Source organism: Apostichopus japonicus, chromosome 5, assembly GCF_037975245.1.
Source record: "Apostichopus japonicus isolate 1M-3 chromosome 5, ASM3797524v1, whole genome shotgun sequence".
NCBI lineage: Eukaryota > Metazoa > Echinodermata > Holothuroidea > Aspidochirotida > Stichopodidae > Apostichopus > Apostichopus japonicus.
Genome location: NC_092565.1, coordinates 16,080,445 through 16,205,762, shown reverse-complemented (window position 1 = coordinate 16,205,762; position 125,318 = coordinate 16,080,445). Strand labels below are relative to the sequence as shown.

The 125,318-nt window shown below is 37.6% G+C and overlaps 4 protein-coding genes across 6 annotated transcripts; 1 reads left to right on the top strand and 3 right to left on the bottom strand.

Moving 5' to 3' along the window:
- Positions 1–8,183: 8,183 nt before the first annotated feature.
- Positions 8,184–15,354, bottom strand: LOC139967840 (uncharacterized). The gene is made up of 2 exons (XM_071971968.1): positions 14,998–15,354; positions 8,184–10,916 (listed from the first exon to the last, which is right to left on the bottom strand). Exons 1-2 carry the CDS (start codon positions 15,022–15,024, stop codon positions 9,426–9,428), a joined length of 1,518 nt encoding a protein of 505 aa, XP_071828069.1. The 5' UTR covers positions 15,025–15,354; the 3' UTR covers positions 8,184–9,425.
- Positions 15,355–38,004: 22,650 nt separating this feature from the next.
- LOC139967857 (ADP-ribosylhydrolase ARH1-like) lies at positions 38,005–40,182 on the bottom strand. The gene is made up of 2 exons (XM_071972006.1): positions 39,244–40,182; positions 38,005–38,523 (listed from the first exon to the last, which is right to left on the bottom strand). The coding sequence occupies exons 1-2, from the start codon at positions 40,038–40,040 to the stop codon at positions 38,307–38,309; spliced, it is 1,014 nt and encodes a 337-aa protein (XP_071828107.1). The 5' UTR covers positions 40,041–40,182; the 3' UTR covers positions 38,005–38,306.
- A 22-nt stretch (positions 40,183–40,204) lies between these two features.
- Positions 40,205–101,013, top strand: LOC139967850 (WD repeat-containing protein 11-like). Of its 3 annotated transcripts, none has more exons than XR_011793163.1 (25): positions 40,205–40,417; positions 41,231–41,300; positions 46,899–47,094; positions 47,639–47,812; positions 48,452–48,653; positions 49,414–49,614; positions 50,238–50,317; positions 50,943–51,482; positions 52,623–52,707; positions 53,788–53,967; positions 54,543–54,651; positions 54,875–54,977; positions 55,428–55,671; positions 56,418–56,532; positions 57,014–57,185; positions 59,600–59,711; positions 60,527–60,728; positions 61,859–61,981; positions 62,404–62,499; positions 66,353–66,518; positions 67,532–67,629; positions 79,635–79,780; positions 86,127–86,207; positions 88,985–89,391; positions 89,504–101,013. XR_011793163.1 is itself a non-coding variant. In XM_071971988.1 (24 exons), the coding sequence occupies exons 1-24, from the start codon at positions 40,353–40,355 to the stop codon at positions 89,121–89,123; spliced, it is 3,699 nt and encodes a 1,232-aa protein (XP_071828089.1). In that variant the 5' UTR covers positions 40,205–40,352; the 3' UTR covers positions 89,124–101,013. The 3 variants fall into 3 exon arrangements, 1 of the variants encoding a protein (XP_071828089.1); XR_011793162.1 differs by having other exon boundaries at positions 88,985–100,567; positions 100,603–101,013; XM_071971988.1 differs by having other exon boundaries at positions 88,985–101,013.
- On the bottom strand, positions 100,791–122,556 carry LOC139967858 (max dimerization protein 1-like). Its single transcript, XM_071972007.1, has 6 exons — positions 122,357–122,556; positions 122,045–122,123; positions 120,895–120,927; positions 109,370–109,484; positions 106,040–106,205; positions 100,791–104,822 (listed from the first exon to the last, which is right to left on the bottom strand). The coding sequence occupies exons 1-6, from the start codon at positions 122,424–122,426 to the stop codon at positions 104,701–104,703; spliced, it is 585 nt and encodes a 194-aa protein (XP_071828108.1). The 5' UTR covers positions 122,427–122,556; the 3' UTR covers positions 100,791–104,700.
- Between the last annotated feature and the right edge of the window lie 2,762 nt (positions 122,557–125,318).

The window sequence follows — 125,318 nt, the reverse complement described above, 5'->3', positions numbered from 1 at the left end:
GGGGCAGTAAAATGGCAAGTGGCTAAGCATCGCCTAATAGGTTACAGAAATAGTATCGTTTCGAACCAGAAGAAATTCATACAGACGAAAGTAGCCGGCCGCGAACGAAACGAAATCCGTTACCAGTTCAAAAAATAATTATATATTTCTTGGTAAAGTGAATAGGCCTATGCACGCTATACCTAACTTCAACTTTCACTGGAAGATAAGGGACGCATATAGAATTGAAGGGAAACACTGGAAATATTTGAGGTGAAAAACATAGAGGTGAAAACATTGATTTATAAATTATAGTAATGGTAACGTAGTATACCGACTACGGTTACTGCATATATTTATATATATGTATATATATATATATATATATATATATATATATATATATATATACATATATCAATTGTATGTCACCACACCAACACACACGCAGAAAGGGACTGAGAATATTGGTATTTTGATTGTGCAAACGCTAGTCATTTACTCTTCAAAATGTATATTTATTGTTTACGATGATGAAATCAAGCTTGCGGTGTACCTTCACAAATGGATGATCCGGTTTGTTAATAGCGCCAACAGTTTTTGTCAATCAAATTCTTAGCCCTCGACACCAGTTTTTATGAGACATTTTTAAAGCAGCACTTTGCGTTTGGTCGCCGTTTTCTACTTTTTTGACATGTCCATCAAGTTTTTTACATATATCAATCACAAAACAGCAAACTAAGTTATTAGCCAAGTTTTTCCCTGCCAACATCGTTAATTGGCGAGTAATTAAGGATATTTGCAGATAATGAGAAAAGTGTCCACGACAAATTCCACATTTAAAATTAATCGCATACAGCTCCCCCAAACCCACTAGTTTGAATTCATCCAATCAGAGATGCAGGTTTAGTTATTAGCCATTGCTAAAAAATAGATTCAAGACTTTGCGTTGGTACAACCAGGGAGTTGTTATGGAACTCCCTGGTACAACTGCCATATAGACTGTACACAAATCAAGCATGGTGTTGTATTACGAATTGGTCAATGACGTTCGTAGTGTTAAAATATTTATATTATGGGCGAGGTTTATTGGGATCCCAACGGAAAATATCTTGGAGAAAAACAAAGTTGAAAGTTGCAAATTTTTCGACTTTTATGCCACCATTTGAAGTAAGATTTAAATATATATAAGCTAGTTGTGTATGTCGTTATGGCACAGTGGAGTCAGTGAGGTTGAGAAAAATCATAGAAAAGGACGCAAAATACTGCTTTAAGGTAGTGATCCAAGTGCAGGGGTAGATTGATATATACAGGTAAGTAACGTATAAGACCTAGTTAAGAAATTATTTTACCAATATGTGCAATGGCTTACTTCCTCCTATGAGTATAGGACTATTGCCCTACTTTGAAATGTGTTTACCGCATTGTTCTATTATTGGCCCTCCGATTAGTTTTAATGACTGACATCATTTTTTATCAATTATACATTCTACTTATGCTGACAGCACAAACATTTCTTTCCTCAAACAAAGTTTGTACATAGTGAAGTTTTGCATAAACATTCGAATTGATTTACCACTAAGGATTTCACAACATGCCGCCGTAATAATCATGTTTTTTTTTTTTTTTTTTACAAATTGAGTCCATTATTCGTATATTGGTTGCTAACGCCTGTAGGGTGTTAACAATATCACATTTCTTGGGATATAACGATGCAAATTACATCCCTTGCACCCACGCCTATTGACCTTGCAGATCCGTGACCTCTTTGGCCCTATAGGCCTACATAGGCAGTTGTCTCATATGACTTTTGGATAATCTATACAGACATATTGTACGACGTAGTCTGAAGCTCAGGTTGAAGTCGAAGAGAAATAACTTGTAACTTTAAAAGTCTCTTCACCATCTTACCGTAAAGTATCCACATGAAATTATCCATTTTTTGATTCCGTTTGTCGCCCTTGACAAATCAACTGAACATATGGTATCTATATCCGTGTATAAAGCCATTCTTTAACCTTCTGTTTTGTTATTACATGAGCTCATAGATGGTAAAGCAAAACACATGCCCTTCCACAACTGACATCAGTGTACTTTGAATCACGCATGAATACAAATAGGTACTTCCTAGTGTGGGATACTAGGCATGTAATTTTTATTTGGAGAAGATAGGCTATAGCAACATAACCGTGTTGACTAGTGGCCTTGACCAATCCCATACGCCATAGTACCAATTAGCATGCTTGGATATTCAACGTGTGAAACCTGAATGCGTTAATCATTTATTCTCAACTATATCAACATATGAATCATATACGTGCCACATCACACCTAGCACTGTTACCAGGCAACCAACAGGAAAAAAAAGTCTTTTGAATCCACAGTAGCTAGTGGATGTATTAACACATATTGATAACGGTAATATCAAAGAAAGAGTCGATTCTACTATTGGCAAACCTATAATGAAAGGATTGCTTGTATTTCCGTGAGAAGTGTTTGATTCAGACTGTACAGTATGATTTCCTGCTCTCAGTTCGGCACTATCCAAATATCAAATGATGATCAACCTATGCTGACAAAGCATATCGTTCCCTGGTCTCTTTGTATGCTAGCACGCCATAAAAATATAGGAACAGATATAGCCACCACAGCTTTCTACTTCCCAACCTACCCGGTCTCTCCTTCTCTCCTCCCCCCCCCCCCCGTCCTCTCCCTCCCATCTCGTCTTTTCTCTTCCTTCTCTCCCTCCCTCCCTTCCACCCCTCTCCTCCCTTTCCGCTTTTCTTTTGACTTCTCTGCCTCCCCACCTCCATTAGCTTCTTCCCCATTCTTCATCGAATATCTTGTGTATGCTAAGACATTTGAAAAGGAAGGAACACACTTTCTGGCCTCTAGCACATATCTAAAAGAACTAGGAATATCCAGGGTCCATCAAGTTCTTGATTCCTTCGTCTCTAGCTCGTCCCTCGCCACCTTTTGCCCTTTCTGGTTTGTTTCGGAGAATTATCAAGTAAATCGATGTTGTAACATAAGCTTGTCAGACAAATAAAGAAACTACCAGTCTAGTGTAAGATACAGTCGGCAAAGTTATTTCTACCTCGATCCATGACAAGATTCTATTAGCATAGGAGCTGGTTCAAGAGCTTGATTACACTTAATATTCATCCGCGACAGAAAAAAATACATGGGAGCATTATTTCAAGACATACTGCGAAGGAAGAGTATGGCTTTGCTATGATTTTTACTAGATTATGATGAGAGAGCCTATTTATATATTATCTGAAGTAGAGTATTGAAAACAATTGTCTGACGCCATTCTGAATGCTTCATAGTTTAAATCCAAATATTGACGGTGCCAGGTGGGCGGTACACTTCACACGTTACTGTCTTTATAGTAAGTTGCCTATAGCAACACAAATTTACGCATAATGATATATACCAGGCACTCTGAAGCCAAGCATGTATTACGACACAATAGTCACATGCAATATACAATTAGTATTAGTATCAAAATCATGGCCATGGTTTCTATGAGTTGCGTTATCATGTCATTTGGAAGCTCAATATTTCTGCACGAATATATACAGTCTTCCATTGTCCACATCAGTTGTACATGATGTAACTTTATAAATCACAATGCAAAATGATAAAACACAACCGTGAGCATGGGCGGGATTGCGGGGGGGCAAGAGGGGGCATTTGCCCCCCCCCCCACTTTTTCCCAGACCTTAGTTCACTTTTTTGTCGTCTTTGCAGACAAATGTGCACAACCCTAATCGTAATTATTCCCCCACAACAGCTCTATCATATAGGCCTGTTTGTTTCGAATCCAAGTAGAATTTGTGTTTAAAATCGTAACATGTAGCATGCAGAATAACTGGAGCTGGAGCTAGCACATGGTTCGCAGCACAGGTTACGAATCCTGGAGCTAACACACTATAGTGATTCAATTCTGCATGTGATGAATCCACGGCATGTGCTACAGTGCTAGCTTCAGGAATTGATTTTCAAGTGCTGCTCTACTGAATGCGTTGAATAACTAAATCCAGAGAAACGATTTACGAAAGCCAGATTTGCATATTGGGTATATCAATAATTAAATTCAATACACTGACACATGACCCCCCCCCCCCCCGTGTCATTCAACAATATGCAATGGCAATGCCGATGTAATTTTTTACTGCTCGAAATCCTGGAATGATGCATGCAAATCGAATAATGTAAATAACAAATTGGCACTAACACAGTAACAAATTAAATCCATTGTTACAGTATACAGCACTCGGCAGTTTCGTTGCAGTGGCGGAGCGTCCATACAGTCAGGGGGGCGGATGCCCCCCCCCCCCCTGACGGACTTAAATGGACTGCTGGCGCCCTTTTCAGCTTTTTACCACTTTTTACTTATTCGCGATTATTGACATTTTTACTGCACTCTCATCTACCTATTGACATTTGTCACATATTTTTTGGTGTAATTTTCTGACAAAATGCTCTAACGGCTATTTATTCTTCGTTTATCTGCAAATTAGCAAGGCCCAGAAAGGGTCATTTCCGGCGATCTAGGGAGTATCTTTACTCAAAAAATGTCTCTACGCTCCGCGCCAACCTGTGGTGGCGCTCCGCTTAGATAGTGTCGAAAGCGCCCCTACAGACCATTCTCACCCCCTCTGACCAACACCCGTGGCTACACCACCGTTTCGGTGGGGGGGGGGGGGTAAAGGTATGTTCAGTCCCCAATATTTGCCAAGTGCTCCAAGAAGTGGGGACCGCGGGGAGAATTTCGAGTTGGGTGCTGAACATATTCTTGATCGGTCCAATGCACAATATACTAATAATTTTAGGGGAAAGAACTGTCTAGATGCGATTTATTGTTACCAGAGGTGTCATTTTTGCTGATCTAGGATTTCCTTTTTGCTTAAATTTCGACGCGCAGTGCCAACTGATGGTGGTACACCGCCTAAATAGTGACGTATAAGCTTCAGTTGTACTTCACCATATAAGTTCTTCTATCCGTCCTCCCTAAATTTACACACGTTCATTAATTGTTTAGATGCAATTTAAAGCCTATATGGGTGTTAATTTTACCGATCTAAGGGTACCTTTCATCGAATATTTCGACGCTCCTTGCCAACCGATGATGGTGCTCTGCTTAGATAGTGACGTATAACAAAAGTTGTACATCAACATCTGACCATATGTTCTACTATCAATCCTCTTCAAATTTTTAAACGATAATTATCTATCTAGATACAATTGCAGACATGAGATCCATATTTCAAGGATGGGTACATGCAGCTTAGAGCACTCGGGAAGTGCCGTTTCCGGCCATCTGGAGGGTTTGTAAAGCCAAAAAATTTCTTGTACGCTACGCGCCAACCGATGGTGGCGCTCCGCTTAGATAGTCTTGCTGGCAGGTTTGCCCCCCCCCCCCCACTTTCATAACTCAAATCCCGCCCCTGACCGTGAGTTATGGATGATACCATTGAGTTTCACGGGGATGAATTTGTTTTCTACATAGTGACGTAACCGACAGGTTGGGAATAGCCAGCCTAAGTATTCATTAAGGTATGCTGGTCTCTGGATCTGTTGTTAGATTTGCTCTTTCATAACGATATTCGTCACACTCAATGGACATTAAATTAAAGGCATATTCGATGGAAAATGCATTTCCATGAACAAACTAACGCATTTTCTTAGCACATTATTCTTCAAAGAAAACAAGAACATTTCCTGTGAATATTTGCGAGCGATTATACAGATAAATAGCTGTAAGAATGGGGAACAAATCTTAACAATTCATGATAAGATGACTTAAGTCAGAACTGGAGTGCTAGTGATTCTTCTTTGTAGATATTCTGGATTTCATGATATTCCTCAAAGAATGCTCCTTAAATGCTCAACTGAGGACAATGTTTAAATTCAACTTGAAAATATCAAGAAAAGATAAACAAATAAATGAAACGTTTTACTTCGCCTGGTAATGGCAATATGACATCACACATTGACAAAAATTGCTTCCTCGTCGGAAACTTCTAAACTATAATATCTCTCAAACGAAACACAACCCCCCCCCCCCCCCTCCACTCTTTATAGCTCTCTGTGGGTGTTCGTTGTGACGAAGATTGTTCTATGCGGTTGGTTGGAGTTCACTTTTCTTTTTTTAGGCTGAAGCTTATCCTGAATATTCCTTAACGTTTGCGATCTGTTAAACTATTAGATGATTTCTCATGAGTATACATGAACTGAATATGCATGTATAGTAAAACTGAACTGAATTTGTTTATTATTTTGTGTGACTGAATACTTGCCTGTGTCGCTTTTGTATGACGGGTTTGTATAACCATATCCTACCCCCCCCCCCTTCCCTTTTTTCTGCTGCTGTTGGATGGTTGCGATTAAGCACAAAGCATTTGTTCAATTATTTTAATATCGAAAAAGAAGATACTTTCTAAGAAAAGTCACCCAAGATAAAATATGGGCACGATAACCAAAACGACTGATCCACTCTCTGTCCCAGCCCGGTTCCATCCAAAAGGATACTTTCTTAAGAAAAGTCACACATGAAACGGAGAACCTGGGCACGAAAAACCAAACAACCGAACGACTGATCTGCTCTCAAACCCAGTCCCCTTGCATCGAGACTGTGATTGTGTGATCATCGTCAGGTGTGTATCACGATTCCTCTCGAAAGGGAACATATACTACACATGATCTTAGCCAAAAGGCCGAGAAGAGAAAAGGAAGATACAATAATTTGAAGTTTTTCCGAAAACGTTTTATTTGAAAGCATATTTCAATATTTGCAACACTAACAAAACCGCAATGAATTTTTCTAATACCAGCATTGTTAATTTATACCTTGTTGCATCAACGTACTTAAAAAGAATCTGAGAAAAAGAGATAAGTTAATTAATTAGCAATAAATTAACGTATAAATTAGTATAAGATGTGAAAGATAAAACAAAAATGCAATTTAACAAAATGTAGAATAAAAAGCAGACTAATTGCTTTCAAACTTCTGATTTGTACTTTTCGACATATCTTCTATATACATAATGCACTCGGTGCTGTAGCTGCCATGGTAAAATTTCACACTTTCGGTCTCCATTGCCGCAAACGTATAAAGTTGTTCTATATGTCACTTCAAGACCCTATAGAGTTGAGTGATTAGTTGAGTTTGTATAGACGCTTGCATATAGGCCTATAAATACCATAATCGTTTACGATGCAATGCGCATACCAGGTGTCCAACCACCAATTTTGTTATGGGACGGGGGGGGGGGGGCGATAGTATGTTATGTCGCCAATGGTAGGGGTGGGTGTAAGGGGACGGGTCTCCCCTCCACTTTGAGAAATTTGGTAACATGGCTGGTCCTAAGGCTAAACACAAGATGGTGAAAATTTGAAGAAAAAAAATGAAGAATAATTTCGAATGTTTAGTTTGTACCGCACATGCATATGTGTACTGTATGCCTACACTGTTTTTTTTATTTGGACACTTTGTCTGCCTGTGAGGGAGGGGGCTTATCTCCCTAATATTATTCAGGGATAGCCGACTATTACTGGTATATATGTAAAATACGTGGCTGATGACAGGAAAGATGTATCAGGGTGGAATTAAAATCATTAAGTACTTGTAAATTAATGAAAATTGAATAAAGAAAGTATAATGGGTGTCTTAAGTAAGCTTATCAAATAGTTATCATCTTTACTTAATACATAGTATTTGCTTATTAAAGTTGCTGCAATTATTAAAGCCAGTGACTAAGACGAAAATATTGCTTTGAGGAAAGTAAATAGTATAGTACTGCAAAACATACCTAGATCACTTACTTCTGGTAAATTAAAAGTTGATTTTATTTTTTGTAACGTCGTGTCTTTAGTTTCAAATATTGGATGGAGGGGAGGCATGCATGAGAAGGTGAGAAATGAAGGAAGGAGATATGTGGAAGGTACTAACTCGTTGAGTGGTTACAATTAGACATGTACCCGGTGTACACGGATCTTCCAATTACAAATGCACGGTATAGCCTTGCAACAGTCGGCTGATATAGAGGTATATATATATATATATATCAGAAGTCTGATATATATATATATATATATATATATATATATATATATATATATATATATATATATATATATATATATATATATATATATATATATATATATATATATATATATATATATATATATATATATATATATATATATATATATATATATATATATATATATATCAGAAGTCTATATGTCAGTTGCCGTTCAGGCATAAGCATGAAGTTACTGAAGTTGAGAAGAGCCACAATGAGTGAGTGTGTTAAAGTAAAACTAAACATAAATGAGTGTTTGACCCCGTTTTACTCTTCCTCAAGGTAAGTATAACTTAAAAGGGAAATTACGTGAATAAGTACATTAGTGGAGATCTTTACAATCTAGACCAACGTTTGCATAGGTCCGGATACGCTATAATGCAAATCAGATACCATTCACAATCCTTATGACCTATATAGCAACATGTGATGATATAGGCCTTTATATTCAGGATGATAGTTAAAGTTCCTGTTGTTTATGGAATATGAAATTTAGTCCTAGTTATATCCGTTTCAAGGAAAGTCACCGGAGGAGGTAACAGTGGTAACTTAGAGTGCTAGATTGTTGCTAAAAGTGGTGCAAAAACAAGTATCGATTTGATGGTACACCAAGATGTATTGACAGAGTGTCTATGATAACCTGCGTCAAAATGACGTACATTCTCTCAAAGTTATAAATATGCTAGAATAAACACAAATTCTTTCAATACCTTTGGAAAAATCTGACCATTTTAGCGAACCCAGCAATTTTCGGGCTATTTGCTTTAAGCGGTATGTTTGTTAAACCTGTCCTGGAGTCAGAATTCTTTTCCTTCCTTTTTCTTCATGAAAAATTGTCGATAATCAGTATTTGCATTTTTTACTCGAAAAATTTAATGTAAAAAAAAGGTGTGCCTGCGACAAATTTATCAGAATCGAATGAATATGTTTACATCTTGAATGAATAAAGAGCTACACGTGGTGCTGACTTAACCTTCTCAACTACCTTCAATAAAATACTGTCAGGGGTGAGTCCAAGATTTATAAATAAAGGGTTGTCGCCCTGGGTTTCGCTGTGGCCCTGGGCCAACTCTCATGTATGGGGTTATGGTGGTTCCCCCCCCCCCCACCCGCCCCAGAAAAAAAATTAAATTAAAAACAGAGGGTTCATTCTAAGGCATATTTGGTCCATAAAGTAGGACCTATAATTAAGGCAAGGTTGTGCTACCAACTATATGGTTCTTTTGTATTTTTGTGTGACGTTCAAGGGGGGGGGGGGGACGGGTTGTACATCCAACCGTTAGCTTTGTTTTCTCTATGCGTTAGATATGTTGCTGTTACCAGGTTTATATTGCTCTTAATTACAAGTTAAACAATCTCAGCGCTTACAGAGGCTTCAATCGATCGGTATGAGGTAGTGGACATCCTTCCGCTATCTAAGAGCCAATCCGACTTGCCAGATTTTCGAAAACTACTTGCAAAATACTCTTTGATAGTTTTTTGACAAAGGTATTGTCCTAGAAAGAATCCAATCAGTTTACCTGGGAGAGTCAGCAGTAGTGCAAGACCGATGTCCCCAAACAAACTGACGTGCGAATGGACACTATAAACAATAATCATGTGAACATAGAAGAAAATCAGTGTAGACACCATTTCCAAAAAGGCCTCACCACATCGGCGGGTAAAATCTACGCCATCGATCCCATTGCACTTATAAGCTTTGTAATGGCGCCAAATCACAAAAACAAACATGAAAAATTCGAAGCATGTGATTGAGAGACCCTCTACCAGTTCCGATTTATCGCCTCTGCTAGGGTGACCTGCTGGAGTGGTTACCATTCCTGCAGTGTGTGATGTCATTGTTGAGCTAGCGGCAGATGGACTTGGTGACGAAATGTAGGGTATTTGCATTAAGTTGATAACCCGCTGTGGTTCTGTGATGGTTTCGTTCGAAGTCATTTGATCGTCTGCAAAGCTCGCACCACATATGACGACAATGATGATTACTGCCCTCATCACAAAGAAAGCGATCTCCTTTTTCAGCCATCCTACTTGATAACTCACCAGTCGACCCGTTTTACAAAAAGAGATCACGTGTTCACAGTTGTGTGTGAACAGTCTGTAGCCCCTCTCGTGGAGTTTGGCGTTGGCCCTGTCAAATGTGAGTCGTTCGGGGTTTTCCCTTTGGATGGTACGACTATAATTAATTTTATATAGCGTCCCATGTTCTTCAGCGAAATTGCAATCTTTCTTTTCTAATATTTCCACCTCGAATCCAAACGTGTTCATTTCTTCATCATCTCTTGTGTAAAAATGAATGATATCGTAAGTCAGATGTCCCGTTCTTCTCCTTATTAACTGATGGTGCCAAACTGCCCAGGGCCGATGCCACATGACATGGTCGCCAGGTTTGAGTGTGTCCATATCCGAGTGACGAGCAATGATTGTCCTTTGAGGGATTGACATCATCAGGAAGCGAAAGAAATCAGAAATCCTTTCCACGGTTGGAACCCGTCTGGTCAGTATAATCGGTTCTTCTGTGCTGATGTTGAAGGCCGCGCTGTTGCACGGGTCAAAGGTCGATTCTCTCCCCTTAGCAACGGTCACAGTTATCTGGTCATCGCTGTTAAAGTTTGAGAGACGATATGCTGTTCTGTCTAGCCATTCTGTGTGACAGTTTTTGCAGTACATCCCAGTGATTCTCGGCCCAGACTTTTCGTCCCTACAGTATGGTCTACATTCTCCCGGTTCCACACAACATGACGGAAGATGTGACCCAGGGTCATGTGTAAGTTGCCCGGACGAATAGATAAATATCGGTCGCTCTTCATTGTTGTTAAGTCGGCCCGTTTTACAAATCTGAAAATAAAGAGGTTAAAAGTCTGTATCGATTCTTTAGCAGCCTCACGATAAGTAGACGAAGAAAAAACTAAAGGATGACTTTAAAGGCAGACAATATATTCCGATATGTTGCATAGACCATTAACAACAATACTTCTTATCTGTTCAGGTTGTATTTACATAGCACTTTTACATGCAGCTTAGGTTAATCAGTTAAAGTGGCTGGACTAGGAGTCTAATACACAGCCCATTGGGTCAGTTCCTCATATGCAACACAAAACTCAATGGGAAAACAAAACTTAAATGGCTTCAAATACCATGTTTACAATGTATTACAAATTTGTCAAGAACAAATGTTGTTGAATGATATCAAAATAAGTGGGCTCTTTTGTTTATGTGAATTTTAAAGAACATGTTTTGGTTGAGTTATTACAATTTAAAAAGCAATCGATTAACATTAATTGTAGGCTTGCACTGAGGAGCCGACGTCATCATCAATTTAGCCTTAAAGGAGCATTCCAGATATTAATCAAAACTTTTAAAGGTGTCTATCTCGAAACCGGAAGAGCTATAGAAAAATTACCGGCACTCAAATGATTATTTACTTTTTATACTATAAAATATCTAGACTACAATTTTCCTTAAGGTCGAACTGTAAATTAAAACACAAAACTCCTTTTGAATGATGTTCATGTGTGTCTCCTATTGGAGAGTGACTTGATTGATATTCATATATAAGAAAGGTAGCAATTTGAAAAACTTTCATAAGGATTCGCTAAACTGGTATGTTGTTGTCTTCAATACAGCCCCACCAGACAGAATATCAATTTCAAAATTCAACCAATAAATAAATATATATATATATATATATATATATATATATATATATATATATATATATATATATATATATATATATATATATATATATATACATATATTTATATATTTATATATATATATATATATATATATATATATTAATCCATCAATGCAACTGGCGTCATTGTGTTACATTTTGTAATTTTCATTCGACTGCCAAGTATTGCTGACGAAGGTCCCAAGGGGACCGAAAATTCCAATATATATTCTAAAACTTACCTCTTTATTTGTCAATTATAAGTCATATGTAAAGATCTATAGATATATAGATATCTCTGTATGTGGCCAGTATTACGTGGTCGCACATTGAAAGTGGCAGACCCTTTTAACTCATAAGAATATTAGCCGCAATTATATTCAAGCTAGAAAGTGAAATTTTACTGCCACGCTCCACGTACTTCCTCTCACTGAAGCAAGTTAACAATGTGTGATAGTGATGCTTCCTCAATGTTAGCAATAATTGGATTCAAAACCCCCAGATATAAAAGCCTACAAATTAACCATATTATCACTTTAGCATGACATAATTGTAGGTCGAATTGGCTTGTTAAATTACAGGTTTGCAAAACAGAAAACAACTCAACACTTCACGGTTACAAGTAGCCTATTGCACTCAGCCCCCCCCCCCCCCTCTCCTTTTTTTAAAGCCTGCTGAAAGTGTCTGAACTATACTCCACTGGATGGTTTGACTATATCTGGGTTGTCCAACCTACGGCCCGCGGGCCACAGTCCGGCCCGCCGCAGGGTTGCGTCCGGCCCGCCAGAGATGCTCTACGGTTCGAAATTTTAGTGAGCAGATTTATTGATAACAATTTGAAGCTAAATAATCAATCATTCGAACCTTCTGGGTCCAAAAAAAAACTACATACAGGTCAGTTTGTGTGACACTCTGTCAGCGGAGGGGGGGGGGGGCGGCTGAACTTATTCATCTGTTTATCAGGAAGGAAAATAAATCAGTGCGCTCCGCGCGCAGTGCTCACATTTTGTTGCCTTGGCTTCGGGCAAAAACTCGAGCGTAGGGTTCATGCGGCCCCCTCCTTCATCGTAATCATTCCATGTGGCCCTCCTCTGCAAAAGGTTGGACAACCCTGGACTATATCCAACTAATTTATAGACAGGTATTGAGAATGAAATTAGACAATTACAAAATCCCACTCAAACAGGCTCTGACAGTTTCAGCTATAATCATGAAGAAGTGACCATCATCTAGCATATTCACAGTTTATGTCACTTGATTGAACGATGGTCACTGATCAAGAGCTTTCGTGAAAACCGTATAGGAAAGTCCAGAGGGAAAAGATATATTCGACGAATGAAAGAGGAACACCAGTCTAAGCATCCTGATGAATTTTGCAAGCATTTCCTACATTGTATATTTGAGATATCATGATAATTGGAAGTGTCACAGATTGTACCATAAGTGAACTTGAAGCAAACAGTTGTTTGTCTCAAGACGTTTTGCATTCCCTTTAGTTGTTTTTGTTTGTCTTTATTTTTCACGTTATTGTTTTGACCCTTGCACTCACTGGGTAGGGTTCCAATGTTTCCCTCAGGGAAGTAAAGTTATCTTTATAGCACTGGATATATACAATGTGTACATGTTACAGATGTAATCCCAATTTTGAATCAAGAAATTGGATAAAAACTTTAGGGAAAAACATGAAAGAAAGTTATCAGTTTCCCTATTTTGCCTGTTACTTATAATTTTGCTTCAAGTTCACTTTGGGTACAAAACATGTGCAGATGAAGGTGATTGGTTGGGTTATCATGTCCAGATTAAGTCGAGAGGTTGGGTTATCATTTTCCATTTTGCCGGTATAGGATTTGACATTTTAATCTAAATAGGTAGTCAAGTTACATGAAGTTTTGCGTACCCCTTCCCTCTACCCCTTAGTGACGTGCTCGGAAAAGGGAGAAGGAGCCGTCCCCACCTCCACATCGTCAGTAGCGGGAGAAATGCTTCAGTCGGGTGAGTTTTACATTCGGCCGGGAACGAATTAGACCATTTGTTTGGATGTGCACCCTCCTTTTCAACCGCACAAAAATCAAAAGTATTTCGGCTAGTATTCCACAACCTTTCGTCGCTACTTATCAGGCCGAAGGTAAAGTCTAAATATGCCACAGGATACACTATTTGACGTCTTCACTTTATATTCTATTTTTCTGCGGGGCCAACCCCAACGACCCCAGGGCCGCACACCCTTCTTTATAAAATCCTTGATTCGCCTTTGACCCTTCCATCATGGTTCACTCCCTACATATATATTAGATCAGGCGGTGGTGGAATTTGGCCCCACCTTTGAAATTATGTATGCGCCACTGCTCCCCTAAAACACTATATACTCAGCATGATACCCCTCTGAATGAGGGAATTATTTATCCGTGATTGGTCACGAGAGGGATAACGGGAGAGGGGAAGGAGGGGGGTGAATGTTTCGATTCTTATTTTCTGGATTAGTCGATACCTGTATATGCGATAAACCTTGTAATCAGTAAATGCAGCAAGTGAAATTTAATAGATTGTTTAAGCAGATAAAACTGAATAAGCCAAGAACACTACATCAAAAGTGTCAACTCATTATATAAAAAAGGTTTCATTTTCTTTTGCTATATGCCTATCAGAGTATAACTCGGCACGTACACTCTTTCCCATATGTTATCTTGTATATAACAGCTTGCTTTTGGCCTATTCTAGTGTTATGAACTGGGTTCTTACTTGTGTGCTAATTTATCCCCGTTCGACTTCATCAAAGAATATTTGCTCATATACATTCGAAAAGAATGAACGATGTCCAAGCACGAGTGTAAACAAAATAATAATAAGGAAAGAGCACCTAAATCAGTTCACGTGGAAATGTTTCTAGTCAACCTATCACTCACCCTTCGAGATTCCATTACCCTCCTCTCCGCCCCCCCCCCCCCCCATCTCCCCCCCCCCCCAATCCGGTTATGTTTCTCTTTCTTCGACTCTCTCCATTTATCAACACTCGAAGTATTCAAAATTGCACACTATCTTACTATACAAGCAATGTATAGTAACGTGAACACATAAACAAAGAACTTGTTGCACGACAAAGGACGAAATATTTCCGAAAAGATTATATATCTAGATTTTTTTCAAAATACTATCCTTTGAAATGTCTTCTAGTGGATATGACCATAATTATCAGAAATAAAGTAATAAAAACCGTAATGGAATAACACAGAAATTACTGACCTTTTTGAAGCACCACGAACTTCCCATTATCTGTCAAATATTGCGTGTGATGCAAAATCACCAGCAGAACTCATAACAAACACCGATCTCACATCAGTGCTGCCGCGTGTATGTTTCCCCTGCACTATATGTACTGATACATAAACCAGTGCAAATATACTTTCACCATAACAAGTCTATATTTCGATTGATTTAGCGTCGCATATATTGATCTAACTATGGGAATGTTTCCGTTTCGTATTTCCGTTACTCCTTCGAGCTGCTGGGAGTGATATGATGCAGACGTAGGCCTATAGATAAGACTACTCACGTCATATGATTCATTACAGCTAATTTATTTGCGTATTATGATAACCGACTTGGTCAAGTCTACTTGACACCGGGTCACAGAAAGTACCGTCTGTCGGTTGCATATTCGTATATATATATACTACGGTAATGATATCCACCATAACGTTACTATAGTAATCAAATATAATTCGTCATGAAGAAAACAAATTACACGCACTCAGTTCCATTGTGTCATGATACTTCACTGAGCTGAGTCATAACAATTTAGTTATTCACGAAGGCAATATGGCGGGCAAGGAAAGATAATTGTCAATATTTCCCCCTCTGTCCTAAAAGGTCATCAGTACTTGCCAGGAAAATGTTTTATTACAATTTGAACATGGGTGACATGTTAAGCTTGAACCTATATTGTGAACAAACAGGATATTAGCGTAGATAACTGTTCACTAACATAAAGGTTATATAGTTATAGCAGGTACCTGCATGGTAAAACAGTAAGAAATATGAGCATATAGCTGATATTCGATCCAAGGTCTTACCATTCATCCCAAGCACGAATCTGCTATAATTTCTCATAAAATGTTTCCTCAGCCCGCCCCCCCCCCTCCCCTTCACCGAAAGTAGTTAATATTACAGTGGGTCTGTGTAGTTTACATACGGTTATATGGTTTTGCTCATATATAATTTCCTTGATATGCAATATCGTGTATAGGTTATTGCTGCAACAACACTCAAACTCATATTGTTTGTATTGGAACTCTATCAAAAGGTCTGTGTTTACGCAAAGCCAGCTGAGGTCATCACTTGAAGATGCCATAATGTGTGGATAAACCAGGAAGCCAACAGGCCTTGCCATGCTTTATATGAGAACATTTAATGTAAACCTTCAAGTTTACACAACTTGAAAGTGACCCTTGACCTCCAAAGCAAGCAATAGCATTTAGGTACGAAGGTGAATCTATGCACTGTGATATTCATTTCAGTTATACTTTTGGAGTACAAAGTTTTCAGACTTTGATCTCTTGTGCCCTCCAAGTGACCTTTCACCGCCACGAAAAATTGGCCCTATGTGTATGCATGTGTAAAATCTACAAGGTGTGAAGTTCATCTTAGCCCTTTTCTTTTGGAGTTTTCACCAAGCCGAAACTGTAAACATATTACGAAGTTAATCAGAAGTTACCTTATATAGGAAGTTATCGTGCAAACAATGTTTTCAGATTTTGACCTCTTGTGACCGCAAATAACCTGACATCCTTGAAAACAATATGTCTCTTACAAAGTAATTTTATATATTTTGGGGTGGGTCGGGAACTTCGATAATTTTATGATACAAAAAGAGCTCACCCAGTTTTCTAATATTGCACATCCAAATGGCCAATTCCTGTCTCAGTCCCTGTGTGGGTGGAATGTGATGGGAGGGCATGTTGCCGGGTGGGAAAAGATCGATATTATAATGACCTATAGACATACATGAATATGTTCATTTGCGGTGAGAAAAAAAGGGGGTGTCATAAATGTGTACCCGTTTACTCGTTGCCCCATCATTCTAACACAAAATCAATATTGCAGATTAAAACCAAGGATTTCAAATTACACGTTAATAAAAAAAAAATTGAATACAAACGGATGGGTTACCATTTCGGTGCCATTTATCTCATTAAGTTACACAAACAATGTAAAACACCAACATCAACAACACCAAAATAGGCAAAATTTGAGAACTTAATAATTATTTTAGCCTATAGTCCTGCATATGGTCAACCGGTAATGTAACCCTAACGGCATGTTCACTCAAATGCTGGGAGATTTAATTATGTTGCTTGTTATATGGACCCTCACACTGGTCTGAGAATTGGGGGGGGGGCAGGGGTGGACTCAATGTTCAAGTGGTTTTGAAACTACCACCTATGGTGAACCCACGCCCGCGTTAAAAATCATTGATTTAAAAATTGTTTGTCATGGGGCAGCCACCCTCCCCCTCCCCCCCCCCCCCCCGATTGACGTCGGGTACCATGTGTGTTTGATTACCCTTGTTATATAGCATATAGTAATCTCACATCGAAATTTTACTCTGTAACGTCCATGGTTAAAGTATAAATACTGAGCGAAGAAAAAACAAGTTTGACTTCCTTCTGTATACTCTCTTCTTTCACTATCATATATCGGAAATAACAGGAAAGTAACTGTAGTACGATAGGCATATAATTACATACAAACATGTTTACCTAAAGGAGGTACTAGTTGATTGCGCGTAATGAAAACGTTCAGTTACTTATAACAGGGAGTTATATACCGTAAGACTACTTGATCGTATGAATTCGTATCACGAGGAACTATAAAATCATAACACCTTTCATGTCACATGCTACGATGAACACAAAAGAGTTGCTCCCAAAACGCAGACGCTCTTTGTGTAGTGATATAAATAGCATATGTCGTCATCATCATATTTTTATTTGATTATGATCACATATAAGGTTTTATTTCATACGGAAGCGAGTTGCTGCCAAAAACACACTCACACACAACACCAAAATCGAAATTGTGGCGGCAATGCGCTTCAGTATTATAGCATCGTGAAAAGAAAAATATATACATACAGCGGGAAAATACAGAGAAGAATGATTTTGTTCAAAGCCTTATCAAGTAAACACGCAGGCGTCCGGTCAAATTCTCGAGTGTAATAGCTTAGTGAAAGCACGCCCTCGTCTTCAAGTTGCTTTATTTACCGTAAGCAGGTTAGGGCCAGTAGTGTAAATCGAGCAGTAGGTGGGGCCTAAGTCTTGGCCAAAACTATAATAGAAAATAACATGCGAAGATGATGTAATATTCAACTGGCATCCTGCCAGAACGATCAATAAGTTAATGTGATGATATAGCTATTACCTTGAAACTTTTTCCAACAGCGTTAAAAATCTCTCATTCGTTCATTTTCAGCATGCATGACATGAACGAAATTCGGTGAAAGTTACATGATGGAGTTTTTGATGAAACAAATCCATGGTTTCTTTTAGAAACGGTCGTTCGAAAATATTTTTTTTTCGGACTCACCAAACATCGAGTAAGCAATCCAAGAAGTAGCTATCGAACAAATTATTAGGATTCTATAAGATTCCGTGGCTTGAAAATTCACCATACTATTGTGTAGAACTATAGAAGGGTTTATAAGGGGGGTTTGGGGTGGTTAGAGTCAACCCCAATTATCAGTGGCGTAGGAAGGTACTTTTGAGTGGGGGCTGAAGACTGATGGCCGGACTGGGGGAGGGGTCTGAGGGGAGGGGGTGTCCCCCTGGATTTTTTTTTTTGCATTTCCAGGTGGCCTCAAATGCAATTTGGTGCAATATAGCACACTTCAACACCCACTCCATTTTGTAAATAATTTTGCATTTTCACCTGGCCTTAGATGCAATTTGGTGCTCCAAATGAGATTTTTTTTCTCATTTGGAAATGAAAAAGGGGTTTTATGACTTGCGAAGCGGGGGGGGGGGGGGGCGGAATGATACTTCCGCCCCCATATTTTTCACTGGGGGGCTGGCGCCCAGCCAGTTTGCTCAGTTAAAGCAACTGACATTTAAAGCAACCGACAGTTAAAGTAACTGACAGCAATCCAACATTTTCCTGATTTTGGATAAGATATTATCATGTTATCTAAACAATTTCCTGAAAATGTTGACTTATTGGGCAAAGTGTTTCTTATGTTGATGGCAATTTTAAGCTTCCGTAGACATGTGATTTAGTGGTATGAAAGTGGTTGCTATGGATAAATGAATGGTCTCACAATATTTCACCGCCCACCATCGCCAAAAAAAAAACCCCCAAGGGCAGTTATCGAATAGTATTGTGAAAGATGTTTACTTCATGCATTCAACCATTTCAGTCACAGGGGTACGAGAAAGTCAAAACTACAGTATGAAACGGTACTTTTTGTTAAGAAAAGTCACCCAGGAAAGAACCTGGGCACGAAAAACCAAAGTACAAAACGACTGATCCGTTCTCAACCCCAGTCCCCTTGCATCGAGACTGTGACTGTGTGATCATTGTCAGGTGTGTTTCACGATTCCCCTATAGAAGGAGAACATAATGCTATACACATGATCTTATAGCCAAAAGACCCTATAGTATGTACAGCCTAGTCTACCTTATTTTTTACACAAAGCTAGTTACCCGTATCTATTTGCTGTACTGTACAGAGAACGCCCGCGGCACCGCTTTTGGTTGTTACTAGGTTTGTATCGGACAGATTCTCGGGCATGTCAAATCTGTTTTACCTCCATGTTTTACCTCCATGGTCAAATACAGTGGGTATAAGCAGTGAGGTAAATCTGTTTCTACCTCCATGTTAAAAGCACATTCTTGTAGGCAAAAAGGGACTCTGAGGCATATACAGTTTGCACGCGACAAATGAGTATTATACAAACGACTTGGCCAGTACTAGAACTTAGTATGCATGAGACTCCGTATATGTGACTTAGAATACAACGAACGCTTTTGTATGCTGCCGTGTTGAACAAATCTAACCGTAACAGTTACTAGAACTGTATTTGCCTACAAATACAATACGCAGTGTACAATACGCAGTATGCAAATACAAATACAATACGCAGTAATGTAGTGCGCGTGGTTTGTAGTATTATAGGAAAGAACTTGTGGTTGTCAATTAAACATTTTGCAGATAATTGTTCAATTGCTCAGTTGGAATGAAATGAACAATTGCACATTTTGCAGAAAAATGTTGAATTTACGAGATATGATAAGTTGTCAATTAAACATTTTTTTCAGGAAATTGTTCAATTGCTCGGTTAAAGCAACTGAGCAAATATATTATCTTGTTATCTAAACAATTTACTGAAAATTGGCAACTTATGGGCAAAGTTTTTCTTATGCTGATAGCATTTTTAAGCTTCCGTACATACCAAACCATCACGTGAGTAAATATTTTGATCGCTGCCATTCGAAAGAAGCATGTTTCATTGTATACAAACGAGGGTCAAATTTAAGGTCATGCTTCATATATTGCAACATCGTTCAACAGCTGGTCCACCTAGTAAACAACAATGCATAGGCGCTAGCTCGCTATACGACATTATCACTTACGTTGCATTGGGATGTCGTAGACGGACTTTGGTCTAAATTCAGCAGTTCCTGTTCGTATGTCGGTTGCATACAGACGCTCTGATTAATTATACCTTGTTTTTAATTCAGTCCGCAAGAAAGTTCAACAATTTTCATATTAAATTCAAATCCTAGTATTGAAGTTTTTTCACTACAAGCTGATAGTTCCGTACTATTATTGTCTACACGTACTTTGGCTGTTTCGGACTGCATCAAAATGCATACCACAACACCAGTAGAATATGAATTTACGGACGACCGTAAGAGGTGAGTACATTTGGTTCATTGTTATAGATTCGTGTACACTTTATTCTTAGCATTATTGAACATTTACTGTTCCATTAAATGTCGATTATTACACGATATTGATCGGTCTTTACATTGTATCTGCACAGGGCGGTTGATTCAATAGTGTAATCTGTGAATCACCTCTAAGTAACAGTACTAATATTGTTTCCAGCAAACTGTAGTTAAGCATATATCAATCCTTTTAAGAGCGACACCAGTAACAAACAGAAAGTCACATCCATTGGTGCCAGACACTTCCCTAAATTGACATTGAAGAGAACTGTTTGTTAGTTTACACTCAAAAGGGGAAAGGCTTATTTCTCCACCACTCTCATGCACCACAATACTACTATTGCTGTCAGAGAAGCAATATAAGACAGATCTACATTTTTCTTTGAATGACAATTCCCTATTTTTGCAGATTAACTATGACATTAACCTTATCTCCAGACACTACGACACTGTTCAATATAAATCACTAATCAAAAATACAACATAAAAATTGTGAACTGTTCTTTTTTTTCTGGGAGGGCGGTTTCCCCCACATAGTAAATAACAATCACAGTATAGAAAACATGTAAAAGTGGAAGGAAGTGAACCAAAAAACCCTTGTGGGCTTGACAAGTAGATCAAGAAAAAGAAGGTCAAAATAAGTATGACATTAAAGAGTAAAATATCCAACCCTTTCCCATTCCATCCTACTCCCCCCACCCCCCTCAAAAATAGGGGAAGAGTTAGTTAGTTCAAGTTGATAGAAACTTCTGAAGTACATTTTAAGTTGATGAAGAAATATCAGAAACCATCCAAAAATGATAATATTTGTGACAAAGGAATGCAGAATATCCTGTCTTTGAGGGTGTAGAGTGTGTAATGACAGAGTACGGTATTTGCTCAAAGAATAAGTCATACTTTTTGTTCTTTGTGGATTCATATTTACCCCTGTACAATGTTCTTCTAAGAATATTTTATCCTTTTACAGGAGGTTTTGAGGAAAACCCTATAAGTTAATAAATAGTACCCCTCTTTTCCCATCCACCACTGCAAGCAAATTAAGTAACATAGATCTGTCCAGGTACTCTCACCAGGGAGTTGTTCCATACCAACTTCCTGCTCTCACCAACCAGGAAGCTGCTACCCTGTTAGAGTAGCAGCTCCCTGCACCAACCCACAACACAAAGGTTCTATCATTACTGCATGTGTTTTACCACAAGGGAATATGTTTACTTGAGGGAAACACACTGACCATCTCCCTCTTGTCATTGGTGTTTAAGATGGCACCACTGCATTTTGATTGGTTGCTTATGGAGATCATAAATAAGGAGACCAAAGGTCACTATTAAAATATCTACTCATGTGAATGACTGCAGTTTGAAAAGCAGCAGCTGGGCTGAGTACAAATTATATATATATACCCAGTGTATGAACATGTATGGTTATATCAGCCTATCAGGGAGTTGTTATGGAACTCCCTTGTTATATCATATATGGATATGGATGGTTCCATTTCTATTCACAGCAGATCAGAAGTAGTTCATTGTCCAGGTTGGCCTTTTTGAACAGCTTTCACTAACCTATGCATAATTGTACAGGGTCTAAATGGATTACCTGAGCCATTATCCCTAGCACTAAACAATGAAATATAGCCATCAGGGTTTTACAGTGGTGATAGCAACCTACTGAACAGTTCAATTGTTTCCATCATAAACAGGCCAAGTAAGTACTGTATATGTGGTAGTTACAAATGTGATACTTAACTGGGTTTTCAATTTGGTTCTTTAAAAATGTGAAGTTTTACAGCCTGAAAGTAGATACTTACACAACAGATTTGTGAACTAAATATTTGCAAATATGGCTTCCCTTAAGGTCATCAATTCTGCCTCCAAATTTTGACATGCAAAAATTTTTCAAAGTTTTGAAATACTAATCTTTTTCCAGGAGGTTCTTACTCTATATAACTTGCACTAGTACCCCTTCCCCTCTCCCACCCATCCCCTTAGAAATGAGGAGGGGAAAATTAGGCCATAAAAGATTCAAAATGTTCATAAAGGGAAATTTTCAAAAAATGAGTAAGTGACATTGAAAACCCTAACCCTTGGTATTTGTGAACATTGTGTAAGCCAATTATATGTGGTGCAATATTTTTGAGAGTCTGTAGCGTCTAGTCTTTTTGACATTTTTGAAAGGCTTTGATTTACACAATGATGGTGCAATAGCATAGTATTTTGCAATCTGAAATTTCCCCTTATCAACAATGTCGGTTTTGTGATGCAATCAGTTACGTAGCAAAAAATGTTTACTAGTAAAATGCAACCATGGAGGTGCCCTATAGTATATATTCCAGCTGTATTGTAAGTACAATGTTGGTGCAATATAGCACAAAATTTTGCAATCTGAAATTTCCCCTTATCTACAATGATGGTGCAAATAGCATAGTATTTTGCAATCTGAAATTTCCCCTTATCAACAATGTCGGTTTTGTGATGCAATCAGTTACGTAGCAAAAAATGTTTACTAGTACAATGCCCCATGGAGGTACCCTATAGTATTCCAGCTGTATTGTAAGTACAATATTTTTGAGAGTCTGTAGCGTCTAGTCTTTTTGACATTTTTGAAAGGCTTTGATTTACACAATGATGGTGCAATATAGCACAGAATTTTGCAATCTGAAATTTCCCCTTATCAACAATGTCGGTCTTGTGATGCAACAGTTACATAGCTAACAATGTTTACTAATACGATGCAACCATATGGAGGTACCCTGATGGGGAAGTACTTGCATGGTGCAACAATAACCTTGCAGATTATGCTACCTAGATATAATAACAAATGCTGGTGATGTGTGTGTGTATGTGGTGGGTTGTAAGCATGATAATTGAAGTACGATCAAGTCTCAATGTGTGCTTGTTGATGAATTTTGCAAAACAATCTTCTGGAGCAGATTCAGTATTTCTTATTCTAACTGCACTCTGACCAGAAGGGTTTACAGGTAATGGAGAAAAGCTGTCGCAATCGAAAAAAAGAAAAAAAATTTGTTGCCCTTCTGGTGCGAACGATTTACCGTTTGTGCTCATAACTTCTCTTGATTTCTTTTTCATGTGGGGTTGATAAAGGTTGCACACCCATAGCAGTGGTCTTACTGTCTAATTCTTCCCTGGCTATTTCAAAAAGATCCCCAGACTGAATCGTTTTGCCCCAAGTGACAATATGGGACTATGGGAGGTGGTGGAGCAGGAGCCATGACCCCCTGCCAAAATCCCCCCCCCCCTTTGTGTACACTACAACTGGACTAGAATAGAAAATCATTTATGGTTAAATTACTATGATGCTCAATATCTTCTCATTGTCTTTAGGAAACTGGAACCCCCCAGTGTCAAGACAGCTCCACCAGTCAAACTAGCTCATGGTCCTGAGGGCCGAAGAAACACAGAGGAAGCTACATGTACAAATCAGATGGACAACACCCAGAAGAATGCATGGGGACCGATCTTTCAGAACAGAGAACATTTTGTAGATCTTCATGTCTGTTGAAAGGTGGAAGTGTTCAAACTATTGTGTATATTGTACATTTACGTAAAGAGTAAAGAGATTATCTACATGAACTATGGATGACAAGTACAGACCTGCCAGCCCCTTAGAGATGTAAAAGGCATAAAGCAGCAGATTTTCGAAGGAAACCAGTAGATTGGAGCCTGAAACCTGTAGATGTTACAAAACAAAACAGACAAAAGCATCCTCAAACATTTCTGGAATTTCGACACTGCTTTTATGGTATTGAATATGGCTGCTGTTTCTTTAGTTGATCAACTCTCGCCACCAGAATTTGAGTACGGGTATAACAGGATGAGTACAATTATGTAAAAGCGGACTTCTCCTTGGTATGAGTCCTAGTATGAGTACAATACTCTAAGTACTTACTAATTCTTGCAGTTAGCATCTATACCAGATTCCAGAATATCCCAAACATGACTACAATGAGTACAAATCTATGAGAGTGAGTACAAGTACCGGTAACTATGCTAGAATACAATCACCAGTTTGGTCTTGCTAGAAGTCTGCCTCCCTCTCTCCTGCCTGTGCGACTACATGCATCTATGCTAGAATACGACACCAGTTTGGTCTTGCTAGAAATCTGCCTCCCTCTCTCCTGCCTGTGCGACTACATGCATCTGTGCTAGAATACAATCACCAGTTTGGTCTTGCTAGAAGTCTGCCTCCCTCTCTCCTGCCTGTGCGACTACATGCATCTATGCTAGAATACTATCACCAGTTTGGTCTTGCTAGAAGTCTGCCTCCCTCTCTCCTGCCTGTGCGACTACATGCATCTATGCTAGAATACTATCACCAGTTTGGTCTTGCTAGAAGTCTGCCTCCCTCTCTCCTGCCTGTGCGACTACATGCATCTATGCTAGAATACTATCACCAGTTTGGTCTTGCTAGAAGTCTGCCTCCCACTCTCCTGCCTGTGCGACTACATGCATCTATGCTAGAATACTATCACCAGTTTGGTCTTGCTAGAAGTCTGCCTCCCTCTCTCCTGCCTGTGCGACTACATGCATCTATGCTAGAATACTATCACCAGTTTGGTCTTGCTAGAAGTCTGCCTCCCACTCTCCTGCCTGTGCGACTACATGCATCTATGCTAGAATACTATCACCAGTTTGGTCTTGCTAGAAGTCTGCCTCCCACTCTCCTGCCTGTGCGACTACATGCATCTATGCTAGAATACTATCACCAGTTTGGTCTTGCTAGAAGTCTGCCTCCCACTCTCCTGCGGCTGTGTATGTGTGACTGTGATGAACCACCAGTCCTGTTGCCATGTCAATCTTGGTGCAGGTCAGGTTGAAACATTTCAATGCTAGGTATATTAATAGGCAACTTGTAAGTAACAACTTGTAAGTAACCAAATTCTGTATTTGACTCAAGACATTTATGCATTGACTTGAAAGTATTAGTAATGTGGTCTATATGCTTCAAAAGTGGCTTCACAAATGCTAAGTAGAATAACTGTTATCTGACATGAAATTTGATATATTCTGTGATAACAAAGTTCAAAGATTTCAAACTAACAATGTATAATGTGAACATGAAATTACCTTCAAGACATCATTAAGCAACTGGTTTGAACACTGGAGTTTAATTGTGTACTCTTTAAGTGGGTTGTAAGGACTTCATTCATTGGTGAAAGGGCTTAACATTTTGTCTTGACATTGTACCATTAGCTTATTTCAATATCTTGTTTCTAACCCAACTTTAAGAGCAGTTGTTTGAAGTTAAGTTTTACAGTTAAATCTTGGCCAGGCGATGCATTTTGGGTGTGGTTTCACTTAGTGGTCTAGAATATTCGCAGCAACTTTTTGAGTCATCAGTCATATTCTGCCTAAAAATGACGATAAGATTATATTTCAAAGTTGCTGCTGTGTTCTGCCATTTAATAGGATTAAGTTTGTATTATTTGTAAACATCAAGGTGGTGCCGTTTTAAGATGCTGGAATTTTAATTATAGAAATTTGAAGTACTATACAGTGGCTAAGGGTTAGGGTTTTGATGTCAAAAGCAATTTTAGACATCTATGCCATGGTTATTGCGTGTGACCCCTTGGCTTGTCAATTGAAACTCATCAAGCATAGCTTCGCTAAGTTGAAACTTAGTATGTAATTCCCCTTTGACACTTCCTGGATGTTTTTGTCCTTGAGGGAAGTGAAAGGTCATTTGAGGTCACCAGTGGCCAAAATATCAAAACTTTGTAAACAAGCATATTGCACATCTGTAGCAATGGTTAATGGCATTGTTGGGTGGCAGGTGCCCCTAACTGAGTAAATATGTGTCTATAATTCACATAGGAAGACTGTTCTTTCTGAATATTGAAACAATTTGGCATCAAATTTGTATATTTTACAATTTTTACTAGGCAATGAATTGGTAGATGCCCACAAGTGTGTGCTTACAAATGAGAGCTGGAATTCTCTGATCTTCTGGTTCTCACTTCATTCTTAGACAAATTTAACTCACTTGCTTCACTAACTCATTTCAATTAAACAGTTACATCATTGAGCAAATTATATAGCAAGGAATCACACAAATTTATTCTCTTAGTTTGTTTGGCTCAATTGGAACAGCCAGTGAAACTTATGCAAATAGCAATGTACATCTACCTATGTGTATGTCAACATCAGTCCAGATGCTGTTCCTCACGTACCATTTGCTCGATCCTAACAAATTTAATTGTTCCAGTAGTTACCACTGACTACACAAAAAATAGGTCAAGGGTCATTCAGCCTCCATTAGAGCATCTGAACAGGACTTTTTTGGAAATTCAGTCAACTTAAAAGATGGCCAACAATGCTGATAATGTTTAACAGTACAAATCATTAAAGCAACTATGATGAAACCAAAATGACAGTCTTAAAAATATTACTATTGGAAAGAAGAGTGCCACTAGGTGAAGAATTTTAATAGAGTATCTTTATGTATTTTTTTGTACAAATTTTATGATAAGTTAATACATTTTGGTATAATTTTACTGTTTTGTCTTTGATGTTTCTTCTTTTGATCAATATATTTTATATTGTATGTCTGAAGATTATAATTTCTGTTGATATAACAATATTTTAATTTATTCTGCTCAAGCTTTCTTGATCAGTTAACAGATCATCTTTCCTTCGTCCTCTCTTTCCTCTCCTCTCCCTCATCACAAATAAAGTGGAATACCTATTATAATACAATCTATTGTTGATTTAAAAGTATTCCTTCAGAACAGTCATTTTTACCACCTCTTGAGGTTATCTACACTTATTAGGGTCCAACTATGTATATTGGGTAGTCTTATACTTTCCTTTTCTTTTACTGCAACTTGCCAACATACAAATGAATCAACTGTCACTAGAGTAATTTTTACAATTCAATATTATTATGACTTGTTATTATTAACTTGAGCATCCTTCTAGACATCCATCCCTCGATGTAACTGTGTGTCTCCAACAAGGGTATCTTCGATCCAATATCTTTGAAATCTGATGATTTGAGTCAAAGATATAATTTCTAGTTAAATTTAAATACTGTTAGCTATGAAAGAGATCAGACAGTCAGTCATTCGGTAAGAGATGATATATTGCATAATGGTTACAGTAGCTGGCTGAATAATATGTTGCATTGGAGAAACTTTTGGATACCATCAAGCCATTGTTTATTGAGTACTAACCCCCCCCCCCTCCCCCAGTACTTATCCCACCTCCACTGCCACAACTGGAACACCGACTGGATGTAATTCTCTTTTAACATTAGACATAAGAGAGATTCTGGCAATTATTTTGTTCTGCAAGATTTTGAGAAAAAGTTTTGTCAGTAACATTAACTTGAACATACTCTTTAAATTTACTTGGTCCAGAAAAACTACTTCTTCTGCTCATGAAAAGCTTTTCTTACATTTGAGACGTTTACTTATCCATTCCAGCTGTAACAACTGAAATTTCTATTCATCAGAATTGCTACAAATTGCTATAAACAGTTCTTAAATAGAACAGAATTCCGGATGGTTCTGACCTTCCAATTCATTGCGAGATCATTAAGAGTACATTAATGTGGATAACTTGATGCCTCATTGAGGAAAAAGATATATTTTTAACCCCATCTTTTACCCTAATTTGACTGTCTAGCATATTTGAGGGAAGTACTGATGGGACAAACAAGGGGCAAACTTGCATATTATCAATTGTTGGTAGAGAAACTCCTATTGTACTGACACCAAACTGGTTTTCTCTTTCACATGAGGAACTTTTGGGGCCGGGGGGGGGGGGCGGGAATGGGATCTTGTTAGCAAAGCATTAGAGAGTGTTTCAGTATTGTAACTTGTAAACCCACATTTTAGCACATTGCTATTTTTGACAAGAACTTCCTGAATTTGTTGAAACTTTTGAGGTTATAATCCCCGATTATGGAGGATGATGAAGACAGACAGATGATGAAATGAGAAGCTGATGTGATACACATTTCTGAGATAGAAAAATAGATGAGTAACAACGATTAAATCCTTCGGTATCTTAATAAGACATCAAACAAATAAGTTTGATGATTGTCTTTGAAGTCACAGGAGATGAATAACACAAATAGAAAGTACTATTGAGTGTTGTAAACTTGTTTCACATTTGGTATATTCTTGATAGCCATCTGGAGAATCACACACAAGTTTTGCTAACACATGTGTTTAGTACTGTACAAAAATAAGTTTTGAAAAATATATTGATAAATATAATATTAGCACACTTTAATACACACGGTAGTAAGAAACTGTAATATTGTGACGAGCCCGCTTCCTCCGATAGTAAAACTATATCGGGACTCGCGATAGAAAGGTACTGGGATATCTTGATGCCGTATTTACGCTTCTTCAGGAGATGTCTCGAACGGAAGAAAACAATGACTTCACACAAAAAACAATTTGACGAGATAGGATTTGATTTGATGATTCGGTATAATTTCTTCTCTGTCGATTCTCTTTACAAATAAAACTAAATTACAATGATTTGACTTGACTTGACTTGACTCCGTCAATTAAACAATTAAAAGGAGTGATGAACTTTCGGCGGAGTGATAAATTTGCTGACCAAGTGATAAATTTGCTGACGGAGTGATAAATTTTCTGATCAAGTGATAAAACTTTCGGCCTCCTTTTCCTTTTAAACCGTACTTCCATAAAATCTCACTGCGCATAATCAGTAGGCAGCCAATAACCTGACCATCCTGTATTAACCTAACGATATAAAAATAATTGTGCTGGCACTGATCTGCCCTGATTGGTTGGGAGTTTGGAAGTCCATCCCCTTTCTATGGAAACTTCCATACCACGTGAGAGAACCTTCTCGAATGTTCCACAGACATAATGGAATCTATTTTGGGAAAAAGGCCCTGTACCAAGATTCAATAAGATAGTTAAAAACTTCTCGTGGGAAAACTGAATCCATGACCTAGATAAATACATAAGAGGCCCGTAAGGTGTCTCGATGGAGTTTTTCGGTAACATCAAAGAGATGGTATCACTATTTCATAACATCCCCCTCAATCTTTTAAAATTTTTGGATACTCCAAAATTTTAACATCATACTGCTTTAACTTATCATTACCTCAAGAAGGTAGAGTACTGTAAGCACATTCACTAATATTCATTGACTTCAATAAATGGTCTTCATATATCTCAAAGGTTAACATCTTGGTTACGAATATTAAAATGATCATATGGTATATACATTGACACTATCTCCATGAATTTTGTGTGTACCTCTTCAATATTGATGACATCATATAATGTAATCTAAAAAAAAATATCATTAAGGTATCTTAAAGTTACATGACACAGCAAAATATGCAGTATCTCTTACAAAATACATTTATGCATTTCATACATCAATAATACATTTATATCAAAAGTGAAATCATGCCGTGAATTGGGGAGAGATCAGAGAATACTAGACTTAGTTATCTTTTAACTGAACTGAACACCTCGGCGTTCCATAAAAAAATTCGTACACTAGAAAAAGAACCTTAAAATATTACAAACTCATTTACAAAAGCTCCTCTTTAATGAAGGCATACAGTAGTTTCAAAACTGTTTTGAAACCTTGTGAATCATATACATCCACTTCAAGAAAATCAAGAAAATGTGACTCGATAGCATGGTGACCCTAGGTATGCACTCCGAAATGATCTAGTAAAGTACCAAAGTACTAGATATTCGATACCATAAAAGAGACCCCATAGACTATGACATCAACAAATCTTTCTTCAAATTTACATAATACTTAACATCTTGTCTTTTCAACTTCTTGATGAAATTTACTTTTGCATGAATATTTGAGGAAAAGAAAATATATACATAATTTCCTCAAATTATCTATACTTTCATTTGCTTCGATAACTGTTGCTGCAAGCAAAAGTTACACATCACCAATGCTGTCTCTAAATAGCCTTCAATATAACATAAATAATGCAATGTAAATATCCCTAAAATATTTCTCAATATATGAAAACCCATGTTGCTAATATTCCGGATATGTTCTAATTGCCGGGTAAACGTTTGAACGAATTCATAAGGAGAAAATAAGGTATACTCATTATACATTTGTTATAAAAGATGAAACTAGGTCACTTGGTGGCGTTTTTAAACAATAAAGCTTATATTGTTACACCATACAGTACAATGACTTCCACTTAATAGGTATGCAGGTAAATGCCATGACGCATTCCATTCATACAATCGTGGGTAAAACACCTGTTCATCTGAACTTAAAGCAATATGCAGTTATACATATTAACCATATAATGTTTGCAACATCCTGCCTGGACTGCCTGTAATGTTCAATCCCTTTTCATGGAGAAAATTCATTATTTCCTCTGTGTTGGAATATTTCCCTACATTCCACCAAAAATCATGACTCTTAAAGCCTGTTGGAAAACATGGTGTCTGATAGGTGACCAGAACCTGTAATTCACCCAATTTGTATCGAGCACGTTGGACTTCCATGTCTCCTTGTGGAGCATTTGCAAAAACTTTCTTTTGCCTTAATATGCTATCTTTAACGGAAGGATATGGAATTGCTAATCCTTCATTATGTGCTCTATTCTCTAGAAAGGATGCAACATTCATTGGCTTAGTGGTCATAAGACACATGATGTGATCTGAAGTTACCCCTGGCAAAATGTTACCAAACTCATCATGAAACTCAATATGTGCATCTTGCATGACATTAACATTTTCTGCATTAGAAGTGTTACTACTCAAAACATTTCTCATTCGAGCAACCTTTTCACTTGATGAACCCTTTGTTTTCAAGACATTTCGCAATTTCTGAATGTTGGTGATATTCTTAGTTTCAGAGGATGCTCTTACAAAACATGGTTTAAGCCTGTTATAATTGAATACATCACTAAGAATTTCTCCTTTGAGAGTGGCCAACAAATAATGAGTCCTATCTAAAACTTGATGGATCACTAATGGTCCACACCATTCTGCAGCAATTTTGCGAGAGTTCGCAGTCAAGGAAGAAGACGTTGGCTTATATAGATACACCAATTGACCCGTTGAATAAATTGCACCTTTGTCCAGTTTTGCACCTATCTTAACATTTTGAGCATCTTGTTGCTTCTTTTGTAAGACCAACATTACCCTAGACAAATGATCAAATCGTTTCTTTAACAATGCAGCATATTCTCCATGAGATTGTGATAATCCTGCCATTGGATTGAACGATAAATTTGTAAGATTTGGTGGCTTACGTCCAAATGCAAGTTCAAATGGGCTATAGCTACCCAACTGAGGAGAGGAAAATGTGTTATATGCATATGCTGATGTTGGGACAAATCGTACCCAATCCGTACCAAACTGATTTAAGTTCACTTTGAGGAAATTTGAAAGAGTCTGAATGTGTCTTTCAACCTGTAAGCTTCCATGATTGTTTACACTGATGAACTTTTGTTCAATGCCTAAAGCTTTACTTAAGAGCTCCACTAATTTTCCTGTAAGAGAAGCTGCCGCATCACTTATGATACAAGACGGTGGACCAAAGGTTGTGACTACCCTCTGCAATAATGCTTCACATATTGTTTCAGCATCAAGAGTCTTAAGAGAAACACATACAACAAATCTAGTGATCTCATCACAAACAACCATCAAATGTTTAAATCCTGTAGCCGTTGTGGGCATAGTCTTGAAATCCAGACTAAGTCTGTCAAAAGGACGATAAGAATCAGGAATGCGAGCATGATATTGTCTCAATTTATCCGGTTTCTTACGGAATTCTTGACAACGGAGACATGCCTGAATATAATTACTGATGCGTTGAAACATATTGCGCAGATAGAAATGCTGTCTAATGGTCAAATATGTACGCATTACACCCTGATGATTACTTAACAAATCATCGTGATATCGAGATATTATTTGTTCTACCATAGTCTCAGGTACGACTAACTGAAGAGTCATCTTAGCATCATTAGTCTCATGCAAAAATATCCTGAATAACAAACTATTACATAACAAATAATCCTCTGCTTGAGAACGAACAGTTCTAGCATGCTTAACATTACTTGGAATAATGTCATGTGCAAGAAAATCATAAATTGGTTTGTAGTAAGGACAAGTTTGTTGTTGAATTTGCAACTCTTTTACATCAAATGGCAGATCATAGTTTTTGATCAGCTTTCCTTGAATTGCCTTCATGACTTTATTCAATTCCTTTTGTTTTGGAATGTGCCCTGTAACCAAATGATCAATGTTTGTTATGACTGGCTTTGGCTGAACAAATAATTCTGGTGGTGGTTCTCTGACTACCTCTTGCACTCTATGTCTATTCTGATCCACTAATCTTGGCTCTGAAGGTTGAGAAACACTTGTAAAATTTGGCACAACTAATATGTCAGGACTACATGTATGTCTATTTTCACTCGGCATAGAAATAGGCCTTTGAATATATGTTTCTCTCTTATCAGTAGAAATTACTGGTGTAGTCGTCTTTTGTGACTCAGGTTGTGGTCTCTGTGTAACATGCTCATTAGAATGTGTTGCCTTAGGAACGGATGTCCTATTTACTCTATTTGTTGATTCTTTGGCTGGGGAATCCTGCTTAGACTCCTTGGTGACTTTATTCGGAAATAAATCTGGAACTTTGACTCCCATTGACCTTGCCTTTGACCTTGTCATGATTGGATTAAATGTCTCCTTAGGTGGAGTTGAAAAATCCTCATAAGAACTGACCTCGTGAGCAACCTGATCTATTTCAGAGTGGAATTCCTGTGGTGCTCTTGACAAATAATCTGCCAAAACCAATTCTGAGCCTTTCTTATAACCAACCTGAAATGTATATTCTGACAATTTGAACAGAAGCTTACGTAAGCGTGAAGTTGCTGGTTCTTGTTTTGATTTAAACAATTCAACAATGGCTGAGTGATCAACATATGCCTCAAATTCTACATTTTGCAATAAATGTTTGAATGCTGTCACATTAATAAATAGACCCATCATTTCTAATTCAGTTACACTATACCTCTGACATGCTGGTGGTAATATCTTAGAGTAATATGCAATAATATTCTCTTTGCCATTAACTCTTTGTGTCAGGTACGATCCTGTTGCTACTCGTGATGTGTCGCTATATAATACAAAACGACCATATTTCTGTGGCATATGCAATATAGGTGGATTACACAACAACTCTTTAATACTTAGAAATGCACACTGATGTTCCTCTGTCCATTTAAATACCTTTCTCTTACGACTCAAATGATGTAATGGTCTCAATAGTGCTTGAATATTTGGAAAAAATGAAGCCACATAATTAACTGCACCTACAAATCGTCTTACTGACTTAACATTGTGTGGTTTCGGTGTGTTCCTAATTGCTGCACATCTGTCATGCAAAGGTTGGATACAAGCCTCACCTTCTGGGGTTATTGAGAGCAAATGTCCCATATATCGGACTGAATTTTGAAAAATGCTACACTTTTTCGGAGAGATTTTCAATCCGTTGTCCATTAAAACCTTAAAAATTGCCTGTAGGTGTTGTTTGTGAGATCGTTTGTCTGCACTGTACACAATAATATCGTCATGATGAGCAATACAGAACTTATTTGAATTTGGGATCGTTGCCAAAATATCATTAATTTGCGACTGAAAGATCGCTGGAGATAAATTCAATCCCTGTGGTAAGCGTTTATAATAATAATGCTTTCCTCCATGAAATGAAGCAATACCTGTATATTGTTGTGCATGAACACTAAGTGGCAGACAGAAGAATGCAGACTTTAAATCAAGAACACCCAAAATTTTGGCTCCAGAGTACCCTATGGTACGGATAGTCTCATTCAGTAATGGAAATGGGTGATTGAGACGTTTTATCCTACTGTTCAAGTAGCGAAAATCTGTGACAACCCTTTTGTCTTTTGTTCCCTTCTTTGGAATGAGGAAAACCGGTGAGGTATAAGACTGATGTCCTACTGCTAAGATGCCTAATCGCACTAATTTGTCAAGCTCACTGGCGACAATGACTTTGTCCTCATCTGAAAGTCTATAGGGACGTATGTAAAATGGCTCATCATTAGTAAGCGTAATATCAGCCTCATAAATTGGACAGTGAGATAATTCACCATAAAGAGAAAATGCATCTCTATGTGAGTCTAGAAATTCATAAATGCTTTCTGTTTCTGAAGCATTTAGAATACTTTGTTCCAAATTAATGTTATCTCTCATGATTTCCTGTTCGGATTTGGAAACCAGGGGATCATCGTCTGTCAAATGTGGATAACGATGTAAATTATATCGTGTAATTTCATCACGATTCTCTTTAGAGTTTGAATTGGTTCGAAAAAGAGACGGTTTTTCGATGTCTCTCATGACATTTAGAAAATCTAGAGAATCAGTAGGTATGTCTTCTGTGACCGTAATGATATCTGCTAAATCTAAATGAGCCACTGTGCGAGAAGGATGCAGACAAAATTTCTGATTACCCATGTTCCTTAGTAGAATCTTTGTTCTACCTTTATGCATTTTCACTAACATTCGTGAAGGACACATACGAGATATCAGAGGAAACGGTTTAATAACCACATCTGCATTTCGTGCATATAATGGAAGACGTCCCTGTACAGTAATGTATCTTTGCTGACCTGGGTAAATAACAAATCTCTGCACTGGCCTAAGGAAGACTTTGGCTTGTTTAATTCTAAAACAGTTTGTGGTAAAGTCCAAAGATCCATTCAAATCCTTCAGAGTTTGACTACCTAATATTAAGTCAATACCTGTCAGGTTTGCAGCAATTAAAGCAGAAAGCTGAAATTCATGACCTTGAATTTTGACCTGAAATGTTATCGTGCTATACGCATGAATAAACTGACCATTACCCAACTTTAGGTTTACTACATCAACTGGGACTGGTTGTATAGAGGATAAATACTTTGAATTTTGCACTGTAGAAGAAGAAATGATAGAGCGTGTCGCTCCACTATCAAACAACAATGAAATTCCTTTACCATCATGTAAAGTACCTCTTACAAAATTACGTGTGTCCAGTTGAATATCCACATTACGGTCGTTCCCTGTATATCTAGAACTAGGAATATTACTATTCTTCCAAATATTATTTGCTTTACGTTTCGATCTTCCCTTACTTGGTACTTTGTCTGGAGTCACTGTATGATGAGTGCTATCATAAGTGCTCCCTAATGAAAATTCTGTGTTGGTACTCTGTTTACCTTAGCCTCCATTTGATGGCTTAGGCGAATTTGACAATATCGTGCAAAATGACCTCGATTTTGACAGTAGTAACATGTAATTGAAGGATTAAAATATGGTAACCTTCTCCTGTTATTATTCTGACCTGTCCTAGGACCACGAGAATCACGAGAACTATATCTTTGCCTCATATCTTTAGGATTGTCTTGTGATTCTGACCTACGTGACTGATCAAACTTGGTCTCTAATTCCTGTTCACTGACGGACATTATGCCGCATACAATTAGGCTAGTTACGAGTATACAACATGAGCCTTTACTTAATTGAACACACTATCGACCGCAATTAAATACAAATAACAAACATGCAATACATGGACACGATTTAAAATAACTTATCGGTACACTCTGATCTCAAATCGGGGTTGGGATACAAATTGGCATGATTTCACTCACCCTTAAGTTTAACTAAGAACTGGTAGTGGAACTGCAAACGATGATTGAAGTCCCTCGGTTAGCAGTAGTAGTAGCGGCAGGTAGTAGCAGGTAGGCCTACATCTCGTAGTAACTGCAGATTCGTTCGCCGTTAACATCGGGTCGAGTCTAGGCTTAGATCGCGAAAATGTTCAGTTCTGATGTTTAGAGCTGTAGTATTCTACGTACTAGTTGCGCGAATGTTCAAACGCGAACTGCATGCTGGGTTGATTAACGTTAGTGTACAGATCAGTGGTTCCGGCATCCGGTGTACAGGCTTAGGCTAGTATAGGCCGTCTTCCCTCGTAGAGTGTTTCCGTTAGGCTAGGTCGTGAACATACGTTGTGTTCCTCGTTAGGTCTTCGGGCCAAAAAAAAATCACCTGTTCGTTATTGAACGTAACGAACGAAATTTGTGAAACGTTCCGTTACCGTTTTGTTCCTGAAGAAAATGACCGATCTCCACCATGTAATATTGTGACGAGCCCGCTTCCTCCGATAGTAAAACTATATCGGGACTCGCGATAGAAAGGTACTGGGATATCTTGATGCCGTATTTACGCTTCTTCAGGAGATGTCTCGAACGGAAGAAAACAATGACTTCACACAAAAAACAATTTGACGAGATAGGATTTGATTTGATGATTCGGTATAATTTCTTCTCTGTCGATTCTCTTTACAAATAAAACTAAATTACAATGATTTGACTTGACTTGACTTGACTCCGTCAATTAAACAATTAAAAGGAGTGATGAACTTTCGGCGGAGTGATAAATTTGCTGACCAAGTGATAAATTTGCTGACGGAGTGATAAATTTTCTGATCAAGTGATAAAACTTTCGGCCTCCTTTTCCTTTTAAACCGTACTTCCATAAAATCTCACTGCGCATAATCAGTAGGCAGCCAATAACCTGACCATCCTGTATTAACCTAACGATATAAAAATAATTGTGCTGGCACTGATCTGCCCTGATTGGTTGGGAGTTTGGAAGTCCATCCCCTTTCTATGGAAACTTCCATACCACGTGAGAGAACCTTCTCGAATGTTCCACAGACATAATGGAATCTATTTTGGGAAAAAGGCCCTGTACCAAGATTCAATAAGATAGTTAAAAACTTCTCGTGGGAAAACTGAATCCATGACCTAGATAAATACATAAGAGGCCCGTAAGGTGTCTCGATGGAGTTTTTCGGTAACATCAAAGAGATGGTATCACTATTTCATAACAAAACAGCACTCTGAATTAGTCATTAAATTATTGCATACTGATATGTCGCTACAGCCATTCATAAATACAATTTGTAATATTATTATAATGCACTCAGGCCTTGAAATTTGAGCTATTTACTGGCCAAATACCAGTTAATTTTGCAATTTGGCAGGAGGAAAAAAAAAACTGGCATATTTCTGTCGGTAGACCTTCATAACATATAAACACATAATGAATCAGTTAATAATTGTCAGTAAGAGAATTCCTCATGATATCCATACCTATTATACTGTGAGCTCTGTATTACTGCTTACTACCAGCAAATATGTTTGGACTGCTTTCTGAAGCCTGTGCAATAACTAACATCTTTAGTAATTCAAGAAAATACCAGGAAAAAATGAGAACTTGATTTCAGCCAGTAGATCATTCAAGCATATTAAGCAATTTGTAGAGAGAGGCTAAAATTGATAAATGCTAGGCCCGGGTGGTCATTTTACATTGATTGTGCCTGTGCAAATCTACATTGATCTTTTCCTTGAAAGGCACTGTCCATCACTAGTCCTGTATTCAATTTCCATTAAACCCATGTAAGTGGGTATATAAAGGTTTTTCTGAGAAACTTCTGACATATCACAATAGAAAACTTCTCTAAAATCATATTGTCTTTTGTTTGTTTTCTTGTTCTTATGCCAATTGTCCACCTGATTTCACTGAAATCATTTCACATCCAGCTGATGCTATAAATAGAAGTTGCTGCTGTTAGGAGTCTGTCTTTGAATTCGACTTGATCGTAGTGGTTTATAGGAACACCATCAAATCCATGGAGAATTCCCCACCATCCTCCGGCAATAGATGCGCTAGCTCTGCAATCTCCTCCATGCTGCATGGCATAGGTACAAAGATCTTTCCATGAGGAACTATAGAGCAACGCATCATATCTGTGGGAAAATAAAACACATCTACATAATTTACAACATGTTTTGTTTACAGAACTTTCTAATTTCAAGGTTACAAAGCAAACTAATTATTATAATCCTGTGTCTTGTGCTTAGTAGGATTTCTTGGTTTAAGACATAAAACTATTCTTTAAAATGGATCATATCTCTACATGATTTCCATGGTATTTCTGTTACTTTCTAAAAAGCCACTTACTAGACTCACATGAAATGTTGTTTCAATAAGTGATGTAGAGAATAAAAAGCCCAGTGGCGGAGCGTCCATACAGTCAGGGGGGGCGGATGCCCCCCTGACGGACTCAAATGGACTGCTGGCGCCCTTTTCAGCTTTTTACCACTTTTTACTTATTCGGATTATTGACATTTTTACTGTGCTCTCATCTACCTATTGACATTTGTCACATTTTTTTGGTGTAATTTTCTGACAAAATGCTCTAAGGGCTATTTATTCTTTGTTTATCTGCAAATTAGCAAGGCCCGGAAAGAGTCATTTCCGGGGATCTAGTGAGTATCTTTACTCAAAAAAAAATCTGTACGCTCCGCGCCAACCTGTGGTGGCGCTCTGTTTGATAGGTTTGAAAGCGCCCTTACAGTACAGACCATTCTTGCCCCCTCTCACCATGCAATACCCCTAGCTCCGCCACTGAAAAAGCCTACAGTACTCTGTTCAACTTCAGGTGAATATATATGTTAAACACTTACGCAATGAGAGGTGCATCGTGACTGCAACTTCCATGTACTGTACGGGGTAATGCAAATCGTCTATAAAATCGTTCTCTCTCTTCTCTGAACTTAAATTTCTTGGGAAACTTTGGTCGATTCTCTCCATTTATAATACCTCTCAGGCTAAGATACTCCTTCCACCTGTCTTCAAAGTGCTGCCATTCTTGACCATTTTCAGATGTATTTCTTCCATCATTTATAATGTGCTGAAAAGCTAAACGCAAGGCTGCTAGAAGACCTGCTCCCCACTCACGAGGCTCTCGACCCTGGATTGCAAATGATGCAAATAATGCAGTAGTAAGGGCACCGAGATAAGACACAGGTTGGTGATGAAACATACGAGTACTCTCAATGACAGTAGCAATTAATTCATCGACATGGTTTGGCTTGTGAAACCTCAGCCCTATCACCAATGCTCTGACCGCTGAACAGCTATCAGTTGCACGTTCGTTAAATGGTGCAAATAATGTCATGTGATTAGATGGTTGTAGTTGAGAAATTCTTTGTAAAACAATATTGCTTATATCACGGCCTTTCATGTCACTTGCCATGCATTCCGAGCAGTTCATTGCAAACTCATGTAAATAGTTGTGGCCACATTTTCCTTTTGCCAATGCTTCAGCGCTGGCTAAATGAAGAACTATGTTTTCTTCAACTGGTGATGACAAACCAACATGTTGCTCCTGTATGTCAATACTCATCTTCCAAAAATACTTCCCAAGGCAATTTCCAGCGGCACTTAACACCATGGATGCTTGGAAGGACTCTAGTGACATTTCTTTCGACTTTTCTTATGCTGGTTGAAAATACAAGACCTGCTGGTTCAACCAGGAAGTTACCCTACACGAAAATAATGTTCGGGTACTACGTCGCAGCATTCTCGTTGCTGAGATACTCTGCAGACGACCTTTGACTTTAACTCGGACACGTTTACCTTTCATGTTCAGCCGTTCTGACTATTTCCGGTGAAAGCATAGCAATACTGTGAGATACGCGAGCACTTGTGATATCAAATACTTATCTTCCCATAATTCTGAGTTCTTATGTTTTACCACAGGATGGACTGAACACGTAAACGAGTGCAGAAAATGAATATTTCTCCTAGGACTTTTACCGGTCCGCTGCATTCTCAAAACAAAGGAGCGTGTGACTGGTAAAAAATTCTTTTTCAATTAACATTAGGCGTAAGTTTTTACGTTAGGCAAAGTTAGGATACGCGTGCCTAATACTAGAAATAGTACCTAGCTTATAATGTTATATGTCTATTGCATAGGTCTCCGCTAGGAGGTTCGACAACTTCGCTATCACCCTAAGCATTAATCTGTTGACTATAATATTTTTTCTGACCTGGCTGGTTACAATTATAGAAAAGCACGGCATTCAATAGGTCTCCTTATTACATGGAGTTGCAGTCAAGTTGTTTGACTTCTCCACTATGGCACAAGTAAGACAGCTAGTTTGGGCTTCTATTTATTAGGTTAATGACTCATTGACGAGTCGGACTTCATTGAAAAAAGCCTTTCTCAAAAATGAAAATTTCCCCACGGAACTCCAACCCCATGAAAATAAAAGCCAGTTAGGAAGATGTGTCATCCTGTAAAGCTTTCTGAAGTAATAAATGCCTTAAATCTAATAATTTTTGCCCCTGCCATCGATTCCAACTCCAGCAAAAAACCTGTTAGTTACTTGTTAGTGTTACTGCCGAGGAAGATGTGTTGTTCTTAGAAGCATTTATGAAGACTTGAAGTTATTTATCTAATAATAATTTTCACACCGCTTCTCCAGCACCACCCAAAAAATATAATAATAATGATTTCCTCAAAGCAGACTACTCAGTTTTTTTTCTCAAATTTGGCTTCCAGTCCCATATAGCCAAACCAGAGCTGTTATTTTAATAGAGGACATGTGCTGAGCTCTCACCGAAATTAAACTTTTCTTGATTATTGTGTTTCTCATCATATTCCAGGGGCTGTCAGTCACTCTTTGCATATGGATGTCACACAGCTGTGGTAGTCGTTGATACCAAAACAATCCAGGTAATCCTCACAGGTGACATTTCACCAGTGGTACAAAAACAAAAAAAGTCTGAAAACATTGTATGCATAACGACTCTAAAATTGAAGCTTGTTTGAACCTCATACATTTTTTTTAAATGTAGATTCCACATTGTAAGTATCAGAAAAGTATATGCCTGGTACATTTCTAAACTCAAATTCTATCATTGGTTCTGTGTGACAATCATGTTTGTCAGCTGATCCACTCATTGCAACAAATTTAGATACTTGCTAAGAAGTATAAGTGCCTGAAATATCTGTTAGCTTCAAGTTAGTCAATTGTTATGTTTTTGATCAAAGGAAAATTTGAATGCAGGAAAGAAAGCCTTCAGATGAAATTACAAGATTTGTATAAAATTTATATATAACAGATTTGTAAGAAGATCCAACAAGTGTACAAACTACCAATTTAAAGGGTTTCTTGTCATTTAGGGCACAATATATTTTTGCATATTGTAGGATTATACCTTACACATAAGAAATGTAAAAAGAACTTTTGCTTAAAAGTGGTATTGTATTAAAGTTTTGAATACAAGTGTAAGGCTTATTTTTGGGTAGTTCGGGAACGGTAAACCCGGCCTTACACTGATACCGTAGATCCGAGCGTGAAACGTGAAATAATCAGGAAAAGCGGGTACTGGATAATATATGTCTTCTTTTATTGATTCAGGATAAAACTATAACTTTGGAACTTGAGATAATTAAAATGTAAAGAGCCCGAAGTCTACAGACGTAAATATAAATTACGGAGCCTACTGTTCTACGTCTGTAGACTTCGGGAGATAAACTTCAACTCCTCGATAAATCTTTAAGAAACCCTTAAACCCCTGATTCCAAAATAACAAATTAAGACGCGTTGCACAGGGCACACGCTCTGCCCTTGAACCCGATTGGTGTAAACTTTTAACTCACCCCTTACCAAACTCTTGATTGGTTGAGTGCCAACCTGATATGCAGATGAGCATATGCAAATGGGCACTCAACCAATTTGAACCAGTTTGGCTGTCTTCCAACCCCGAATCATTTAAAACAAAAGATACGCTTCTAATAGTGCGTGATTTATATCCCGCCACACCACAGCGCAAACCACCAATGCGCGAGCCATGGGTGACGTCATAATGACAATAACTAGAATACGCTTCACAATGACAATAACTAGAATACGCTTCACACAGGATTTACCCATAATAGGAAATGTCCTCATTTCCAAATTAAAACTCAAACAAGTAAGCAATATGTTAACACCAACTAGAATTCAAAACAAATATATTTAATAAGAAATAGAAAAACCAACACCTAGGTCTTTTCTTTTGAAATTAAAAGAGTGAAAAAAAAATATATATAAATATACGAAGACCAATATTTGGGTCCTTCCTTTAGAAGTTCTAAGAGTATAAGGGGGATATTCTATAACCCACAACCACACAGCTAACAAACATTACATATATATAAATATACAATGCTTAAAATGCAATAATAACGTGCACTTCTGTTTATGTTTAAAATATTGGTAAGTAAATAGAACACCGACATAAAACCATATCCCAATTCTTCCACCACCATGCTCAACCAACACAGATGAACCTGATGTCACCAGACAACTCTACCACAACTATTATGAAGTAAGTATACCACACTTCAGATCAACTGTCAAATAAGATAAGATATAAACAAAAAAATAATATGATGCGCCGGTTCAATGGCGACCCAATAAACATGTAAAACCACAAACAAAATCCAATGACTGGGGACAAGGCGCGTTCTAGCCTCCCTTAAACATCAAAGGACTGAGAAGAGAACAAAAGTCTAAACTAATTGCTGATGGGTGATCAAGCCATGTACAATATCTTCGTTTCTGCCGGAAATAACCATCATGCTCCTTAATCGAGGTTCATGGCTAATCGCGGTCAACAAATGTTACATCTACCTCATACATAAATTTAAAAAAATAATATCAATTTGTGGAACAACCCTAATTACTCTCCTGTCGTCGTTTTGAGATGCGACAATTGGCAGGAGCATAGTAATCCCAACTTAAAATGAATTATGAACAAAATACAATTTACAAACATGCATGCAATTTATAAGACAGCTTCTCAAAAACAAGATACACATTAATTCATAATGAACCAGGGCAAAACTAACTGTCACACCAGATACTATCTAAACATTCCAATACAAGGGATGGAAGAATGGAGAAAGGTAATACTCAATGACTTATTATCTTAAATTCAAATTCATAACTTTAAATTCAAAAGTTACCTCATAAATTCCTGTCAGAGAAAAGACAATTACCCTTTCTAATATAAAAGGCGTAAGTCTTAAAAAGAAGGAAAGACAAAAAAAAAAATTCATAACTACTTATCCTTATGAAAAGAATGATAATAATTATGGCTTAAACCATCTCATCAGACCTAACGATCCAACTCATAATCACTAAGATAGTTAGGCAGCTTTACCTCCCTACCTAAACGTGTAAGTCTTTTATTATCTAAACGTTTTCCACCTTGCAACTCAGGAGAAATTCCAGACGTATCTAGATTACTCTCAAAGTGAAATGGTAAATTTCTATAAAATTCATCCAAGGACAAATTTGGCAAATAATTCCCTTGAACCACACTAGGCGGATTTGGCTGAATAAGCTTTTCATTTACATCCTCTAAACTATAGGGAGAAACATAAGGCTTAAGTCGGTTATAATGTATGACTTTAGATGGAATGGAAGATTTACTCAAATCTTGTAATTGATAAGTTACACCATTGTTCATAACTCTAATTACTCTATGAGGACCTTTCCATCGAGCGGCTAACTTATCACGTTGCTTAGCTGGATCGTTTACCCACACTAAATCTCCAACAACATAAGGTAGAAATCGAGTCTTCAACTCTACATAATCAGCCTGTTTTTCTTGAGCTTTCACCAATTCTTGGCCAACAATCTTACTAGCTTCTTTCATACGTTTAGTGATGTCATCAACAAAATCACCATAGCTACTATGACAACTGTAACCAACTGGAGTGTCACCAAACATAACCTCGAGGGGCATACGAGCTTCTCTGCCATTCACCAGAAAGAATGGTGAGTAACCAATGCTAGAATGGACACTAGTATTATAGGAAAAAGCGATATGATTGAGCATCTTATCCCATTGGTTACCAGTTGAGAATAATCTCTTACTCAATTCACTCTTAAGTGTTCGATTGAATCTTTCTACCTGACCATCTGATTGTGGGTGATAAGGACTAGTACGAGTTTTCACTATTCCCATTAGTTTACACAATCTATGCACCAACTTGGATTCAAATTGTTTACCTTGGTCAGTGTGTAATACTTCTGATATCCCATGTTCGCAGAAATACTTATCAAATAAACACTGTGCAACAGTCTCTGCTGTTTGATCTGGCAAGGCATACATATTAATGTATTTAGTGAAGTAATCAGTTACAACCAACACATATCTATTGCCATTCGTAGTTAGGGGTAACTCAGTTATATCAGCAGCAACTCTCTCAAATGGTTTGTTGACTATCATTGGCTCTAAAGGAGCACGAAAAGGTGAAAATCTTCACGGCCTGTACCCAGAAAAGGTGGGGGAAGTTCAACCCTAATGTTATCATAATGGGGTGGTGCCATCATTTCGGTAGTATCACCCAACAGTGGGGACCTTATAGTGTTACGAGAACTGGAGCCTCTACGTCTAGGCATAAAGTTTTTGGCGAAGAACAATGAAATTCAGTTTCACCAGTTTAAAATAAATACAATATCCTAAAAATATATATACCAGTTGGGGGTGCCTGTAAACAGTCTATACTCAACATATGTGTACCAGAATGGATAATCTGTGACCACACTAGGCTATTTGGCCTTTTAAAGAAAATTGTTTCTAACAATTCAAAATTTCAGGTAGATAACCAAACATAGGGGAGTGAAAACGAAGTGGGAACGAGGGTTAAAAATATTACGAATATTATTTAACATCTAAATAATTCAACTTACTCCAGTAATATATCGTATAATACAGTAGTTTGTAAAAAAACTGGTACTGGTTCTGGTACTGGTAGTAGTGGTACTGGTTATGGTTAGGACAGGCGCCGTTGTGTTGGGCTCGTTGGTTAGGCTTCGTTAACGTCGGGCCTACACCTAAATTTGTCGCTAACTCCCAAATCTGGTTTCAATCCTAATTTAATTTTCTAATACACTTTTATGGGTTGATCTTCGTTCCTAAGCACATAAAAAAAATTCTAAAGTATAATCTAAACTACAAACAAAAACTTGGTAGAAGTACTGCACTCCGACATCAACGTCTACGGACCTGGATAGGCATCGGCGGAAAGGTGACCAGACATCCGATAGACAATCTGCCGTTGGAGCAACCGTTGATTTTCCTAATTCCCTCCGTATGCGTAGCAGTGACGATATACATGGGTGGTGGTATACAAAAAGTTCCTTAATACTAGTAGGGCTATAAAAGTTAAAAGTTTTACCATAGAATAGGCGAATTATAAGTAAAACGTCTTCGTTTACTGTCTGCCTGCGATGATCTTTCTCCCGCTGCAAAAATGTTCCATAATTTTTCGATGGTGTGTTCCAGTTCTTAAACCGCTGCCACCAAATATGTAAGGCTTATTTTTGGGTAGTTCGGGAACGGTAAACCCGGCCTTACACTGATACCGTAGATCCGAGCGTGAAACGTGAAATAATCAGGAAAAGCGGGTACTGGATAATATATGTCTTCTTTTATTGATTCAGGATAAAACTATAACTTTGGAACTTGAGATAATTAAAATGTAAAGAGCCCGAAGTCTACAGACGTAAATATAAATTACGGAGCCTACTGTTCTACGTCTGTAGACTTCGGGAGATAAACTTCAACTCCTCGATAAATCTTTAAGAAACCCTTAAACCCCTGATTCCAAAATAACAAATTAAGACGCGTTGCACAGGGCACACGCTCTGCCCTTGAACCCGATTGGTGTAAACTTTTAACTCACCCCTTACCAAACTCTTGATTGGTTGAGTGCCAACCTGATATGCAGATGAGCATATGCAAATGGGCACTCAACCAATTTGAACCAGTTTGGCTGTCTTCCAACCCCGAATCATTTAAAACAAAAGATACGCTTCTAATAGTGCGTGATTTATATCCCGCCACACCACAGCGCAAACCACCAATGCGCGAGCCATGGGTGACGTCATAATGACAATAACTAGAATACGCTTCACAATGACCTGATATGCAGATGAGCATATGCAAATGGGCACTCAACCAATTTGAACCAGTTTGGCTGTCTTCCAACCCCGAATCATTTAAAACAAAAGATACGCTTCTAATAGTGCGTGATTTATATCCCGCCACACCACAGCGCAAACCACCAATGCGCGAGCCATGGGTGACGTCATAATGACAATAACTAGAATACGCTTCACAATGACAATAACTAGAATACGCTTCACACAAGCAGGCAGAAAAAAAGATGCATGTATTATATTCTTTGCAGTCCTTGAAATGTAATTGTGCATTTGGCAAGTATACTGACTGATTTCAAACTCTGACATCTGTGTATTAATAATCTCTTCAGGTACTTCAAACATTAGACAACCACAGGACCAATGTAGTTAAAGTTAAATGGGCCAAGGAACACTACCACCATACCATTCAGTCTCCTTATACGTTAAGACTAGCTAGTGCTGAAAGCAATGGTCTTATTATCATATGGGACGTGGCCAACGGATGTCCCAGAACCTCGTTCTCTGAAGGGACTAAAGGAGTTGGAGGTTTGTATGTCACTTTACATTTCATTGATACATTGCTAGAGTTCTAAACTGGAATAAACAGTATCAATTTTAAATATATCCATTTAGTGCTTGTCTTGACAAATGACAACATCCAGAAACAAGCACTCTTCCCTTCTGCCTGCATATTGACAGAAATTACAGAGAGAACAGTTCCTATATGTACAATTCCACTAAGCAAATTTCAAAAGCAGTGGCCAGCCAAAAGTTGTGGAGCATTGCCATAGATGGATGCCCTTTGTGGCATTAAGTCAACTTTGCTGCTGTTCATAAATTTTCATTTCAAACCACATAATTGGTATACAGTAACATTCACTAGATTTTTTTCATGCTTGGTAATTTGCATCAATCTTGTGTGAACATTTCATCGTATCCACGTAGACACAGCCCTTCCTTAGTACTCATCCACTGAAATCAAACTTGGTGCGGAATGGCGAATCTGTTCGGTATACAAAGTCAAAAAGACTTTAATAAAAATAATGACCTATTTTTTTCTGCTTTCCTATCATCTTCCCATCTTTCTTAGATTTGGAATGGCTATCAACACAAGATGCATCTCACGATCTCCTCCTGGCACTCCATCCTCCTTACTCGGTGGTCCTATGGAATGCGGACACAGGCACAAAACTCTGGAAGAAATCATTCACAGACTCTCTACAAGCGCTTGCTTTCGATCCATTCGAGCCTTCCAACTTGACATGTAAGTCTTTCGAGGTAGAGACGTCGAAAGGAACTCTCGGCTCCGAGACGATGTAAACGGTAGATTTAGGAGATAGTTCATTCCTGAATGGCTGCGAAGAATTGAGTGTTTGATTTTGGTGAAGTAATAGTTGCTTTAAAGGCTTTGTAAGTTGTCTCTTATCAGGCACTACGATTTCTATGTGCTATACACATCTTTGCACTTGTATAGTAACAGATCCATTTGACCATCGTGCATTGTATGTTCGTTGCTTTAGGATACTGGATTAAATCCCTGAAGAAATTCAAATTCTTAAAGATCAAGTAAAAACATTTGGTGGCATACACATCTGTAGCTTTTAGATACAGAGAATAAAGATATCATTCTCCATTTACAGGACTGAAAAGCCTTCTGCACATTTTGTGATGAGTTTAAAAAAAAAGAATAGATAGATAGATTTCAAAGTTTAGGTCCTGTGTGATGGTTGGCTGGTTAAACCCTCTGTATTGTGATGGAAAGTAAATACCAAAACCTTCAACCAATTGGAAAGGTTACATGCATTTATGATAACTCAGACAACTGATCAAAGCAAATATTGATTATGGAATGTTTATGCGGTAAGAATAATGTGAAATGCAATTTATACACTTCCTTTAACAGTGCTCGGCCAAGACTCCCTCATTTTCATCAGCGATTTCAGCCTGTCAAAGCCGCCATCCAGTAATGGCAGGAAATTCTACATTACAACGTCAACTCCACAGGGGACAGCTTCTACAACTACTGCTGAAAAGAAACAGAACATCGGGGGTGCAAGGACAGCCTTTAAGAGAGTCAGAATGATCGTGGGAGACAGCAAACCAGGGTTTGTTTGATCTCTTGCCCTTTTCAACTTACCATCTTTCATAAATAAGGGATGGTATTGTTTTAACGTTTAAACATGAGTACACCATAGCAGCAGCGTTAAATGTGATACTGGAACCAACCACTGCAGCTGAACCATGAACAGTGCAGGTTTTGTACATGAAAGTTGATAAAAGGCTGGATATTTTATGGGGTATGTATTAGACGGAGCTCATTTTACTGCCATAAAACACTACAGTTTTGACAACTTGATCATAATGTTTGAATACTACATCCTTATTTAACAAACATTTCAGTGGTTTGAAATTAAATGTGGCCTATAAATATAGACGCCTTCTTGCACTTTCATGGAGGTGGAGGGGGGAAAAAGAAAATCTGATTTTGCTAAACCAAATTCCTCTCTCATCTAATGTTGCAGAAACCCTACATGTGATGTGGTTGTAGTACTTTTGCAAGTATCAGGCTTTTTCCATGAAAACCCTTTGGACTTGTCAAAATTCTTTGCTGCACTGTTTAGAAATTTTCGACAATGCAAAAAGAAACCATTCTCGCGAAATATTCCAGCCTAGGCAGAATCTACGACCTAACTCTACGATCATTTTCTGTCGAAAGACAATTTGGAGGGAAATTGTTCTCACCATTCTGGTTTTCTCTTACAATAATATCACAATTGTCTTTCTCTTGTGACATTCCTCTAACTCGCATAAATCTATATTAACAACAACATATCATAACTGTTTCTCTTGACACTGTTATTTCAGTAATTCCAATAGCCAAACAGAAGAACAAGACACAAGCCTGCAAGAATGTATTCAGTTCTGTTACTTGAAAGCACAGCGACATCACTTGGTTCTCGTCTACGCTCGGGAAATTCTCGTTCTGGATCTGGAGATCCGGCAGACGGTGACGACCATTCCGATGGATAGAAGCGGCAGTCCCTTCATCAATATTCATCCACTAAGGTAGTCCCTCCGTCTCTTTTGAGTTTCGTCCTATTATCTACCTCTGTATTTGCAATGTGATTTGTTATACAGAAGGGGACATATATATATATATATATATATATATATATATATATATATATATATATATATATATATATATATATATATTTCTTGGGGGGGTGTGGGGGGATCTATCTGGTGGAGGTACAATTATGATCGTAGAAGTAAGATGCTTTACTTATACACTTTTTCTTGGCTGCTCATAATGTAAAAAGATTTCCAAGTTGTGAAATTTTAGTTCCTTTTGTGTGAAATTTTACAGAAATTGATGATGCACATTGACAATCATGATCATTTGTGAATGATTTGTTATTTCGTTAAAATTTTACAGTTGTCTAAGATGTGTTAATGTATTATGATTTTGGATTCCATTTTGTGTAGTTTATCATTTTCATTGGAGACCAATGGACATCCTAGGACTGAGACACTGTAAACTGATGTTTCCTTCCTTGTCATATTGTATATATAGAAAGATTAAGTATGGATACCCTGTTAATTTTCACGTGAAATAAGATGTTTGATTTGAATAATTAATGTTCACACTAAATGTATTTTTACTTTGGTCTTTTGACCTTTGTCAGACATAGGGACATGCTGATGTGCTTGCATGAAAATGGAACAATCAGTGTCAGAATGTACAAGAAAACCGGGACAATTCAAGGTTAGAATATGGACTCTTGACAGGTCACATACTTTATCCATTTATTAAAGGAAAGATTACAGACCTGATAAGGCACAGTGTTTAGATGGTATCAAATTGCTCTAGGAGTAAATGACATTAGGCAGAGTTTGCACATGACACTATGAAATAAATATTTTCAACTAATGGGTCAAAATGTGATCTGCGTCAAATGAAACAGTTGACGACTTCAAAACTAGAAGTAGTCAAGTCGTTGTAACAAGAGATGTCACAGATCCTTAATCTCCACTGTGAGTAGCAAAACGTTCTGTCTTGAATCAAATGGCTGATGACTGGAAAATGAGTAGTCAAGTCATTGTTACAATGGATATCATAATTCCTTTTAAGTTTTACGGAGGTTTCGTCCAGTTATCAGAGATCTTACTTTGGAATCTTAACTGATGAGGACTTGCCACTTGACCCTCAAGTGAACTCTTTCTATATCAGTGTAGAAGTTTTCTGTTACCGTGATTTACAATTGGTCCATGTTGACTCGCGTTATATTACAAGATGTTCAATAATTAAAGAGACACAATGCTTAACAGGATTTTGAAAGTTATTATTAACAACCTATTTCCTTTATTTCATTTTTGTAATTAATCCACAGCTGGCGATGCAATCCCCTCAGATATGGAAATTTCTTACGACCTCAAATGTCAATCGGACCCACTACGAGTCACGAAACACATGAAGACGTTTGGATTCTCGGTTTCGCCGGTCACCGAGTCGGAGGCAGCCCTTCTGATGAGCGACGGTAGGATCCTGTGTTGGTCTCTGATCACGGTGGAACATGCTCAGAGACCTGGCTCATCCAAATCTTTATCTCAACTATCCTCTTCCCCTCTCTATTCACCTCCCGGAGGAAGTCTCCCGTCAAACGGTGACTTTGAATTCTTGCCACCTCTAGGGGCCAATTTGGACCAAAATTTGAAGAACTTGCCAACTCCTAAAATGTCGATATGCGATCTCATACAGTCTTCCGATCGATCAGGGACTCCGAATCAAACAGTATCTGGAAGAAGCGTCTCTCTAAAGTTTGTTCTCACAGGGTTTGTCAGCGGGGTTTCGTTGATGCCGACCGTGGTGAAGATGTGTCCACCATTGACTACCAAGAACTTTCATATTTACAAGCCACTGCTTGCAGTTGGTGAGTTTTATTGGCCATATTCCTTCTGGTTACCTTTCTCTTTGTTAAGAATGAGTAATTCCTTGATATTTTTAGTAAAAGGGATAATTCTAGTGGCTGAAGTTGATTGCTTAACAAAATTGCAATAACGAACGCATCATTGGCCGTGAGCATGCAAAAATATGTCATTGTATAGTACAGTGAATGGACTTTTTTTTTCTTTTCGCTGTACAAAAACTGGTTTCAGCTCACTCTCGGGCAGTGGAGATAACGTACAAATAGAAAAAAGATTATCTGTTGTGACAAAATGCCATAAAGTGACTTTCCATATATTAGAACATCTGTTGAAGACTTAGATCATGGTTTATGTTTCTTGGCCTTAATGGGCCTTAAGTACGTGTGTAATTAAAGGCATTGAAGACTTGCCCCAAACCGTGTGCCGCGCTCTGAAAAAGTTAACTTTCCGTTGCTTGCAAGTGAAATTTTCTTCTTCTTGCTACAAAATGCAGACCTTGTTATCTTTTATCTAGACCTGAGATGTCCATAGCTGCTATGTACACTGTGTTGTGAGTATTGACCGTAGCTGTATGTACTGACTGTACACTAGCGTTTAATTACCGATGGTAGCAATCTGTGTGTGTATTTTCTGGGATCGATGGTGGTGTTTAACACTTCTGTTACACATCATTCGAAACTAGGTCAGATAACCGGCATGAGACTTTTCTTTGTGCGCGAGTCTTCACTCCCTTTAAATCATCCGGACCGCTGGGAGATCTACAGCATTGTCCCTGCTTAGACGCTTCTCATCAGGAATAGTTTCATGTACATTTTTTTTATATTTATGTCAGTATTATTCTTATATTTATGTCAGTATTATTCACTGCTGCCAGATAGAACAGTGAAACCAAGGCATCACTTGCAAAAAGTATAGCGATTTTGCAGCAAATGCTGCTTATGTAATCTCTTGCGCCATTCACTGTTACTTCAATACAGTACCTTTATACTGCTGATGTCCTAATGTCGTTATTTAGTTAGACAGTACTAGGAAGTGTTTGTGACTACATCATTGCTACACTAATTCAGACTGATACATTGCATGTTGTTGTATTGCTGTACAACTTTGTTTCTGTCTATTTATCGTTGTTTTGTTTTATTCCGCAGGGACTACCTCTGGTATGGTGCAGGTTTTTACTCTGCTGTCTGGCACCCCTTACAGAGAGTACAATATCCATACTTCGTGTGTAAGGTAATACAATAGCAGTAAATAGTACAAGAATGAAGATGTTATTCTGCAATGTCATTAACCACAGTTAACGTCAAATGTAGAGAAGACATCATCAAGCTCACCTATGGAATCAATTCTAATAACAAATTGCACATAATCGAGCTCACACATGGAATCAATTCTAATAACAAATTGCACATAGAGTTACAGAGATGAACGATCATGCTGACTTGAAGACTTCATTTTCAACTTCTTCATCGATGATTAACTATGGTTTGATCTTTCTTAGAGCTTTGTTAAAAAAAGCAGCCAGAAAGAATGGAGCCAGATCCTATATTCCCTCCCTCCCTCTTCCCCTTCCCCCTCTACCAAGGAGGACAAATTTGCATCAGCAAGAATTTGCAAACTGAGCACACGACACAGCCTAAGTCAAATAATTATTTGGCATTTGAGCTTTAATCAGAATTCTTTTTGGTGTTGACTGATTTTATCATTGAGCTTGATATATATATAGCAAGCCATGAGTAGTTGATCTTGCCAGTGGGACTGAGTGTAACTGATTTTTTCATAGCAAAACAATCTTGAAATCTACAGTAGCAAACAATTCCATTAATGAAAAGGTTTTACAGGTGACACATTTGCCACTGTGGAAGACATAATGACCACTCGGCACTCTATACATAAAGCTTACCCATCTTTTCACTTGTTCTTTTGTAAATTAATCTGCTTTCTTTGTAAAGAGCCTTGAGTAGTGACTTTTGTCTTCTGATTTGGCCCTATATAAGTCTCATTTATTATGATTATTATTAATATTAAGGAATTTTTAGCTTTCGTTTACTTGCTTCAAGTATCCAGCATGACTTGATTAATTCATTAAATCAGTGGGAGTGAGTATATCTGGTGGATTTCCCTTCTCTTTTTTTCCTTCATGAACCTTAGATATTGCAGAAGGACACATTACCTGATGCAAGTCTTTAGGGAGGATACTCCCATTACATACTGATGTTAAGTGAGACTGTGATACTGTTTAATTTAAGACTTAGTCCTTTTTTCTACTCGTTTCTCTCATTTGGTCTTGTTTTTTTTCTTTCTTCCATCTAGAGGTATAGAGTGGTTGAGCTTAAGTTGCTTTCTGTCATTCAGCCATCCCAATCCTGGTTCCTCAGGTTTAGTTCGAAATGAAGTCTTGGTATTGGACTTACAGACGGGCCAGGCCACTCACCTGAGAGAAAACAAAGGAGAAGAACCCCCAATAGAAGCAGCTAAAGTGTCACATCTCAAGTAAGTCTACTAACGACAAGAAAACAAAGAGAGGCATTGAGAATCTCATTGTCTTACTAATAGCAGAAAAATAATGTCCCTAAAATGTACAAAAAGTAAAAAAAAAGCAAATTATGGCTAAAATTTTCAAAAAGTTGTATATTTTTTCATTCTGAGAGCCAATTTTTGCTCACAAAGATAACAGAGCATGATATTTTTCTCTGTGTGATCCTGTATTACTGTGATCTCTTTGTATTTGTACTTAAACATGTGTGATCTTAAAGTTGTGTCTTTATGTCGACATCATTTGGGCAAATTAATTACTTGTGTAATATTATTAATAAATAGCAAGTATGATGATCTACTCATTTATTGTTTGTCCTCTTCACATATAAACATTTACGATCACTCAGGGAAATAAAAGCAACTCTCATTTGTTCTTCTGAATGGTAATAAAATTCCAATATCTACTTACTTTGCTTTCCACAAAGCAGCACAAATTTGTTAATATTCAAGGAACCCACATCAAATCAATAGCTAGGAAGTATCAATATGTCATAGTAACCATTATCTTATGTTCTTGTTCTCATTAACAGACAGTACATAATCATTACATTTAAGGAAAAACCATTTGAAATTTGGGACCTTAGGACTTATACCCTGCTGAGAGAAATGAAGAAAAGTTTTCCTCCAATTTCGGCTTTGGTGAGTTCCTCCCATTTAAATATATATCGGGCTTTATATTTAAAATGTTACTATCGAAAAAAATGAGCGAGACAATTAGCAGCAAAATGGAATTTCTGTGACGAACCATATTATTACAAACCTGGTGTTTGACAGGCAACAATAAAGAAGTACCTATTAAAGTTGGAACAAAACTGAAGGAGTTGAGCAGTTCTGATCATTAAGCTGTTCTTTTGTTTGATAGGAATGGTCTCCGACGGTGAAGAAGAAATCTATCAACACTGACCTCTTTGGTAGCACCCCTCATCTGGAGACAGCTGGATTACAGAGTATGCTACCAGCTTCAGGTACTTAGACAGGATATCTTAATAAATAAATTCCAAGTTTCTTACATATTGCATGATTGATGGTTTGTGTTCCATGCTGATGAAAAGTACAACCCCATTTTTACTGGTTTTGGAATACTGGACAAGAATACATTGCAGTCCAAATACCCGTCGCTTTGTACTTTCGTTTTGAAGCAAGAGGCCTTAGGTCTGAATCCCAAATCAGGACTCCAACCATTTTCACTGGTCTAGCTAGATTCTACAACTTGTTACCTCTTAGGAGTTTGATAAAGAATCCTTCCTCTCCCTTTTAATTCTTTTGTACAAAACAAAGAACAGTGAATTAAATGTTTGCTTTAGTTTCATCATCAAAGGACAGTAAAAACTGATTAGGTCGGTATCAGGGAGCACTACAGATTCATAGTATTTCCGATTCTTCGAAATAATAATCACAAACATTTCAACCCCCAGAGAGCAATAGCGACACCCGCATCGGTTTGCCTGTACTGACCAAAGAGCATTTTGTGTTTGCTGAAGCTAGTGGTCCGTTGCACCATTTTGTTATCGAGAACACCACCATCAAGGAAGGGTCTCGTCTACCGGCCAATAATGGCCTGAACTACATCGCCTGTATGGCATGGAAGGGAGAGATGATCGTGATGGCCGATCCCGATGGTGTGATTGGTGTTTGGGACTTGAAGAATAAAATGTCCAGGTGAGGTTTACGTAATTGTCTTACTTTGGGGACTAAAGATTATGATGTTCTTTTGAGATTGAAGGTGAACTTGTTGTTGTTGTGGTTTGGGACTTGAACAATCATTAAAAATGCCCTGGTTAATCTAGTAAGTTTGGGGGGGGAGGGGACTAACCCTAAAATATCCAGGTGAGTGTAACCATGCAGTTGTTTCTGCTCTTTGGTATGTGAAGATGAAATGAGATGAAATGTCTAGACGTATCTGATCCTGACGGCAATCTTGTCTTAAAGAACATGAGAAAATATATACTATTCGGGTGAGTTCATCCGATTGTGTTTCTGGTGTTTTGGGAATTTTATTAAATGTTCTAGTGAGTGTAATGTAATTCTAACCCTAGCTACCCATCAGCTTATATCAGTGCTTCAAGTGTAATGTTATTCTGCAACAAGCACTCAGAAGGCAGTGCTTATAAATGAATCTGTAAGTTTGTTTCTTTGACACCAATGTTTATTGATGGTGCTATTAGTCTGATAACTGACATACGTTCACTTTCATATTTCTATATCATATTGCATTTATGTGTTTTTGTTGCCACGACTATTCCCTTGCTTTCTCCTTGTTAATGATTTTTATAACACCTCCCTCCCCCCTGCCTATTTGTAGCAATACCTGCCAATGTTTTCTGTAGGTGTGATTCTTCAGAATATTTTCATGGCTTCATTACTGTCTATTGCTGGAGTCTTATCTTGAGTCTTTATTCCTCCAGAAATTACCCGACAGGGAGGTCTGGGATCAAGAAGGTCCGTTTTGCACCCGGTAAGGGTAACCTGAAGATGCTACTATTATGTGCTGACAGTCTGGACATCTGGGATCTACAAGAGGTATGCTTTCATCCGTTGTTTTGTTGAGTCTGAGAAACATTGTCACCGTGTATGCAGTCACATTACCATTACTATATCATATTCTAGAAATTCCTGTGTTTTTTAATGTCAACTATTGTATGTTTGTGATCTGCAAGATGTAAGGGTTGGTACACAGATTGCTGGTGGGGAAAGCATTGCCACCAATATAGCAAATAATCCTGATGCATGCAGTAAGTTATTACGTTAAACCAGATATTCAAATCTCTGTGTCATTAAATTACACCATTTAATGACCTATATTTCAGGAGTTGTAGGTCCCCATCTGATTAAAGGCAGCGCCTTGTTGTACAGTGCCCTTGCACAGAACTTAAGTGACCAGAAGGCAGAGGATTTATGAGGCTTTTGCTCTAATATAACTCACTGTTTGTATGCAACAGATGAAAAATATATGAGAGCAATCATTCCAGCCTTGAGGTTTTTGTTTTGTTGACATTTGCAGAAAGAGATGATTTCATCTTTGAAAAACCCCAAAGATGATGAGAAGAGAATTGTTGATGTTGACTGGGGTTCATCCAACACCCCTCTGGTCCTGACAGCCGATGGTTGCCTCCGTCTCTTTGATCTCTCCCTCAAGACGTGCACCTCACCCTTTGAGAGCCTGGAGAGTCAAGGTAGTCATATACATAACCAGGTTCAAAATGCTTTTAAAGACTCACCTTTTCTCACTTTTGCAGTTTTCTGGCCTTTAGGCGCAAAGAGACTTTAGTGTATATTTGCGCTTTATAAGAACTGTGTATTATTATAATACAGGGTACAAAAAATACTGGGTAGATCTGTCCTATTGAATAGTTTGTGAATACAATGCACTCACATATGTGGTTTCTGTTTAGTCTGAATCAAACTCGTGCAAATGTAAAGGTAGGGTGGTGTCATAACTTTGAGAGTTTCGGAAATAGTCTTGAAAGTGTCACAGGATGTGGAGTCTCGTGGAGAAAAAGGTAAAGGATCTAGTTTATTAAATTGATACAGTGTTATGTTGTAGTCCCTCAACATCGGGATTGTAAACACGATTCCAATAGTGCATTATCACGGTTCTGTTCTTAAAGAACAGGTACATCACATGACCTTGATACCAGAAAGGAGGAGAAATGTTTATGAATGGTTTGTGCTCTCTTCCAATAATGTAAATAAATTAAGTTGGTGACTGCCCAATGATGACAACAAGATGCCTTATTCTGAGGTTGCACCTCAGGGACATTCTCCAACCTCCTTCATCATCTTCATCTTTTCGTCCTCTGTGTCTCATCCGCCGTCGTAAAATTGTCTCTCCGTTTGACTGTGTCATTCATGTCATCCATTTCATGGAGGTGGGAGTCTGTCTTTGAGGATGGTTTGTAGCTTGAGACTGAAACCAAATGTCTGAGGGTATTACTTATGGTCTATCTATTAATACCATAGTCTGAAACCTTAGTCTGATACTTGAGTCTGATACCATAGTCTGATACTTTAGTCTCATACCTTAGTCTCATACCTTGGTCTCATACCTTAGTATCATACCATAGTCTGATACCATATGCTGAAACCTTAGTCTCATACCTTGGTCTCAGACCTTAATTCATACTTTAGTCTCATACCATAGTCTGATACGTTTGTCTGATACCATAGTCTGATACCATTTTCTCATACCTTGGTCTCATACCTTTGTCTGATACTTAAGTCTCATACCATAGTCTGATACCTTAGTCTAATACCTTAGTCTGATAACCTGGTCTCAGACCTTAGTCTCATGCCATAGTATCATACCTTAGTCTCATACCTTAGTCTGATACCTTAGTCTCATACCTTGGTCTCAGACTTTAATTCATACTTTAGTCTGATCCCATAGTCTGATACCATAGTCTGATAACTTGGTCTCATACCTTAGTCTCATACTTTAGTCTCATACCATAGTCTGACACGTTTGTCTGATTCCATAGTCTCATACCATAGTCTCATACCTGCATACCTTAGTCTCATACTTTGGTCTCAGACCTTGGTCTCAGACCTTAGTCTCAGTCTTTAGTCTCATAGCTTAGTCTCATAGCATAGTCTGATACCTTAGTCTGATAACTTGGTCTCATACCTTAGTCTCATACTTTAGTCTCATACCATAGTCTGATATATTTGTCTGATACCATAGTCTCATACCTTAGTCTCATACCTTAGTCTCATAGAAGTTAATTGTATCACTTGACCAGGTTTGGTGATCTTTTAGGTGAAGTTGGGGATTTATATCAAGTCTAGATAGTTAGATTTGTTTCAGTGTCTGTTAAAATGAAGTGCCTATTTGTTTTCTTTCAAACAAGAAGAGTAGATTTTCAAGTCAAAACAAACCTATTTCACACATGTATGGTGTAATACGGTAGACATATAAACCTTTATTATATATTAATAGAGTCTATAGTTCAAATGATGCAATAAAGTGCATTATCATTTCTTTTTTGGTTTATGCATGCTTCCATCCATTAAGTTCTCTATCCTCTCCTGTCATGGTCTAGGTATGCTGGGAGCAGTAATATTGTTTTTTTTTGAGGGGTTTACATAGTGTGTGTAAATGTTACATTGCTTGCATACAGTGACACTTACTTCTATCCTAAACATCTCTCAAAACTACTTTTGATTTATAATAATAATAAATGCAAATTTATATAGCGCCAATATCCAGAGGAAAACCAATGCTCAGTTGCGCTAGTGCTCAGGGAAGGCAGTCAAAAATAGATAAGTTTTGAGTCTGTTTTTGAAAATGTTAACGTTGGGTGCCGACTTGATGTGCAGTGGAAGTGAGTCCCAAAGAGTAGGAGCTGCATTAGGAAACGATCGTTGACCAAGTGACTTGAGCTTCCACTTAGGTACATGGAGCAGTAGCTGATCTGAGGATCGGAGAGAGTGGGTGGTGGTCTTCTGACTGATCATGCTACTCATGTATTCTGGTGCTAATCCATGCAGGGCTTTATATGTGAGCAGGATGATCTTGAAGTTTTAAGTACCATACGATGTGTACAGTTGCCTCTCTCAAGATCACAATAAATCTGTTGTCTGTTTCTAGAGCCATTCTTCTGTCCATACCTCTTGTCACCAAAGACAGCGCTTGCGATGAAGCACACATTACAGCACCAACCGTGGAATGAAAAGTATGAACTCCAAATTGGGACAGATTTGTAAGTACCTACTGGCCACTTCTCCCACTAGTTTTTGCAATGTTCCTCTTATTTGCTGGAATATTTGAGAAAAATGGGTTGTGTTTTCTAATTTGTTTGGGAAGCCAGATATATCCTAACACTTGACTATCCATGTTTCTGTCTTGTCTTTGTGGACCTTTGTTATCAAAGCTAACACTCCTTTACTCAGGTTGGTTTTTATGTAAAATTTAAACTTGGAGAATAATCTGATATCATAGATTCCACTTATTGCTGAATTAGCCGAGTATGATTGAGTACATTTGGTATCTTCATTTGATGAGGGAACTAAAGATTATGAAATATTATACCTTTTTCAGTATTTCAGTTGAACGAAAGCTTATTTTTTGAGTTTTGGTCACTTTGATTAATACCACTCCAATCATTGATTTATCAGTGATCGCTGCTCTGTTTGTGTTCTGTGCTCTTTGAGTTGCGAGTAGACTAGAAGGGAAATGGGTTTAAAAAGTTTGCCCTAGATGGCAACATTAAAAAATCAATGCTTCAATGGGAAAGGTCCCACAATTAGCTATTTGTTTCCACAGTTGAAAAAGTAAGAAAGGTAAAGGACTGAAAAATTAGGTGCTAACCTTAAAATCCAAACTGTACATTAATGTAGGATTGGTGTTTAATCATCAGAAAGCATTAAAAGAAGCTTTCTCATGTTTAGCTCGATTAACTTTACTCTTGATTTTCGATTAACTTTCCGTTCTATCACCCTTGCTTTTTTTTTGTTCTTCATTTCAATTTTGATTAATTGACCTTAATTCATTCACTCTCGATCTTAACCTCTTCAGCGAATGTCTGAAGGAAGATCAGGTGGAAAAAGTCAACCAGCAGCTCTCTCTGATTCCCAAGAGAATCCGTAACTACATTCCGTCCTGTCCGTACGGGACCGCCCAGCGCTGCTTGATGACCAGCAGACTGTTTGGGGACGAAGCAGAGACAGACTTTTGGACTGTCGCTCTTCATTATTTGAAACTGGAGAGAATGAGAAAGGTTTGTAGAAGGCTGGAGAAACTATTTGCACATGTTAACTTTGTTGAGTTAAAATATTTGGTCAGCCTTGGGTTCTGAAAGGCCATCACCGCTGACAACGAAGATAAAAAAAGGGAAGTGTTCAGTACGCCTCAGAAAAAATCACTTTCGTTTATTCTGAGTGAAATGATGCGAAGCTCTGAGTTTCGTCTCTACCAAGATATTATGGTTCCTATGTAAAAAAAAAAGATGTATCTTTGCACTTGTATAGTATAGCAGTTTGACTGTTGTATAGCATTTACAAGGCAAAAATGAATAAATTATTCCCTGGGGGGTGGGAGGGGGAGGGTTATGATGATGATGATATGCAGGAGGATGTACAGGTTCTCAAGTGTGAGAGGGATCCAGATAGGGAGGTGATAGTTGAGATAATTTCAAGGATATTGAACTTTATAAGTTTTAAAGTAAAAATGTCAAACTGCTTAGGCTTAGAGTGAAGTCATAAACAAGTAACTGACCTCTCCATACAGGGGTAACAATTTTTACTGAATACCCTCCTAAGTTATGAGTGGTTTGAATTAATTTGAAAGTCACTGATATACCTGGGGGAAGGAAATTTTGTTTTACAATCTTACTTCATACATATTACTGAAGGTCTGCATGGCCTATACATAGAAACATTAGGCTTATGTATGCCTTACTATAATATAGTTGGGTTTAAATGTTGGAAGCATAATGATAAGGTAGTGGGGGGGAGGGACCTAAATTAGCAAATGGGTACCCAGGAGCAAATTGTTTGATCTATCCCATCACTACCCTTGAGATATGAAGTCAGGTCAAGAAGTGCACTCACTAAATCAAATTGAAAAGAGGAATACATGCCAGTTATTTTTATCCATTTCTTACAGTGCATGATATGTCAGAAATGTGATACATGCGTGTAAGTTTTGGTCTCAGTGGAAACCCTTGTATCGACAGTTGTTAAACACTGAAATGGCTTGTTGCGAAACTCTCAAAATCAGCTTACCTTGGCATCACAGAATGTATTTCCTTGTTGTAGTGCTCGCTCTGTAAAGGTGTTTACTGACAAAACCTTCATTGTAAGTTTTTTTTTCTCCTTTTTTTTTTTTTTTTTTTTTTTTTTTTTTTAGATTTCAACAACAGAAGAGAAAGACAATGAAGATTGGGAATCAGAACAAAGGGAAAGATTTCTGACACAGGAAGGAAGTTTGGATAAATGTTTTGACATTCTGGTCGATTCTTCGTACTACAAGGTACAAACAACAGATTCAGATAGATTTAGACATGGCTGTTAGCTAGAGGGTTAGCTAGGCATCCATCAAATTCCTCGTAATGTGGGGCTTCAGCTTGTGATAGTTTTGATGTTCCTGTCACTATGAATCAGTGAGATGTTTTTTGAACAAGAAGGGAACCATAGCATGGCAAGGCAAAACTTGTCTTGAACACAACTGATGACTATAACTGAAACTTATCATATAAAGACCCATAAAGAGTTACTCAATTTTTTAAAATACAACACTGAAGTATATTTCGTTCTGGATGTTACAAAGACCCCAAAACTGTAGCATTGTTATATCCCTATATGGCTGGCCCTCAAAGAAGGTGTCATGCCATGTAAAGAGTTCTTTTTCTTGGCCAACCATGGAGACTTGTGATTCTTCCTTTCTTATTGCAGAAATACCAGCTTGACAGACTTAACTTCCATGACAGTAAGAGAGGGTCATATGAACAGACCATTAGCTGTGCTGAACACTTTGTGCTCCTAGGACAGGTGATATATATTTTTTTTCTTTCAGTCTGTAATATTAGTACAAAATGTTTAGGTAAATTCTTACTATTCATTTTTTGAAAATTCATCATTTATATGGTGGTCCATAAGTGATATACAAGATGTGAAGGATCTGTGTAAGAATAAAGCAACATCACTGCATAGTGGATTTGTTGTCTAATACTTAACTTGTCAACCCATTCAAACAAGTTTGTTGGCTTACCTAGTTTCACTAACATGATATTTTCAGAAAATCATGAAAAGGGTCAAAACATGGAATTTGTTTGTGATGTCATGTTCTCTGTCACATTAAGTCTACATCTCAATATGTCATATTTATCGCTTATGAACATTGTAGTTTTTATGGTTTGATATTGGATCACTCTATAAGGATTTATAAGGATTTAGAATTTCAGTTTCACAATTTACAAATTTTTTAGTTTGACCCTTTCATCCATTATATAAATTTTTAATTTTTTGTATTTGATTTTTATTACATATTTTTTGTATTATCTCAGGGCCTTGTGGGAAGATCAGCTCAGGCTAAAAGACCTACCCTCTTAAAATAAAGGTTTAATAACAAAGTAATAATGATAATTATGATGTCCCTTCATGACCACCATACATTTATTTACAACACCTGTAGTTTTTGTCCTAACCAATACTCAATGGAAAGGTTGATTACTCTTGTCAAACAACAAGAGTATATAATGTAGTCTTCATTTTCTCAAGATCCTCTGACCTTGAGAAAGAATAATGAATCTACGAGGTAAGAAAGCGAGAATCAAGAAAAGTATTACGATAGAGAAAGGTCGTGGATTGAATCGTGTAGACGTTTTATAAAATTGCAATAAACCAGTCATGTCATAATATGAAATTAGATAAACAAAAAAAAACTGTCGCACACCTGCACCATTACGAAGAACCGAAATAATTTAATGACTTAAGAAAAGTCAAATTTAACTGAAAAGAGAAAGTACTTTGACTTAACTTTTTGTGTGTCGTGTAAAACAGTATAAACTTTGAAGCCAGTCTTGTGATGTTAAGATGATGATGTCAGATATTCCTAGCATCAGTTAAATTATATATTGTTTTAATTTCTTTTGTGAAAGATAGGTGAGAAGTTGTCAGAAGTACTCTTGTTTGTTTTGAGTTTTTGATGCATGTCGACTAAGAATAGTTTAATTTTTGTAGAGAAGGTGGAGAAGATAGCATTTGTTGCATGGTAGGAAGACATTCAGGTTGAAGGCTGTGTCCTTGGGATTCCCACGTACACACAAACTCATTAGTGCTTTGTGTGTGGCAAGATTGCAGAATCCTGGCTTTGCAAAGAGACTACTGAATAAACAATCTCATTAAAAGAAATAAAAATAAAAATATGGAATCTCATTAAAAAAAGGATTTAAGGCTTCCTGGGGGGGGGAGTGGGAGGTTGCAATAGGTTTAGAAATAAAGTATAAACAACCATTGTTAAAAGAATAATTGAAAACCAACAACATTTTTTCAGGTTGTCTTAAGTTAGTGTTTTTGGAGGGGGTGGGGTGGTGGGCAAGAGGGGGGGTTTGTTGGAGCTATAATGAGAGTGAGACCTTCCACTGACAAAATTATTGTTGTATAATACTGTCAAGTTAGCCTTGCTCTGCTGGTTAAATGGCCCTGAGAGATTGTACCTTTCTAAAGGTAACACAGTCAAGGGTAACTTCATGATCGGGGTGAGGTTGCAATAGGTTAAGAAATAAAGTATAAACAACCATTGTTAAAAGAATAATTGAAACCCAACAACTTTTTTCAGGTTGTCTTAAGTTAGTGGTTTTGGAGGTGGGGGGGGGGTCAAGAGGGGGGTTTGTTGGAGCTATAATGAGAGAGACCTACCACTCACAAAATTATTGTTGTATAATACTGTCAAGTTAGCCTTGCTCTGCTTGTTAAATGGCCCTGAGAGATTGTACCTTTCTAAAGGTAACACAGTCAAGGGTAACTTCATGATCGTGTTATAGCTTCAGTAGCCATCCTCGAAACTGGTTTTACATCACATCATTTACGGCAATTTTATTGCCATGTGTCAGATACTAAAAGAGGATCTTATTCTGGTGCATACCAAAAAAATAGCAGGATATAGGATTGAGGTTATAAAAATAATTGAATGAATATTCTTGAGGTGTTAGGTATACTTGAAAAACAGGAAATCGATCAGTCTCTTCTGTTGACATTAGACTTACTTAAATAATTACGGCAAAAGAACGCAATTCTGATTGCGTAAAAATTGCTTTATTATCAATGCATCTAATTAGCAATTTATTGTCCTTGATATCAGTACGAGTGCGAGAATAAGGTTATAAAATCACGAATACGGAAACTTTATCTCACACTAGTATCTGTGTACTCTATTTCTAAAAGGCCCCAGAGAATGAGTACCAATCCATGATCCCAAGTAGGAATACACTCAATGATGCTAGAACACAAATAAAGACTTCAGGGTCAGCTTTATAGAATTTATTCCTGCTTGTCCCTTTGGACAACCAGATCTTACATTTTGGTGTTGTCTAAACGGGAAACTTGGTCCTCTGAAGTTGTGTACCAGAATAATAAAGAATGACCAATGTGTACACAGCAGGGAGAGATGTGTAGGTTTTGTGAAGAGAACACCAGCTTTAGACCAGTTAAGTTCCCTATTGGGTGGATATCATAGGATTACCACTAATTTTGTTCTATTTCAGAATCTCTAAAGTAATGGAGGGTGATACCAAAGTAATCATCTGACATAATTGGGGGTATTTTAAAGTTACAATGCAATCTAAACTTGATGAAAATAAAAATGACAGGGCGTCTGTTGGACGCCTGCTAAAGCTTATTTTGGTTGTCCAAACAGAAATTTTGTCGTCTCGGACGACTGTACGACCATTAAAATGTCTCCCAGGACTCACTGTGAGTCTGGTTCATACGCACTCTAGATCAAATCATTAATGTCTTTCGTGGACTTTATATAACTTGATGTAAGATATATTTCCTTCATATCATCTAACATCTAAAGACATTAAAGCCTGTTACAATTATACATCCTTTGTCAAATCGAAACCTCCCACAAAAAAACTTGCCTTTCACAATATAAAAGGGGAGATTAAAAAGCAAATTGATCCAAATAATCTAGATCAAACTTAGATGGGATGGCAATATGAAAAGTATCATAAAAACTTTTGCACTTCACCTCCGCTGTAATGAAGGTCACTTCATATTGCTTCGCCATAATTCAATGGCATGAAGCGTTTGATACAATTATTACCTGAAAAAAAACAAAGTGAACTTTCTCCATGTTCCTTAAACAGGCTGGTTAAGAATATACGTGGAAAAAATATCAAATTTTGCCGGGAGATTAGCACATAAAATTGGGAAACTGTGAGATCGCCTTAAAACTGGGAGACTCCCTTTAAAAGTAAATAAAGTTGGCAGGTCTGTAAATATGGCATATATGCAAGTTATCATAATGATAACTCTGTGAAAGAACAAAGACCGTCTCTCTTGTTTTGACCTCTGTGGGCCAATATTTAGTACCCTGCTGTCTGAATATTTCACAACATATTTAATGCCAGTTTGAACTGTCAAATATTCACAAAACCTTTAAAGTATGCATATATATATATATATATATATATATATACTTATATAAATATCGTCCTGATATCTGTCTGCTGGTTTGTCAAGCCATACCTTTAATATTTATCAGCATTTTCAATCCTTTCCTGCTTACATCCTGTTTGTTCTTCTCGTTGTTTTGCTACCCAATCAGATCATTTCTTATAATTTAACATAAGATTTACCTGAAGATTTCACGACTTTTCTTAAATTTTCCAATTTTCAGAACGAGAGAGCAGTACAGTTGTTTTTAGAGACGGAATCAGACAATAATAACTATCACCTGGATTTACTTCGCGCCTGTTTAGTTACCACCGTCCAGGATACCAGTGCCTCTCAGAGCACCATCAAGCTGGTCGCTACCAGCCTGATTGCAAATGGAAAACTGACAGGTCAGTGAAAAACCGTTCTTTGAAACTTAATTTTTTCTTATTTTCCAGAAGAACGCGCAGCTTCGAGCTCTGGTCTAAAAAGATTCATTATGGCATGTTTTAGAAAATATTCAGAACTAACCTGAATCATGCAAAAAGTCGGTGTAATCTCTTCAGATTCTTGAAAGAATTTATAACAGTTTAGTTATTTAGCCACTTGTTAAACAAATACTTAAGTGCTTCAAATATCTACTGGCTAGAATCAAGCTCTCACTGGCATTTTCCTGAATTACAGCAAACAACAGTTACTGTACAGGCTTTTAAGAGCAGCCCAGCAATATTTGCTGATAATAAGCAGTGATACAGCAGTTCTTATGTCTCTCAATTATGCAGATTTTTTGAATCGATGAATGTTAAATGGACTAATTATCATGTGCTTATCATGTGTTGTTATATTTTTTCATTAATTATCATGTGTTGTTAATGTCTACTGGCAAACAATGGAAATGCCTTGCTTTAGCTACTGACAAAATCCACTTCCATTTCGAAGGCTGTGATTGACAAAGTACGTTGATATCAGTGTGGAGTTAGTTCTAGCTGGAACCTCATGCAGACAGCACACAAGTCAACTTTGCTCCCTTGTGGGCGTAGTCTCAGAGTATTGCACAATCAACATATAAAACTCATCATAGTTTTGACCACTGTGTGAAGTCATTTGACAAATTTGTCTCGGTTTCCGTTCTACGAATGAACTATATTGAATACAAATATTCAGGAAGAAATGAGTTACAATTTTGAAAGGTCAAGCATCCCTGTAAGAGTTTTTTAACCAGTGACCTCAGAAATGTCATCTGGACTTGTATTTTTCCTATTAATGACCTCCTCTTGAGGGAGTCTGCAACCCACCTCAATGCTTGAGCTGATCATGCTCCACATACTGACAGTGTTATTCAGGTGCCATGATGCATAATTTGCATTGTTTATATCTGACTTACAAGTTCTCTAAACTTGCATCCTGTTTTATTTCTCATCAGAGGGAGTTCAGCTCCTGAGTCTGATCAACAAAGGTTTAGACGCCTGCAGATACTTACAGACTTACAGCAAGTGGTACGAAGCTGCCTGGTTAGCTAAGGTAAGACCCATCAACTCTTTACTGCAACAGCAGAGATTAATGACCTCACCGGATTCCTGCTAGCTTACGACATGGGTAGTTAAGAGTACGGGTTATAGGTGGCGAGGTAATTCATCTGGTATGATGAAGTATGACAAGGTCATTCATATGGTATGACGAGGTGTCATGAGGGCATTCATATGGTATGACGAGGTGTGACAAGGGCATTCATATGGTATGACGAGGTGTGACAAAGTCATTCATATGGTATGACAAGGTGTGACAAGGGCATTCATATGGTATGACAAGGTCATTCATATGGTATGGCAAGGTGTGATGAGGGCATTCATATGGTATGACAAGGTGTGACAAGGGCATTCATATGGTATGACAAGGTCATTCATATGGTATGGCAAGGTGTGATGAGGGCATTCATATGGTATGACGAGGTGTGATGAGGGCATTCATATGGTATGACAAGGTCATTCATATGGTATGGCAAGGTGTGACAAGGGCATTCATATGGCATGACGAGGTGTGACAAAGTCATTCATATGGTATGACAAGGTGTGATGAGGGCATTCATATTGTATGACGAGGTGTGACAAGGGCATTCATATGGTATGACAAGGTCATTCATATGGTATGGCAAGGTGTGATGAGGGCGTTCATAGCAATGTTTCATCAGCATTTTTGTGACATATTTTTTGCTGGGAATGTGTAATTTGTAGTAATAGAGATCTGCTATTGTGCTTCTCTCGTTACTGCACTCATATCACAGGATCAGGGTGAAACTAGAAAAACACATCAAACGCATCATAAATATATTGCAAAAACATAAACACATTAACACAAAGGACGCAAAACTTAAATACATAAAACTTACATCCATAAGAATGTCAATAAATGTATTACAAATGAATAATTCTGGGTGACCCATAAAAAAAAATAAGAGATAAAAGAACGACAGGGCAGCAATAAATAGAGGTGAATATACCAGTAATATTAGTGAACGTGATAGTATATAGTCACTACATTACATGATATCATCAAACTATGAAGTACCTGCTACTATATCAACATGCATAACAAACAGTTCCAAGTAAACCTCTGCACTAGGTACAAGTCATTTACAGTGTAAAGATTAAAACACACACGAAAAATACCGTTCATCAACATATGTGCCAGAAATTTTAAGGGTGAACATTTTCCAATAATATGAAGTAATTAAGCAGTTAAAGGAATAGTCCAAAGACTTTCAAATAAATGTTGTAATATTACCCTGACAGTGCAACCAACTCTTCAGCAAAGCACATTCTCATAGGAATTGAAGCTCTCTTCAGGCCCCGATAGCTCTATCCGAGCCCTGATAGCTCTCTTCGGGCCCTGATAGCCCTCTTTGTGACCCGATAGCCCTCTTTGGGCTCAGATAGGCCTCTTGGGGCCCGATAGCCCTCTTCGGGCACCGATAGCCTCTTAATACCAGAAATACAACTCTCTTGCACGACTACAGAACATTGCTGCACGAATTGTCACCCGTTCCAAGCCATGGGAATATGTCACACATATTCTGAGAGAATTACACTGGCTCCCAATCAAAGACTGAATTAGTTTTAAAATATTGATTTTCACATATTGCTATTTTGTTAGAACTTCACCATTCCTCTTGTCAGATCTTTTGCAACCGTATCACGCAAATTGCAGTTCCATGAGATCACACAATAAATTACTTCTGTGTGAAAATCGCTCAAATCGATCATGGGGCAAAAGAGCTTTTGCTGCTGCTGCCCCTTCTCTGTGGAACAGCCTTTCAGAACATGTAAAACACAGTCCATCTCTTGCTTCTTTGAAACGCTCTCTCAAGACTCATCTGATAAAAAACTTCATTTTTGCCCATTTTTGCTTGCATTTTTGTCATGTACTGTTTTTTGTTTTTCTGTCGCACTGTTTGTGTCACTGCACCATGAGCGTCTTTTTTGACGGATACCAAAGTATTAAAAATGTCCATTATTATTATTATTATTATTATTATTATCACAAAGTAGAACATTTCCTATAGATATTTCATACTGAGGATGTGAATAATTAGGTCATTTAGGCTAACAGACAGTGTCTGTAATTTATACAACAGGTATTAATGTTTTGGTTACTTCAAATGTAAAACAAGAAGTAAAATATGACTATTCATGAGGTTTCACTCTTGGAATGGACAATCAGATTGAAAAGCTTGACACGCAATTGTTAAGCATATATACTGCAGTTTCTGTTTCACACTATTGTAATGAAATGCAAACTGGAAAGATATTTTCCTTCAAATTTTCAACAAATTGCTGCATTTTCCTCGTCCGATTTGCCAGAATAAAATAATGATCTGTTTCTTACAGGTTCCTCAGCTTTGTATTTTTCACAATCTGACCTGCTGACTATAAAATGTAGATGGGTTTCTGCTAAGGTTTCTGTCCCACCATTCCTGTGTTGATATTGTAAAGTCGTAGATAAATGAGGACTTTCTAGGAACCACTCCCTCCTTTCTCATGTTTTCCTAATTCTTGTGGAGGTTGGAGGGGGGGGTGGATGATGGAGGTTATTTCATAGTAATCTATATATTCCCACCCACCTCCCCTTTTTGCATATAGGATTTGTTCCTTATTACCATCCCAAAATATTCTTATTACTTGCTTTAGAAACATGAAGTTATTTCCTCATCTAAAGTATACCTGATTATTCTAAATAGTTTGCTTGTAAAGGTCAGTGTTATTTTTGAGACATGAACCTAGCCTTGTTTTTGGTTGTTTTTGTTTATATAGTACCTGAAAGTTGTTATTTTTTCATTGGTCAGTAATTATTTTGGTATCGGTTGTTTAGAAAAATACATATCTATAATTACCCAAGGAAGGAAAGTCCAAGAGGAAACCCAAATGTTTCAGTTTGCACGCACTGTCCGATCAGCTGAATATTAATGGGAGTTATCCATTCAACATCCACCAAAATAACTTCAAAGCTAGTTGTAACAGCTACAGTTGTTGGAATATGTTAATGTTTATTAACTTATAAAGCGCACGATATCTACAAAGAAAAAGTACATTTAGCGGTGCTGTACAAACAAAATAATATTAAGTACTGCATACAGTACAAAAAGTTCAAACAGTCAAGAAATTTAATTCACGCTTGAATCATTCAAAACTATGAATAGTTCATTCTTGGTAGATAACTAGATATATATCATCATTTATTCTTCTAATTTTCTTTTCTTTCTTGGGATCTACCTTGGAGATTTAAAGAAATAAAATAGCCCATTTTGAATGCAATTAAAGCCACCAACATATGCATCAGTTTGAACTTCATTTTAAAGATCAAAGCATGCCATGCAACAAATTGGTTTTATTTTGATGTTGATGGATTTTTTCTTCTCTGCTTTATGATGTTAATCATCCTGGGTTAATGTAGCAAGTCATTAATCCATGAGGAAATACCAACTCTTAATTACTTTGTCTTTCAAACAGCAAAAGGAGGAAATTTGTCTGTGGGTTAAACATTAACATACATATCTGAATTTAAAAGTAACCAAAACGAAAAAAACAAAAAACAAGCTCACAGCTGTATCTAGGCATATCACAGCTTTATGTAGCCGTAATATGTGGTAACATAGTGCAATGACTTTTAACGCAGCTACTTTAGTTAAAAAATAACAAGGAATGACTGTGGAAGGCTGTAGAAATATTCCATTCTAAGAATTGCAACTTGCTCTCTGCAGGGTACGATCTGGTTCTCTGGTCGTTATAATACAAACAAAGGCAGGCATCACATGTGGACGTTCCGACCCGCTTAACCTAAACATAAAAATTAACGCCAAACAGGATTCGTCATTTCTCATTTAGCACTTTGTTGGCGTTTGTTTGACGTCATAGTGGACATGGTATCATCCAAGGACAAAATTTACTTCGAAATTGATTAAACTCCCGTAACATACAAAGCATCGAGAGAAATTATTGGAAAATCTTTTCATAAAATCCAAGCCGAGTTTTTTTTCTTTCTGGTTGTTCCTCGTCAGCATAGGATTTCAATATTTGGTAATGTGCTTTATTTTTCATGACTGACTGGATTTGTTTAAATTGACGGGATGAAGGATAGACACCAAATGTTGATGCAACAGTTTGTGATAAGAGTTTGTCTTCCTCGACCTTGATTTTATCTCCTCAGTCGTTAGATGCGAGGATAAATTCAGGTTTTAAGCAGCTCATTACGCATTGTGGCCAATTCCTGTCAATTTGAGCAAAGAGTCACTGAGTGCTTTATTCAAAATACGATGGTAGCTGATCAAACCTAAGATGCGCTTTTAGATTTAGATTTTTCCTTCAAACGAATATTAATTACATGTAGTAAGGAATAATTTTATTCTCTTACAAACATTTGGTTAATCAGAAATTATATTGTTCACTTCTGTATGAATCCACAGACAAAAGAGCAAATTGAAAATAATGAGAATTGAAAAATGCACTGACCTATTTTTATAATCATAAATTTGAAACCTAACCTTGACAAGTAAAGATAAGGAATTACATTCTGTTGTAAGACTTGATGATGGAAAATATTGTTTAATGTAAATCTATTTACTACTTTCCAAATAGTGTGGAAACTTCTATTAAGTTTTGTGATTTATGTTGGGTTGGTTACTTTTCTAAAATTCTGTCATTCTGATTAAGAAACATGCATATAAGCAAATTGAAACTAATGTAAACTCTTTGACCTTTCCTTCACCCAACTTGGCAAGTAAAGCTAATTATCTGCATTGTTATAAGACTTGATGAGGGAAGAGTGTTTTCTATCGATAATTCTAGTTACTTCTTTCCAAATAGTGTGAAAAAAATTAAGGAAAATTCTTGCACAACAGCTGCTTATTAAATTTTATATTAGGTTGGTAACTTTTTGATATTCTGACCAAAAACGTTCAATATTTACAAATAGTTTGTATAGCCCTCAATCTAACCAAGAGAGCCTGTGTGATCACAACTTGTTGCTGTATTCCTAATCAGAGAGTGACAGACAACAACAATTTGTGTTCCACAAAAATTGAACATTTTAGGCCTTCTTTATTACATTTCTGTGAAGGGTTTTTGACTAAATTTAAGATCTCTGGGGCAGGTTTGATGGGTTAAAGTTGCAGACTATGTCCTGATTTGTCCTTATTTGTATTTAACAACATATAAATGCCAGATTATGGCCAAAAAATTATATTTACCTTCCATCTTAATTACTTCCATAACTTTATGGTTTGTAATTGTCATATGAGAAATAATTGAATTAAAATGAATTAATTCCAGAATGTTGCTTTAAGGGATCTGTTAATTGCCTTTAAGATTTCCAATGAACTAATTAATTAAGCTGAATCAGTTTGAATGAAGCCAAGCGTTTATGATACATGTGATTCTTGCCCTACTGTAAAAAGTATTGAAGGCCCTGTAAAATTTGGTTTACAATATGATTACCATACAGTAGGGCAACAGGAAACTGAAGTTGTGTAGAAGATTGTTATTAAAAGCTGTTCATTGCAAAAGAATCTTTTAGAGAACACGAAGAAGGAAAAAAACAAAGGACTTTTTTGTTTTACTTTAATTTGAAGATTGATGTTAGTTTGAATTAGATTCTAGTTTCAGCATGACATTCCCCTTTAAAGGTGTCCCATTGTAACCTTGAAAATTCCTGTTCACTTCCTGGTGGAAAAATCACAAGGTATTAATAGAAAGTTGCTGAATAAAGAGTATGGAGAATTAATTCCTGTTTAGTCACATCACAAGATGTGAAAAACAGAAACCGTTATATCTGTTCGGTATACAGGCTTCTTTGATGCTGGGAAGGATAGATGAGCCCGGTATCAAGTTTATTTATGACTCCAGTAGCACAATTTGATCAGGACCTAGTTATCAGATGTTAACATCACAACATTTGGAGCAACGATGCTGCTGAAAGGCAATCCAGGTGTATCAGTTTGTAGGCTGTCATGTCAGCTCAAACTTCATCAAGTTGCATGTATATATATATATATATATATATATATATATATATATATATATATATATATATATATATATATATATATATATATATATATATATATATATATATATATATATATATATATATATATGGTCAACAGAAGGAAATAAAACTGGTTGAAATCAAAAATTGACCAATAAAATTCTGTGTGCTCTTCTTTCATACACTTTACTACACATGTATGGAGATAAATGTAAACACACAGATATATATTATCTTTTTTGTGGATTGGGAATGGGTGGATTTGGACCCTATGATTTCACTTTTGTTCCCTGTGGCTTGCATGCTAGGAGTCCAACTCTTGAGTATAAATAAAGTATAAGTTTGAATCTTCTACCTAATCCAGACATCACTGGATCGCACCCTGTTCGAAAACTTAAATGTCTTTGCTCCCCTTTTTTTTTGCAAGTTTGAATCCTGTTCTTTAACCCATTTTTTTCATGTTCATTTACAAATTTGTTTTTAAGCAATGCCAACCATTAAGTTGCACATATTTTACATTTCCTGCAATGTATTTGTATTTTGTACTGCCCGATCAGGATTTTTGTCGCTACACATATTTTGAGTGGGTTAATGTCGGTCATAAAGTTTGAGTCATTAATGACAAATCTGTTACAGTGCAGAATAATATTAAAGCAACAGTGTGCATTTCATCTGAACATTTCTGCCATGCCATTATCCTAAGTTACAAAGATGTCCATTATTAAACTTGATTAGTTAACTGAATTTCATTCCAAAGAAATCAAGAAAACAAGTGACAAGATACCATTGTATCTACTGTTTGTGATGGGCATGGTTTGATAGATAATCCCTTTTGTTTGAATGGGGGGGGGGGAGGATCTCGTAGTAAGAAAAAGGTCAGAGGGTGTCCTAGCTTGATGAATTGCAAGAATATTATGAAGGTTATTCTATGTTTTCACTATTTAAAGTCAATCTTGCAATCAGAAGTAAAATACGGCAGTAGTACTAGTCGTTGCCTTAGGCCCAGTTCGTCTGAATGCTGCACTGATTACGAGTATAAATGATCATTGATAAACGATATTGGAAAACAATTATCGGCTCACATCAGAGGTCTTTGCAATGTTTAATAGATTTCCCAGACTTGATTAGAGGATAGATTGACGAGGTGGAACATTTATAGAACTTTCCGAAAGAGGAAGTCGCAGATCAATTAACTAGCACGGGTTCAATGGTTCGGGTAATATGTCGTGATAAACAGAAAAAGGAAGTTTCTGGAGCAAAGGAGTCTGGGTGATGGTATGTTCGTTGGCAAACATACAGGGTAGATTTTATGATCCGGTGTACATTTGAAAAGAAAGAAAAAACATTTGATCCTGCATTTCCTAAACTATTGTCTGACTTGACTGTTACTATGGCTAGATTATCAAAGGGATTTGTTGTTACTGGGATAAAAATTTGGTGAATGAATCAACAAGTATTTGAAATATTGTGTGAACAAAAATGTGTGTTCAGAAATAAACAGTTTCTATATTTAATACATAGATTGGTTTATCGTTATATTAGGAAGAGTATAGGAATGTGTGTCAGAATACTTTAAAAGCAGTTCAAGAGAGGATATTATCACCTTCCATCAAGAATTTGAAATTTGAAGGTTATTACACTATTTAAATATAATAAAATTTAAATAATAATACTCTGGCAGTTATTTTCATGACGCTTTAAGCGAGCACGAATGTGGCAGAAGCCTGCAATTTTGGAATCGTTGCCAATTAGAAAATCATTTCAGTTGGGAAAACCGCAGATTGCTCTTGGATGGAAAACCCACCTTACTATGACCCTGCCCAGGGATCGATCCCTGAACCTCCCGATTTCCAAGCCTCATTGCTTCAAATGCCATTCGTTTATCGTTGAAAATGAAACATTTTGACTTCATTTCCTCCAGGTGATTGTTCCTCAAAATATCCCAGTCGCAAGATAGAAATGAGTTGACAAACATTTAATCTTGGTTATGTATCACAAATTGGCAATGCAGAATGGGTGGCCTTTGTCCATGCAGTCACAGCACCGGTATAAATTAGTTTATTTTAAATTAGTATTCATGATTGGTACCAGTATCTTTAACTGTCTGAATCTTGTGTGTATATATGTAAGTCTTCTATAAATTTGAATATATCAACAATGGAAAATTTGACTGAGAAATGATAAACAAATTTGTAATGATCAAAGGAATTATATATTTTGCCGACAGGTAAACGCTCGTTTGTATGCTATTAGGTCTCAGAGTTCATGAAATAATGCCATGTAAATATATACCAAATGGCACACCTAGGAAGAATTTAACAGAACTTTCAGGTATTCAGTGTTTTAATGTACCTGAAGTCACATTGGACTTCCTAGTAACGGTAAAAACTCTAAAATATTCTTACAGCGTAAAATCTATATTCTTTTTATCTTTCCTTCATTTTTCCCTACGATCACTTTAGTTGATAACAAAGTTTTCCCCTGCATATTCCCACTTGTATTGGTGTGGTACATTGTGTCATAGTTATAAAAATTATTAACCTGCATCACCAGTAAACTTTGGAGAGACAAACATATACAAAAAATGTCACAGAATGATTTTATAGCTTGAAATCTGTATTTGAAATACAAGTTCCTGATTTTCTCAATTCAAGTTTAGATGTCCTCGAGATTGCCAGTCAAGCAAAGAGAATATCTTTGTTTGAGATCAGGCGCTTTAAAAATAAAGTTGAGCAATTCTTGGCATAGGTTACCTATTGTTCTTGACATTCAGGTTCTGTTTTGTTTCATGGGGGGTGGACAAATTTTTCTGACTAACACAGTAGGAATTCTCACTTTCGCTATTAGTGGATTTTCATACTGATAACAAACTAAGTACTGAAACAGGTCCCTAACTTCAGGCTATTTACTGGCTAAAAATGCCAGTGGTTTTTGCCATTTGCCAGTAGAAAAAAACAAGACAAAGGCACTTTCCTGCCAATAGACATTAAGAACATAACCACATGGTGATGTCGGTTAACAATCGTCAGTTAAATAATGGGTATGATTTCTGTGCCAAACATAAGCCTTGTATAACTGCCTTTTATTAGCAAATAGTAGCCGGATGCTCTCAAAAGCCTGTACAGTAAGTGTGTTTGGAATTCTGGGGGGAAAAAAATGTCTGTGAGATATTGATATTAGCCAGTGGATTTTCCACTGCACAGAATTTTAGCAAGTGGCATAAAGTGTGTGGAATGTTAGGCCTGCTGATTTGAGTATAACTGTGCTGAAAAATTTCCTTTGAAGAGAAAGCAAGATTTTTGTGGAATGTTCTTAGATGTTAATCTATAAGTTCTACCAACATGGTAATTGAAGCCCTCCCTCTCCCCCATCACATCCTCTGAACTACTAATGTTACAAGCTATTTGCTAGTTCCACCCGTGACATCGGCTACAATTGATCATTATCTCTGTATATAAACACATCTCACTGACTGTCACATGGTTTTCTCATACAAATATTATCAGAAACTTGTCAGTGAGTGTTTCTCTGTTCCATCTGTATAGGAAATAACAGTTTTAGTTCCCTTTGACCTTTGAAGTCAAGATTTTGGCACTTGCAGGAAAAAGAATCAATTGTTAGTGTACCCAAATGTCACTGTAGACCATCGGCTCTCAACAGCCAGATGGAAGGCCAAATGAAGACTTCAGTCTAATCTGCGATAACGAAAAACAAACCAAAAATGGCCCACAATTCTTGCTTTAATCAGGTATGGGGGCCCTCAGAGGATTCAAGGGTCGCCTCTGCAAACTTACTAAAAGGTAGAAAAAGGTGCAACCTGGACTGATAGCATCCATTGTTTTAACAGCTTACAAAGTAAATTGCCTAAAGTCGTCGTTATCCTTTAACTTTGGATGATGCACTTGCCCCCCCTCAACCCCCCCCCCCCCCCAATAAAAGAGTTCTAAAACTCCCTGCTAATATTAACTCTCATCTTCCCTGCTGGTGAAGGTGAAGCATTAAATGCAAAAATTAACTTTGTGTTTACAATAATCACACTTTCCAAGACAAACTGAGCAGACTGGTGGTTTGTGTTTGTTGACATGGAGGGAGGAGGATCTTTGAGCTCTGTCATTGTGTAGCAGAATTAGCTAATTATTATTTGATATCATTGGACATTCACAACAAGTAATACTCATTTTAAACTATTAACACATAGCTCTATGACAGGATGTTCATAATACTATATCCGGGTATAACCAGCATTCTACTACAAAGTGTGTTGCATGAGCCAGCCACATTGTGTTTAAATGAACATATGTAAGGGGAGGGGGGAGGAGGGTGTGGGGTGAGAAATACTGCTCTATCGCTGAAACTTTAAAACTGCCCAAAATGAAGTATGCCTTCAACTGATTGAGATATTTAGCATGGTAAATCTGATAAAACATTTCTGTGTCCTGTTTGCTTCCATATTGTTATGGCTTAGTAGAATTAAAATTAGGTATAGTAGGGGGGGGGGCTGTGCCATGGAGATAAAAAAGTTCCATCAATGTTTGTTTTTTTTGGTGTGATTTGATCCAGTACAAAACTGTCTCGCTCAAGTTGAAATATCCTGTTTACAAAAACAAGGAGTAAAGCCTCAATAATAAGATTTGAAGTTGTTTTTCCTGGCAAAGTGCCAAAATCGATTGCAATTAACAAGAGCACTTTTTGAGTTCTAACTTCTGAACCTTAACCCTGGACAGTGTGATAAATGGTGCTGTTCAAGAAAAGAATGATAATAAAAGATAAAAACACTGTGGGAGCTAGGCTATTTATGACAGTTTTTTTACAATAGGCTAGTCTTGATGTTAAAAACAAAAGAGAAACTGGTTCTTTTGTAAATTTATATTGATTGTTTTCATGGACAGACAGAAAGTTACACACATCTAATACTGCCACAGAGTTGTTAAATAAGTTAATTATAGTTCTTCACATTGTGTACCCATAGCTACTATAAATTTATAAATAACTCAATGGAAAATATTGTCTGTGCATTTTGTAGTACTCGTCTTTATTCACAAGTAGTGTATAAAAGTATTTTTTATAAATTTGTCTACTGAAGCAGTTCCTCGACCCATTCCCAGTTAAACTACAAGTTTTGAGCTGGTTTTGATCAATTGTGTGCAAACTTATACTTAAACCCCAATACAATGGAGTCTGTCCTGATTGGCTTGATAAGTCAAAGTTTCAGTTCAAGTAGTAAGGAAGCAGGAATTGTTTTGTTCTTGGGTTTATTTTTCAAGTTGCCTTTTTTTTTTTGCTTTTCACATGTGATTGTTTACTTAAACCTCCATTTTGTGAAGAAAATGGATTAGTATGATCACTTTATAATACAATGTTATTTTAGGTAATACTCCATACTGTAGGTTCTGTAAAATTATTGTTCAGTAGCGAAAAAAATAACCTTTTTGGTCCGCATCTCCATTGATGTATTCCAAGTTAATTAAGATAGCTAACTGTATTAAAACTGCTATAGTTCTGCAAATAAAACTGTTTTTCTTGTCATATGCCTTTCCCTCTCCCCTCCCCCACAGTCCCACCCAATCCCCAAACCCAATACCCATTCCTGATGCCCCGTACCCAATATCCACTCCCAATAGCCATTCCTGACCTTCCATACCCAATATTCACTCCCAATACCCATTCCTGACCCCCCATAACCAATATCCCAATACCCATTCCCGAACCCCCCCCCCCATACCCAATATCCACTCTCAATACTCATTCGCAGCCACAGCCAATTCCCACTCCGAATACCCACACCCAAAACCATAGTGTTTCGTGCAAAGTAAGGCTATTTGGAAACTTGTAAACAGTAAACAGCCTGACCTTGTCTGACGTAATTCCCTGCAGAAGATTGTGACCTTCAATGGACCAACCAACCTAATTAATGACATAATTAATATTCTGTATTGTTTGATCTCATTTCTCACTCATTTACTGACTGCTCAGATTCTCTCCTTCTTCAGGCTACTCTTCCGGCCAGTGAATGTGCAGAGGTGCTACGCAGGTGGGTGGACCACCTCTGCAGTCCCCCCATCAACCAGAAGACTCCTGCCATCCTCGTCCTGCTATCTCTGGGGCATTTTCAAAAAGTTTTAGAGATGTTGTTAAGGTGAGATCCATTATTTATTCATATTTGGAGAACTGAGGCATAAAAAGTATATATTGTAACCTACAAAACCTGCATTAATTTTGTTTTTGTATTGCTTAATGATTTTTTTTTCTTATTGCTTTGTTGTTGTTTTTAAGTATATATTTTATGCCCAGTCTCCCACAAGCTGCTGACTTCTATCGCAGCTTAACAACTCGTGACACTCAATGACACTCATGTACAGAATAATGTGTAATGAATAATGTATAATGCTATTATGTTGCACTGTTGTCATGTACATGTTGCATCTTTGGAAAGTCGCTGTTGCAAAACATCATTTTGGGAATGACAACAAAAACTTGGAAAAATATAGGTGACCCACTATAAATATGTAGAACCTGTTATTCTGCTGCTTTTCAATACAAGAAACCTAATCGTTAATGAATGTTGTCAATATTATCAAACTTCCCTGGTAGTAGCCATAGCTTTGAGCACTCTTTTACCGCTTTTGTAGTCAATTAAATTACTATTTTTGGTTTCTGTAGAAATCAATAGTTTTGAATAGTAGACATCCTCAAACATCCTTAGGATGTATTGTCTATGATGATACGCTCTGTTTAAAAACATTAAATCAATGGGGGGGGAGTACATTGCAACTGTTGTAGCAAAGAGAGAGACAGAGGGAGAGTGGTTGCTAAGCCTAAATATAAAGCTGTGTTCGGGTGAATGTAACTTTGTTTTATATTAACCAATCCTCTCTATGCACTAACACTACATACAATGTAAGAAATCGTTCAACAGATTGCCTAGTTTTAGAATACCTTATTATGTTAAAAATGATATAAAAAAAAATTTAAAAATTTTTTTTTATTGGCCTAAATATTTCTTACATAGTGACAGCTTTGGAGCCTGTCCATTTGTGCCCAAGTTGATACTATGCATTCATTTTATCAAACTGATATTGGGTGCTGACTTATAACACTTCAAAATATTCCACTAAGCAAGGAACCATAGTGCTCATTGGGCTCATGTTTAAGTTTCCTAGTTTAATTTTATACCATTATATATTGACGTGTATGTTTGACTTGGATTTTCATATGTCTGTATTGGCTTGTGTATTCTCTGTCTCTCTCTAATTTGTGGAAGAATGTTAGCAGTTTATAGGCTAGGGTAAATCAGAGTGTGTATGTATAGGAGACAGGTTATGAGATGCAGGATATATACTCAAACCAGTATTAAAGTTTTGGTGCTTCAACTTGAACAAAGCCTTTTGACTACCACCCTCAAAGTAACACATTTTAAATGCCATGTCTAGCTTTTACACTCCTCAAATATCTGGAAATAATTTGGAGATGCAGAACATCCAGGAAAGGCACTTTTTATAGTATCAGCAATGTAACTGATGAATACTCTGTTGGCAGTAGCACTGATCAGATAAATTGATGAGTACTCAGTAATATCAGCAATGTACATATGAGTACATAGCAATAGTATCAGCAATGTAATTGATGAGTACTCAGTAATATCAGCAGTGTTTATATTGATGAGTATTCAGTAATATCAGCAATGTACATACGAGTACATAGCAATAGTATTGTAATTGATGAGTACTCAGTAATATCAGCAATGTAATTGACAAGTACTCAGTTTTAATATCTGCAATGTAATTTATGAGTATTCAGTATTAATATCAGCAATGTATTTGATAAGTATTCAGTAATCTCAGCAATGTATTTGATGATTATTCAATAATATTACCAATGTAATTGATGAGTACTCAGTAATATCAGCATTGTAATTTATGAGTACTCAGCATTAATATCAGCAATGTATTTGATGAGTATTCAGAAGTATATACCAGCAATGTGATTGGTGAGTACTCGGATGAGTATATCGAAACATCAGAGTTCAGTAAGCGTTCGGAAGCTTCAGTGTTGCAAGTTGTCCCATCTGTGCAAAACATTTACATCTCTCCATCAAGTTGGACCCAATGGTGCACCCCTCTCTCATTCCTCACCTTCCTTTTGAATACACCCCTCCCCCTTGGTGGCCCATGTGGCACCAGGGTGACAGGAAGGACATGCAGATGTTGAATAGCCATAGCACTGCTTGACTCCCCCCCCCCCCCCCACACTTCCATATAGTTTCTTTTCCTCTCTAGTTGTTCAGTTACATCATTCAGTAATGCCTTATTGTTTATGTGGGAACCTTGTGGTGAGTGGAAGTGGAAATCAAAACGAGCAGACAAGCACTCTTGATTAAGATTTGTCTGGTTCTGAAACTAACAAAGTTGTTGCTAAGCACTTGACCCTCTTACTACATATGATAAACAATACCCTTGAAGATTAATGCTAAGGGTACTGCAACAAAGACTTGGCAAAAACAAACCATCTGCTAGTGGAAAGCAACTGTCATCTTTAATGTACTTCTTCTGCTTCATGCAAAGGATTCTACAGTATTTCTCTGAGCCAGGTGAATCCAGACACTGGTTTACCTGGGACTGTCTTTGTCGGTAATTGAAAATGGAAGGTGAGAGTAGTAGCAAAGGCCATTTATGGCTAAACAGCCTAACATAATTCAGTTCAGTAAAAAGAGATGAGAATAAGGGCTCCTAATATGAAATCAGATTTTGATCGAGTTTATACAGAGATTTTTAATTATGTGGAAATTGGAATGTAGTTGTATGGTTTCAGAGCCCTGATGGTACATATGATATATTTTGTGTATGATGCAGCCCAAGAAAGCTTGCACACTCGCAGTGAAGTATAAAAATACTGTAGAGATATGCCCTGAAACATGGACTGCAAACAGTGGCGTAGGAAGGAACTTTTGAGTGTGGGGGGCTGAAGACTGATGGCCGGCCTGGGGGAGGGGTCTAAGGGGAGAGAGTGTCCCCCTCCCCTTTGGAATTTTTTGCATTTCCAGGTAGCCTCAGATGCAATTTGGTGCAATATAGCACACTTCAACACCCACTCCATTTTGTAAACTTAATTTTGTATTTTCACCAGGCCTTAGATGCAATTTGGTGCTCCAAATGAGATTTTTTTCTCATTTGGAAATGAAAAAGGGGTTTTCTGACTTGCGAAGCGGGGGGGCGGAATGATACTTCCGCCCCTCCACATTTTTCACTGGGGCCCCCCTGGTTCCTACGCCCTTGACTGCAAATATCCCATTCATGCTACCTGCTGTCGGTTAAAAAACATTCATACGTACTTGTTAGAAATTTTCGAATCTGATTGGCCCCTTGTCGTCACCTGACCGTGCATTACCCTATGGATAAAACATCGTAAGTTATCGCCTGATGAATATAAGTTGCAAAAAACAAAGGTAACTCTTCAACTTTAATCCTGATCCCATCTCAGCTGCCTAACCTAATTCAAAACAAACGAATCAGATTAAGTATGTTAGGGAAACGAGGCCCTCGGTGTAAACAACCCATGACAAAATGATGACCAAATTTCTGTGAAAGCAAAGTATCACCCTGAAGTATAGTAGCCATAGGGTGTAAAAAACAATAATAACTTCATGTAGCAATGCGGGCATTACTGGTATTAACATTATGGGGTTTAGCGGCCATTGAAACAAAAATAGGCATAATGTTAGTAACTACTATCAGAAGTTATTATAGGCTTCAAAAGATGCAATGTTCAGATGTCCTGAGAGCAGCGATCCAAGGCATGGAACCATCGAAAGACAGTTATATGTCATTGTTGAGTGGCCACCGTCAATATTAACACTAATGTAAAGCCTTACTGATTGGCATATGCCTACCATTGCTGATCGGGAAACAGTAGCAAATGTTTTCAAGAAACAGTAAATGTCATTCTCTAAAAGAAGTAATGTTTCATGTCCTGGTTCTCGTCTGATTCCATATAATCAAGTGTTAAAGCCATAGTGCTACAAAAGTTAACTGTTTCTGTAACAACCCTCTTGATGGAATTGTTCACTCATCAGTTACTATATATAGCTCAGCACAGTATGTAGTGTACTACTATAAAGTAAGTATGTATCTGTAGTACATATCAATGGCCATTATGTCAATCACTGGATCATTGTATACCTTGACTTGAACACATTGGTTCGTGTTGCTATGCCAACTGGATGCAGGGGGCAGTTTGCCCCTGCATCAGATGGTTATGAAGTAAACGAAGTGTTGTTCAATGTATAGCCTAGTTGTCGTCATTCTTGTTATTTGCGTGTATATATATTTGCGTGTATATACACAAGTTATTTGCGCATTTTACATTTCTTTGAGACTTTTAACTATAATAAAAGTAACGAACAACAGGGTACCCTTTGAAGTCAATTATGGGTTAATTTTAACATAAATTGTAACATTCTGAAATGGAAATTGTTTTTTAGTGCTTTGTATGAATGAACAGGGTAGGTATAACCCTTTCGCTGGATGCACCTGGCCTACAACCGCCTGTATTACTTGAGTTATTCCCCTGTCCGTATGTGCATTATCCTGAGATAAATGTACTGGAGACCATTGATCAACCCCTAGATAATGTATTGTATTAATGTCACCATAACAGTGTATGCAATATAATACCAATGTATTGTATTTATAACACTATTACAATGTATTTATAACACTATTGTATTAAAAGGTTGCACAATTGATTTTTGTAATTAGTCTTTGATGACTATTTAGTTTGTGGATATGGCCTTAGAGTAGAAAGAAGATGGGGAGGGGGGGGGAGGCAGTTGAAGTGGAAAAGGGTCAGCTGGGAGAAGTTTTACCAAAGATGTGAATAAAAATGGTGTTGAACTTAAGCTCACCCTAGACAATCTGAATACGTTAATGCATGTTAAACCACTGCAAATGACAATTATGAGGCTCATCTATTTTTACTACAGTCTTTAGTGACATTGAAACATGAGTCACTGACCTCTACCTGCTGTTAGAGGTATTTTTGGCTTTTACCTTCCATGTGTAATAGGAAACTGTAACATGCTGACCATTACACTAAATAACTCTCTCTATAGTTACAACAGGATAAATGATCGTCCCTGGTATCACAGGTTTTCAGAAACTTTGTTTAATTATTAATTTGGGAGTCCAAAGGAATATCTGTTTCCACCAGGATATTCACGTACAAGATAGGAAAGAGTTGCACAGATCAAAAGAGGTCATTTCTGTCTTCAGTGTGTGAGCTAAAAATTGGTTATAAACAGGCTCTAGGCCTACTTGTAACAGTTTATGTTTAGGACTGTATTTCAGCTCACATTAAACATCAGTATATCTCAAAAATGGACAGCAATGTTAAGTTTGATATAAATGCATGGGGAGTAGATAACATCTGTGTAGCTCAAAAATTGTCAAAAAATATTAGTATCGTCACAACAACAGGAGAAAAAGATGGTGGTTGCACTGGTTGGCAATCTGTTGATGTTTAGGAAAGTAAATTATGATAGCAGTGCAAGTGTTGAAATAAGTATATAGAAGAGACTTTCAGTTTTGACCCTTATAAGTGGGAGGGGGGGGAAGAAGGAAAGGAGGTTCTAACTCTGTTTGGCTTCCGACACAATGGATTGAGAGTGATGGGAGAGTGTTGAGGGATGAGAGAAGATAAATAAAACATTAAGACTACATTCTCAAAAAACATTTTTCAGTTAACAAATGTGTTTTAATTCTCCTCAATTTTTAAGTGAAATGTGAATGAAACGGAAGATGCTTTTACGTTGTTGGTTTGGAGTGATTGGACATTTTACCCCATTCTAACCACAGTGACATATAAGCAAATGAAACACGATGGTTGCCTTTTGAGTATATTTATAGTTTATATATATATATATATATATATATATATATATATGTAAAAATAGTAGTGGTCCATACTGATAATATAAAAGATAAACAAGCGTGACAATTGCCTGACGATGGAGTGGTGACCACTCCGAAATATAGCAGTATGTTGTTGTTAAAAATATTCGCTTGTTTATCTTTTATATTATATATATATATATATATATATAGATAGATAGATATAGATACGGTACATATATTGATATATAAGGTACATGTGTAATTTTACTGTAGGTCACTTTTCAGCAGCCAATGTATCTTTTATTGCAGATTTTGTTGCAAGTTGAGGGTATGGAGGGACAAAATATTTATATGAGGAAAGTTTTCCTACCCCAATTACTCCTTCACCCTGTTCCCCTGCCACTGTTGTGGTATCTCTAGCCCATCACCAATTATTTTGATGGTTTGGTTTGTTGGAGTAATATGAAGCACTAGAAAAGTGTGGAATTTAGGTTAACTTTCCCACCGGATATGAATTTTCACTGGTAGGTGTTAATGAGAAATGAATTTAATCGATGAGTCAATAAACCAATTATTGATTTTTTATCTTCACAGCCTCCATTTCTACGACCGAGCAGCATTGTTTGCGGAGGCGTGTCTGGAATTTGGCGTCCTTCCAAAAACAGATGATACAAATATCCTTTATTATATTTAATAACAATTGCATTGAAATGTTGTGAACTGTTGTTCAGTTTTAATACCTTCTTTCATTCAATATTCATATTTTGATGGTAATAAAGTTAAAAGTGCCTGGGGTGTAGTAATAGTGATAAAACTGACAAGTACCACACAGATTGGTGGACTAGCTTCCCAGTAACAACACAAAGTTGGAGAACTAAAAGAAAACAAAAACAACCCCCCCCCCAAAAAAAAAAAAAACAATCAAAGTTTGGTAGGCTCAAATAAGTTTACAAAGTAAGTTAGGTGTCAAATTTAATATTTTTGTAGTATATGACCTGGCAAAAATTAACCCCTCCCTCCCCCTCCCCTACCCCTCGAATGTCAACTGGCAAGGCAACTTTGGCCAGCCTTACTTATTTCTCTTGGAAAATTGAAAATTACTGGAAACAATGACTTAAACAGTTTGTAGTCACTCATAGGGTTTGGTCTATTTTTATAGCAAATATTGCAAGCTGATTTAATAGTCACATATTTTCAAAATTAATCTTAGAACTGCCATATCCATGACATTGATGCCTCCACCTCTTAAAACAGACTGTACTATAAAATTGCCAACTCTGTTTACCTGCCTACGTCAGTACTGTGGATTGTATCACAAGTTGACATATCATAGATACCATAAAATAAAACATACCCTCCCCGTTAGTTACCAACTCGGCAAACATATTTACTCCATATTTAGTTACCCACTTTATGTTTCTATATTTGATCTTGAAGAGTGTCATGTTTGCTGAGTGACATTCACAGCCAAGCTTGCGTAGCTCGGTGTTGAGTAATCAAACCGCTACAATGCGAGCTAATCTTGGATCTAATCCTTGGTTGTTCTGTTAGTGGTGGTGGTGGTAGTGTTGAACACAGGTGTCAATCAACAGGTGTATGCGCAGGGATGAATGTTAAACCCGATGTCAGGAAGTAATATCAAATAACTCCCCAGCTGCTACATTCACTTGGTACACATTGTGCCCATAAAATCAAAGTTTTTTTATTATCTAGGGAACTTTTGTGGCTTGAAATTCAGCTGTTACCCAGATTATTATCAAAGAACTTTATGGAAATAGCTTCCTTTTTTTTTGGGGGGGGGGGGGGAGGGGAGCACTTTGAGTCAGGGTAGAGTATTGATCAACATCTGTAAATTTGCTACTAGCTGCTGTATCCTATGGTCTGTTTGCGAAAGGTCTGAAAAATTAGGTCAAATTTGAGCCTAGATATGTCTATTGATTGCACACACAAAAATAAGTGAGTGAAAACTGTAGACTGTATTCTGTTTGTAGTCTGTTACATTAGTGTAAACAGCATACATATGCAGGGTAGTTAGTATCTTACAGTACATGTTACAAATACTTCATGCATGTTTACACTACATGAGACAACACATGTCCAATTCATCAAGAAAGTTGTTTGTGATTTTGCCCTTTTTTGGGGGGCTTGACATTTTTGCCCCCTCTGGTGCTAACGAAAGATACTTGATGGCTTAAATTTTGGAGGACAAAAGAGGATTTTTTTCCTATACATTGCACCATCATATGGATTACCTTTGGGTGTATATTAAATAGTGTTTGCACGGGTTATCCGGGTACCCGGGTACCCGCCCGACGTGATACTACCCGGTTCCTAATTTATTACCCGAATCCTAAGCAAAGTGTGATTTAAAAAAAAAAAAAAAAAAATTGCAAACCGATGGTTAGGCTGATTTCCCATAGACTTAGTGTGTTGTTAGGCTACCATGTGTTCGAAGATAACCGCAATAACGAAAGCTTTCCATAGATATCTTATAACTGCGTCACAATTTCAGCTAATAAACAGATGGCTAGGCTAGACTACCCCCATTGACTTAGTGTGGTGTTAGTCAACCATGTGGTCGAACGTAACAGCAATCACGAAAGTATTCCATGGATGTCTTATAACTGCGTCACAACTCCAGCAAATAAAGAGATGGTTAGGCTTAGCTTGATTTCTCATTGACTTATTGTGGTGTTAGGCTCAGGGAAGAAATTATTATTTATTCATTCGTTTATTTCAAAGAAGGAAGGCTGACAAGGAATTTTACGCGATGTTTATGGATTATAGACGGGATAACTAAAAAATAGTAATCGCAAGTGGCTTTTTACTAATCGTTTATTCCAAATGTGATCAAATTGCGCGAATCGCGCAATCTCGCGGCTAATGCGAACCCTGGGCCTGCATAATAGATAGTAGTAGTATTAAAAACTGTTTAAGAGCTAAATTGGATATTTATATGGTTTGATCCAATAGACGTGCACGAGCTAGCATAAGCAGCGGCGGCAGTGCGATGTTAGTAGTAATGCTAATTATAATTAAATAATTAATTTATGAACAAGTTAATGAAAGAAACAGAAGCAAATAAAAACTATTGAGGGAGGTTTTATACCTTATCTTACACCTACGTATTTGAACATGAAAACATTGTCAGTAGAGAATATAATGCATTTATTACAGCATCCAATATGTAATTTCTTGAAAATCGTGATACACGAGGGTAAACAAATTTTTTCCGGGTACCCGGATACCCGACGGGTAACGGCCCTCGGGTACCCGGTTCCCGATTTTTGGACCCGTGTAAACACTAATATTAAACTACTATCTTTGCTGTCTCTTAGCCATTATAGCAATAAAAGTGTGAGATATCTGCTTTGGGTTTTGCTTATGGTTGTAGTATCGATATGTTTTCCTTGACGAAACCTCTTTTTTTGCTTTTTGGTGGCTTCTGCACAATCCCTCCTGGAGAAGGTCTTCTTGGAATATGCCAACTACTTAATGACGCTGGAGAATCGCAAGGCTTACGGTTTCTACTGTCAGAGGGCGGCAGACAAATCAGATAACATCATTCGGGACCTAGAGTGGATCAACTGAACTCAAGAACAGTACAAGGATCGGATGGATTCTGTGAGAGGGTTTAAGCCCGAGAGAGAAGTGCACAGATCACCGTGCTTCTGCTTGGAATGATGGCCGTGATTCGACCCCAAGCGATCAGAGGAATACGATGTTAATCCTTCAGGGAAATCTGTATCCAGCCTTAGCCTGTGGTTGTTGGGAGTCATAAGATACTGCAGTACAACATAAAGGTACCCGATACTGCAGTACAACATACAGGTACCCGATACTGCAGTACAACATACATGTACCCGATACTGCAGTACAGCATACAGGTACACATTACTGCAGTACAACATACATGTACCCGATACTGCAGTACAGCATACAGGTACACATTACTGCAGTACAACATACAGGTACCTGATACTGCAGTACAACATACATGTACCCGATACTGCAGTACAGCATACAGGTACACATTACTGCAGTACAACATACAGGTACCTGATACTGCAGTACAACATACATGAACCCTGTCAAGCTAAGTGGAGAAATGCAACTTCCATGTATTGATAAGCTAGTCACCAACCTGCCAGAGTTCATGTTCATGTCTGAAAAAAAAATCATGATTATTAGTATTTTCACAACAATACAAATAAACCTTTAATAAAGTAGGCCACCGGTGCCTAACATCTAGACACTGTCTGTTAGCCTCAAGTCAACGTTTACCACAAAGGGACTTAGTTTGATATGTCAGCAGTGTCATACTGAATTTTTTGTTGTCTGGGTATTAATAATGTAGAGGTTTATCCAAGATGTTGGGTCCTGGGAGTGTGGTGCTGTCAAAGCTCTGGCAAACAGATTACATTCAGTAAGCTAGTATGCATCGTCACTATATATTCATAAATAGCTAAATGAATAAATAGTGACAACTATAGGTAAAGTTTTAGACCATCTGCTCGTTAAGTAGGATGGAGCTCTCTATATTCCATAGGATCCCCAGCTTTAATACTCTAGCCCGGAGAATATCATCAAACATGACTGCTATGAATCAAGGAGCAGTAAGGAGATGATCTGGTGACCTCAGGGTCATCTGAGGTCACTATCGATACACTGCAGTCAACTTAGAAAGAGATCTTTATCAAGTGGGGCTACAGCTTCTGGTCAGGTTAGTATCCAGCCTGCTGGATGTGTTTGTTTACACCATTCTTTTTCTAGTTTCATTTCCTTAGCAGAACCAAACTAAGTTTAGATTAGACCAGCCTAGTATCTCTTCAGGTGTTCACTGAAGTCAGTCAGAATAATAGTTTTAATGATTGGGACAGTTTCAGAGTAAAAAAAGCATATTAAAGGTGATGATTTTATTCCAAATCCCATATATATCAATAAATATATAATCTGATGTGCAGTACTTGCACAAAAAAACTAATTACATATAAGTTAGTAAGCAGAAGTTTCAATGTACCATCAAAAAAAGGATGCACCATCAAACCGTGGGGGAGGGGGGGGAAGTGTAGGAAGGGAGGGTCCATGACAGAGAACCTAGGTACTAAGGTAACAGACAAATTTGTCGACTGTATCAGCCTTACGATGCTCCTTACTCTGGAGTAATTCTTACTTGTCGAAGCCAAGGGATGCTGTACACTGTCATAATGATTCAAGGGAAAGGCAGTTAGTTGGTAGGCAGGTTCAAGTGTCTCTAGTCCGCCCTAACATCTAGTTTTGCAGTGAAATTCTCTTCCTTGAATGCTTCACTTTATGTAGAATTTATGAAGACCTGTCTGTCTACCATACACAACCATTAAAGGAACGATAAGATACCACCTGAACACCTAAACTTGTCCACACTAAGTCCCTGCTGCAGATAACTTCACTGAAGAAAAGACTAGAAGACATCAAATTTGCCACTGCACTGACAGTAGTTGTCAAGACCCATAGTTATACATCTTGTGTGACAAGAGCTCACTGAACAACTGATAAACACATATTGAACAACTGTTTTCTGCTAACCATCACTGCATGTTAAGGTCACATGCGTAGTGATTTCTATGACTGGTTACATTTGCAGACTGTTTTCTGCTAACCATCAGTGCATGTTAAGGTCACATGCGTAGTGATTCCCTGCGACTGGTTACATTTGCAGACTGTTTTCTGCTAACCATCAGTGCATGTTTAGGGTCACATGCGTAGTGATTCTCTGCGACTGGTTACATTTGCAGACTGTTTTCTGCTATCCATCAGTGCATGTTTAGGTCACATGCGTAGTGATTCCCTGTGACTGGTTACATTTGCAGACTGTTTTCTGCTAACCATCAGTGCATGTTTAGGTCACATGCGTAGTGATTCTCTGCGACTGGTTACATTTGCAGACTGTTTTCTGCTATCCATCAGTGCATGTTAAGGTCACATGCGTAGTGATTCCCTGTGACTGGTTACATTTGCAGACTGTTTTCTGCTAACCATCAGTGCATGTTTAGGTCACATGCGTAGTGATTCCCTGCGATTGGTTACATTTTGCTGAAACTGAGCATTTGTGAAGTTCTGCATTCTGGGATACACAACATTGTTAATCAATTTATTGGTTTCATAAGCACATGCACTATCTGTGGTTATCAACCTTGCAACCATTGAGTTGAGTTGGGTCACAGGTAGGGTGTGTGCGGACTGCTTTTGTTACCCACGCTTGCTCCAGGAACCACAAAATTTGGCAAAGGCTTTAAGCGCATGAAAGTGTAAAAAATAAATGCACTGCATTAAAATTTAGAACCCAACACACAGTTTATCATTTGGTATTGGAATTGAATGTTAGTTCAAATATAAGTAAAATGTACTTTACATTATAGAAAAAAAAACAATTTTACAAAAAGAGTATTTTATTTTGATAGTAGACGAATTCATCCCTAGATAACTCACATACATGTGGGGGGGGGTTTGGGGGGGTGAGGATTGAGGAACCAAGATAAGGAATTTTTATTTAAACAAAGCCTTGTTGGAATCAAGAGGAACATTACAACTCAAGTTCCTCACACAAGTGCATGTCATAGTATTTTTCTTTGAAAATGCAATCCACCTCCTTTATCCTTACCCCTCCTTCCCTCCTGTTACCCTTACCCCATCACCCATCCCTTGATCCTTACCTCTCCTCTGCTCCCTTAATCATTAACCCTCCTACCCTCCCTGAATCCTTACCTTTCCCTAACCAAGCCCCTTCCCTCAACCCTTGCCTCTTCCATTCTTCAACCAAATGCTTAAATGTAGTTAAATATTTGCAATTATAAATACACTCAGAATTACTTTGTGATGTTTGTCACTAATTTAAATATATTTACCCTTAGCTTTCATGTTTTCTGCTGCAAGAGTGTGTAATTGTTTCTCATTGATCTGGGTTTTTTGTCTATAAGTTATGTATTGTTAATTAATGTAACATATTAATTAAACCTAAGTAATTTCACTTCTTTCAATGTACTACCACTACCCATTATGTAAATTTAACGTTTTTGTTATAATGTACATGGTGAATAATCTTAATATCGTTAGTGTACATTCCTATATGAAAAACTATGGTAAAATTCTTTGTTTTTGTTTTTTAACTATGATTAAAGACCTGTACAGTAATTATGCTCATAAATGTTGATATTATGAATCTATATATTGGTTTAAATTGGCCAATATGATGAGGAAATGCATTAAATAGCAAAACACAAAACAAAATCCAAATGGTGGTAGTTTATAGTTTTGATTAATATGTTATTTCTACGCATACTGCTCCTATCCTGTGCTGTTATCCACAAATACTGCCACATGTAGCGTGATTGGATCATTAACAGACACATGAAATTTGTCTCTTCTCCTTTGAGTTCATTGAGATGGTAAACAGACCTGACTTCACCAACATAGTTTCAATATCTGTTGACACACACACAAAAAAGCCATGAAAAAAATGAACTGTGATCCTCCAATTTAGATTTTTAAGAACTTTGCAAGGTTTCAAGAGAAAACCCTGCTTACTAATGAGAAAAAATTACTAATGAAATTATTTTTGAATTATGAGTAGGTTAAGTGGTTTGATCAAAGTTCAGAGGTTTGACAACTTTAACGTCTCAAATGCCATCAATCGGATCAGTGCAATAATTAATTTAACATTGACTAAATATATACATTTTTAAATCTTTGATGTTCTATGTGATGGTGATAGTGCATTTGTGATACCTTGGCTTGTGGACTCTCACATGGTGGTTCAACCCCCCCCCTCCCCTGGTATTAGGGTGCATCTTAGTGAGTTCAACAACCCTATAGTAAACTGCGGTAGGCAAAGGTTGATTGAGGTCGCCTTAAGAAATCCTTGTAATCTTCAAAAGCAAAGTATGGATGAAATTCAAACTCAAACCAGATTGCAAAAATGCATTGTGGTTTCGATGATGTTACATGAGCAGTTTTCTTCATGAATCTGAAGTAATGTATAGTGAGGGTGTACATGTTTACAAGGGTGTCACAATTTGACCTCTGATGACCCCAAATGACCTTTGACTTCCACCAAAAACAATTGGCTTTTTTTTTAATTAATGTTGTGCTTCTACACACCAAATATGAAATTGGTCTGACCTTCCCTTCTTGAGATATCATGTTTACAAGCTGGGCGTCACAAACGCACTCACACACGCATATACACACACGCCATCATGAATGCAAAGGTAGCGATTATCATCGAAACCAAAAAGGACCCTTTCATTTTTGACAGATGTTTAAAGAGGGGTAAAGATTGAACTTTAGACTTGGAATGTGGATACATCTAATCAAGTACAAGAACCTTGTGTGCAGTTTGTATCACTAAGCGTCTTGGCTTTCTGATGAAGTCAATTGGGTTAATTGACAATATTGTGCAATTAATGGTCATTGTGGTTTTCTGTTAGTTAGCCTACCTTTATAAAATAGACATAAGTATTGTTTATATGGCAGTGTTCTCCAAACCACTCAACTTAATCGGGCAAGATTTCTAAGGGTACTAATATCAAATTTAAGGAGCCTATTATTGCTGTTGGTGGAGGTCAAAGGTCATTTGAAGTCAACAAATGCGAAACATTTATTTCACTCCCCTCTTACCTGTCTCTTTACACTAACACACCTTCCTAAACATAATATCTCAAGGGAAGCTTGCACAGATCGCATATTTGGTATGTAATTGTACCACATTGAATACAAGAAGCCTAATGTTGTGGGCGGAGGTCAATGGTCGTATGAATTCACCAGAGGTTAAATTATGAAAATCATGCTTATTTTCAAAATATTTCAGCAAGGACAGATGTCATATTTAGTTTGTTGATGTATCTATCACATTTAGTACAAGAAGCCTGTTGTTGAGGTCATAGGTCATATCAGAACAGCCTGTGTCATTGTGAGATAATTGTTTGTTTATCACACTGCTTTTCACTGTATTACTAAGATCAAGTATGTTGTACACCCTCACTATACATTACTTTAGATTCATGAAGAAAATTGCTCATGTTACATCATCGATGCCACAATGCATTTTTGCCTTTTTTTTTTCCTCCTTGTGTTCACTGCATTATACTTACCAGGGAGGGAGTTGCTAGAAGGAGAAACAATTCCAGTCATTTGTACGATGGACATACATCCATTTTTGACAATAATCTTTTGATATATTTTCTGCAATCATTTAGTTCTTTGCTTGTGTTTCGGATCAGCAAAGTGATGCAGAATCATACATGGAAGTGGCTTTTAAGTCCAAATATCTGCATTGATGTCTGCATTGACAATCATCATGATGAAATTGCAATGTTTGTTGAATTTTTGACTCAAATATGAGTAAAAAATATCCATGCATTGAAGTAAATCTTGTAGTCCATCATATGAACACCTTTTGTTCCAAAATGCTCAAAAGTGCACAGGCATGTGTATCTATACTCTTGCTAAGATAATGGAGTAATGCATATGTGTGTGCTGGGGGGGTGGGGGAGGTGGGAGGGGGAGGGAAGAAATGACTTGGAAGTAATTATGCGTTAGTTTGCTCAAGAAAGTTTATGGTAAATTCTGTTGTCTGTTATGAGATTATTTTCATTGGAAAATTTTGTTTCGGGACAGGATAAGGGTGGTGATTGAACTAGAGTAAAGTCCTGTCACTGAACAGATTTGGCATGAAAAAGATTCAAGTTCATGTTCAAAATATCCTTCATTATTATTATATTAGAAGCAAATGTACTCCTTCTGTAACAACTATCTGCATCTAAGGAATGGTTAGAAGTACTTAATTCACCTGCTATGGAATGGTTTTTTCTAAATAAATAAATAAAGTGGATGCATTTTTTGATACATGTATTGAATTTTTTTTTAAACATTTTGTTTGATGAGTTTTCTGCAAGCTGCTAAACAAGGTAGGATATATTTTGATGAAAAAGAAGGCAGTAGTTGGGATTGAACCAGGGACCTGCTGACAAAACTTTTTCTCTACCACTAGACCATTAGGTGGGAGAAACCTTTTGCTTGCTTTTCAAATATTTAAAAATCCAGTTGTTTTTGTAAAACATTTTCTCCCCTTGGGAGCCTTGTCAGGGGGGAGAGGTGCCGGCGAACTCCCTTTTCCGCTTGGGAACCTTGTCAGGGGGAGGGGTGCCGACGATTTCCCTAGGCCGCTTGGGAACCTTGTCAGGGGGAGGGGGTCCCGGCGAACTCCCTTTTCCGCTTGGGAACCTTGTCAGGGGGAGGGGGTGCCTTTTGGGATGTCCTTTTGCAGCGATCACTCACCCTGGACTTGAACCAAGCCGATCAGAAACTGATCGCCTATGGAACAACCAATTACACCATTTTGGTTCCCAATGCATAAAACTTCGTTTCTTACCTTTATACTTCCACGTCCTCCAAAGAACAGAAAAATAAAAGGCTCTGGCTGGACTTGAAGCATAGACATGCCTTCACTGGGGTTTGAACCCAAGTCAAGGAGTTTGTCTTGCTCTCCAGGCACAGAGCACTACCACTGCACCACTGTAACTCCTGAGAAATAATGCTCGTTTCTAATATTTAAGGTTCATAATGGAAGGAAAGAGGTATAAGAATAGAAAAAGGAAAACTGCCTTCACTGGGGTTTGAACCCAAGACAATGAGTTTGTCTTGCTCTCCAGGCACAGAGCATTACCACTGCACCACTGTATCTGTTAAAAATTAACGCTCGTTTCTAATATTTAAGGTTCCGGATGGAATGGAGGAGGTATAAGAACAGTAAAAGGAAAACTGCCTTCACTGGGGTTTGAACCCAAGACAATGAATTTGTCAGGAACAGCCACTAACCACTGCACCACTGTTGAGAAGTAATGCTCATTTCTAATATTTAAGGTTCATGATGGAAGGAAAGAGGTATAAGAATAGGGAAAACTGCCTTCTCTGGGGTTTGAACACCTAGATAAAAAGTTTGTCTTGCTCTTCAGGTACAGGCACTAACCACTGTAACTGTTGAGAAATAATGCTTGTTTTTAATATTAAAAGGTCTATAATTGGAGAAAAAAGATATAAGAATAACAAAATGAAAACTGCTTTCAGTGGGGTTTGAACCTTAGACATGGAGTTTGTCTTGCTCTTCAGGTAAGAGCACTAACCACTGTGCCACTGTAACTGTTGAGAAATAATGCTTGTTTCTAATATTTGAACCTAACAATGTAAGGAGACTTAAAAAAGAAAAGCCACTTGGCTTTGTGGTTCCTTGCCATATACTTTGCTCAAAATTTCAAATAAGTGAGGCAATTTTTCCAAGCGAAAAAGTAGTGAGAGATATTGGAAACTCTGGATACGATTTGTGAGGAGAACCAGTAAAGACTTCATCACACCAGGAGTTTCTCAGGACAAGAATGTTATTGATCCTGCTTTTTGGTTTCGATGATAATCGTAACCTTTGTAGGACCTCATACAGGCGGATCACTGTGTTTGGGTGAGACGCATTGCTTGTCAACACGATCTTAAGAAGGGAAAATTGGGCCAATTTCATAATTGGTGTGTAAGAATACCACATTGAGTGGAAGAACCCTATTGTTTTCTGGGAGGTCAAATGTCATTTGGGGTCACCAGAGGTCAAATTTTGAAAACATGTAAACACGATATCTCATATGAAGGAAAGCTTGGACTAATCTCATATTTATTATGTAGTTGTGACAGGTTGAGTTCAAGACCCTTATTATTTTTGGTGGAGATCAAAGGTCATTTTGATTATCAGGGGTCAAATTGTGGAAATCTTGTTATACTTGACATGTGCATGAATCAAATTGAGAAGAAGTTTATTGTTTAACGTGGAGGTTAAAGGTCATCTGAGGTCACCAGATGTCAAACACTGAAAACCTTGTAAACACTATATCTCAAGTTAGGAAGCATGGAGATTTTTGATAAGTGACATGCGGATGCATTATATTGAATAGAACCAGAATGCAAAATGCATTGAGGTTTCGATGGCTTCAGTGCACTAGACTTCTGATTGTTAGTATAACCAGAACTAGCTGTTACAATAGAAATGGCCCAAACCACCATTTTGACACATTTACACTGTGGCATGATAAACACAGGCCAGTCTACTGTACGTGGCTATACACCAAAACAATAGGGTCTTGTACTCAATGTTATGATTCCACACACCAAGTATTAAGAGGTATCCACGATTCCATCGTTAGATTTCATGTAAAAGGTTTGTCAGAGTTTGACCTCTGGTGACCTCAAAGGAGATTTGACCTCACAAGCAACAGTATTCTTGTACTCAATATGGCAAATCCATATAACATGTATGAAAAGTATCCATGATTCCTAACATGAGAATCATGTTTTCAAGGTTTTCAGGCCTCGACAAATATTTTTAAAAGTACTCGCTGTTATGGCGACCGTGACTAAAAATCTTCTCGCCAAATTTCATTCGCCACAAGGCCTATGATTGTTGTACAAGTCTCCAAAGTACAGATCTGCAACATCAAGTTAGGCAGACTACATGGTGGTAAGTAATTGCGCATTGGAAAAGTCATGCTTCTTTGCAGTATGAAATTTAAACTTGAAACAATGAAAATCTGAGGTTGTAAGAGCATCTATTTTCCAAAAATCCTAGCAGCAACAGAAGCAAACTTTTCTCAAAACTCCTTAAATTGTTCTATACTTTGCGATGACTGTTAGCCAGTACGAAAATGCCTTAAGAAATATAATTAAGGAGGTGTTTTGGCATTTGAAGTGTATTGGTATTCTGACTGGTATTATTCACGTTGTTGTGTTAAACGAACTATATTCTACCCAGGGGTGGCGATCTGTTTCAAATATTGGGGGGGGGGGGACATTTGCTTGGATGCAGGCGAATTACTATCAAAGCCGAGCGCCACCATTGGTTGGCGCGCAGCGTACAAGAAAATTTCTGGTTTTGATAGCCCCCAGATCACCGGAAACGGCACTTCTCGGGCTTGAAAATGACCAACCAGATGTACACTTTTGCCTGAGAACCAAGTTTTTCCTAATAGGTTTTTTTTTTTCATTCATAGCCTTTTTTCAAGATTGTCACCAGTCACACATCATGTTCGACCTCATTGCATCTCCTGTGGATCATTGCTTTTGTAGGTAATTCTACGTAACGCCCCACAATACCCGTCAGCCCCACTTTTCAAGGTTTTTAGCCCATTATTTGTTCAGAATTTGAATAATAAATTCACTTCAAAACATACCCATAATGTTGCACAAATTTCATCTATGGACAACCAATATAGAAAAACCCCCCTCAACCTCTAACAGACCGGTCAAAATTGCACGAGTAGAGGGAAGTATGATATTTTCGAAAATTCAGACACAGTTAAATTATTGGTGTAAAAATATTAAAACCTCTTATAACGGCTACTATAAAACTTCGATATCATAGAAAATACCCAAAAAATATGCTCGAGGGGGAGGGCGGTCTCCACCCTTCACCCCCCCCCCCTTGGCTACGCACCTGCGGTTAGAAATCTTGTAGGAAACAGGCCAAATGGAAACCCAGTGAACCCATATCGATGTGGATCATATGTGTGATTGTACGTACTTACACTCATACACAAGATGCAAACCAAATTTCATTACGTATGCGGTCCGTCTAGCTATTCATTTCGAGAAAAAAAAAAGTAAAAACTACTTTCGGTCATATATAGTAACAAATTGTGACACGGTTAGACAGGCGCCTTGCGAGGAATTTGCCAAGGGAGGGGCAAAGCTTGTACCCAGACTTTCTAAGCGTAGCGCCACCATAAGTTGGTGCGAAGCGCAAAAGAAAATTTTGGCCGAAAATGCCTCCCAGATCGCTGGAAATGGCACTTCCCAGGCCTTGTAAGTTGCATCTTAGCATTTCCTATATTGAAATTACTAGCGATATCATAAAAAAATACAAAACATATGCTTAAAAAAACTATGCCACCAAATATTGGGGGGGATATTAGATACTATATCCCCCCACCTAACATATTGGGGGACATGCTCCCGTCCCCCCCCCCCCCCCATGATCACCGCCCATGATTCTACCCGACCATTGCTGGCCTAGACAACATAAAATTGCTCACAGGCCTAGCCAGGTTTGTTCAAGTTGTCCCATAATCATAAACGTGACGAAAGTCGAACGTTACTTTTAAGGACTGGCTTTGCTGAAACTGGTGAAAGAGACTACACAAATTGATATCAACAGCGGATCCAGACAAAAGCTCGTGAACCTTTTTACCGTGAACCGTTTTACACCATTATTTCGCATTGAGATTGGTCATAGTAAAAAATCTAACTTGACGAACTATCAAGTTTCATAAACGCTGCCTGGTCACAACGACTCTACACGAAACTTTAATGCATTTTTGCATTCTGGTTAAGAAAAGTAATCCTAGAGAGAACCTGGGCACGATAATCCAAACCCATTCCCCTTGCATCGAGATTGACTGCCTGATCATAGTCAGGTGTGTATCGCGATTCCCTTAAAAAGAGAACATACATCACATGATTAGCCAAAGGGCTGAAAAGAACATGATCTTAGCCAAATGGTAGTGAAGCGATAGGCAAGTATCAGGGGTAGCATTGCATGATTAGGTTAGAAGTTGAGAGGCAGTGATGTAGAGACTAGACTTATGCAAACCATCATTGCACTGTCTTTAACCATCAAAAAAACTTTGTAGAGGGCATTATTGTTTACAACTCAAAACAGAGCTTAACTGCAGCCCAGAGTCAATGGGTTAATTACAATGAAGTGGTTTGTGTTTTCAAGTGTGAAATACCATTTGACAGGAACAGGAAATTGGCAAGTTTATTTCATGCTACAAATTGGGACAATGCTCCATTTACTACTTTGCTATCCAAGCATCTTGTGAAACCAAAGGTAATATAGGTAATACAATGTGTACAATACTGGAATTGGTGCCAATGTGTGGTTTTGAATGTGTACATCATGGATGGAATAAGGGAGGGCAGAGATTATAGGTGCAATAATAGGGAAGAGAGGGCAGAGATTAGAGGTGCAATAATAGGAAAGTGAGGGCAGAGATTAGAGGTGCAATAATAGGAAAGAGAGGGCATAGATTAGAGGTGCAATCAGTGACTTGGCGGTGCAGCATTTTAACTTTCCAATCCACTATTAACTTTGTATTTTGGTTTGCATTTCTCCCGTCTCTCTCTTAGTAGATCCTCCGATTCCTCCAGAACACTTTAAAACAAAATAAAAACTAAAAACCATTGGAGTTGTTTTTCCCGTAAATTTTTATTATTTCTATTTTACAACAGAAAAACAAAAGGGAGGCTAGTACATACACATTTTACACTGACTGCCTTTAACACAGTACTTCAAACCAATCTAGACAATTCCTTCTAAAAACATTCAGTAACTTTCTACAAATTGTTTTTGTCAGTAAACACACAGTTACAATGTACTTGCAATAAATAGTAAAAAAAAAAAAAAAAAAAATAGGTAAAGCCTATAAGAAGTATGCCTTTAACCATATTGGTTTGATATATGGATTGGTACTCTGGAAAGAGTGAGGTGGTAAGGGGGTAGGTAGGGGGAAGGGGTGGATTACAGCAGGATGAAACTTATGTACTCTTCTTTTGTAATAGAGGATGGAGTGCATCACGGCTGATACCATCAACACACCTGGCAGTATACAACATGGTTCTATATATGTATGCCTAACCCAAAAATCAACCACCTGGATGAATGGTAGGTTATTGAATTTGCAGAAACATCAAACTGAGAAGTAAACACAGAAATTTCAGTTGTCAGTACCGTTATAACCTCCTCACCCTTGCAATCCTCCTCACCTATCTTTAAGGAAAGTAACACACCCATCAAAAAACAAAAAAAAACTATGAACAGTTTCCCTCGGTGAGTTTGAAACTCCTCAAAAAATTTGTAAAGTACAAAAGGGCCCTTGACAAGCAGCCCTGATTGTATTCTAAAAATATTATCATCACACTTTTACAAACCACATTCTGGAAGATTTGAGCACTGCTTTTTCACTTAAATGTCAGGAATTTACAAAAATATGTTTCTCCAAACGTCATTGAAGATATTATTATAAACAGTTTAAACCTTTTTTACTGAATGTTTCAAAGCATATATTTCAAAAATGTACAAAGGCAATATATGGCTACCGATTTTTTTTTTTTCCCATTTTTTGTGATACCCTTTCTGATTCCTTCTATCAAGCAAACAACTTAGTGCTATAATTCTTACAAACCAGTTTTTTTTTCTAGCAAAAGAACAATATCATTCTACAACATAGACTAAAATGGTACGGTACACACATTTCCCCTCTTTTCATATCAAAACATTTCTTCTAAATAATTTACTACATACACATATTCTCTGGTTAATAGAATTTTTTTCAAAAATTTTGTATTTATCTATGTATTTTACATAAATATTGAGCATATTTGCAACAACAACAAAAAAGAGGGAAATAACAGCTCAAATTTCCCGCTTCAAGCGACCATTTCCTCAATGCCAATTAATCAGCCCAACAAACACAATATTAAAACTTTTCTGAAGAATTTAGCGCCAAAATTTTAAAGATCTCAGCGCAAAACTTCAAATTCTGCCAACTGCCTGTAAATAGCGTGGCCAATCTATTAATACCTAGAGATGCATTAACAACTGACAAGGCCAACAACCAAAGGAGACAGGTAACCATAGTAACACACCTTCAAGAATTGGACAACTTTTACTACCGCTTTTTAAGGGTTAGTGATACACACACTTAGTGGTTGCAAAGCATCTTCAAAATTGCTACGGTATGATCATATCACACAGGTATATTTTCAACTGGTAACTTTTTAAAACTTTTTTAAACCTATCACATTCCATTCTGGGATAAAAGTTTGAATATTCCATTTCAATTCAGATGCAAATCAAATTCCACCAGCCTCATTTTAAAGAATTCCTATAATAATACTACCCTACCCCTGTGCAGTTTAACATTTATGGGTAGTTCTTGACTGTCCAAAACTGGCCAATAGTGGTCCAGCAATCAATCAGGAAGTTTCTTTCTTGATCTTACTTTAAGCACTTTGTATCTGCAATATTAAATTAAATTTTTAACAAATGCTGCATAGATGTAGAGATACACCACACAAGATCTACAAATTACTGTTTATCTAGTACTAACCCTGTTTCTATGGAAACTATTAACCAGAATCTGAATTTATCATAAAACTTTTGAAAGATAACATTAGAGAAATTTGATTCAATACTTTGATGACGCCCACATCTTAGCAAACAAGATTTGACCCTCACGAGAATGCTATGGCCTCAAAGCAAAATGCCAGGAGGGCTTGCGGTGGGTACTTGGCAGCTATGTTGACTCTTCAAAAGAAGGAGTTGTGAATCTATTTGTGTTTGTGAAGAGAACCAACCTACACCAAGTGTGTTCTATTGCCCATCCTCAAAGCTAAACTGAGAGGAAATGAAAACTAGTAGCCATTTCCCACCCACCTCCCCCCAACCCCCCCCCCCATTCCAAAAAGCTGCCCCATTTTCTGATACAAGGGCAGATTAAGCAATGAAACAGAGTAGTAGTGGTAGTTAAGTCTCTGGCTCAAAAAAAAAATGGGAAAACACTGGGAATATTATTGAGCAGAGCAAAAATACTGCAAAGGTGACAAAGAAAAAAAAAGAAAATTATCTGGCTTGCAGCCACCAACACTTTACAAGGAATGAACACGAAAAAGTTATTTTGCCTGAAAATGTCAAACACTTATGAAAGATTGGATAAATCCTGAGAATCTGTAATTTTTGTCGTTTGCTGTGTCATTATTGAGCACAAAAATCTTTCCAACCCAAAGACAACATTGAATGAGAGGATGATGAACTTTTTCTCTCAAGCTGCTCCTTGGAGAACACCGCCCTTTATGTTTAGCTTGACCGGGCATTGTAAGGCACGCACGCTAATGCATCACCAGCAACAAACTAAATGGTTGAATTAGCTTGCAGTAGTAGTATATTGTGTACCTCCAACTGTGGCAAAAGTCCATGCATGTTTCTCTCTGCCAAACCGCCCCCCCCCCTTCTCATACCCTAACTCATCCCAGCAACTTTCGTCCTTTTATCAGAGGCAAACTTGCAATGAATCAAGATATGTTTGAAAAACAAGGATCGACTTTCTTTTGCACTACAGAAAAAATGCTTCCACACACTTTAGATATTCAAACTTTTAAGAAAGATCTGGAGTGAATACAAAGTATTCTTAATATGAGATGAAGTAATTACTCCCAGTGTTGGTCACTTTACATCTACTGCAACAGATATTGTTGCATTAGTACTTGGGATTTCTAAACACATTCATTTAATAAAGAAGTAATTTTCCAGGACTGAGCCAGTCAAAATTGGGCACGGCCCTTGATACATTAAAACAAAACCACTCATATTACAGAATGTCTGTCCTAAGACTGCTGTTATCCACGGGTAGCAAAAATGACCATTTTCAAACCATTCAGGAAAACCTGCACAATCTAATCTCTCATTTCCCATTGAAAAAAAAAAAAAGAATTAGCAAATTTTTGGAAACCACTCAGTTTGTGAATCTAAAAGCCATTCCTGTATTTCTTCATTCTACATTTCACTTTGAATACAACCTTTATGTCAAGGTAGAGACACCAAATACTGTATGATTTATTTCGAATTGGTTGAATAAAACTTGCAGAAAACTTGTTTTGGTAAAGTAAGTGAATCCTTTCCTTTATCGCCATTTTCAGGAATCTTATCACAACACACTGACAATTTCCCACCAAAAGAAGTGCGGAAAAAAAAAAAGCTTTGGTCCACACAATTATTAATAACCGGTTCCCGATGTTAACTGGCAACACCTCCATGTTTCCAAAAAAAGAGATAGAATAAAACATAAGGTTTCGTTTTAAATTTGAGCAGGCACTTTTTCCTACGTAACATTTTTTTGTATCCAATTTTTCCCTTACAAACTTTTCTCTTTTTTTTTCCTGGCAAAAATTGTCCACAGAAATGAGGCCAATCATTATTATTCCTAAACCCATCTGGAACCACCATCTCACTACAGACCCCTGTACGTTTCTCTCTCACAAATCTCTGGGACAAATGTCTTTCAATGCAGCAAGTTAAAGTGGAGTTAGCATTGATGTCTGGTCATAGGTGCAACGGCAGTTCACCCCTGGACATGACTGTTTGTCCACCATCGCTGTTGCTGAGGTCTGATCCGAGTCCCCTTTCATCGCTGTCACTGTTGTACCCTACGATGTCTATTTCATCTGTAAAGAAACCAGACAAATTCACAACATTAATATAAAGGAAAAAGGTCAATGAGTACAATAGTCAACCCTACCAACAACCGTTTACATAACTTTTCTTTTCCACATTCCCGAACAGAATCTTGGCACTACAAGTTTTTCTTAAAACAGACATAAAATGTTACAATCACACTTCCTTCTTAAATGGCCCCCCAAACCTTACCAAACAACTGATATTGTCTTTAGAGGTTTCTTTATGACATGCTTAGAAAGCATGGTAATATCTGAAACCATTCTCTATATTTTCTTCCTGTTCAGTGATGAGGTCAGGCTCCTATGCACAGCTCATGCATTCTTCCAGATACCGTTCAATCTCAAGAGGATTAATACTGACAAATTGCAAATGGACTGAACCAGTCAAAACAGAACTTTCCTCAGCAAATTCAAAAGAAGGCTCCCAAGATGCCCAAGCTGCCAGAAAAATTAGTTTGCATATTTTAGCAAAGGAAAAAAGTCATCTTGGGAAATTCCCACTTGGACCACTTGCGCAGAAAAGAAAACAAACATATGAGGTTACCAGAGGGCAGAAACAACTCTGTGTCTGTGGTCAATAGAGAGTGAAAATGAATCCAATGGTGTTGTGTTCTTTCATGTACTGTTGAAAAGGGACAACATCCTGGGGATCAGCAAGGCCAGCTTATAGCTGTTTATCTAGTATGGGGGGTGGGGACTGAACAACTTGTGTAGCATAAACCTCTTTTAATCAGAAGCAGCATCCAAAAGATGACACAATATTGGAATAGTTCCTAAAGTGCTATTAATGTTTATGAAGACCCTTTAAGCAATGCAATGGGACACTGACCCCACCCACTGTTTTTTGTCTGTGTTCTACATTGCTTATTTTCTCTATTATGTATCAATTCATTAATAGTACTTCACCTTTTGAACGAGTCCATTTCCACAAATTATTATGAAGCATTAGTTCCTGACTGATCAACTTAGTTTGACACAAAATACGAAAGAGGTAGGATATGAAAGGTGTGGGTCAGGTAGAATATATAAGCAGTAGAGATTTTTGAATGAACAGGAGTCGTCGCTACTCAAATCCCAACTTAAATTTGTGACTTCAACTAAAGCATCTAGTTACACTTGACCAACCCAAGCTCTGGCAAGACACTCAATGAACAATGTTGTCATTGTACAGCCAGTACATCTGTAGCTCAGTGGGGCAGAATTACCTTTCTCCGAGTCATGATCTGAGACCACCACACTTCCTGTACTGTCCTGTCTCTGCTTGCCCCTGAATCTGTTCTGAAGTTGTTCAAGCCTCCGGGCAAGATATCTCTGTTCTCTGCTCAAATTTTCTTTCTGTAGGTCATATCTTTTTTCTTTCTCTTGTAAGTTCTGAGTAGGAAGAAGCCAAAAAAACATGGACAGTAAGAAACATGCACAGTAGTTGCATCATGTGATCTGGCTGGAAACTCATTTAATATTCAGAACCCTTGATATATTATTAAAAGAAATTTTCTTGAATGATCCCCATAAGCACAACACTAACAATTGTCATCCTAGCAAACTGTACACTGCTTTCCTTTAGCTTAAGCATCGCCACCAGGTTTGCTTAACCTTTGCCATAAATGGACCAGAACAGCCACAATGATCTGCTTGACTGTCTTTGAATATTGTACTGTTCATTGTGCAACCACAAATTAAAAGACAGATAGCCATCAGAATGTCCCAGTCAGTGTACAGGCTCAGCTAAAGGCTGGAATAATTTCTACCGGTTAAACCACCGAGCATTCCAATTAGTATAGATCCCAATAATGAAGGGTTTGGAAGTCAGGAACAGTGGGAGGCCATATAGTAACCTTCCTGCAATTATCAGACCAATAGTTCACAAAGAGACAACACAAGGAAATTGCTCCCCCCCCCCCCATTCACCAACCACACAATGCAACCTATTTAATCTTGGCCTTGCCTAGGTTACACATGACAAGAGGATGATTTATTGTAACTACAGCTTTCAAGTGCAGGGCTTGCCAGATAAATGGTAAGGACAAGGCCACAATATGTTAGGATGTCTTTTGGCTCCAAAGCAGCAAAATCAAAGAAACAGAAACCTGAGGAAGACTATCAACTGAGTGGAAGTTACAATTGATTCACTTTGCTTGATACTGCTGTATATCTCTAAGAGATCACAGAATAGCAAAATTGGGAAGCATTTCAAACATGACCTTGTGGCAACAGCTCAGCAAACAGCTTGAAAACCAACGGATCCATGGTTCCATACTGATTTGATATCTGAAAGACTTCATGATCACTGAAGTTGTTGCATGCTGCCACAGATCATGTTTATTGTTAACCACTGAATTTACTCTGGAATGGAGACACGTTGCACTCTGCATAGCCAGCCAGCCATCCAACAAACAACTCAGATTGTTTTCGACTTTCATAATCGACATTCATGTCATATATGACCTGCATTCTCCTCAATAATATGTTTGTGCCCTCCCCCCTCCCCCCCCCCCCCGAAATACAGCTTAATATTAAACAAGACACCATCGCAGCACTAGTGCTAGGGAGACTTATCTCTACACCAAGAATGATTATACTAACTGAAGAGAATCTTATGGTCTCCTCCTCCATGCTTTGGCAAAATGCCCAGCAATCCTACATTGCAATGCATGCAGGAATCTGTAGTTCACCCACAGTGAATTGTACACAACTCCTCTATGGACAGACCAGCTTGTCTTTAGTTGACAGATGAGTCATCCAACTCTCAAAATCTGCAGGCAGTTAATTTGAATGTAAGGGACTGCCAGGCTATCTGCCACGCACAAAGATTATAACTTAGAACTAAGTAAGTAACCCTGCCCTGAAGAAAATTGAGCACAACAAATCTGTGGCATGTTTTCAGGTGTGCTGAAAGGCTGACTGGGAAAGGGATTTCAAGAGGAGGACAGGGGATAGATATATGATGCAAGGAAAGTCAAACAATGTCAAAACACAATGTCAATACACAATGTCAAAACACAAGGACATGCTGAGTGCTGACATTTCAAATTTACTTTAATATTGGATAACTGGTTTCCTTTGAAATCAACAGGTCTATCTAATATGGAGAATGATATTGGATTATTGTAAAAAGTAAAAAAAAAAAAAAAAACAGTATTTCACACTTCCAAAGACTTCTACTGTGTAGGTGGAACAACAAGGTCACCTGCTACACACCAAGCTCAAAGATTTGGAGTGTATGTGTGATGTGTAAAATAGGCGGGCTCAGTCAAACAATTGTAGATCAGTATGTATACAATCTATAGTCAATCATTAAACTGCAAACTCTGCATTTAGTACTGTATGAGTCATTACTAGTTAATACTTATAGTGTGCACTCAAAACTAAGATACATTCAGACTAACAGAAAAATAATGCACATAAAAGGAATACACAAACAGAGATAGTTTGTAATATGCCAATGGATGAAAAATATGGGTGGGGGGGGGGGATCAAGTATAGAATTTCAAAGTACTGGAGCTAATGAAATCATTTCATTAAAAATTGCCCTCTGATCAGGTTTCTAGCAAAATGGTTCCTCATTGATACCTCCTCCAGTAGACAAACGATTGTTATGATCACATGCTATCATTTCTAATGTGTGGGAAACTAGGGCTGCTGAAAGTGTATCAGCTCAGTGAAATAACATTTTTGACTACCCACGCTCTATAATGGGCAAAAGACCACAACACCAGATGTTTTTCAGTATGGTGAATCACAAGCTATTAATTTTAGAGTGTCCAAACAATGCTGTAAAGTAATGACTGACCTTCACTATATGCAGGACTGTAATGTTGTTTTTAGAGATATTCCCCTTCATTAAAACCAACCATTTATAGCTTTTCTATCCACTTGACCTTGTCCATCCTGTCCATGCTTCCAATTGCTAAACGAGACTCCTCGTATTGTTCTGTTGTTTTTCCCATATATCTATACAGGTCTATCTTTGACTATGAGCATTTTGCCAAATGGCTATTGTTTTAATATTGATCTAAGCACCATTGTGCGCAAATGTACTTCCCATTCACAGCTTTGCCACAGATTCACAAGCGGTGTTTGTTTACAAGTGAAATCCAAACACGGGTCACATGATTCGCTAATACAGATGGTGATATATTCCATGCAAAAACCATACAGGAAGCGATTTCAGTCAAAACAGGAAGCTAGCATTGGGCAATAACACAAACCTATAGGTATGTGTTGTTTTGAACCTGTTGTTTCATGGCTGCCAAAGCAGCCATGATAAGCAATCTATCTCACCTATAGATATGACAGACTTTTAGCCTTGACAGATTAAAGCCTTGTGTAAAAGTTACTACAAAGGTCCTACGATAACAGAGATCATTTTGTTAGCAGACTAATATTAAACCCAGAAGAGACAGTTTCTAACGCTAGGTAACGACTCAACATGAAGCGTTCACCAAACAATCGCCTTGACATGGTGACAGTTCACTGCACGTGCCCCCCCCCCCTTCCCCACTACCCTATCATAACATACATAGTGCTACACTTACTCCAATGTAAGTTTTGGCATTGGTAAGAAGTCCTAGTGTTGTGTGTCTTGGAGCATCTGTTTGTACTGGCACAATTTCTTTAAGTCTCTCAAAGCAATTTCTCAAATGTGCCCTCCTGCAAAACAAAGAAAAAAAAAAAAATATTAAAGTGTGGTTCATGTATAGCTACACTCTTTCAGTGGTATCTCAAATTGATAGGGTGTGCAACTGCAAGCCCACTGTTTCATAATAGGGACAAAGAACAGCATGTGTCAGTGTCCCAACTGATGTCTCAGTCTCCCAACTAAAGTGGTAGGACAGGAGAGAGAGGAAGGTAGAAAGAGGGCAGCCAAAAGGAAAGCCACTGATCCATTCAATTAAACCTGTGATAGAAAATGGATTCAAGAACATTGCAACTATTTCACCGTTTGATGATGTTATGTGCCGTTTACATGCAATCATACTATTTAAACATAAATTTGCTCTATGCATAAATGTTCATATTCTTAATTTGACACATCTAAAGGAGTAATGTGATATGGTTGTTTTTGTAATTGGAAACCATCGAGATGGTAACATATACACACACTTCAAGTGCAAACTTCCAGGCAGAAAGAGGCAAAATATGAGGTTGGTTGGTCATCCAATACCATTGAGTAACAGTATGTGCAGGTATTTTGTAACCACGGTAACAAGCAAGCACTCCTTTCCCCTGCTTGGAAATTTAACCTTGTGAAGTATCCAACCTGACAATATTTTTGTCTGAGAGTAACAAAGGTCCTGGTGCTAGTACCAATTTTCTTGCAATGCTAAAAATATGTCAAGATATCAAAGAGCTCAAACGCATTGCTTGATCACTCAAACAAAGTACTACATGAAAGAGCATGTGTAACTATTGAATATGTCCTGTATGAATCAATAACAAAAACTCAAAACAATAACACAGTAACTTAATATACAGTTGGGTTACAGGTTCCTAAAGCAAAGTGAAGTGAGTTATTAAGACGAACTCTAACAGCAATAAGTTTACTTGACACTGTATATCATGTCAAGTATAAGCATACAGTATCTAGGTGTTTGATATAAAAATTTAAAATATGAGACTTTTATGGCACAAGACTTCATCCTCAATTTCTTTCAACCTACCATCCAACCCAAAGCTTATCACTAGATCAACAACTGGTACAAATTCCTTGCTTGTTCAAAGGCTGATAACTACAGTACAACAAACAGCGAACTAAAAATAGTTCAATGCTAATGGTAATACCCTGCCTGCCATTTTGGCCATGGATACACAATTCAACCATTCTACAAGTTCAAGTTTGTCAGTTCAGTAAACAAATCCAGCCCACCAGTTCCTTGTGAGTACACAATTGCAACACCAAAGCTGATGTGGCAGCATTCCTTTTGCAATAAAAAATTCCCAATTGCTCGATCACGCCATATGGTTTGTGCATGGCAACAATTACATAATTGGGAAACTCCCAGATGGGAAACAGCCATGCATCACACTATATGCCATAACATAGGGTTTATAAGCCTTCCGACTAATCAAACGTGCATCAATATGAAAGTGTTTTGCTATAAAACCTATTTAAAGCTTTGGAAAATACCTGACCATATAGGTTACTAAGAACAGCTAAACAGTCAATGTCTGTAGTGTTTGGATTGACTGATATGACCAAACAGATCTTTATATTACAGTTGCACAACACTTGATGTGGTGTGGTTGCTTACAACAAGCCTAGACTTGTAGTGAAAACTTTCCAACAGGTTCTGACATGATTTAAGCTGGCTTTGGTCGGCAGATCTGACTCATTAGACCAATTAAAGGAACTGTGGGTAAAAAATACCAACAGAAATACCCGCAATGGTTATATATATTCAGTTGGTGTGTTATGTGACACCTGAATAATACTATTATCTAATTCGTTCACATACAGTTGTTTTGGTAGGGTGCTTAAAATCAGACAATGTGAAACCCATCTACTGAACATTTAACTTACAATTGGGGTCTATTTACCTACATCTGGGGGTCAAACTAATGCTACTTGAAAGAGAAAATGATAGTATTCTTTACTTTCATTCAACACAAGATAACAATTTTACAGTACTAGTAATATTGCAGTAGCTTTTTTCATACTGTGAAACTAGCGTGGTGTATAGCACAACATGTCTGTGGGTTTTATTAACAGTTCACTCACAACTACCCCACCCTGATTGGCTCATTCAAGATACCACCTGTGAGTGTTAATTACACAGTGGCATAATTTAAAGAAACTGTAAGACAATTTGATATTACACTGCATTTGGACCAAATATTGCTTCCACAATAAATTAATTCTTTGAAATTGAGGGATTCTTTTTTCTTTCTTCAAGGATGGTGACAGGGTTCCCTGCATTTAGTGGTTCAACTGTTTAGGGTTTGTTACAAGGAGCTAGTGTCAGACATGTATGATTTTGACCACCTAAACTTTTCTCGAAACTATCTTCCAAAACAACCGGAAACCAGATCCCCTTCACCAGCTTCTCCAAGTTCTCCCTTCCAATTACAACCTGTCACAAATATGTTCCACCATTTTGAGAATCAGATTGTTTGGTAGTCTTTCTGTCAGTGCAGATGTAAATACTCTGTCAATTTCACTTCCTTCCCCAACCATCATTTTGATATATGCCATGTGTCTGATAACAGTACCAGTCAGTAAACAACTCTTTGGCAAAGAAGAGAGATTCTGTCCTTCACCCCAGTTATGAATGGATGATGCTACAGCTCCAGGGGTGCACAATGTTGACCTGAACTGACCTCATTTATATCTTGTCATGTAAGTAGATCTGCAAAACAGGCAGTTGGTTTTGAGTTGAACATGATCATAAAAGTTGGAATAAGACTAGCTCTGTTATTGCCCTTGATCTTTTTTCCCAGTCAGGTGATGAATGAAGCAACCTCTGGTTCTGCCTTCTCCCAGGGTTGTAAGCTGAAATATAAACCCCTGGTAGTTTAAAGGGGTACAGGGCATTAGCTCGGTGTGTGTGTGTGTGTTAACAGTGTTATACATGGTATTTATAATCATCTGTATCTTGATATAATGATATTTCCATCTATTGTCATGTAATAAATTATTTATTAGTTCAGGGTATTAGTTGGGCCTCATCTATGATATCAATAAGATCCTGTATCAAGAATGGACTACATTTACATTGTCACTGGATGGAGAGATGTGTATACTGTATCACTGACTGAGCATTTTTGTTATCAGCACTGCTTCTTCTTAAAAACTCTCAGTCCAAATTAGGTCCAAATACTGTAATTTGGGTACATTTATGATTCCCACTGTAAACTACTGTAGTGCCTCATAACAAGCATACAGATGTGTCGATACCTTTTAAGTGCAGTCACACAACACCCGCTAGAACCCCAGGGCTGTAAGGTGATAGATACCCCCCAGTGTGCCCTGGCAACAGTCAACAACTTATTAGCACCATAACTAAACTCAGCAGATTTACAAACAGGCAGCTGTATGGACGGATGTAGGATTCACTAGCAGTGATCAGTCAGTTGTTGCTGTTTATGATGAGGTAGTAGTCCGTCTAAACTGCTTTACAGATTGTACTTTATCTTATCGAAAATGAAAGGATTATTTACAAGATGTGCAAAACTGACAATGCTGACAGCTCAACTAATAATGTCTGAATTCATGAATCTATTCCATTTAAGTCCTTCTCTTTTTCTTTTAAGATCTACGAACAACTTTTTGTTCTTCGTCTCTAATTTGGCTTGGGTGTGTTCTGACCTTCACTCAAGTTTATTCTGGGCCATTTGGCTCAGTTTGATTATTCATACTGTTGTATAGACCCGAAAGGATTAGACAAGTAGAATGATTCACAACAACCAGCATGAATTTTCATTCCCCTTCAGTGAAACCACAATTAAAGTAGGACTTCCCACCAGAACAATAAACACAGATACTCTGCAATCAGAAAACATGAGAAATTTCACAGCAAACAGATGTATACAATACTAATTGGCCAAACTTTTTCACTCTTTTTTATCAAATCTGTTCCCTACGAAATGATAAGTCACTTGGCAATAAAAAATCAATGAGAAAACTGATATCCTTACATACCAATAATAAAATCAGTCAAAATATAAATAGCAACAACTCTTCCACTCTCTGACAAAGGGAAACAAACAACTGTCTGGGAATTCAAATGCAATACACCAACCAGTAAGGCTAGCTCTTAATGTAAAGCTAAAGGTTCAATGGCACCCACCCAATGCTGGAGGTTTTATCAGATCTTTGAAGGTTAACCTCTAAGACAAAATACCCAAGACCTCTGTAGTGATGAGCTCTTTTACCACATTGCAGACACTTCACTGCTCTGCATAACAAATATCATAACTTGATTTTGAAATGAAACACATGGTGTAAAAATAGCAAGTATACACTAATATTTCTATTATTATAAAACCAAGGAGAATGGACAGTAAACTGGTTAAGTAACCCCATTTCCTTTTCTGTTTTTTTTTCATAAGAAAAGTCTGTACTGAAAGCTAGCAAGATATCCAAACTGTTGTTGCACCAGAAATTTCTTTTTATTTTGTACTATAATACTGAAATTTGTATGCTAACATGTATTCTTTCCAAAATTGTAGTCAACAAGTCTAGAGATGTTCTGCACCCCTCTGATCATGCATGGTCACTTCCGTCTAAGTCAACTAGACGGCCTGCCCATATGGTTCCCACATGCACAGTACTCACAAAGACAACATACCCATTGTTACTAATACATACAGTATATAAGCTATTCTCTCTACACTTGTAAGTAGAAGACGATCTTGGTCTCAAGAATGAAAATGTTTTCAACAAGATATATATCACACTTTACCACTTATTTAATTTTTTGGTTTTGCTTAAGATTACACATTCTTTGGTTCATCCTACTGAATTATTCTTAGGTCTATGGAAGTTGGGATAAATACATTTATGATTTACCACAAGCAAGTATTACTATAATTTCGCAGTACAATTATGCAAATTCTACAAATTCTGAGCAAAGTTTCAATCTTTTTATACAGTTTCCTTGTTGTCCTGAATTGTTCGTTGTGGCATATACACAGCACTACATATATTCGAACGGCTCACTTTATAGCTACTACTGTGCATTGTGGCGGCGAATGACTCTTACTTAACAAATATGGACTTTGCTTTGTGAGCATCCAATATCCTCTAATGTGTTTAACTTGTTTCCACAGCTTTCCACAAGTTATGGAGGTGTCACGAAACAGTGCTGAGAAAGGAAAATTGTCTAAATTTTTCCATTCCTTTCAATGAGCCCAATGCCCTTTTGATTACAGTGCGGTTTTAGCACTACACAATACACATGACAGGCACATGTGCCAAAAAATGGAGGAATTTCATTAACCACTCACAACAGGGCATGAAACGTTGTGTTAAAAAATTCAAAAGACTTCCTCAACTGGATTAATTGACATATCTTTCAAGCCTCACAAGGAATGAAACATGTACATGTAAATAGATTTACTGAACCAGGAATTGGAGCTACTGGGTGTAAACAGAACAAGAAAGAAATAAGTGGATCAGTGTTGTAGAGGAACATAGTACTTATCTAGTGTACCGACTGAACAAACTTGCTTGCTTTCTAAGCTGAAGAGGTACAAAATAAATCAAGCCTGCAATGCTCACAACAGTACATATCAACTCCACTGCAGTTCTAAATTTGATCAATTTTGAATTTTCAATCAATCCCACCGACCCTATGCAAAGACGTATTGCGTACAATAATATGCAAGCCACATTTAGCTAACAAGTAAACATCACACAGCATTTTCAGCTTTGTTTACGACATGTAAAGCACTATGCAGTGTGCGATATTAGCCAACGGTAAACAATTGGGCAGATGTAAACAGTAAGAGACTTTTGAATGGAACATTGTCAGAAGATACAGTGAATTTGTCACTAAACTGGAGTTAAACCAATATTCGTATAACTAGCTTCAGATTTCTGTTACAAGTGCACTAACATAAAATTACCCATATATAATTTTGAATTAGCTATGTACAGACGTGAAAGTCCATTAAATGGACTACCAATTATTGGATCCACATCTGCAGGGAAACAAACCCTCCCTCAACAGTTGTTCCTTCCAAACTTCCTCCTCTCTACTTGTTTGTTGACTTGCATCCTACCACTGAATACATCAAGATATATGCTTGAGCTTCTCTGGCCTCTCTCATCACTTCTAAATTAAATTATTGGGGTGACTGCAGATCAAGAGCTAGCTAAGAATGGACTTGGGAAACTGTATCGGTCCTGTCCTCTTCCCTTGGTATGTCATCAACAGCCTCCATGTTTGTTTTGAATGAATTCCAGTGACTTTGTTCCCAGGGTATTCAATCAAACCCACAATTAATGGTTAGCTATCCTACCAGCAACTCACTGTGCTAACTAACAGTCCTTGATAAGGAAATACCCTGAATATTATATGACTCATAGCCATCAAGATGTGTAAACATGCACGTACTAGTAGCGAGGATGCAGTACCTTCCACTTGTACAACAGATACAGTACATTGATAGTCAAAAGTTGAACGCAACCAGCAGCGTTACAAAACTGCAACATGCTCACTGTAGATACATACGTAGACATCAAAATAGTTGAAATTTGGGCATTGAAATTTGCATCCAGCGATACACAAGTTTGGTAATCAAATGATGTTATTTATATACACAGTGTCAGTGTTGATGTACCCTGACAGAAAATGCTGAGCATTATTTTTAGTGTCTTAAACCTTCAAGGATAGAAAACACTTCTTCTATTCATCATTACAAGCAAGTTTTTGTCCATAACATTGGCGACACTTCTTTAAGTACTATCAAGACTAATCCAATGCACTTGTGAAATGCATCAACACTATACATGATCCAACTGTATTTATAGTAACTAAAAGGCTAAAATCCCTAAAGTGGTCCCCAGTTCAGGAATTCTTTTTAATTGATCTTTTTGGTTACCCTTCTGCGGTTGCCTTTGGCATCCACAGGCTCCCATTTTTAGCATCCCACTGCCCTTGGATGAGATCTTCTGCCAATTTGTAAGGAAGCTGGTGACAGCTACTAATTTCCTCCAGAAAGAACGTTAACGAACAGAAATAGTCGATGCTGGTTGCTAGGATAAAGTGTAGCACTCAGATAATTTGGTATTTCCCAGCCATATGTGGTTACACGTGTACATATAAATTGCCAAACAAGTCTAAATGAACAAAGGAACTTATACTTCGTTAAGGTAATTTACACGCACTTCAAAGAGAGTTGTAGCGACTCCGGTTTTAAGGTAAACAATTTTTACATGGCAAAAGTCCAAAGCCAGCTGGTGTGGCTGAAATTTATCCTTGCCAACAATCTCAAAGCAAACTGCTTCCAAAGACTTATGCTTAGTTATAAGATATCTAAATCATAAAACTACCAACCACTGAGATCAATTGAAGTAAAAAAAAAGAAATGCTAAGGCAGATTGTCAGTTGTTCTCTGGGAACACTTACAATAGACCAAAAGAAGCCCTTCTGGCAACCTGTCCATCAAACCTGACAATCACTAAACGGAAAGATGAATACAAACAAAAGATTCTAATTTATCAGGGTTTGAGGCAATTGAACTTGGATAAGGGAGTGCCCTAGGAGAACACCATTGCAAAGACAATGAACTCTCTACAGCAACAGAGATGCAGAATACTACTTCATTGGTAGGGACAATTTAAAACAAATCTAGGCACACTACTGTGACTATCTATGAGACTTATTGCATGGGACATTATAAAACATACAAAATATATTCCAGAACAGAGAAGCAATGAATGGAATGATCAAAATGTAATTAGAACATGTTTGTACATGTTTGTTACTGAAGTCCACTCACAACTTTGTTTAAATAGGATGTGTTGGTATTCAAGTGCTTGATACCATAGCAACTGAACACAAAATTTAAGCTTTAACTACAAAATGTTTCCCTTTCTTGGTGAGGGCACCAAACCAAAAAAGCTTTTGAACTTGACAAACAACTGATACAGTACCCCACGGATGGCACTAATCTGCTCTTCAATCATGGGCAACCTGTTAACACTATTGCCTTCAAGTACCAAAAAAAAGAAAAGAAACAAAGAATGTTAAAAAAAAAGATGACCTCACTGATAAAGAAAAAAAGCAACTTGCCATATAAACTATTCTTGGGTTAGCTATTTCATAGTAGATCTAACAGCTTTAGCTATATTAAGTGATCTAAAGTAGATAAAGACTGTCAAGGCAGTTCTAATAGGAAAAAACAGGGTTATCTGCCCAGTTGTTATAACTGCAGTATATTAGTAAAATTTTGTACAGGTCAATGGGAAGGTTAACAAAAAAAACCATTGACCCAAAGAGTTGAAAAGACTATTCACACTTCAAAAAGTCTGTACCTGGCTATATTGTACATTAAAGAAAGAACTGCTATTAGAATTAATGAATTAATCCACCCATATCTTTTATAGTTGCAGCCTAGGTGAGTTGTAAAGAAAGTCTCAACAACTGCCATCTATCAAAGCTATCAGGACACCAGCATATGGGACTGTAATTTGGTAGAAATATTTGGTTATATCATAAAATGAAACGATCACAAATACCTAGGCCAGGACACAACTGCCAGCTCGACACTAAAGACCTGCTGACATCAAATCATTGCACTTTTGAAAGGAGGAGCCCAGCTGTGCTGAAAGCTTCATCAGTCCCCCCCCCCCCAACCCAACCCAAAACAAAAGAGAAAACAGCTTTAAACATAATAACAAGTCCTCAACATATCCCTACCAAACATTGGAATTACCAGGGTATGAACCTATCTGGGTCTAATTGGCTTGACCCTAAGATACTACCAACACAGACAATGCATTATCTGTTGGCTTACTAACTGCATTGAAAAACATGTCTTTCAGCAACAACAAAAAGTATTTAATAACTTGCAAGGCTTTTTTATTGTTTATCAAACCTGGAAATTTTTGTTGACAATCGAATTGTATGACAATGATTCTACTGAACTAACAATGGAACCCAAAAGAGCTTATAAACAGTAGTTTAACATGGTTGTTACATTTAACAACATTTCATCCCACACAGCCACCCACCCCATGTGGAGATTGTGCAATGACATTACACAGCTGTAAATCACAGGATGGTTTGTTTGTTTTGATGAATTTAAAAACATCAAAGAAAGATGAGGAGTGACAATTGACCTCAAGTATATTGAATTACCACTTGGAGATCTAACCATCTACAAGAGGAACCTATAAGCATATTTAACCTTTTGACACACTATCAAAATGGTTATGACTTGAAGCATTTCGATGGACTTTTACCAACAAGATATATATATAATTTAACACACATTTAAATTGTGAAGGCTTTAGAAAACCAAATGTTTGGCTAGGAGGGAAGATCTGTACCAATGACCACAGCAACACAGAGTCCTACCTGTGCTCACTTACATTTTCAAGTCCAAATTAACATATATTTTGTGAGAGGTTGAACTTGCCTCAGTACTATCATCCACTGATAGACTGTTTAATGCATATAATCATAACAGAGCAACAAGTCTTCGCTACCCACCTACTGGTCAGTACTCAAGCCACCTGGCAAGGCCAATGGGAGAGCCAGAAAAAAACAACAGCACACCTGGCATAGTGAACTACCAAAATGTTGACTATGAGGTAAAGGTCACATCTACACAAGGACACTTTTTTTAAAACCAAAGGTGTTGACTACCACCTAATAACAACAGATTCACAATACAAAATGATTACGGTATTGATATCAGCTGGGGCTCAACAACATTGTGCTAGGTTGTATGCTAGGACTGTAATGAAAGCCATGCAACAGGAGGGTTTATATATATTTATCATATATATTTATCAAATAGTTAAGTAGTAAACTACTGTAGTTGCATTATTCTATAGAACTAACAAATACTAGCTAACGTGTTTGTGAAGGATACCAAGAAGCTAGTACTGTAAGGCACACTAGCGAACATATATGCAGGTACAACACCACTCACATGGAGGACATGGATTGGAAACTTGGAATGGCACGACATTGTTTTAAGCTGATGTGCAGTGATGACATCACAGGCCAGCCATTGTCTTCCCTTTCCTGGAGTACATGGGGGGGGGGGGGTTTCAGATGGCAAAAATTTAGTCACACCGTAACCACCCACCCCAGAGTTAACAACAAGCTATGGAGGTCAGGTTTTCAGTTAGTCTTCACTGTGGACTATTTTTTTGTCTTCATTGCAAATTTCTGTCACATATATGTCAAATAGCCCTTGTATTATTTAATGGACACATATACATGCAAACTTTATACACAATCAGAGGAAACTACAAAAGACATGATAAAGATAACCCAAGGAGACCTGTATCACTCATTACTTTCAGAAGTTGTATAATGTCACAAATTCATGGATGTAACTTTAACTATCATCATAAGCAGTTCACCATAACAAAACATGACACAGCCCTCATTACTCAATTACTAGAAATACTGAGCATGTCCAATCTATTTCCATGTCCTGTCTCCATTTCATATGAGGATAAGGTTTCACTAATGATAAACAAGACTGCACTTTAAAATATATCACAATGGTTGCTGGTTGCCTCAGCAAGAAATGTTACATTAGTAATAAGTGAGTTTAAATTATTGGAGAAATGCCAATGTGCTTTTAATAGCATGTAACAACAAAATTTAATACAAACTGCTTGCCTCTAAATGCTGATAGCTTCATAAAACTTTCTCCCCAAAGAGTCTGGAGGGCACATGTGCATTCACCTAGTATTCTTTCCCCATGTTGTACAAGACTTTGAAGAGGAACATTTATCTGTCCCATTAGTTAGTCGGCCGTACCATGTTTTTAATGGCAGTGCAGCAATACCAACAGCCAAGCCACTGTTTTCTTTTTGTCAAAACTGATCAATTGACCGCCTTAACAACTGGCCAGCATGTGATGAAAATCAATACGTTTACGCTGGAAATGCGTGAACAGTGGAAGTGAATCAGCATGAAAATGGCAAGCTGCAACGAACAGCATGGTTATAATGCTTCAAAAATAAAGGCAACAAACAAATTGAAACTGAATCACCTTCTGAATATGAGCCACCTCACCTACAAAAAAAGCTCAGTTTTAGTTTGTGCAAAATTTCCTTCCTGCAAAGATCATCGTAAAAGCCACGTCCCATGACATCACACAAAAACTAACTTAACAATTGTCCTTTGACAATCTGCAGATGAGCTAAGTCACAGAATAAACAGGTGTCATACAATACCCTCATGAATTATGCATGAGTCAACCAATACCCTCATTCATAATTCATGATGCAATAGGTGGAAATAGTAACTGACAACAGCACGCTGTACTAGTACTGTGGCAATGACCAGGATTTTGATTGTTAATAGGCAGCAAACACAAACAAGCATAGTAAACACAAGACACCCCCACACACAGAACATGTCCCTACCTGTTCTTCTCTAATTCGTTGTGAGTTGAGCGGCTGTAAAGAAAATCAAAACAGCACTGGGTAAATGAAAGAGTACCTTCAGAAGTTCAGATAAGCATTGCTTGCAAGTTGAAACTCCCAACAGGAGAAATATTCTGCAGTTTAGGCCTGGTTATAATATACAAGTTCATAAAATTATTCTGCCTATGAATGTGTTGTAAAATTGGCAACAGTCCAAGGCAAATTTAAATGGTTGCCAAAGAAAATAGAGTGGGAGGGTCTTGTCAATGAGAATGGCTAACACTTATGGCAATATTGAACAACAAGTTGGATAAAAGTCTTGGGATATTTTTCAGGTCACAATTTTAATTTTACAACATTAAATTGCAATTCCCACAGTGTATGTAAAGAGGAATATTTTTCAGTTGGTACAAATTTTTACAGACACGTCAAAATTGATAACATTTAGGCCTACCAAACTCTAGATTTCCACTGAATTTTGAGAGGCATGTATTAAAAGAACTTTCTAGACACCTGCAAAACTATGAATATGAATTAAGAAAAATGATTTAACGAAAGAGTTGAAACATGCCATACTTAACAAATTTAGCATTAGCAGGATTAGCATTTGTGTTCACACCTCTACTAACCAGCTACTTCAGCCAACTTGAATTTGGATTCCATTCTATGTATCGTTAGGTAGCGGTCAGAATCCTAACCATATAGGGCCTGTGTCACCGTCACAAATAAATGACAGGCACATTAACAATTATTTTGTCATTCTAGCTGTTTTTGGAAAGTAGACTTTACATGCAAGAGAAGTGAATTTGGTCAAGACTGGTTTGGAGTCAAAAATTTAAACTGTCCTTAGCTTAGGATGGTTAATGAATGATAAAACTGTTATAAACACTGGAATTTTAGTGGAACTAAAATAGGCCCAATTGAAGGTCCAGCAAATTTGAAGTAGCTCAGCCATAGCCTCTGCCTGACTCAATAATACATCAAGTGCTAAGTTAGCTCTACCATTGTCTAGTGTTTTCAGAGTAGTACTAGGTTGCTTAGAAGTGAAAGGCATAGAATTAGAAACAAAAGGTATTACTTATTAAATTAACTACCCCTGTGGGTAGTGTTCTATTGCGTTAGGCCTAAAATGCAGAAGGGTATGACCCACCTATTTGAATGTAGTCGTTTCGTCCTTGATTTTCTCTTAGTTTCACTGTATACTGGAAGGCTTGATGCATACCCGTGTTCTGCAAAGGAATTAAACTGACTACTTAGAGAAGTACAAGCTAAATCGACACAAAAATTAACATTTTACAGCAATTTTACGAATGTAAACAATGCAATTCCTATAAGTCTCTATAGCACTGACAGTTACACAGTACTGTGTAGGGTCAATGCAGTATGTTCTCAGCTGACGCAGACAACCGATAGGCCTATGAAAAATACCGGTACGAATCCCGCCAAATTACACAAAACTTACCTCGATCTTTTCTTTCGAGAAGTTCTGAGGCTTGTAACAGCATAGATATGTTTTGGAACTTAACGTCCATATTGCTGACACATATAATACGCTAAACTGTAAAAGTAAGCTAAATAATCGCAAAAATTAACTCCTGTATCTGAGGCATGTAAAGTACTTGTGTTAGCAAGCGATTTGTCACGTATAACGTTGACATGTATGAAGCTAACTTAGCGAACAGCGAACAGCTATCTCAACCAATGCAAAACACAAGGGTCATGTAGTTGCTAGTCAACGTTGATTGGTCAATAGCGCCCAAACTACGAAGTCTATTTATAGTCCACCAATCATAACACATAAGTTACCATTGTTTGGGAATAAGCTAACTTCATTATTCATGAGCTAGTATTTTGAAGTTGGCCATGTGTTTTCCACGCGGATTTTTTAACGGACACGCCCCGTACGAGAAAAGCAAAACAAATGCAGTTGTGGGGAACTCCTAACCACGTACGTAGAATGTAACACGCGATCAGCTGTGAGGAAAGTAGCTGTATCTAGGGACCTGCTTATTGTATCAGATCTACATTCCCTGCAACTTGGCCTTTCAACAGAACGAAGCTACGTCCAGGACTGAGGAGCGCTCGCTGTCAGTGACGGTGATGATTTGAAGAAATACATAACGATCACGAAAAGATTATGTATTTTCAGCTTGTGTCATTACCGATTTGGTGAAAATTGATTTTCTGATGGACTTTGATTGCTTTTCACGTCGTTTGGTTTTTCCTTTTTATAGGCATTGGTGACACTGTCCAATTGAACACATATTACATGCAACATAAGAATAAGGATTTACATGTATTTTCAATCTCCTGCATGGTTGGGAATGGTTGCTTGAACAGTGCTTAGTGTCAAGTTACATTCAAATTCAATACAAACACATTTTCATTTTGGTGAACCTATTTGCTGGATGCCTTGTGGAATCTCCATGAACCGTTAGATTGATAGGGTGGGGTGATATTATTGCTTTGCAGTCTCTACATGACCGAATAGGGTGATATTCTGAGTGATATGGCTAAATGAAGCCCTTTTCAAACTCCTCAATTAGGCTACTTTCCACCATGGTAAGGTACATTACAGTTCACAGGCTTTACATTACAACTCGTGATAATATGAAATTCGCTTGCAAGTCTCCTTTTCAATTCGAAAAAAAATCCACCATAACTGCCTTACCATGTTACAATGCCTGTCACAACTCAATGTTTCTGAGAACTGAGAATTCTGGCGGAGTGTTGCCACGTTTTTCCTAAGAGGGTGGAGGTGCTGCGGTTTTGGGGAAATGATAATGTTAGGGAACCAGGATAAATCAGAAGAAGTGTTGTTCACTCTATTAGCATGCAAGAAATTTCAGTACTGAATTTCGATAAGCTACTCCGAACTATATGAAAACTTATCGTACATTATTTTTGGCATGTATTGTCATACAACAAAGTGCAACAAGTTGAAGTGTCAAGTTGTGACTCAAATCAGATATTTATTTATATTTAATAGATAAGAAGCAAAAACATTGTAACACCGGTACAGTGATGTACACATGATCCCTGACAGCTGTTTTAAATTTACAACATATTTCAGTACATATTTGAAGGTAAGTGACATATATGTTTGGTGGTGACATATATACCGTAATAGTCACAAGGAAAACCGTCAAAACTTACTCACTACAAGGTTTAACCGTGGCTTGCATCCATTTCATAACGGATGAATAGCTTACAAAACACATTTATATGTTGACCAAATAAGGAATTATTTTGGCCCTCAAAATAATCCATTAGACGATTAAAGCTAGTTTACTGCAGCACATATCATAGTCATCATACCATTTGGTGTGAGCTCCAATCCGTAGGCTATATTTACTTGATATGAATCAGGTTGGTTCCGAGTTACAGAAGAATAATAGCAAGAAACCGTGAGGAAAATTCGACATGACAACATTTGGATCGCACGTCATACCCCTCTCCTCTTACCGAGCACCCCCATCCCATTCATAGGCTCAAGTTCCCCGTGGTTTCAGACAATTCTCACTCAGTATCCCGGTCACGTGTTGCATGTTATCATCATTTTCCTCGCTCTCTGAGATGTCCTCAGGTTAACAGTTCATGGTTGAAACATTCGGACTATTTACTTAGAGTATACAGTTAAAAGTTTGCAAAGCTGATGTCCAAATTGACAAATGTTTAACTAAGGATCGTTATTATGAGAGACTGGCAGGACACCACGTGGCTTAGTTTAAACTACAAACTTAAGTGTTGTCTCATGCCCTACTTTACTTGTTAGAGTTCAGACACGTTACGTAAGTTGCAAACTTATTTAACACGATGGTTCTGTGATGTCATAATCATCATCATTAAAGGATGACTAAAATATGTGTCTTACACCGTATACGCCTAAGAATTATTTTGTAAGTGTCTATATGTAGAAAACTATTTGAGAGTGGTTAGGCCTATACATATTTCGTCTCATTTTTTTCACGAGACGAGATTTTGTGGTCAACGGCCGACTAGTGGGCGGGTGGGGGACTATTCCGGTATTCCCGTTGTCGAAAGTGGCATACATCATCATTATGCCTTTATCGTTGATTGGCACAGTGTTCTAGATCCACTGCGGTTCAGCGGCCATGCACTCCAGCATGCCATAGGATAGGCTACACGCAGGTACTAATAAATGTTGGTACAGAATGCAAACCACCAGACTTTGACCGACATCCGGCAGTTTGTTAGAAATTATACAAAAATTAAAGCCATCTGGCTAGTAGAAATTAACGTTAATCAGTGAAATCCCCATGTATGCATGAACTGTCGTTCTTCCCAAGATCAGTGGTCCAACCATCCTTTCTGAGTCACTATTGTTGCTAGTCAATCAAGCCAGTTGCCAATATGAACAGCCTGTGCGTCTGTAGCCTTTACAACCGTAAGGACATATGGAA

Coding starts and splice junctions, on each gene's coding strand:
- LOC139967857 (XM_071972006.1), bottom strand. CDS start 40,040: ATGTCACTAGAGTCCTTCCAAGCATCCATGGTGTTAAGTGCCGCTGGA. Junction 38,524..39,243: donor CACGATGCACCTCTCATTGC/GTAAGTGTTTAA, acceptor ATTTTCCCACAG/ATATGATGCGTTGCTCTATA.
- LOC139967850 (XM_071971988.1), top strand. CDS start 40,353: ATGAATATTTCTCCTAGGACTTTTACCGGTCCGCTGCATTCTCAAAAC. Junction 48,654..49,413: donor GTGGGAGACAGCAAACCAGG/GTTTGTTTGATC, acceptor CTGTTATTTCAG/TAATTCCAATAGCCAAACAG. Junction 67,630..79,634: donor AAGCTGCCTGGTTAGCTAAG/GTAAGACCCATC, acceptor CTCCTTCTTCAG/GCTACTCTTCCGGCCAGTGA.
- LOC139967858 (XM_071972007.1), bottom strand. CDS start 122,426: ATGGACGTTAAGTTCCAAAACATATCTATGCTGTTACAAGCCTCAGAA. Junction 122,124..122,356: donor TCTCGAAAGAAAAGATCGAG/GTAAGTTTTGTG, acceptor ATTCCTTTGCAG/AACACGGGTATGCATCAAGC. Junction 106,206..109,369: donor ATGCCAAAACTTACATTGGA/GTAAGTGTAGCA, acceptor CTTCCTACTCAG/AACTTACAAGAGAAAGAAAA.
- LOC139967840 (XM_071971968.1), bottom strand. CDS start 15,024: ATGGGAAGTTCGTGGTGCTTCAAAAAG. Junction 10,917..14,997: donor GTTCGTGGTGCTTCAAAAAG/GTCAGTAATTTC, acceptor CTTTATTTTCAG/ATTTGTAAAACGGGCCGACT.